Source organism: Balaenoptera musculus, chromosome 1 (genome assembly GCF_009873245.2).
Source record: "Balaenoptera musculus isolate JJ_BM4_2016_0621 chromosome 1, mBalMus1.pri.v3, whole genome shotgun sequence".
NCBI lineage: Eukaryota > Metazoa > Chordata > Mammalia > Artiodactyla > Balaenopteridae > Balaenoptera > Balaenoptera musculus.
The window spans coordinates 153,252,687-153,395,148 of NC_045785.1; the positions used below are offsets into that span (position 1 = coordinate 153,252,687).

The 142,462-nt window shown below is 47.0% G+C and overlaps 3 protein-coding genes and 2 long non-coding RNA genes across 6 annotated transcripts; 2 read left to right on the forward strand and 3 right to left on the reverse strand.

Moving 5' to 3' along the window:
• Positions 1 to 15,046: 15,046 nt before the first annotated feature.
• Positions 15,047 to 24,065, reverse strand: LOC118892512. Its single transcript, XR_005019310.1, has 3 exons — positions 23,966 to 24,065; positions 22,167 to 22,278; positions 15,047 to 15,576 (listed from the first exon to the last, which is right to left on the reverse strand). It is a non-coding gene; the product is annotated as an uncharacterized LOC118892512 (long non-coding RNA).
• Positions 22,694 to 66,509, forward strand: MAPKAPK2 (MAPK activated protein kinase 2). 2 transcript variants are annotated; one of them, XM_036847272.1, is made up of 10 exons: positions 22,694 to 23,231; positions 62,318 to 62,457; positions 62,640 to 62,704; positions 62,987 to 63,066; positions 63,568 to 63,694; positions 64,307 to 64,382; positions 64,771 to 64,895; positions 65,232 to 65,317; positions 65,417 to 65,497; positions 66,079 to 66,509. In XM_036847272.1, exons 1-10 carry the CDS (start codon positions 22,914 to 22,916, stop codon positions 66,220 to 66,222), a joined length of 1,242 nt encoding a protein of 413 aa, XP_036703167.1. In that variant the 5' UTR covers positions 22,694 to 22,913; the 3' UTR covers positions 66,223 to 66,509. The 2 variants fall into 2 exon arrangements, with proteins under 2 accessions (XP_036703167.1, XP_036703171.1); XM_036847276.1 differs by lacking the exon at positions 22,694 to 23,231 and adding an exon at positions 59,359 to 59,532 and having other exon boundaries at positions 64,771 to 64,916.
• LOC118892518 lies at positions 33,925 to 54,226 on the forward strand. Its single transcript, XR_005019311.1, has 3 exons — positions 33,925 to 34,126; positions 37,881 to 37,947; positions 54,196 to 54,226. It is a non-coding gene; the product is annotated as an uncharacterized LOC118892518 (long non-coding RNA).
• Positions 66,510 to 94,773: 28,264 nt separating the features above from the next.
• Positions 94,774 to 98,438, reverse strand: LOC118881231 (GRB2-associated-binding protein 3-like). The gene is given in 3 exon segments (XM_036825955.1): positions 94,774 to 95,871; positions 95,874 to 96,732; positions 98,418 to 98,438. Coding segments are annotated over 3 exon segments (1,797 nt in total). The 3' UTR covers positions 94,774 to 94,954.
• A 4,654-nt stretch (positions 98,439 to 103,092) lies between these two features.
• IL10 (interleukin 10) lies at positions 103,093 to 107,669 on the reverse strand. Its single transcript, XM_036863144.1, has 5 exons — positions 107,443 to 107,669; positions 106,550 to 106,609; positions 106,121 to 106,273; positions 105,008 to 105,073; positions 103,093 to 103,923 (listed from the first exon to the last, which is right to left on the reverse strand). Exons 1-5 carry the CDS (start codon positions 107,605 to 107,607, stop codon positions 103,831 to 103,833), a joined length of 537 nt encoding a protein of 178 aa, XP_036719039.1. The 5' UTR covers positions 107,608 to 107,669; the 3' UTR covers positions 103,093 to 103,830.
• Between the last annotated feature and the right edge of the window lie 34,793 nt (positions 107,670 to 142,462).

A 142,462-nucleotide genomic window follows, 5' to 3' on the forward strand; every position in this document is an offset into this window, starting at 1 on the left:
ATAAATAAATAAATAAATTAAAAAAAAAAAAAAAAAAAGAGTGGGGGAAACACCCAGCTGTCTGGGACCAGATGATCCCTGCAGTGCCTTCCTTATCTAAGAGTGAGGTTTGATAAGTAAATGCAGGCAGCTCTGGGGCAAGGGAGAGCTAAAATGACCCTTAGAGCCTTAGGGGGTCTCATCCTTAGCAAGTAGTACCTTCTCAGCACTGCAGAGACCACCGATGTGGAGCAACTGCCCCCTCTGGTGGTGAGTACAGGGATAAAGTTACACTGCCCCCTCTGGTGGTGAGTGAAGGGATAAAGCCACTTCACCCTCTACCTTGGTACGCAGCCGCTTCTTCTAAGCTTCCTCTCTATCTCCTGATTGCAGTTATGGCTCCTAGCCAGGGTCTTCTTTCAATTTTACAGATTGACATATTTAGTGGAAAAAACACTGGAGCTATGCTGTGACTAGCAGCCTGGTTCCAATGAGAACATGGAGTCACTTTTCCTTTTTGCTCCACGGAGGAAAAGAAACTACTTGTCTGTAACTTTAGTCAAGCCTAGCACTTTCCATATTTGTAACGTGGAGGTGATGGAGACACTGCCTGCCCACCCTCCAGAGGGGCCACTGCCTCTCCTAGTGTCACAGGTGGGGAGTGGGGAGTCACTGTATGTATGGGGAAGGGGGGCACTTCCTAATCCTGGGACCCAGTTAGTCCCATTGCTGGTGTGGTCTTCCGTGTTGGAAGCTGGCCGTCACTCCAGCCTGGACCAAGACACCCCACATGGCTCAGCCCCTCGTGGCTGCCAGGCTCCTTGCATCCTGGTCAGGAAGTCACTTTTTCCAGCTGCCCAGGGCTGCCTGCCATGGAAGGTCAGAGTGACCTGGTGATTGTGGTGCTCAGGCTGGAAAGACAAAGTCCTGGGTCTATTTTGTTGTTACTGTTGTCACTTAGTCTGTATGATTTACAATTATTTTTAGGAACCTTACTGCACGTTTTTAAAATGTGCACTGTGACTCTATCAGGCACTGGATGCTGTTGGTGGGAAACAAGTCAGAAGAATAAATTCTATGCTTCAACTATGGTTGTGACTCTTTCCATGTATAAATTAATGGAGCTTTTGCTACTGTTTCTCCCCTTCCTTCCTCCCTCCCTCCCTTCCTTCCTTTTTGTACTGATAGCTCAAAACTAAAATGAATTGAGTGCATGAATGCTCTGAATGGTTAATTCTTTGGATAGGTGTACATTTAGGAGCAATGTTGCAAAGTGTGTTTCAAGATTATTTTCAAGACTTTATTTTGCCAAGTGTACTTTAAATTTTTTTATTGTGATAAGATGTATATATCATGAAATTTACAATGTTAACCATTTTTAAAATGTATAATTCTGTGGCATTAAAGGACATTTATAATGTTGTGCAACTACCACCACTATCCATCTCCACAACTTTTTCATGATCCCCAAAAGAAACTCTATACCAGGCCTCTTTTTAACACTGGACCCTGGAAGAGACTGCTAGAGTCCAGTTTGACCACTGAACTTCTTGGTGACTCTCCCTTCTACTGTTCTTCCTAGCCTGGGCAGAAAAGTAGTGTCCACCATGTTCTGGCCTCTTCCCCAGTGGCAATTCATCAGATATGGACAACAGCAGAGAAAGAAGCTATGGCTGCCTTGCTTTCCTACAATTGCAGAATTCTGTAACCAGAAGAGACCCCTAGAGGTCTTTTGAACACCCCTCCCCAAAGCAGAACCACAGCTAACCTACAGCCTACCTCTGTGTCTGACATATAATGGCTCAAATAAAATTTGTTTAATGAATGAATGAGCCTGTACAGATAGATCACTATCCTTGGAAAGGAGACTTCATGGGCTTTTCATGGTCATAGGGAGATGACAAGGCATGTGCTTTAGGGTCAGAAAGATCTGGGTTCAAGTGCTGGCTCTGTCCCTTACAAAATATGCAGCTAGGTTTTTCTTTGTTAGGTCACAAATGGGAATAATTCTTAACTTATGGTGTGAGGCCTGAATGAGGCAATGTATATGACGTATTTTACCTTAGAGTAGGTAGAAGTTCAATTACGCTAATTCTCTTTCCCTTCCACCTACGAGAGGATCTCACAGATGCATTTCCAGAAATGACTTTCTCCTTTTTGATTCCATTTCTTTTTTTTTTTTTTTTAAATTAATTAATTAATTTATTTTTGGCTGTGTTGGGTCTTCGTTTCTCTGCGAGGGCTTTCTCCAGTTGTGGCGAGCGGGGGCCACTCTTCATCGCGGTGCGCGGGCCTCTTACCATCGCGGCCTCTCCCGTGGCGGAGCACAGGCTCCAGACACGCAGGCTCAGTAGTTGTGGCTCATGGGCCCAGTTGGTCCGCGGCATGTGGGAACTTCCCAGACCAGGGCTCGAACCCGTGTCCCCTGCATTGGCAGGCAGTTTCTCAACCACTGCGCCACCAGGGAAGCCCTCCATTTCTTATTGGCTCCTTTTTTGTTAGATCCTAAGAAGGAGCATCTTCCCCATCTTCCCCATTGTCTGAGCTCTGACCTCAGCCTTTTAAAGTTGGGATTTTAATAATGAGAAACCATGAAAGGGGAAAGTTACTTTCCCCTTATCTGACATTGACCCTCCCGATTTCTATTTTATTGGATATGGTTGTTGTGATTTATTTGTTCATGTTAGGCGTTTTTTCTCTCCTTCCACCCACCCCCATACAAAATTACCCACACAGGCCACTCCTCTCATCCTTTAAACTAAACTTTCACATCTTTTACTATTTCCAAATCCAAAAACTTGGTTCCATTCCCCTGGGACAGAGGACATAGGGCTTATTATGGGCCCCAGGTTTTAATAGTAACAAGATCCTATCAATCATTCATCGGAGGCAATGCAGTTATATGGCTCCTGCAGTGAGTTTGCTGGGGAAGGGAAGAGGAGAAAGGGGGCAGGTGTCAGGGAGAGGCAGGCCTGAGGGCCAAGGATACTTAAATGTGTTACAGGATCAGGAGAAAGAGTCAGTTGAGTGGGAGTGGGGCAAATACTGTCAGTTACCTACTCAAAACCCATACCCCTTTTTCTTCCCTTGGGGAGGGCTCCTCCCTCCGGGCAGGGGAGGAGTTGGAGGAATTCCACTGCCTCTCTCCAGTGATTGGTTGAGGATGAGCATGTGACCCACTTCTGGCCAATGAGATATAAGGGGGAATCTGTGGAGGTCCTCTGGAAATATGTTTTCCCATGATAAATAAGACGGTCACAGGAGAAGAAAAAAAAAAGCCTTTAAAAATTTAAAATTTATTTGTATTCTCTTTTTCACTCCTGCCTCTTTCCTTGCTCAGTTGAACCATGTCCTCTGAGGATGAGAAGCTTGGAGCTGCTGCAGCCTCCTTGGAACAGTGAAGGGATGAGCTAGCTGGAGGGTGACACCCAGTCTGCTGAAGATGGCAATACAGGGGGATGGTAGGACATGGATCCTTGATGGTACTTGACGACTTTGTTGAGCTGCTGAGAAACCTGAGATCACCTCTGTCAGGTCTTATTAAGAAACTGTTACCTGCTTTATGGGTTAAGCCACTGCTAGTTACCTTTCCAGCTGAGTTCATCCTTACTGATATGGGGAGGTTGTTATATTCTGGACCCAAGGTAATTTAGGTTGGTCTTAAAATGGGATCAGGGTACCAGTAAAACTTTTAAAGATGTCGAAGTGAAGCATCTCTGATTGGGGCTTCTTCCCTAAAGTAGCAGTCAAGACCATCACTCTTTAAAACAATCCTGAGTTGCCGATTACTTTGTGATGGGTAGTGAAGATTATGGAAGTCATATCTCTTCACCTTTCTGCTTGAAGCCAGGCTAAACAAGCCTACATCTACAGTTCTAAGCAAGAAACGTCAGTTAGCCCTCTCCATGGCTTCTAGTGCTTTTTGGTCATTCTTGATCCACTGGGAGGTAGATTTTCCTAACCTTTCCAATTGGCCACATTTTGATCATAATAGGAGACAAGACTTTGGACGTCATGCTTTCCTCTGGAATTTAGACAGAAGAGCAGTGCTCTCTTGATTGAAAGTTCAGGAGGCTGGGTTGCAGTCCAGAACACGGGCCTAAAGGAAAAGGAGAGATGTGCAAAGGAGGCATTGCAGAAGTAGCCAGAAGGCACAGGCTGCTTTTCTCAGGGCTACTGAGGAATGTATAGGTGACTGGGAATAGAGTACCCACCCTGGAGAAATGTACAACTTAGGGGAGAGAAAGTTCTCAAAAGTAACTAATAAAAGCCTAAGCGTTTCTATTTCATTTATTTCTGCTCTGATCTTTATGATTTCTTTTCTTCTACTGACTTTGGGTTTTCTTTGTTCTTCTTTCTCTAGTTGTTTTAAGTGTAGGGTTAGATTGTTTATTTGAGATTTTTCTTGTTTCTTGAGGTGAGATTGTATTGCTATAAACTTCCCTCTTAGAACTGCCTTTGCTGCGTCCCATAGGTTTTGGGTCGTCGTGTTTTCATAGCAAAGATTAATAAAACTAAAAGCCGGTTCTTTGAGAAGATAAACAAAATTGATAAACCCTTAGCCAGACTCATCAAGAAAAAAAGGGAGAGGACGCAAATCAATAAAATTAGAAATGAAAGAGGAGAAATCACAACTGACACTGCAGAAATACAAAGGATTATAAGAGACTACTACAAACAACTATATGCCAATAAACTGGACAACCATGAAGAAATGGACAAATTCTTGGAAAGGTACTACTTTCCAAGACTGAACCAGGAAGAATTAGAAAATATAAACAGACCTATCACAAGTAATGGAATTGAAACCATAATTCAAAATCTTCCAACAAACAAAAGTCCCGGACCAGATGGCTTCACAGGAGAATTCTATCAAACATTTAGAGAACAGCTAACTCCAATCCTTCTCAAACTCTTCCAAAAAATTGCAGAGGGAGAAACACTTCCAAATTCATTCTACGAAGCCACCATCACCCTGATACCAAAACCAGAAAAAGATAACACACACACAAAAATTGTAGACCAATATCACTGATGAACATAGATGGAAAAATCCTGAACACAATACTAGCAAACAGAATCCAAAAGCACATTAAAAGGATCATACACCATGATCAAGTGGGATTTATCCCAGGGATGCAAGGATTCTTCAATATATGCAAATCAATCAATGTGATACACCACATTAACAAATTAAGGAATAAAAACCATATGATCATCTCAATAGATGCAGAAAAAGATTTTGACAAAAATCAACACCCATTTATGGTAAAAACTCTCCAGAAAGTGGGCATAGAGGGAACCTACCTCAACATAATAAAGGCCATATATGACAAACCCACAGCAAGCATCATACTCAGTGGTGAAAAACTGAAAGCATTTCCACTAAGATCAGGAACAAGACAAGGATGTACACTCTCGCCACTTTTATTCAACATAGTTTTAGAAGTCCGAGCCACAGCAATCAGAGAAGAAAAAGAAATAAAAGGAATACAAATTGGAAAAGAAAGGTAAAACTGTCACTGTTTGCCGATGACATGATATTATACATAGAAAATCCTAAAGATGCCACCAGAAAACTACTAGAACTAATCAATGAATTTGGTAAGGTTGCAGGATAAAAAATTAATGCACAGAAATCTCTTGCATTCCTATACACTAATGATGAAAAATCTGAAAGAGAAATTATGGAAACACTCCCATTTACCATTGCAACAAAAAGAATAAAATACCTAGGAATAAACCTGCCTAAGGAGGTGAAAGACTTGTACTCAGAAAACTATAAAACACTGATGAAAGAAATCAAAGATGACATAAACAGATGGAGAAATATACCATGTTCTTGGATTGGAAGAATCAATATTGTGAAAATGACTATACTAACCAAAGCAATATACAGATTCAATGCAATCCCTATCAAACTACCAATGGCATTCTTCACAGAATTAGAACAAAAAATTTTACAATTCATATGGAAACACAAAAGACCCCGAATAGCCAAAGCAATCTTGAGAAAGAAAAATGGACTTGGAGGAATCAGGCTCCCCAACTTCAAACTATACCACAAAGCTACAGTAATCAAGGCAGCATGGTACTGGCACAAAAACAGAAATATAGATCAATGGTACAAGACAGAATGCCCAGAGATAAACCCACATACATATGGGCACCTAATTTACGACAAAGGAGGCAAGAACATACAATGGAGAAAAGACAGCCTCTTCAATAAGTGGTGATGGAAAAACTAGACAGCTACATGTAAAAGAATGAAATTAGAACACTCCCTAACACCATACAGAAAAATAAACTCCAAATGGATTAAAGACTTAAATGTAAGACCAGACACTATAAAACCCTTAGAGGAAAACGTAGGAAAAACACTCTTTGACATAAACCATAGAAAGATCTTTCTCCACCCACCTCCTAGAGTAATGAAAATAAAAACAAAAATAAACAAATGGGACTTAATTAAACTTAAAAGCTTTTGTACAACAAAGTAAACCATAAACAAGACAAAAAGACAACCCTCAGAATGGGAGAAAATATTTGCAAATGAAACAACAGACAAAGGATTAATCTCCAAAATATACAAAGAGCTCATGGAGCTCAATATCAAAAAAACAAACAATCCAGTTAAAAAATGGGCAGAGGACCTAAATAGACATTTCACCAAGGAAGACATACAGGTGGCCAAGAGGCACATGAAAAGATGCTCAACATCACTAATTATTAGAGAAATGCAAATCAAAACTACAGTGAGGTATCACCTCACAACAGTCAGAATGGCCATTATCAAAAAATCTAAAAACAATAAATGCTGGAAAGGGTGTGGTGAAAAGGGAACCCTCCTGCACTGTTGGTGGGAATGTAAATTGATACAGCCACTATGGAGAACAGTATGGAGGTTCCTTAAAAAACTAAAAATAGAACTACCATATGACCCCGCAATCCCACTACTGGGCGTATACCCTGAGAAAACCATAAATCAAAAAGAGACATGTACCATAATGTTCAATGCAGCACTATTTAGAATAGCCAGGACATGGAAGTAACCTAAATGTCCATCAACAGATGAATGGATAAAGAAGATGTGGCACATATATACAATGGAATATTACTCAGCCATAAAAAGAAAAAGTTATTTGTAGTGAGGTGGATGGACCTAGAGTCTGTCATACAGAGTGAAGTAAGTCAGAAGAAGAGAAGCAAATACCATATGCTAACACATATATATGGAATCTAAAAAAAAAGAAAAAAAATGGTACTGATGAACCTAGTTGCAGGGCAGGAATAAAGAGATAGACATAGAGAATGGACTTGAGGACATGGGGTGGGAGGGCGAAGCTGGGGCGAAGTGAGAGTAGCATCAACATATATACACTACCGAATGTAAAACAGTTGGCTGGTGGGAAGCAGCAGCATAGCACAGGGAGATCAGCTCGGTGCTTTGCGCTGACCTAGAGGGGTGGGATAGGGAGGGTGGGAGGGAGGCTCAAGAGGGAGGGGATATGGGGACATGTGTATGCATATGGCTGATTCGCTCTGTTGTGCAACAGAAACTAACACAGTATTGTGAAGCAATTATACTCCAATAAAGGTCTATGAAAAACAAAAAAAAAGCCTAAGCATAACAAGCAGAGTGAAAGATGGATTGGAAACGGTGGGGACTGAAAGCAAGGAATCTAGTTAGCTAGTTACTGGAATATGAGAGTGAGAGAAAACTAGGGCAGTGGCAGGGGAGATGGAAAAGAGGGCAGGATACAGGAGGCCTTGCTGAAACAGAAGCAGCAAGAACTGCCAACCATTTGAATGTGGGATGTGAGGAAAGGGAAGAATAAAAGGACGAATCTCCTAATACGGCGTTGGGAGAGACCTTGAAACTCAGCTAGATCAAGTCTGAAAACCAAACTTGGAATACCTTCTTCAACAAAGCCATACACACATGCCCAGTGTATGTGGGATACAATGTGTTTTTCTCGCTCCCTTTCCTTTTTCAGGAGTAGGGCACACACCAGGGTCGGATAACAGAAGATTCCACAACTGTTCTGTGCAGGGATTTCGGGGGTATCGCTGCAGGGCCAGCTTCATGGGTGTGTGACCCACGTGGTCACACAGGGACCTGTGCCTAGGGGGCCCCATGTTTGGCTTAATGCTCTTCTGTTGCTCCCTTGGAATTCTTCCTAATTTCTGAACAAGGAGCCCTGCATTTTCATTTCGCACTGGGTCCTGCAGACTATGTGGCTGGTCCTGGGCCTGTGGCAGTTGCTGCTGGGAAGAGAGGCAGAGGTGAGGGTCAGATAACCCAGTCTGTCTACAGGCTCTGAAATGCGAGGGCAGCCGGGGTTGCAATGAGCGCGGATGAGAAGGGTGTGGATCCTAAGAGTCGCAGCCTATCTCACAGGCTTGCTGCGAATGTTAAATGAGCAAATGTACGTAAAGGGCTCGGAACAGTGTCTGGCACGTAGTGATTGCTATGTGCATGTTTAGTGTTAGTATTATTCCCTCCCTGCATGGATTCCTCACTTGACAGCCCCAGGTTGATTATTCACAGGGTCACAGTTAACTTCTCATTTTTACATTGTTAGCCTGGCATTCACCATCCAGCCCTAGGCTTATGATTGTCTTTTGGGGAAAAAAATCCAACAATAATAAATATCACAATAAACAAACGTGTGATCTCACATCCTCTCATCCTTAGTGTAACTAAATAGTGCTTCAGGCTGTGTCTGTCCGTGTGGGATGTGTGTCTGTGTATGTCTTTGTGTCTGAGAGGAAGCTTTTTTTTTTTTTTAATCTTAACTCAATTAATTAGGGGTTCTCTCTGGTGGTTTAATTTTTTTCTTTACCTGCCTTTTTTGTTCATATAGAAAAGACTCTTGAACCACCTGCTTCCTCCCTCCCTCCACTTGTCCTCAGATCCCCAAGGGGAGGGCAGGATCTAAAGGAAGGACTACGTTACTATTGTCATCATGATAATGGCTCCCTCCCCCACTTCCCTCCACTCCCATCTGAGTCCCCAGAGCCTGTAAAGTGCTCAACCTTTGTCCTTAAAGTACGGCTCCTTTTACTGGCGGTAAAAAATTAAAATACTGGCCCCACACCTCTATTCTCTGAACAGTTGTCCTGATCAAAGTCTGGAAGCTGTTTCCCCTGCCCTCTCCTAATCTTAGATGGTCCCAACCTATTCCCAGTAAGACAGAGCTCTCTCTTAACTATCCTGGGGTTTCAAGTCTATGGAGGACTGCATATTTTTTCCTTAGCAGAAATAGTTGTGGTTTTTCCTAACAACTTTGCAAGTTCCCCATAGAGTTGGAAATTCCCTTCCTGGTTGCAGCTTTTAATGGATGCACAAGAAGCCTGGTCTGGTCCTATCTTTCCTGTTGTGTGACTCTAGGAAGTCAGCTTAAAGTCTCTGGGCCTCAGATTACAAGGATTTCCTAGATTAGGACGGATTGAAGGCTGAAAAGGGAAGGATTTATTTTTGGAGGACCCTGGGAGAAGGGATTTACAAACATCTCTGTGGTGAGAATAGCCAATTGGGGAACTACCAGCACACTTAGATTCCTCTTCTTGAAAAAAAAATGAGCTTAATAATTTCCATTGCTAATTCCTATCCCTTACCCTCACCTCCATGCCTGCCTCCACCCTCAGCTGTTGACTGATAGAGTAGCTAAGCTGTACTCTCCCCCCTCCCACTTATACACACACTTCTGGGAGGCCTTAGATAAATAGGAGGCAGAGGCAAGCCTGAGGAACTATTATTATCATTATGATGACTATTATGCTTTCAGCATGAGAAACAGGAAGTGAAACTGACTAAAATGCCCAATGATAAATGTTTAGCCCCATCTTCTCAGCCAGACCTAAAAGCAAAGAAGCCAGCCAAAGAAAACTGTGGTCCCACCACAGGCTCTATCAACCTCCAGTGTGTGTGTGTGTGTGTGTGTGTGTGTGTGTGTGTGTGTGTGTGTGTGTTACAAGGAGTGTCTTTAAATAACTAGTTTCCAGGACTTGTGATCTTTCCACCTTATTCTAATGCCCATGCTTCCTCCTTCATGTGATATCCTCAGGGTCCTTCCTTACTATTTCCTTCCCCATTTCCTAGAGAGAGCTTCCAAAGGCTGTCAGATGTTAAAGGACACATCCAGTGATTAATTGGTTCCTCTACACACACCTTATCTGCTGACGCCAGGTCTGAGGCTGATGCTTTCCTCTGGAGCCTGTTTTGTCCCCACAGTAGACATTCCCTGAGCCAGAGGCCTTTCTTCCCTCTCCCTTCAGGGGAGCTATGTTTTCTCTTCTGGCCTGGACGCCTGACACTCCATCTGCTTGGCTCATTATCCACATCCTTTGTCTTTCTCAGGAATCGATTATGGATAAACGGTAGTCGGAAAACAGGGCATGGGGCCATGTAATTACCCCACGTTGACATTTCCATTCGCAGCACCAGGGCCCCTGGAAATGCTGAAAAACAGTAGAAATGACCTGATTTTCAGACTGCCTTGTTAGCTCAACTTCCCAGGGAGAAAAGAGCAGACAGCTGTGAGGGAAGTAAATGGAGCAAGCTGGTGTTTTGGAAATACCCCCGCATTTGGACAATGTTCTGAAAAATGCAGAGGGAACAGAAGAGAAAAGGCTTCAGGACAAGGAGCAGGGAGAGGGAGAGTAGGATGCTCAGCTCTTGTTCTCCTCCCAACACCTTTAATGGCTTTTGGACCAAGATCTTGATCCAGAGAAATAGATTATTGGAATTTTGGTTTGGGAAAAAATAGCCATCTTAGTTTCATTGCCATTTTTTCCAAGCCTAGAACAGGGTCCAGTGGAGCCCATCCAGGGTTGGCATGGGGGTGAGGTCACAACAGGGTAACTGATGGGAGAAGAAACTCTAGGATAGAGCCTTATGCCCCAAGCTGTCTATCTTTGGGTGGCCCCTATTCCCTGCTCAGGAAAGCATGGTGCCTAAGAAGACAGGGTTGGGTCCCAGCTTCCCACCTTCAAATCCCCACTCCAGTCCTTACTTTAAGTCACTTAAACACACTGGGCCTCAATTTCCTCATCTGGGTCCCCGAAAGGATATTAGTAACACCTGCCTTGTAGGGCTGTTCTGGGAATTGCTTAACACATGGCGAGCGCTTAGAACCATGTCAGGAACATAGGAAGTGCTTGATCAATTGGCGTGATTATGACTTTTATTTGTCTTTCCCTGAGTGCCAGCCACCATCTTCCATTCCATCTGCCCAGCAAAAATAAGTGTCATATTCTGTGGCAGGCACTGGACAGTCACCCCCAGGGATGGATAAGAAGTTTGCAGGAGGCTTCACTGCCTGCCAGGTCTCTGTTCTTTTTTTTTTTTTTGTAAAGGGTTTTTGGGTTTTTTTTTTAAAACATTTTTTAAAAAAATGTATTTATTTTTATTTATTTATGGCTGTGTTGGGTCTTCGTTTCTGTGCGAGGGCTTTCTCTAGTTGCGGCGAGTGGGGGCCACTCTTCATCGCGGTGCGCAGGCCTCTCACTATCGTGGCCTCTCTTGTTGTGGAGCACAGGCTCTAGAGCGCAGGCTCAGTAGTTGTGGCTCACGGGCCTAGTTGCTCCGCGGCATGTGGGATCCTCCCAGACCAGGGCTCGAACCCGTGTCCCCTGCATTGGCAGGCAGATTCTCAACCACTGCGCCACCAGGGAAGCCCTCTGTTCTTAACACAGTGCGGAGCACACAACAGGTAGTGTCATCTTGACTTCAGGCTTCCTGGTTCCTTGCCCCCGGACCTTGCCCGTTCACCTTCATTTGCTTCTTCTGCTGCCCTGCTCTTTCTTTTCCCAGCTCTGTAGAAGATGGTCCCAGGTGTCCCAGCCCAGGCCACGCTGGAGTCCCGCCAGGCCCTTCCCTGACTCATCCTGGTGAGGAAGCCCGCTAATCTTCCCACTCAGCACGTCTCCCTTTCCAGGCCCTGGGTTCCCCACACACTCCCTGAGGAAGCTGGAGGAGGGCCGCTTGGCTCTGTAATCACCACACTTCTCGGTGGTAAACAAGAACCAGATTCCTGGGGAGTGACGCAGGCAGGAGCTCAGTGGCCCAGACAGCTGCGATCACACCGAGACTTGAAGAAACACCCCTGCTTGGGCCCTGACCTGTCTGGGGAAGGCCCAGGGGAAGGCTGCCCACACACCCCTCTTTGCTACCTTTCCTATTGACAGGGGTCTTTGCACCAGATGGCTCTGCAGACACAAGGGGGGCAGCCAGTGGGCCCAGATTCGGAGGTCTCCCCCACAGAACTGGGGAGCATAGCCCCATCCGTCCTCTTCCAGGATTGGTCTCAGCCTATTCCCTGATCTATACCCAGCTCCCACCCCAGGCCATCATCGCTCACTTCCTATCCCTTCCCTCACCGATGCTGGGAGAAGCCTCAGACTCCGGAGGATGCCCTGATCCCAGGAAGCACAGAGTAAAGGCTGCACTGCAGGCTGGCATGGCCACGAGCTACCCAAGCCTTTTGACTTTGGCTAACATGGCTCATCCAGGGCTTCCCTCTTGACAGTGGACTTTGGAGTTTAGGATCTGGTGTCCTGGGATTTAGGCCAAACACAGTCCATGCTAGTTCTTAAGCGAAAAGCTGGACTGGCTTAAATACCTCTGGAAGGATGCACGAGAAAATGGGGCAGAGAACTGGGTGGCTGGGAGAGAGCTGTTTACTATATGTCCTTTGGGGCTTTTGCATTGTGTACCATGTTCACGTACTAAAGCAGGGGTCCCCAACCCCCGGGCCACGGGCCGATACTGTTCCGTGGCCTGTTAGGAACCAGGTCGCACAGCAGGAGGTGAGCGGTGGCAAGCAAGCAAAGCTTCATCTGTATTTAGAGCTGCCCCACATCGCTCGCGTTACTGCCTGAGCTCCACCTCCTGTCAGCATTATGGTGAGTTGTATAATTATTTCATTATATATTACAATGTAATAACTATAGAAATAAAGTGCACAATAAATGTAATGAGCTTGAATCATCCCGAAACCATCCCCCCTCCCACCGGTCTGTGGAAAAATTGTCTTCCACGAAACTGGTCACTGGTACCAAAAAATTTGGGGACTGCTGTATTAAAGTTTCAGAGAGAGAGAGAGAGATGGAATATTCTGTAATTTTGTAAATCTTCTACGTGTTGAATATAGGGAAGAGTCCTTTGTCTCGCTCCTCAAGGCAGAAGGGACAGTGAGGCAGCTGCATTGGGGAGGCCTCATCTGGGTCCAACTTCAGGCTTAGAAGGGGCTGTCAGAGGCAGGTGGCTGCTTGGGGAGATTTTCCAAGTGTCTGAACGACTTGGAATCTTGTACTAAAAGGTGACACGTTGCTGAGTGCAGTGAGCCAGGAGGAAGGAGGGGGGACCTGTGACCCCTCTAGTGGACCTGTGACCACTCTCCCATCTCATGGACAGTTAAGCCCCTCTGTACCAGAGAGGTCGACACGGGCGGGTCATTCGGCTGCCTTTGCACTGGGAGCCAACACCAGGGGTCTGGCTACCGGGGGCCCAGTGTCCTTCCTGGTAGATGCCAGAAACTGCCTCCAATTTCCAGGTATTGTGTATTAATCTTAGTACATTTGTTTCTTTATTTTATTTTTTAAAATATTTATTTATTTATTTTAGGCTGTGTTCGCTCTTTGTTGCTGCGCGCGGGCTTTCTCTAGTTGCGGCAAGCGGGGGCTACTCTTCGTTGCGGTGCGTGGGCTTCTCCTTGCGGTGGCTTCTCTTGCTGCGGAGCACGGGCTATAGGCGCTCGGGCTTCTGTAGTTGCAGCACGCGGGCTCAGTAGTTGTGGAGCACGGGCTTAGTTGCTTTGCAGCATGTGAGATCTTCCCGGACCAGGGCTCAAACCCGTGTCCCCTGCATATTGACAGGTGGATTCTTAACCACAGGGGAGTCCCCATTTTTTTCTTTAAAAACACTTCTTTCTTTTTTGTTCTAAGTTCTTGCATTTATATCATGTGTTGAAGTTTGCACAGCACTTTCACATAGTATTACCAATGGCTCCCTGTTGCCCAAAGTCCAGAACCTTAGTGGAATGTCTAGCCCTTAAATCTGCTTTTCGCCTCACATCTTGACACTCTCCCCTGCACACCCTACATTCCAGCCTGTGCTGACCACCTGCTGCTCCTAAACAGGCTGTGCAATTTCTCATCTCCCTTTGCTGCATTGTTTAGTGTTACCCCTTTCTCCTCCTCTGCCTGGAGAATTCTTGCCCATATTTAGATCCCTAGGTCAAACGTCATTTCTTTGGTGAGAACTTTCTAGATGACTCTCTCCTGTTTGTGAGCCCTGAAGACCCATACTTAAACCCTCTCAAGGCCACACCCATTAGGACGGCTATTACCAAAACCAAAACCCAAAAAAACCTAGAAAATAACAAGTGTTAGCTAAGTGGAGAAATTGGAACTCTTATGCATTGCTGATGGGAATGTAAAATGATGCAGCTGCTATGGAAAATAACATAGCAGTTCCTAAAGAATTTTACATAGAATTAGCATAGGATGCAGCAATTCAACTTCTGGGTATATAGCTAAAAGAATTGTAAGCAGGGACTCAAACAGATATTTGTACACCCATGTTCATAGCATCGTTATTCACAATAGCCAAAGGGTGAAAGCAAACCAAGTGTCCATCAAGAGGGATGAGTGAATAAATAAAAGGTGGTATATATATATATAAAATGGTACAGCCTTAAAAAAAAGGAAATTCTGACACATGCTACAACATGAATGAACCTTAAATACATTATGCTGAGTAAAACAAGCCAGTCATAAAAAGACAAATACTGTATGATTTCACTTATATGAGTTTCCTAGAGTAGTCAAATCCATAGAGACAGAAAGTAGAATGGTGGTTGCCAGGGGCTGGGAGGAGGATGGGAGTCGGGAGTTATTATTTAATGACTTCAGAGAACTAATTTAGGAAGATGAAAAGTTCTGGAGATGGATGGTGGTGATGGCTGCACAACAATGTGAGTGTACTTAATGCCTCTGAACTAGTTAATAGTTAAAATGATACATTTTATGTTATGTATATACATAACCGTCACCATTTACATATACGTGTAAATATATATATATGTAACTTCTCAAGGCACTCAAGGTCCATCAGGGTCCTCTGAGCATTCCTATGCCCAGTACAATACTTGACCTTAACTGGTGCTCAGTCAATGTTTGTGGATATGAAAGGGGGTGCAAGATTGATGGTGGGGGTCAGGTGCAGGTACCAGGCTGGCCCACATGCCAACTTCTCTCTTCCAGCACATCCAATTTTCCCCTGCACCTACTGCTCCAATGAAGGGAGGGTTCTAGACATCTATCCAAAGCTGTGGGGAGACGCCTTTCCAGCATCAATGAGCGAGCTTCCAGGAATGAGAGGGACTTGCCCGCAACATGTACTATATAGGTCACACAAAAGGAAGAACTTCCTTTCATGATATAGTGAGACACCGGAAGTTCTGAGAGCCTAAAGTTTTTAAGGTCACACACCTACTTGTCTACATGTAGGTGTGGTCTTTTGAGAAAGTTGACAGATCAGGTGGTCTTCACAGGTCCTTTTCATCTCTACAATATTATAGTTTTCATAACCTAAAGAGAAACATGGGGGAAAAAGTTAGCTCCTACCTCTGTCATTTAATGAGCAAAAACAAAACAAAATGTGGGTTATACCACATGTACCTCATATATTTAGGTCATTTCTCAAAAGCTTATACATCCTAGGATCCTAAATTCACTACTGCTTAAATGACTTTATTCATTGCCTTTAACTCTCTGTCTTGGAGGAAGAGTCTTTGGAATCTGAGTAAGTTGCAGGTTGCAGACTGTTTCCTTCTTCTGAGCCATGCGCACAGGCTGGGATGGCTTCCCCAGAGTGGCCTGGCAGGTGTCAGGTGGCTGGACAACTTACAGGAGCATTTAGGAACATGGACTTTGACATGTGTGGAAACAGCATGAGTTTTGAATTCCAGCTCTTCTGCTCTAGTGTGATGACTTTGGCCGGGTATTTAACCTTTCTGAGCCACAGTGCTTTCAATGATTGGAATAGCAGAAATAATACTAACTAAGTACAGCCTGTCGAGAGGATTGAAAGAGATGATTGGTATGAATGTACCTGCTGCATAATAACCGCCCCACAGAGACCAATCAGTATGTGTCAGTAACAGCTCAAAACTTGGCACAGGAATATTAATCTAGGGAGTATTATCTCCCCCTTCATTATACAAAAATAATGCAGAGGTGCAGTTATTATAGTAGTAAGTGGTAGAGGTGGGATTTGAACCCAGGACTTGATTCCGCCATGTTCTGCTGCCTCAAAATTATGGTCTCATGGGAAGCTGTTTATTCTTATACACTTAGGAAATTGCTACCCAGTCCACACACACACAAACACACACACACACACACACACACACACATCTCTTCCTACCTTTCCTACCTTCCCACTCCCATTTACTCATCTTAAGTGAGGGATGGAAAAAAATTCCAGGGGTCAGCAGGTTACCAGACAGAGACCAATGACCCTTTGGGTTGACACACCCTGGTTGTGTTCCTGGATGGCAAATCCCCTTTACCTTTCTCCCTTCCCCATTTCACTATCCAGGCTGAATGCTCATCTGAATCGCAATTGACATGCCAGATACAGGCTAGACTGGAGGGGCAAAACTTTTAATATGGGACAACAGTCTTGGGTTATCTTGACTATGGTGGAATATTTACCCCTTTCCTGTCCATTTCCCATACTAAGGCACGGAATTTACAGTTAGGCAACCTGTAGTCTTAATTAGTCCCATTTTCCGTCCCTTTGGACCAGGTCATGTCTGTCGATGTGCAGAAGCTAAGTTTCTGTTCCCCCCTAGGTACTTCCTTCTTTCTCTTCCCATTCCCATTCGTCCCCTCTGCTCTGGCGGCTCCCTGCTGTGGCATTAAACAGTCAAAGGATGGGGTGCAGATAAGGGCATTGGGGTGGGGGAGCAGAGCTTTTCTTCCCCTCTGAGATGTCCTCATATAGGCGACTGCCCACAATATTTGCTTTGGGTAAAATTTCTTTCTGTGGATCAGTCCCTAGCACTTTCAGAGATTTCAGAAATTTTGTGATGAATAATTCTTGTATATCTGTCATTTTTGCTTTGGAGAATTTCTCAATCTCTCAAAGAAAAACTAGCCTATAACATGAAGACTGCTTATCTCTCCTAGGCCTCGAGTCATTTTCCTTTCCAAGAGTGAGCTTTCAGTGAAGAGAGCCTTTCCTGTGAATCATGCTCCCTTCTGCAGTATTTTGTGTGCCCCAGCAATAGATACAAAGGCCACTTTATCTGTGTGCATATATCTATCCAACAGCTTGCAGATGATCGTATTTCATCAAGAGTGTGTTATCTGAAAATGTGCAGGAAATTCACCTCCATAGATTTTCACCCCTTGTCATCCATTCATAATGCCATATCACAGCAAAATAGGAAATTTTTACTCTGATGGTGGAAGGCAGGACGGGGGAAGCCTTGAGAAGAGATATTGTCATGGATTCACAAGTAATCGTATCATATAACCCAGCCATGCAAATTAACACAGACCTATACTCTGTAACAGATTAGGTCAAGATTGAAGGAAATTGAGGTGTGGGAGATTTAAAGTTTATCTAAAATGGAAAGTATAGGCCATACCTCTTTAGGTCATTCCTGCCCAGAAATGGCAAGATACCATATTTTGGACACCAAGAAGGATATGTGGGTGTATGTCTGCTTAGGATTTAGAGTGGGGGCCATGAAAATGGACTTTGGGTCAGAAAGACCTGGGTTCTGTGCTTTGTTAACTATGTACCCCTAGGAAAGTTATTCAATTTCTCTAGGACTAAGTTTCCTCATTTTTAAAATAGATAAATGAGGATAACAGTACGTATCTCATAGGGTTGTATAATAGTTAGAATGGGATTTGGATGTGAGTGATAGAAAACTTAGAACATCAGTTGCTGTAATAAGAAGGACATTTATTTCTATTTCATATAAAGGCTGGGTAAGTTGTTTAGGGCTGATACGATGGATCCAGGCTCCATCTTCTATCCATACTCCATGGATAGAAGGACATAGACTATATCTTTTTGCTCTGTCATCCTCAACCTGTGGCCTCCAATTCATGATTCAAGATGGCTGCTCAAGCTCCAGCCATTACATAAAAAAAAAAAAAAAAAATTATTTATTTATTGGCTGCATTGGGCCTTAGTTGCTGCACGTGGGCTCTTCGCTGCAGTGCTTGGGATTCTCTCTAGTTGTAGTGCGCGAAGGCTCCAGAGCTCGGGCTCAGTAGTTGTGGCGCGTGGGCTTAGTAATGCCCTGTGGTATGTGGGATCTTAGTTCCCCAACCAGGGATTGAACTGGCGTCCCCTGCATTGCAAGATGGATTCTTAACCACTGGACCACCAGGGAAGTTCCTCCAGCCATTACATTTTTATTCCAGCCACCAGGAAGGAGAAAAGAGGAAGAGAAAGAGGAGGACTTACCTCTTTTCTCAACAGCTTCCATTTACAAGTCATGAACACAGCCAGCTGTAATGGAGGCTGGGAAATGTAGTTTTGATTCCGGGCAGTCATGTGCTTAGCTAAATACTGAAGATTCTTTACTATCAAAGAGGGGGAAATGGATACTGGCGGAAACAACCAGCAATCTCTACCACAGGCCCTCAGGAGATTTAAATGAGACAATGGCGGGCTGAGCACAGTGTTGGGTATAGAGTAAGCACTCAGTAATCGCCATCATTATCATCATCGTCACCATCATCGTGAGGAGGTGGGGAATACTCTGAAACTATGACAAGACATTGCCTTATTTTAACCTCATCTTTCTGATGAAGTCACCCATATCCACCTCCCTTTTAAGACACTATGAGCTTCACCTTTTATGAAGGTCAGACACCTTTATGTGTCCTTATGAAATAAAACTACATAAAAGGAAAGCAAAGGAATGATGAACCTAGGATTCAAGATAATGGTTATCTTGGCCAGAGAAAACAGAGGTGGGTTGGGGGTGAATGGAGGAACCACCTAGTTAGATGTATGCTACTGTCAAAGTCCTGGTTTTCATTTTGGGTAGTGGATTCACAGGTGCCTACTGCATTATTAAAAATAACTAAGGACTTTCCTGGTGGTCCAGTGGTTAGGACTTGGCACTTTCACTGCCATGGCCTGGGTTCAATCCCTGGTCAGGGAACTAAGATCCCTGCAAGGTGCAGCCAAAAAACCCGCCCCAAAACAAAACAAAACAAAACAACCAAACTAATAACTAATTAAATAAAAGCAGAGATACATGGACCAATGATTCAGTGGTGAGGAGGATTATAATTAACCAAATTCTATGTACCTGAGGTCTTTAAATTGTCTTTGTGTGTACAGTATTGCATGGCATATGTGTTTGCATGTCAATAGTAGACAAAAATAGTACTTTCTATTTGCATAGACTTTTTTTTTTTTTTTTTTTTTTTTTTATAAAGTAGGCTATTTAATTTTATTTATTTATTTTTGGCTGTGCTGGGTCTTCGGTTCGTGCGAGGGCTTTCTCTAGTTGCGGCAAGTGGGGGCCACTCTTCGTCGCGGTGCGGGGACCGCTCTTCATCGCGGTGCGCGGGCCTCTCACTATCGCGGCCCCTCCCGTTGCGGGGCACAGGCTCCAGACGCGCAGGCTCAGTAGTTGTGGCTCACGGGCCCAGCCGCTCCGCGGCATGTGGGATCCTCCCAGACCAGGGCTCGAACCCGTGTCCCCTGCATTAGCAGGCAGATTCTCAACCACTGCGCCACCAGGGAAGCCCCTGCATAGACTTTTAACTTCTGAAGTGCTTCTACATATCCATAAAAATTGTTTAAGTAGTTCATTACAGATGGTTGAGAGCTTGGTATTATACAAATAGGACTTTGGACTTCCATGTACTAAGAAAAAATATTTTATTTTATTCTTACAATAGCTCTACAAGGGAGGCAGGACAGATGTTATCATCACTGTTGGACAGATGAGAAAGAGGGAACTGAGAGGGCACGGGACTTGCATGAGGTTACATAGTTAGTTAGAACTGGAATGGAACTTAAGACTCTGGATCTCTTGCCCATCTTAGGTTCTTTCTTTAGCCCATCTCACTCCCCAGTTATTATCCATCCATTAGACATTTATTTTGTGTCTGTTACATGCCAGGCATATTGCACTTATGTGTTTGTGTTGATATATGTATATGTTTTCTGGGTGCTGTGTGTGCAGCTTCTGTAATCTCTATGTACTGAGTCCTTGTGTGACTCCTGGGCCTAATTGGTCCTTGTAATTCCAGGAGGAAGTCCCAGCTGTGGTTTCAGTTGTCTAGTTATTCCTAGGTCACTGGGCTGCAGCATCTCCCCAGAGTCCCAGCTAGATAGGAAGGCAGCTTTGATATCAGGGGCAGATCCCCAGGCAGTGGGCACAGAGCAGAGGAGCAAGCCAGCAATGCCTCAGTCATGATAAGATTTACTATTTCATGATCATTTCTAGCTTTTGGGTAGTTCTCATGAACACTATCTCATTTAATTCTCACTCAGCCCTGATATTCGATTTTATTATTTGTCTCCTTTTTTCAGATACAAAGAGGAGAGACTTGAACTCAGGTCATTTGTCTCTAAATTCTGTTCTCTTTCCACTGTGCCTTCTGTCTCTGAAAGGGCAAAAAGAGCTTATCCTTTGTCTAGCCTTGTGGAGGGAAGCAGGTGAAAACTCAGTGCCAGGCAGTAGGAAGCCACTGGTGACCCTCTGCAGAGGAAAAAAGACCAACTCCCAGCGCTGCGCAGCCCCAGCCCAGCTGAGATGAGACCGAGGAGCAGGCGCTTCTACCTCCCCATCCCTGCGTCCTTCTCTCAGTCCTTGGGCTTCTCCCTTGTGTGCCTCAGGGAGGTGATAGTAGTGCTGCAGAACGGGTGAGGTGTTTTCCAATCTCTGTGGCCGTAGGCTGTCTTTTTATCTTTGAGGAGTCAGAGGAATGGAGAACTGTCTAATAACTTATCCACCCTCTAGCATGAGAGGAGAGCTTCCGCCGCCTGCTATTGCAGAGGAGAATCCCTCTGCCCTCACCTCCCAGACTTGTGTCAGTGCCACTCTCCTGATGCTGTCTGCTTGTACCTGTCTTCTCCCCCACAGATCAACACCATCCACCACTGCAGGCCTGAGCATGGCACCTTGCACAAAGTCAAGGTGTACGCTAAATTAACTGTGCTAAGAGTGAGTATCTGTGTTAGGGGAATCATATTTCTCCTTGGTCCATGGAATGGACCAAGGAGTGACTCCTGGGAAGGGACTCTGCTGGGAGGGTAACTTCTACCTTTCAGGCTACCCTTCACTCCATCCTTGCCTGGGCTCGGTCCTCAGGGCACCTGTCCTTAGGATGTTCCCTCCTCTGCTTCTCCCTGAGCTAGGTCTCCCTGGACAAGGGGGCTCTAGAGTGTTGGGGGAACGTGTTAGGGGCCACGTGTGGCCATAGGTAAAGTCACACTCTCTAATTTGGCCTTATCAGTAATTAAGCTGAGGTTTTGTCTTCACCTCTCTTGCTCCTTGTCTTATTTCTGAGCTGTTTTACTAGTCAGAGTGGGGAGGAGGTCAGCAGGAATGTATTTCATGATCATCCCCAAACCCCCATCAGAATGTGTATCGAGACCCTCTGGCAGCTTAAATTTAGGGCCTCCCCAGTCTCCTCCCCTGATCTGGGCTATGCTTAGGTCCAGCTAGATCCTTAGTATCTTCCTCAGAGACATGGGGTTAAATTGGACTAGAACTTGGCTTCTTCAAAAATACCCATTTCTTATGGCTGTAGGTTCAGGGCCTAACTTTTCCACATTGGAAATCAGGAACTATTCCCCAGACCTTCCCTTTTTGGTACATTGTCTCAGGGAATTCTCTCCACACCCCATTCTTCCCACTGGGAGAGGTGCACCGACTTGCTCAGGATCACACAGCCAGTCAGAGGAAAAGGCTCCCTGATTTCAGGTAGTCTGAATGTCAATCCATCCTCTTCCTGCCCTGTATCCCTTTTTAGCTAATTTACATGAAAAAATGTTCAAAAGTATAATTACTAAATTGTTCATATTTATACGATAATAAATCTTTACCGAAGAACAAATTTGTGAGAAAAGAAATGCAAAACTCAGAGGAAAGTGTTCAAGTTAAAATATTCCGTATTTGCCTCACCCTATTCCGAGAATGAGTGGCCTCTGTAATTCCAGGTCACCCCAGAGGTCTCATCTGGCTCATACTTGCTAGTCATCCCTCGCCTTCGAAATACACCCCCAGCTGCTGCTGTCTAAAAGAGCCAGACAATTGGAGAAAAGTGGATTATCTATCTGATTATGCAGCTACTTTCATACGCCTCCCCTTTCGCTTTGCGTGGCCCTGATTATTTAAGAACTACGATTTCTCGGTCCCGGCTCCCTGTCCCCAGCCCCAGTCCCCAGCTTTGGCCCTTCACGCTCCGGAAGCCTCGCGTCCTCCCCTTTAAGGCCAGCCCCTCCCCCACGCCCACGCCTCCCCAGCTCCGTCCCGCCTCCCCAAGCCCTGCCCCCTCCGACCCTCCCCTTTAAGGACCGGCCCCGGACGCAGACGAGGCTGTGACGCGGCCGCCGGCCCTCGGGCTGGGTACTTTGTCGCGCGGCCGCTTCCCCCCCGGCCGGGGCCCCACCGTCCCGCGTTCCACCGAGCGCCTGGCCCCCGGGGGGAGGGTGGGAGGGAGGGAGCAGGGTCGGTGGGCGCCAGCGGCGCACAGCGGGACCCACGGAGCCCCGCGACCCGCCGAGCCTGGAGCCGGGCCGGGGCGGGGAAGCCGGCTCCAGCCCGGAGCAAACTTCGCAGCCGGGCTGGGGGTGGCGGGGAACCCGTCCGGAGCCGGAGGAGGGGCCCGCCGCGGGCCCTCCCGCCGCTGCTCCCGCGCCTCCGGGCACCATGCTGTCCAACTCCGGTGCTGTTCCCCAGCCCGCCGCCACCGCCGCCACCGCACCATGCTGTCCAACGCCGGCGATGTTCCCCAACCCGCCACCGCCGCCGCAACCCCCCGCCCCGGCCCAACCTCACCCCCCGGCCCAGCCGCCGCCGCAGCCCCCGCAGCAGTTCCCGCAGTTCCACGTCAAGTCGAGCCTGCAGATCAAGAAGAACGCCATCATCGACGACTACAAGGTCACCACCCAGGTCCTGGGACTGGGCATCAACGGGAAAGTTTTGCAGATCTTCAACAAGAGGACCCAGGAGAAATTCGCTCTAAAAGTAGGTTTGGGGCCCGAGGGAGGGGAGGACGGGCGGACGGGGTCTCCCGGGGACCACCCCCGGCACTCCGCAGCGGCCTAAGCTCTCGGTGGCTCAGCGTGGTCGCGCCGACGCTTTCCTCGGACTGGCGTCGGGGCCGCGGAGGAGTGGCCGCGGCGGGGCTGCCCGTCCCGCGCGCGCGAGGGGTGCCAAGTGCGCGGCAGGGGGCGGGGGGCAGCGGGAAGGTCAGGTCCCGGCGGACCGCACAGCCGAGACCGAGTTTCCGGTCACCTCCGGGTGTGAGTGGCGGGGACTCGAGAGGACTCTTGAGGACCCTGCCATTTTGGGTTTGAGCGGCATCCAGCCGAGTCGCAACGGTTGGCTTCGGGACCACTTCTGCTAATTTTCCCCCTAGTCTCAAGGAAGTGATTTTCGGGGGTTGTGGTTCCCCATCCTCTCCTCCCTCCTTTCTTTCTGTGGGCACAAAAGGCCCATTACTCATTGAGCTGGTTGGTCGGTTGGTTTGGAGAAGTCGTATCTCAGAGGTTTATTTAGCCTCGCTCCTTATTTGGGAGCCGGAATGTGTGATTTCACTTCCCTGGGCCTTGCGAGTGCGGCTGTGCTGCCTTGGGGCGCGCCGGCCGGGGAGGTGCAAGGCTGGAGATTCCGCTGGGACACCGACACCGCCCCCACCCCACGACCGCCCCGGGCGCGAGGGAGGATTTGTTTTGATCCGAGAGGGTGCGCCCTCCTACCTTCAGTGCCTGCGAGGCTCCAGATGGGAGGCCAGCAGGCTCCAGCGCGGTGTCTCCTGTTTCCATAGCTCCATTGATCATTGTAAACCGGGTCCGTAAACCACGGCTTGGCCAGTGCTGATTCCGCAAATTGGAGATGGCCACTTGAGTCCTGGACATGGGCGATTGGTGGACAGCAGGAGGGAGCGTTTTCCTGGAGCTGGGGAAAACCAACCTCTTTTTTTTTTTTTTCTTTTCTTTTTTAAGGGGATCTGGTAGGGGGGAGAATGGGGATTTCAGTGAGAGTATCTACTTCGGAAGTTAAACAGAATGGACTTGGAGGTCTGATGAGTCGCCAGTGCAGTGTGAGCCACTGTTCAGGGTCATGAAAAAGGTTTTCCCCAAAGAGGGGTTTCAGATCAAACCACATCTCTAAAGGTGACCCAAAACGCCTTTTTCCCCTGGGGTGTCTTAATGATTGGAGGAGGAGAAAAATACTTCCTGTGTTATATTTTCTCTTCCCCCTCAATCCCTGTGGCTAGCTGTGTTTCAGCTATTCATACGAAACTCAGATATGTGTTATGGGTGGAACTGTTGGAATATATAATTAGATATAAGACCCTGGTACTTGGGGGTTGAAGAAGACAAGCATGTTCAACTTAACAGATTTTAAGGCCTCTAAAATTAGTTTCTTGCTGCTTTCATCCTCCCTTTTGGGGGAGAACTTCAGCTAGCCTCAACACTGTCAGATTTGTTTGGTTTTTACTATAAGCTGTTGCTGAGGGCTTTTGGTTGTTTGGTGTCGACTTTTGGAGAAGGAATATATCAGTATCCTGAACCCTTTATTATTTGTGCCTTAGACCGTTCTTTCCCTACTCATAACTGGGGGCAGGGAAGGAGAGTGGTTGTTTGACCCCGTGGCTCTAACCTCGGGGAGTGGAGTTGAGTGAATACTGTTTGACCACAGTTAACCTGTACTGTTGAGGAAGTGACAGACATTCTTTCCAGGAGAGTTTTCTATCCCCTCTGAGACGCCATCTGCCTTCACCCATCAGCAGTTTGGGGACACTGGCTGCTCATTTTCTTGGATAGCTGGAATATGGTATAAAGACTTCAGAACAAAAGCTCTCAACTTCTGCTCCTTATTCTATTTAATAGACACAGAAAACCACCCTCTAAAATGCTTTTGGGTGGCAATTCAGATTTCTATTGTAATTAATAGGAGAAAGATTTGGATTTTTTCCCCCTTCGAATGGTTTTGAAAGGAAGGATCCAGCAGTATTTTATTTTATTTTTTAAACATCTTTATTGGAGTATAATTGCTTTACAATGGTGTGTTAGTTTCTGCTTTATAACAAAGTGAATCAGCTATACATATACATATATCCCCATATCTCCTCCATCTTGCGTCTCCCTCCCACCCTCCCTATCCCACCCCTCTATGTGGTCACAAAGCACCGAGCTGATCTCCCTGTGCTAAAGATCCAGGAGTATTTTAAATAACACTGATAGTTTGTCCTTCTCAGGTTAGAAGTGGATGAAGATTGAAGTCAGAGTGTGTTTTGACAGGCAGCCTGCTCCCAGATCTTACAAGTTGACTCAACTGTTAAATTGTAGATTTCCCACATATCTTTGTGTAAAAACTTAATAATAGAGGAAGAAAGAAGGGATGAGGCATTCAGAGACTGTTAGCAGTGTCAACAGCGCTTCCAATATCCAAATACTGGCTGAGACATAATTACAGCTGTGGGGGGAATCTGGTTCAAAGAATTCTGTTCCAGAGACACACACCAAAGAGATTTCTAGATCTTGAATCTTGATTAACTTAACCATAGGTGCTGAGTACTGAAATGATTTTCAAAACCAGGAGTGTTTTGATTATTAAGCAAGGGAGGAAGAGGTGGTGGGGCAGGAGGGATTGCCTCATCGGAAAGGTGCCTGAAGAAAAAGGGAGGAGACCTCTGCTCTACCCAGGGTGTTAGGTCAAAGAGCTGTAGAGCAGCAGCAGGGCCTGTCATGGGGGTTCTGGTATCTGCTATCTCACAGCCCTGAGAGTTGATGAGAGGTGGCGGCTGCCTTGATGCCCTGCTCCCTGTCTGTGATCTGGTGACCTCTTAGTCCTATTAAATGTAATCAGTAATTTAAAAAAGAGTCCCAATCCGCCCTGCTATTTCTCTGCCTCCATCTGAGAGAGGTAACATTTACATGCTTTTTGGTGGGTGCTATGACCTTGCCTCACCATCTCTCCTGGCTGCTTTTGCGAAGATCTGAGTCATACTCATACTTCTGTCAGAGTTGGAAGGGACTTTAGAGGTCATCTCATCCAACCCTCTCATTTTGCAGATGAGAAAACCAAGGCCCAGAGCAGAGGCTTGCTTGAGGTAATACAGCCATGCACTTGGCAGAACCAGGATTAGAACCCAGGACGCCTGACCGCTTCCCACTTGGGAACTGCACTGACATCAGCAGGCTTGGCCCTGGGACTGGCTGCTGCTCCAGAGCCTCTCAAGACCGAGGAGCTACTGTCACCGCAGGCCCTCCTTGACTGTTGGCCAGGGGGTGCTGGGTAGGGACTTATCGGCTTCCCAGCAGAGATCGCCAGAGTTGGAGAGGCAGCTTACAAACCAACTCACCAGCTCCATGAGTTTTGAATCTTCAGTAACAAACATTTTTTTTACCACCCCCTCCCCTTTTTAGGAAGTGTTAGCTAGAAATCTTATTTACTAGTATTATTTTTTGTGCAAGAACATGAGAATTCTATTCACTATTTCTTTGGTAGGGACGCCTAGTCTCAACTCACTTGTGCGGTAATCGGTCCTATTCCCTGTGGGGTTTTTCAGTTGCTTACTGCTTCATTGTGTCATGGTGACTCTTAGGTATTAGCTGAACAAATTTAATTAAAGCCAGCACCGTTGTCCCTCTCTGCCGTGTGACTCTGATTCGGTGAAGCATATTACTGCTTTACAAAATATAGAATGTTGTCATAACTTATCTCTGTTTGTCTTTCCGTTGTGTCGATCAGAGGAAACAAAGTACTGTTCCTTCTCCTTGCCTTTCTCCAGCAATCCTCCCTCTCCAGGTGACTTCGTGTCACCGCCATGTGGCTTCCTTGGTGTTCTGAAGGGGAGCTGATCAGAACCTCTCATGGTTGAGTGGGAGAGTCGGGGCTCCCACATCCCCTCAGTGCAGGCCGCCCCCTCTCCAGCACGCCTCGTGCTGTGTACCGATCGGGGAGCAAGAGAGTTTGTGGCTGGGTGAGGGGCAGTGTCCCGAATTGGGGTTTGCTGGATGGAATCACAAGGTGAGGAAAGTTTCATTAATCAGCCAATCTCTTCTATCTCTACTCTTGTTACAGTAGTTAACAGTTCTCTGAGCATCCTACCATATGCTTTGTTGTATGGAGGATACAGACATTGAAAGTGGCCTTAAAATTTTGGAGGTCAGGACGCTTATTTGGAGAAGGTGAAATTAACAAATGTAGTCTAGGGCTGTACTGCCCAGTATGGTAGCCAATGCCCACGTATAGCTATTTAAAATTAGCTAAAATTGATTAATTAAATTAAACTAAGTTAAATTTAAAAATCAGTTGCTAGCCACATGTCACGTGTTCAGTAGCTACATGTGGCTAATGGCTACTGAATTGAACAGTGGAGAAGAACACTTTCGACCTTGTAGAAAGTTCTATTGTACTTTGCTGGTCTAGGGGTTAAATTGTGTGGTTGGGAATAGAAGAACTTTGAAGAGGCAATCTGTGAGGACCGAAGGAGCTGAGGACAGTCTCTGAGGAATGAGCACATCTGCAGGAGGTGATGGTGGCGTTGCCCTCGGGGCAGCTGAGGGGAGAGTGGATCAGTTGGTAAGGAGCAAGTGGGGCTGGTGATTCAGAATTGAGCGTAACCGCTCTTTGTGTTAAAAGCAAGTTTTAAAGTGTTTGAGGAGCATGAAGTAAACTAACAGGATGTTATAAAGAAAGGTTACAAATCTCTGAGGTTGGGGCTTGTGGTTTTTTGAGGGAAGGTGTAGCTTCTGGGTTCAGAGACCCTGTTCCTTGCTTTGGGCCCTGCCCTGGTTGCTGTCTACTGCAGCAGGACTCTTGACGTCCACTGAGGCAGGATTAAAGCTGGGGCAGCTCATGGTTCTTTTTCACTTATGAATTCTGGGCTTTGATAGAGCTTGAAAATAATCTCCAGCTAAGATGTGGGATCAGTGGCTGACAAAAGGGGGAGAAAAGCAGCCCCAGGCCTCAGGACCAAATATTGATGGGTGTCTGGGAAATGAAGGGGTCCTTTTTAGAGGATGAAGGTATTGGGATTCATAATTAAGATGTTTTGACTGCTTGGAATCTGAGGAGTTGGGCCATCATCAGTTGATGATTTTATTTAAGAAGCAGGTGCAGGGGATTCAGGGAGAGGCCTGGAGGAGCCAAGCTTCAGGACTGCTGGAGGCAAACTTAATCCCTGGCCACATCCTGGGGATGACGGAGGCCCCCTCCCTACCCGCAGAACCCAGGGATGTGTGGAGTCTGTGCCAGGAGGAATGCCAGCCATGGCGGGGAAGACAGGGCTTCAGTATCTGCATCTGAGTCTTTTCACGATTCCCAAGTGGCCCTCCTATGCTCTGATGCAGGATTCTCCCTGGTAATTTGACATCTGTGGCACAGGATTCATACTTTCCTGCTCCCTCTCCTCTGCATGAGGCCTTCCCAAGGATCCTGTGGGGTCTCTTTTTTCCCTTCCTCCCTGTGCTGCACCTTTCCAGTTGCTGCAGTGTCCTGGACAGAAGTGGGTGGGCAGGGCAGAGCTGTTCTTTGTGTTTGAAGGGGCTGCTGCTGCTCTTGGTAATGATATAAGGCTCAGTGGCAAAGGGACCCACAACTCATAGTTCCTTAGGGCTCACAACACTCCCTGCTTATCTTTCTTGACCCTTTCCACCTCACCGAGGAAGAGGCTGGGCCAGTCCAGAAAGGTTCAGTGGTATATCCAAGGTCTTACCTGGTATCAGCATCAGAGCCGTGTCTTGGGACCTGGTTCACTGGGACCTCCTCTTGGTCTGGGTTCCTTTGGTGTTTTGGTTGCTAGAGGTAAGAGTATGGGGTTTGTGGACCTGGCGGTGCAAAACTCATCTCCACTAACTGGTCACTAGGATCTTTCTACATTAGTCATCTTAGAAATGGGGCCATTGGTAATAAGATGGGACCATGCCACTGAGCAGCTTGATGTACACCAGATATGTAACCAAAATCAGATTTTATACCTTTTCTAGTCCTTAGGGGAATAGTGATATTTTGTGTTTTAAGATATGTATGGATATAAATATCTAGGGATGAACCCGATACCATGGGTTATGTGCTAGATTAGAAAGAAAGAAAGAGAGAGAGAGAGAGAGAGAGAGAGAGAAAGGAAGAAAGATGGATAGAGCTAGTCTTGGTGCCCTGCTAACTAGCTGTGTGACTTTGAACAGGTCAGTTAAACTTTCTAGGCCTCAGTGTACACATCAGAGGGTCAGGCTACCAGTGGCTTCTGGGACATGGCAGTGTGGGATGGTGGAGGGCTGTGCTGGAGGCAAGAGGCAGGAGAGCTTGCTGACTTGCTCCACGTCTGACCATCAGCAGTATCTGGCCCAGCGTGGATGCCCTTTTGATAGGCTTGCTGCTGGGTTGCAGGGCAGCTCCTGTCCAGTTAATTAATAACCACCACTGACCAGCTGTGCCTTCTCTTGTGTGAAGACTTGGTGAGTGTTCCAGCAAGTGCCTCAGCAGAGAGGATGGACTGTGTAACTCAGTGGGGTGTGAATCCTCTCCTTCCTTGAAATCAGAAGAATCTTAGTGTTCTGGTGGCTCAGGGTAGAGATGGGAACTCTTCATTTTTTTCCCCATCTGAAACTCCTTCCCGTTTGAAGTTACGGGGCCAAACCTGGCTGCTGTGGTTGGCTGTGCAGGCTGTGCCCTGCACAGGGCACCTGGCTGAGGGAGGAGGAGGGGGGCTCTGATCCAACCCACTGTCCACTTGTCAGGCTTTGCCTTGGTGTGTGACTGGGTCCATACAGATGGGTGCCTTCTTCTAATTCACTTGGAGTTGTAGTATGGGTTTGGGGCTGTTCTGAGGTGAGAGCTGGGGACTGGTTCCCAGAGCTTATGGGGAAGTTAGGATGTACATCCAGGCACCACTTCTCACCCGTAGGACTGGGTACTAAGGGATGTGAGGAGACTGAGGAAGCAAGAGGAGAGGGGGATGCCTAGTGAGGTCTGTTTTCGTTTCTCTTCTTCCTGCCATTCAGGGCTAAAGCTGTGTTTTCAGCCCTGGGGTTTTGGACTGAGGTCCTGAGTGCCAGGCCAGAAGATTTTGTTGGAGGAAGAGGAGACTCAGTGGAAGCGGGGATAGGGTTGTGCTCCCCTCTGGCGGTGCACAGTTCTTGGGGGTCTTTATTCTCTGATCCGGTAAACACCTTAATGTGCCATCTGCCAGGTAGTACAGGCTGGGATGTGGCTCCAAGGTCAACCTTTATCTGTAACTGATGTTCCCTTCTAAGACCAGCCAAGCTGTGTGTTCATTCTGCCAGGAACCTGAGCTGTCCAGAAGGATCGTATGAAAGGGCATCTTACTCTTGAGGGACGTTTCCAGGCATCTCCATGGCCAGTGTCCATCCAGGGCTCTTCCAGGGACGTGAGGAGTGGTGAAGGCTTTTCTGTCTCAGAGAAGATGTGGTGAACATCTCTGTTTGGCTTATCTCCGGGATGGTTCTTTTGAACCTGAAGCAAAGGTGAAATCTCTCTAGTCACAGGTAGAGGGACTTGGGAGGAGAGCCCTTGACGGCCCCGCCAGCTTCTCCACCTTCATGCTCCTGTGGGGCTCCTTACCCTCCTGGGCCCTCCCAGGAGGTGATTGAGTTGATCACTTTGCTGCCATTTTGATTATTCATATTGTTATGAGGCTCCCAGCCCACACTGGACATTTGTAACCAGGCCTCCTGCCCAGGGCCCAGAACTGTCACTCAGCCCCTCTGTCTCAACAGCTAAAAATAAACCTGCCACTGCTGCAGTCTCCCCTCGCAGCCAGGCCCTGACGCCTGTCCCAGGTCTTCCTGCCACACTGCTGGGCTGTTTCTCACACTCACTTGCACCCCCTCCCCATTGGCCCCCTTCTCTTCCAGCCTGAGCTTGGTGGGTGGTTTGGGGCCAACTGGCTTTTCTGAGTGCTGAGAGTGAGCCGTGCCTGCTGCTTCTCCAGGTGTCGACATTTATGTGTGGAGGCTCCGTGGAGCTCGGGGAAGGATGAATTAGCCAGGGAGGAGGGTGAGCGGGTTTGGCGCTGTTGGACTTTGTGTGTGCTTGCATCCAGACCTGGCTTCCTCCGGACTCCACCCGCAAGCTAGCCTCCCTGGCAGAAGGAGTGTGCGGATGAGTAGAGGAGCCCAGCGCGGCTGTCCCAGGCCCTCGCCCAGCCACCCGCCCTGTGGCTGAGCGTGCTACCTGCCCCAGGACTCCTGCCCTGCTGCTAAGCTGTACTCTCCACCTCTGCAGCATGGGGCTTCAGGTTACCAGATTCAAAAGTGTGACCTCATCTCTTTGGCTTCCAAGAATAACTGGGCCCTGGCTCTCAGGGCCTGTTTCATGAGTCAGGCCATGGCCCCTCTGGCCCTCCCAGCTCAGCCACCTGCAGGATGTCACAGAGAGCATGGGTGTCTTCTACCTCCTGACTGTGGGGGGCAGGGGTGTTGGTGATCTGTGTCCCTTGAGGTCCATCGAGGTGGCCTCTTCTACTGCCCGTGGATCCTGGGGCACTGTAGAACAAGGAGAGGAAACGGGCTCGGATAGCTGAGATACCTACTTAACTGATAGATACTGGGCAGAGCATTTCCTTTAGTTGACTTTGACATTCTCTTCTTTCTGAGTTTTCTAATCCTTGGACAGGTGTTGGTACTAATCCTGTTGGATAGGAGGATTCTGTGTTTTCTGGTATTAGGGTTTATCTGGGAGGAGGAGTGCATGGGAGAGAGCCGAGGTAGGACTTGGGGGACCCTCTGCTTTCAGCTAGAGTTACATACCCAGACCATGTCTCCATGACTGCCTACTCCTGTCTTTCCCCCTGGGGCCTCATTTCCTCTGCAGGGAGAGATTTATCTGCCAAGGCGCATTGGCCTCTGGAGGGGAGGAGTTGGGTGTAAATTGCTAAGAGTTTATTTTTAACTCTGACAGAAGGAGTCCCTGTCCTTGGAGTAGCCATGGCCCCCACCCCCTGCCACCCCGACCCCTGCTCTCCCTCTCCTGGGCCTCCTTGCCTGGCTTCTGTAATTCTTAGAGGCAGGGATTTTTAAAGGAAGGATTTTAAAGACAGGCTTCCCAGGAGCCTTAGGTGAGGGAAGCCTTTCTAAGTGAAGAATCTGCAGATTGCTCCTCGTGCCTGATTTCTGCAGAGTTCAAAGAGTTGGGGGGTGGGGCAGGAGGAAGAGGGGGAGCCCTGGGCGCTTGAAGCCACGTGTGTGGAACTCAGAGCATCCTAGGAATGCAGGTGGCCTGGTGAAGAGCCCAGTGTGCCCTGGAGCTTGCTGCAGTCAGGCTGCTGCCTGTGGGAGCAAGGTCTTCGTGTACCTTTCGTTGTGCTTCTCTCCTTACTGGCACCCAGATCTGAGGAAGGCTGGAGGCCACGGGGCAAAATGAGTGCGTAGAGTAACCTGCTTTGCAAAGTCTCACGCTTACGGAAATGTCGTTTTGCTATTCCCTTTGACTGCCAGGCTCCCCAGCACCATATCCCTTCCACTGGAGCCCATGTGGGATTCCCAGGGACTTCCTCGCTTCTGTGTCCCCTCCCCCTGGCGGTACTCCAGTCACCTGCGCTCTTAGGGAGGAGGAAGGGGCTGTGAGTGCCCCTTCCTCTGTGCCTCGTCTCCCCTGCTTTCATGGTCTCTTTTGGTTGCCTTGCTTTAGATTTTTTAAAAGAAAATAAAATTGAGTTGGAGGTGTAATTAGAGAAGGAAGGGCTAGAGAGTAGAGGTGGGGGCGAGCTAGGCCTTCGAACATGTGGCCGACCCTGAGGACCCTGGCCTGGAATGAGGTCTTGCCCCCTCAGTTCCTTGGAGAGCATGGGGATTAGTTTACCTAAAGCCCAGCTCTGATCACGTAGCTTCCCAGCTTAAACCCTTCCATGGGTTCCCTTTGGACGCAGAGTTCAGGAGATTTCCAGATCCTTCTCAGATCTGGCCCCAATCTGGTTTTTTCTGAGTGTGTGCTGTGCCTCAACTTAAGTGGCTTATATATGCCGTTTCCTTATGGGGCTCTGCTTTCCACCCCACACCCTCACCCGTGGCCTGTACCCCATTCGTCCTATGTCGCCTTTACCACCTCCACCCCCTGCTCCCCATCGCCCCCCGCCCCCCATCTGTATCTGCCTCTTCTACCCAGTACACATGCTGCTCCTTCCTTCGTGAAGCCTTTCATTCCAGAAGCAGGTCTCCACCATCCCTCCCTCACACTTGCCAAGACACTCTTACCTTTTCTTTCACATTTTAAATGTATTTCTCCATGTGTGAAGTGGAGATATTGGATTGTAAGTTCCTTGAAGACTCACATCTCCATTATTTTTGTATTCTCTTAGTTCTGTGTAGTGACTATATGCCGCCATTAAAAAAAAATTCAGAGAGTATTTTGGCATTGTGCATTATACCTAGCTGCCTCACAAAGGTGTGAAAACTGAGTAATAGTGCATGCTGCCTACATAAGTATAAAGTACTAGCGGTGATCCTCAGGGTGGAGGGGGGGTGGCCCTGGCTGAGGGGCAGTATTTGCCTGGGCTGAGAATGAGCCAGGGCTATAGTGAGGGTCCCCCTAAGTGTCTCTCCCTGCTCTTCCTCGTGTCTGCTAAAAAGCCATTCTCAGGACAGCCTTCTGGGCGTTCTTCCCTTTACCCACTCGGATCTGCTGACTCAAGCTGGCACTTTATGTTTCTGCTAAGGGAGTTCTTGTTCTTGTAAGGGCCCTGACCACAGTTTCCCATTGATGCCTCTCCTCCTCCTCCTCCCTGTTCCAGAGCCCCGCCTTTTCCTGTTGTGCTGTGGAGATGACCCTTCTGCCCCTTGGAGAACTTTAACTGAGGGAGGGACAGATGTGGAACTTGCCAGCTCTCCTACAGTTCTTGGCATCTTCGAGTCAGCCCCAGACACAGCAGAGACACACAGATGCAGTCCAAGGTGATCTATCTGTCTGCTGGCCTTGCTCCTGTGTGTGTTGCAAGAGGACCAGTATTGAGCAGCATGTTGCTGGGACTGAGGTCAGAGGTTTGAACCTCGTGGGACCAGTTAATTCCATGCAGGGGAAGCAGAACTGGACTGGCATCTGAGAGACCTACCTGGCTGTGTGGTCCTCAGCAAGTCCTTGAACCTTTCTGGGCCTCACTTATTTTCTTCATTCGTAAATCGAAGGGCTCTCCTGTATTGAAGGGCTTTCTTCATTACTGCTGCTGCAACCCCACTGCTGGGAAAACAACCCGATGCTGGGAAAGAACCCGATGCTGGGAAAGAGGTGGTCAGCCCAGGTTCCAGGGATCCCGGGATTGGGAGCCATCCTCTCTGTCCTCACTTTCTGCAGGCCAGTGTTCTTTCACCCTTCTCCGGGCTGTAGTATTTTTATTCATTCAGCCATTCAACCGATGTTTATAGACATGAATTCTTCTCTGTGCCTACCTCCTGTCTTCCCTGCTGACTGGCCATCAGGAGGCCCAGATGGCAGGATTAACCTAGAAGGGCGACTAGTCAGGGTCATCCCCTTGGGTTTAGACCCCTTTTATACCTCTGCTGTATGAGATGAGAGGGATTTAGAACAATGAGGGTTGATTCTTTCTTGCAGCTTAGACTAGACCCCTGCCTTTCTAAGTGGGATTTGCCTTAGGGTGCCTTCTAGCCCTCTGAGATCCAAAGCAACCCACTACTCAAGAAAATTAATTAGAAATGCCAAGAATGACTTTTGCCGCCTCCCTAAGGATAGATCAGAACAGCAGAATGACTTTGATACCTACAACAATCTTCTATCTTCTGTCTCCTTCAGATCACTGTTGAAAGCTTAGCAACACTGTGAAAGTTTCCCAGATTGATAACAAGTCTTTATTGAGCAGATATTATATGTATCAGGCATTGTACTAGGTGTTTCACGTACACTCTTGTTAATCCTTAAAATAATACTGCAAGGTAAAAGTCCCCGTTTTACAGAAGAGGAAACATGTTCAGAATCATTCACTCGTTAGCAATTATTTATTGAGCACTTACTAAGTGCTAAGTGTTATTTCAGGGTCTGGGGATACATCAGTGTACCAAGCAGACCAAAAAAAAAAAAATCCTACCTGCGTGGAGCTTGCATTCTAGCAGGGGGAGACAGACAAAATATAATCAGATAAATGTCCGACGGTGATAGGTACAAAGGAGAAAGTAAAGGAGGGGAGGAGACCCTGGAAGGCTAGGAACGCATGTGTGGTGTTGAAATTTCAAATAGGCGCTCAGGGAAGGCTTCACTGCGAAGGTGACATTTGAGTGAGCCCTGGAAGTGATTGGGGTGGGGGCAGGCGGAAGGAATACAAGTGCAGAGCCCTGAGGCTATTAATGATGGGCGTGTCTAGCTCTAAAACCTGGCTCCCTATAGCTTGCAGAACTGCCTCTCTTAATAGTTCTTCCCTGACTCTGCTATAATTCAGTACTTAGTTGATTCACCTCTTTATCTGATCATCAAATATTTATGGAATGCTTATTTTGTGCAAATTGCTGCAATGATAAGATGGGAGCGCTGCCTTTGGGAACTTACAGTTTAGAGGAGGAGTGAACACCTTTGTGTATAAAAGGAGTAAAAATAGACTGACCCCCAAAATCTGGACTGTGCGCCTCACATGTCTTCCCTCTTGACCCTCTCTGACAGAGGTAGTCCAGGTGGTCTGATTCCAAGTTTTACACGTAAAGAGGTTCAGGGAGCCGGTGGTGGGAAAGTGGTGGAATCAGGGCCACAAAGGATACAGAGACTCAGGGTGGGCTCCTTGAGGCCGGAGGGGTCAGGGGTGCGGTCACTTTTGCCTGGTATGGACTCACACCTGTGACAGGGCCCGGGGCCAGTGCAGACAGAAGTTTGACCAGTGGGAGGAGTAGTTTGAGGGACTCCACTGGGGCTCCCATCTTCTGTTTGCTGAGGGGGGAAGACCCAAGGTCTCCCTAGGGATGTTTCTGGTAATGGGAAATGCTTGGGACTACGTTGACTGGCTATCGCCTGGAGCCGGGGAGGAAGGGGGTGGTGAGAAAGGGCTGGCCAGGCTGCAGCTGTGGCTGAAGCTCTTGTCCTCTTCGGGGCCCTCACAGGGTTTCTCTGTTGCTCTAAGGAGTCGCATCCTTCCAGTGTTGAGCCTCCCAGGCGGACCAGTGGGCAGGTGCACTCAGGGTGCTCTCTGAGCCCCAGCTCTGGCCATCTTTGCCTCCAGCCTCTCAGGAGCTGGGCGAGCGGAAGTCAGGGCTCGGGATGGAGCCGACCGTTAGTGCAGATGGGAAAGTGAAGCAATGGGTCAGGTCTGTTTTTTCCTGAGCATGTGCTGTGACAAAGGAAGTTGCAACATTTTTTTTTCTCTCTTTCTTTTTATAGAGCAAGAAGGGGGGAAAAAAGTCTTCCAGTAAACTTCAGATAAAAGATCTGCTCTTTGAAGGAGGGTTGTTCTCCCTTCCCCCGCAGGGATTCTTTAGTTCGTAGTCTTTCTCCCATCCTTCCTCCCCCGCCATCCCTGCCACCGGCCCTCTTCTCTGAGGGCCTGTGTCTCTGCAGCAGGCTGAGTACTTCTCCCGAGAGGAGGCAGTCAGTAACTTGGTCTGAGGGAGCCTTGAGAAAGCATCTTGTCCATTGTGAGTGTGCGTCCAGGCAGATTCTGGCAAAAGGGTCCCAAAACATGGGAGCAGGAATTAAGGCTGAAGGACCACACATGTGAAGCTGGAGTCCTTGGTCAGGTTTGAATTTGGCCTTTGTGCTGTACCTGGGCAGGAATCCAGTTGTGTTTTTCAGTGTGCAGATGATATATTTTCCTGATGAAAACTTTCGAGGTCTGGAAAAGTAGAGGAACTTTTTTTTTTTTTTTGGCGAGATTTATTTCTTCTCCCTTGGATTTCTATACCCCAGAACAGCCAAAAAGTTCCATTACAAACCAGCTTTGAGACTCCAGCTTTAGTCAGCTAAGGGATGTTCTAGGTCATCCTTGAGAATGAGGTCTGCTTGCTCTGGGGAAGCTGGGTGGTTGCACCAGGCAATGGGCCCCACTGTCCGGGATGGGGTGACGGCTGCTGGCACTGTTGGTGTTAATTGCTTTCTTGGGCAGAGAAGGGCAAAGCCCTGAGGGGTGAAGATTTTTGTTCAGGCTCTTTGTTCTCTGTACCTGCTGTCTCCGGTACAGCTGTCACAGAGCTCCTCCCTTCCTGCTGTTTTCTTTGAACTTAATCTCTTTGTCATCAGGTGGGTCTCTTCAGGCTGGAGATGAGCTCCAAGAGGTGGTGGTGGAAGGAGCAGAGTCACAAGTTTCTTGCTTGTGTAAATCTCAGAGTGAATACATACACCTTCTTTCGTAGCTAGCCGCGCTGGCTGGTCCAGTAGCCACTAGCCACATGTGACTATTTAAATTTAAATAATTAAATAAAGTTAAAAATTAGTTCCTCTGTAGCACTAGCTCCATTGCAAGTGCTCAAGAGTCGCATAGAGCTAGTGGCTACCGTGTTGGGCAGCGCAGATAAGAGAACATTCCATCATTGCAGAATGTTCTCTCAGACAGCACCAGGCTCTGAGGTCATCATTCTACACCCTGGTAAAGATTTAGCGGAGCTGGAAGGGGATTTGTGTAAGAGCACGAGGAGAGGTTTTGGGGCCCAGTCGAGAGGGTAAAAAGAAGGTGATCATTTAGAAAGGGACTTTAAATAGTATTTTGTTTGTCTTGTTTAGGGCTGCATTCCAGCAGACGGTCATCTAGCCCAGTTGCTCCCAGCCAAGTCGACTGTCAGAATCACCTGTGGGTAACATTTGAAAATACAGATTCCTGAACCCCACTCTTTGTATCTTATTGTACAAGACTACAGAGGTGGTGTTCAGGAATGTGTGTTTTTGTCTGTGATAATTATCTGTGTTTGGCAACCTTTTGAATCTATTCTTAAATTCCTCCAGTGATAGGGGAGACTATCCCTTTTCAAGAAAACCTTACTCTTAAAAAAATTGTTTTTTTCTGGTTTTAAAGTTTTATGTTTGGAGGTTCCTTAAAAAACTAAAAATAGAATTATCATATGACCCAGCAATCCCACTACTGGGCATATACCCAGAGAAAACCATCATTCAAAAAGATACATGCACCCCAATCAATGTTCATTGCAGCACTATTTACAATACCATGTCATGGAAGCAACCTAAATGCCCACTGACAGATGAATGGATAAAGAAGATGTGGTACATATATACAATGGAATATTAGCCATAAAAAGGAATGAAATTGGGTCATTTGTAGAGACGTGGATGGACCTAGAGACTGTCATACAGAGTGAAGTAAGTCAGAAAGAGAAAAACAAATGTCGTATATTAATGCATATATGTGGAACCTAGAAAAATGGTACAGATGAACCGGTTTGCAGGGCAGAAATAGAGACACAGATGTAGAGAACAAACGTATGGACACCAAGGGGGGAAAGCGTGGGGGGTGGTGGTGGGATGAATTGGGAGATTGGGATTGACATGTATACACTGATGTGTATAAAATAGATAACTAATAAGAACCTGCTGTATTAAAAAAATATAAAATGCAAAAAAAAAAGTTTTATGATCATCGAGTCAAAATTTAGTTCCCTGAAGTTGTATCATCCCTTGGTGCTAGTGGTGTTTTCCGGAGCCTCACAGAACGCATCAGTCACATCTTCCTCACTCGGCCTTCTGCAGATAATCGCACCGGGCTGTGTGTGCTCCTCTGCTGCCCCAGCGTCATGGCAGGGTTTCAGACTACTCGACCTACCAGGGGCCCTAGAGAGATGCAGGGTTGTGACATCATTCCCAGGATTCTTCTGATCATCAGGCCTTGCTGAGAGATTGAGGAAAGGTCTGCATCTCAGTGGACCCTGACAGTGGAGAGTCCTAAGGGTCATCCAGCTGGTACAGGCCGTGCGTACCTTCCCCCTCTTTATATCCTGCTTCATAGGAAGGAGTCGCTGTTTCTCTGCATGGTTAATGCTTGCTTTTTGAGGCCACTGATCTGGTTTTCTTCAGAGGCATTGAGAGACTCAGCCATCGGTACCCAGGCGGATGTGACCACAAACATTACTTCTATTTAGAGACCTTCAGTGACCTCCCCTTGCCTCCAGTGTGTCCCTCAAACTCCTAAACATGGTGTTCAGGCAAGCTGGCTTTGACCTTTCTTTCTCCCCCCACCCCCACCCCCAACACGCCCACGCGTGCACACACGCACATACATGCACACACGCACGCACGTATGAGCGTGTGTCTCTCTCTCCTTCCAGGAGAGGCGAGGGCTCCATCCCACTCTGCAGTGCATTCTTCTGCTTCCAGATCTTCTTTTGCACCTTTCACTTGTTCATCCTTTTATTCCTGGTAGAATTGTGTTTCTCCTTCGAGGCTTAGATTTTACCTGTTCCTCCACCCCCAATTCCAGGCAGAATACCTTTCTGCCCTATACTAGTGGTAGCTCACATGAGCTCTGTGACTGCTCTGAATTTAAATTATGGTCACTCCCATATCTCGCCCTGCTGGACTCTGAGCCCCTTGAGGACAAGAGTGTGTCTCGTTCGTTTGGTATCCCCCAGTGCAAGCACAGTGCCAGGCACTTAGCTGAGCTGCACCATACCCACAGAAATGGGTTAGCTTCTTGCCTGTTTGTCTTCTTTTGGATTCTGACGAGACTGCCACAGAGGAGCTGAAGCCTCTTTTCCAGCACCAGCATTTTTACCCCCAGTGGCCTTGCATCAGCTTGGATGAAAAAAGTACTGTTTAGCAGCTGATAATTAACAAGCAGAGCAGAGCCTTGGCTGCCTCGGAGGCAAAACTGATATTTAAACAATAAAGTTTTTAAAATCAAGAATTAAAGTGTCAGCTTCAGAAGCCGCTACATCCAAACACAAGCCCGCCCAGTTAGAGAAGATAAGTGGAATAATGGAACCAAAGAATTCTTTGTAGCCTTGAGGAGTCCAGGGGGAAGAGGCCGGGGTGGGGGGGGGGGGGTTGGGGGGGCTGTGGGGGGGTGGCAGGAGCGGGAAAGGGGCTTTTCTGTTTTTGCTCTTGGAGGTGGGGTCTGGGGTTGCTTGGGGAGATGGGGGGATGCTTCACTAGAAAGAGCTGTCAGTGTTCCCTTTCACTCCCAGTTTCTGTAGATGAACTAATTTTGCTAGGTGGGCAGAGAGAGAAATTTGGAAAAGTAGGGTAGGAATAAACTCTGGACTTTTTCCTAAGGTGATGAAACATGCACTTTTGTATTCGGTGATAGACGGAGACTGTTCAGTATTACCTCATGGGATCTCACCTTGTTTCCTTCTGATGCTACTAGGGTTGGGAGGGGAGAGCTGACGTAGGGCTTCCTCCTTTCTTGGGTCAGAACCAGAGCCTGAGGAGTTCCCCAACCTCCTGGTGCTGCCCAGATACTAACCACGATCTACATCTCCACTGAAGGTGTTCTAAGAAATATGCATGCCAGGAGCAGTCCGTGGCTTCAGAACAAGGGCAGAGGTTTTAAGAGGCTTCCTGTGTGAGGGGTGGCGGGCTGGAGAGTGCCTTCAGCTTGTCATCAGGGGGCACCTGCCTCTGTGCTCAGCTGCAGAGGTCAGTGGGTGATGCCCTTTCAGAGTCTGCTTTTTTGTGAACGAAGCAGAAAGCCCACACCAAGAAACCAGAGAGGCTCCTGAAGGGGCTTTTCTACAAGTTCACCCCAGCGTACACAGCCTCTATTTTTCCAACGCAAAGGAAGGATCTGTCAGACAAACCATTATTTTTCGGGGGGGGACTACTTCCAGGTCCAAGAGATGGTCTGAGATATATAGTTTGAAGGTAAAAATACTGTACTTTCTGGGAGATGTTGACAGTTAATGTCATGTCTGAGTGTCTGTCACTCTCATGTTGAGAGGAAGGTTGGGTGAGAACCCTTGCTAGTCAAGCTTGGTTAGCCTGCTATTCCTTTAAAGTTTCTCTTTTGGAATTGGTGGTATTAGTGGCTGAGCTCACCCAGACCATGTGTGATACTTATGGTGGTGGCCTCTCCCTGACCACAGGTGTGTACGTTGAATGCAGTCACCCAGTTACCATTATGGCCAAATGCAAAACAGTTGGGGAAGTCTAGGGGAGACTTGGTAAGGGAATAAAACCAGCTGGCTTATCTGGAGTTGAACCCTTGTCCTTGGTGACATAAGCACATATGATTCACAGCCAATGTTGGCTTGAGTGTGTGCAGAGGTTCAGTCTTTTGGATGAAGTTCTAGTGGTCCTTGCGGAAGGTTCATCACCAGTTGAACTGAATTGTGAAGATAGCACAGCGCGTGTGCGCTCGTGAATCTGTTTATTCATCTGTTCACTGGAAGCTTATTGAGGGGGGAACATGTACGCAAAATATTTCTTATATATTCCAAATGGTAGAAGAGCTACATACTGGGGACTGGGTGAGCATGGAAGAAAGAGCCACCCATTTCTCCAAACACCAGACAGTCTTGGAATGCGTTGGTGGATCACCAACCCTGAGACGCTCTGTGATCAGATGAATCTGGGAAACATTCTGCAGTGCACATTAACATTCTGAAGGCTCTGTGAAGTTCTGTAGTAAAAGAATCTATTTGACTTTGTATAACCTGGTGCTTCTGACACATTTAGGGCCCCCTTTTTACCTATCACTTATTAACATCCTACAGAATACTATTTGAGAAATGGCAATACAGTCTCCCTGCTCTGGGAGAACTGTCCAGTGATTCAGAGAAAAATTCACCTGACTATATGTTAACACAGGTTTGAGAGGCTTAAAAAATTGTGTGTGTGCATGCTGGGGGTGTGGCAGAGAAGGGCCCCTGGCAGGTGGCTTCCATTGAAGTTGGCCTGTCTGCATTCCTGCTGGCTTTGTGCTTCTGGAGAAGGCTTTTGTCCTGGCTTGAACATACTGAATAGCAGTTACATCTGTCATGCCTGGGAAGTGGCAGTGTGCAGTTTGCGGGGGGGAGGGGGGCGACGACAAGCAGTGAGCAGACACCCCTGCTTGAGGCCCAGGCTGCTGAGAGCTCCTCACCATCGGAGAAGGGAGGGCCTGGTGATCCAGAGGCAGCTGCTTGCTAGGACTGGAAGTGTTAAGGGCGCAAGAGTTAGCTCCCTTACCTCTGTGCGTTCTCCTTGTCCGATGGGGGAGGACTTTGAACCTTGAGGTGGCAGTGTGGGAGAAACAGGTGGGCTGGATGTTTCCTTCCCTCCCCACCATCCAAGGGCATCTGGAGGGCGGACCAGGGTGGAAAGGCACTTGGCTTTTCATCACCCCGGGGGAACTGAGGTGAAGGCATTTTGGTTTAAATTTAAGGAAGAATTTAGAATTGGGCAGTGGATTTACTAAATAAAGTTTGTGGAGTTTTAAAATTCAAGAGTCCTGGCTAGAATTGTTTTCAGACCATTGGTGACTTGTCGGTGGTCCCCCTGATGGCCAGCTCCTGAGGAAGGCCTGGCTGGCCTCACTGGCTTCTTCACTTGGAACAAGCCCAGGCCCAGGGAGTTCCCAAGCCCACTGGGGGCCTCTGCGCCCTCCTGGTGCAGCTTTGCATAGAGGTCATGGTTGTTTACAAGGAAATTAACCACTGAGGGAAAAAGGGAATGTTAGTGGGAATCAGTCCCTCTTCCTGGAGATTATGCATTTCCAACGTAGGTAGAGCTCAGTGTCATGAAAGCAGGCCCAGGATTTCCTGTTTGTATGTGTGTATGTATTTATATTTTTATGTTGTGTTTCCTCTTTTGACCTTCCCAAAGGGAAGGGAGGTGGTCTGTCCTCAGGAACTACGGTGCGCTGTCCCTCATCTCCTGGCTTCTCTGGCCATCTCCCTGTCTTCCCTCAGCCATAGCCACAGCGGCGGCCTGGCGTTGCTTAGATGGGGGGAGGAGCAAACCCAGGCCCTCTGCTTGTTGCCTGTGGGAGTAGAGAAAGGGCAGATGCTGCCCTCAGTTCCCCCTGAACAGGAAGTCTGGGTGGGCCATGCTTTGGTTTGGGAAGCAGGAGTATTAGCTGCTGCCGCCAACTGGGGTTGTGTTTGCAGACTCCCAGGCTCTGGCGTCCCCAGAGGGACCAGTAGCTCTGAGCCCTGAGGACTGGCAGCCCCCAGGGAGGGAGCCCTTGCCAGGAACCTCTGGTGGGTCTTGGGTAAGGGTGGAGGGGGGCTGGGCAGTAGGAGAGGAGAAGGGGTGACTCCTCCCTCCCACATCAGCTGGGATGCAGCACCACTGCTGGGAATGCATTCCCGCCACTTCTAGGCAAATTGGTCATTATGGAAATTCTTTCTTACTCCAGGGTGGAGCTTTCCTTGTTTAGAAGAACCTTCAGGTGTGTTCTTTCCAGGTCCTGGCAACGAGGGACTAAGCTGTTGACCTGCTGCCCCCTCAAGGCTAGAAGGCAGGGTAGTGTCTGAGCCCCATTCCTGTCATCTCTCCTTCTTGTTCTCCCTTCACCTGTCCTTCTGTCTTCACCTGATTCTAGCCTGGTGCATAGTAGGCATGGACTGGGGGAGGGGTAGCAGTGCACGCCTGGTGTTCCGGCCCTCCTTGCATCTGGGACACATTTGGACCTAGACAGGGTGTCCTGTTGTCCTGCATAATGAGGATTCCAGATTTCCCCTAGGTGATTGGCCACAGTTATTCCAGGGGAGGAGTGGGATTTCCCCCACCCTCAGGCACTCCATGCTCCTATAAGAGTCTTGACCTCCAAGCAGCCTGTCCCCCACCCCCTCCCCACAAGGAGAATGGTAGGAAGGAAGTCCTGCTGGAAGTTGTTTTTGATTTGTGAGGTAACTGTCTTTGGTTTGAGAAGCACATAACATATCCTCCTTCCCTTTAAGATCTGAGGCCAAAAGTACTAGATTCTCTGGTTTCCAGGGAAACCAGAATGGATAAGGCAGAGAAAGAAGGGACTGGTTGTAGGCACTGAAATCTTAGAGGGGTTCCTGGGGTCTCTTGTGCTTTTCCAGGGAATGTGCGTGGTCTTCTCAGGGCCCTGGATTGTACCCCTCACTCCATCAGCAGCAGTGTGGAACCTTGGCAAACGTCCTAAACTCTCTGCACCCTAGTTTCCACGTGCCTGAGTGAGGATCTTGTCGGCTGCAACCGGATTGTGACTTTAAAGGACTATGGAATATGTGAAAATTAAACACATTTCCAGGTTATATTACCTACCTAGAAAGAGAGAATCACATCAAAGAATTTACTGTCAGAAGAAACCTTTGCCCTCCGGTAGGGTAGGCTTATCCAAGATTCCACAGAGGAGGGGACAGAGTGCAGGTTCTCAGCAAGGTAACTGTAGAGCTGGGACTAGAACTAGGCCAGTCAGCTTTCTGGCGTCTCCTTCTTTCACTTGGCCAACTCCAGGACATGTGTCCTTGGGGTGGAGAGCCAGAGTAGGCAAATCATACCACAGAAAATCTGACAGTCTTGTATGCAGTCAGGTTTACATGGTCTATGCCATTGTGGGCGGGGTAGCAGGGATAGTCAAGTAGATAATCTTCAAATTATTGAAATTGGACTTTTCAAAATATCAGTGACTTTTTTGTTTTTCTCCAGCAAATATATCTCCTTAATTCTCTTGCGTTTCCATAATGTTCTGTGTCCCAGAAACCTGCTGGGTGTTGGGGGACAGGGCGCTTCTGCTCATTGGTTCAGTGTTTGCGGTGGATAATCCACAAAGTGGATTATTCTCGTGCAGACAGAGCTATTTGTACCCAGTCCCTTTTTCTGAGTACATATTGATACGATAGCAATCTTCTTGCTGTAGGAAACTTGCCTGTAGGAAAGTAGCTGGAGCTTGCTGCAGCTGTAACTGCATCTCTGCATCCTTTGGCTCCTGTCTAGAAACATGGTTCGCAAAGATGTGGTGAATAGTTGACTGTCAGAGCTGGTCCCTTCACTGTCCAGGGGAGGATACCAAGGCCAGAGAGAGGGGCAGGGCTGGAGTCAGAGAGTGATGGAGCTGGTCCCATGGGAACAAGAACTTAGGACAGCAAAGGTCTGAGCACTAACCTCACATATCCTCCATCTTGGCTAAGATTGCCTGTCCCCAGGTCAGCTGGGCCTTTTGCAGTTCTGCCCTTGAGAGGCCCCTGTGTTGTCTGAAGGCCCTCTTCTTCCCCTTGCTGCTGTCCTCCCATGACCTCCTGGCCACCTCTTCTTTCCCTTGTGCTCCCTATTGGCTGTTACTTCCTCCACCCCCCCCCCTTATTATGAAATACTTTAATAGGCAGTGAACTTGAAAGAACTGTGCAGTGACCACCCATATACCCAACAACCTAGATTCTACCATTAACATTTTACTCGCTTTCTCATGTCTTTCTCCATGTTTCCATCTCTCTATCCATTTATCAGCCTATCTTAATTTGGGAATGCATTTTATAGTAAGTGGCAGACATCAGTACCCTTCACCCTTAAACATAGCATACGTAGGCATTAATTAGAGTTCAATATTTGTTCATGCGTTTAAGTAATTTTTTTTGGTGGTAAAATTTATATAGCAGTGAAATGCTCAGATTTTAAGTGTATCATTTGACAAGTTTTGATAAATGCTTCCATCTGTGTGACCCGAACCTGTGTCAAGGTAGAGAACAAAACATTTTATTACCCTGGTAAGTTCCCTCATGCACCTTCCCAGGCAATCACAATTCTGGTGTTTTTTCACTAGAGATTAGTTTTGCCTGTTCTGGAATGTCGTATAAATGGAATAATCATGATGAACTCTTTTATGTAAAGTTCATCCACCTGGTTACCTGTATTGGTAGCTCGTTCCTTTCTATATGGAGTAGTTTTCCGTTGTATGGTTATGATACAGTTTGCTTATCCATTCTTCTTCAGGGCATTTCCAATTTTTGGCTATGAAGAATAAAGCTCCTATGAATATTCTTGCACAGGTCTTTTTGTGGACATAATGTTTTCATTCCTCTTGGGTCAGTACCTAGGAGTGGGATTGCTGGGTCAAAGGAGGCTGTTAATTTCTTGTTCCTGAAATTACACCCTGTATTCTGCACCTAAGATCATGAGTATTAGAAAGTGCCTTATTGCTCATCTAGATTATTCTTTCACTCAATGTAGGAATCCCCTGAGAGCCCACCTGAGAGCCTCTGCTTGAGTGTTTCCAGGCATAGGGAGCTCACTACCTTACAGGCCCTGCTATTGGGGGATAGCTCCTTTTAATTTCTGCCTTGGGGAGCCACATAGGACAAGTCTAATAATTTAGCCTTCTCCTCTGTGACAGCCCTATAGAATTTTGGGACTGTTAATCACATTCAGTCCCTCAACTGCTCCTTCGAGGTTTCTCTTCTTCAGGATAATTGTCCCAGTTTATTGACCTGTTTCTCCTGTGACTTGCTTCTCAGACCTTTTATGCACTGGTCATCATTCTTTGGCAGTTTAATACTTTTTTTGCCTAGCGGGTGACACTGGATTCTGGATGTGGTCTGAGGGGTACAGAGTGTGGTTGGGTCTGGACGCCTGTCTTGATCTAGGTACTTGATCTGCTAGTGAACTGAAGGTGATGCTGACTTTTTGGCAGCCACATCATGGTGTTGGATCAGACGAGCTAATGTTCATAAAATACCGCAAATCTAAGGTGATATTAAGGTACTCATGCAGCTCAAAGTCGTTTAGACAGAGCCTCTGATATTAACAGCATCTACTGTGTACCTTCTGCTTGCCACCATCCCATTTAATCTTTGCCACCACTTTATGAGAAAGGTGCTATTAAAAAGAACTTAATAAAAACTATTTGGTTTAAAACGGGGCTTGTCAGCTTTGGCACTATTGACCTTTTGGATCAGATAATTCTTTGTTGTGAGGATTGTCCTATGCTTCTTAGGAATTAGCATCCTTGGCCTCTACCCACCAGATCCCACATGCAACCCTCTCTGTGCCCTGCCAAGTTGCGACAATCAAAAATGTCTCCAGACATTTTCAGATGTCTCCTGTGGGGGAAAATCATCTCAGGTTGAGAACCATTGCCACGGTGTAGAACTTAGTCATTGAAAAAAATTTAAATAATGTAGCCCTTCCCGAAGGGTAACCACTGTTACACCTTAGCATATATACTTCCCTATTAGTTCTTTGTAAGGACAGTCCTTGCTTTTCACAGTTACAATATACATGAATTTCATTTATCACAATTTAGTTAAATAACACCAGTCCCCCAACAGCATGGTTCCAATTCCCGTTGCCATGGTATATGAACTCTGAGTGATTGCATAGAGTACAAAACTTTGCTACTAGCTCTTCAGTCCACAAATCACTAAGTACCTAACAGATGTTTGTTATGATCAGTGACCAGTCACAGCCCTTCTTTCAGAGTTTGTTGGTGGTGGTCACCGCCCATCTGTTGTTGAGTTCACACATACACAGGACAGTGTGCAGTTGTGTTGCCTCCTTGTCTCCTAGCGATAAACTCGTGTGACATTTTACAAAAATGGATAATCAAAAGAGGAAATTGCCCACCGTTGATGAAATTTCAGTAAAGAAATGAAAAGTGAAATTCCGTAACTGAACATAAGTGAAATTATAGAATAAATAGCTGATTGTAGGAATGTTGACATTGCCGCTGTTTGAGACTCTGCGTATGCAGCCAGAGGAACTCAGTGAAGGCAAACTCGTTGACACAGTGGTTGTGACACAAAGGATGAAGAAGTTCCAGAGGAAGTGACACTGGGAAAAACTTCATATTGAAGGCACTCTTGGAGATATTTTTCAACATTGAAAGCACAAAGGATAAAATGTTGGAAACTGATCCAGACTTAGAAAGGAGTGTGGCAATTTGCAAAGGCATGCTTGCTCGGTATTGTGTGTTAAATAACAAGAAGGCAAGCCCTGTTCAGATGGCTCTGGATGAGTTTTTACAAAGCAAGAAAACACTCATTCTCAATGCCTCTGATATTTTTTAGTTACAGTGTGCTAAATAAATATTAGTTTTATACTAAATATTTTTTTCATTTCTCTATTCATTTATAGCTGACAGTAAAAGACTTTTTAATGTTTTGACAAAAATTTCTAAAGGTCATAGAACAATCTTAATTTTCCCCATTGATGATTAAGATTGCTTTGTATGGTCATTTGTATGGTTCCATGTTACTAAGTAAAGCAAAGGCTGTCTATAGTTACAGAAGTTTGGGTAAATACACGTGTGCGCGCATGCACGTGCGCACACACACGTACATCTGCTTTTTCTTTTTCAAAACATTTTACAAAAATGGGACCAGACTACATGTATCAATCTGCAGCTTGCCTTTTTCATGGAAGAATATCTTTTTTGGAGAAGTTTTGATCTCAGTTTGTCTGGATCTACTTCCTTCTGTTCTATAATTGCATATTGTTTAATGCACCGTTATGGGTATACCACAATTTATTTGACCAGTATCTATTAATGGGCATTTAGTTTATCTCATTTTTTTTTTTACCCATTTGAAATACACTTGACCCTTGAACAATGTGAGGGTTAGGGATGCTGACCCCCATGCAGTCAAAAATCCACGTATAACTTTGCAGTCGGCCCTCTACATCTGCAGTTCTCCATCCGTGGAGTCAACCAACTGGGGATGCTGTAGTCCTGTAGTATGTATTTATTGGAAAAAATCTGCATGTAAGTAGACCTGTGTAGTTTAAACCCATGTTGATCAAGGATCAACCATAATGCTAAAGCGAGTATCTCTGACAGATACTATCATTAGCCCCATTTAATGGATGAAACAATGGATATTAGAAAGTGAAGGGAGTTCCCTGGTGGTCCAGTGGTTAGGACTCAGGCAGCTACTAAGCTTAGAACTGGCTTGAATTTAGGATAGTCTAATTGCAGGGCCCTTGCTTTTAACGGCAGTGCTCTATAGCTTCTCTTCTCTTAGAAGTAGCTTTTAACAACAGCAACAACAATATCACCAACAAACAGTAGTAGAGTTTATTGAATTAAGTACAATTCTAAGTGCAAGTACATTATTGTTATTATTACTAAACAACAACCCTATACGGTAGGTACTATTATTATCCCTGTATTACAATGAAGGGAACTGGAGGTATAAGTTAGGAAACTTCCAGGATCTCATGGTTAGTTAATGGAAGAACTGAGACTCACCCAGGCAGCCTGGCTTCAGAGCCTTTGCTCTCACTCATCGTGTGGCATGGATCTGACTTGAGAAAGGTCTCTCTCATCACAGGCCGTTATAGATGATTTTTTGAGCCCCAACATACGACTTTTTTAGGGGGTTACTTTGGCCCGTATTTTCACCTACTGTGATCTGTAAAAAATCTGTTACCTAGCACACTCCCAATTTTTGGGTCACTTGGCAAGTTTGATGAGCTTGCTGTCTACTATGTTTTCAGCCAGCTTATTGGTAAAATTTTAGGCAAAGCCAAAGATTGCATGCCTTGGTTCGTCACTGGAGGTGTTCTCTGGGTTTAGTCAGCAAGCAAATATTTATTGAGTACATCCATAATGCCATGTATTAGACCCAGGATTAGGAATCAAAAGGTGAACAAGACATGGTCCTAGTCTCCAAAAGGCACACGGTCTATACAGCAGAAGGAGGACCAGTCTTGTAAATAACACCAGTGAGTGCTGCAGTAAGAGTTTAACAAGAGTCTTGTGGGAGCAGAGAGGAAAGAGGGCTGACTGTGCCTGGAAGTCATCAGGGAGGCTTCACAGAAGAGGTGACATTGCGCTGGCGCTCAAAGGATGCAAAGACATGGAGTCATGACAAGGCATGGCATGTTTGAGGACAGTGAAGTTCAGTGTAGCTTAAATAGAATGTGTTAGGAGGTGAGGGCAGAGATATTACGGCTAGGAGTTAGGAAAGACCAAGCTAAGGAATTTGGGTTTTATCCTCTTAGCCAATGGACATCTTTAAGGAAGAAAATGTCCTGCTCAGATTTGCCTTTCAGGGGTTGATGTGGGATGTATTGGAGAGCAGATTAAGTCTACTGTCTAGAAACCAGTTAGAAAGCACATAAAAGAAAAGGGAACCAAGCAAGCGGCAGCAAGACTGGAAAAGGGAAGATAGATTTGAGAGATCTTTCCATAGACAAAATTGGATTGGTTCTGTGGGTGAGGGAGGGAGAGAAGCTGCAGATGACTACTTCAAGATTTATGTGCGGGAACCTGGCTACATGGTGATGTCATTGTCATTTACTGAGACTGGGCAACAAGTCAGAGGGAGCAGTGAGTTCAATTTGGTGCATGTTCAGCCTGTCCTAGGTCCATTAAATAACACTTTTATTATTGGTCATTTATAACAATTAAAAATATTATCAAAATGCTTTGTCATCTCACCCCCTCTTCCTTTGTCATCCCAAAGGTCTGGCAGGAGACTTTGTCCATGTACTTTGTAGAAGTCAAGGACCCTTGTGTCTGTTATTCGTTTGGTCTATAATTTAGTAACCCTGCTAGAAAAGGTAACAAGACTAGTGTGTGTGCCATGGCTTCTTAGGGAAGCAGGCTGCGTTGTGAAGGTCCAATTCATGATCTGCTCCAGAGCTTTGCCAGAGACAGAGGTGAAGTTAAGCAGTTCTTCTTCTTAACAGTTCTGTGTACGTATTGTTTCTTTTGCCTTGACTCTGTTTCCTTCACTAGACTGAACTCCTTGAACCCCCTGGTGCCTGGAGCAGAGTGGGTACTGAGGGAATGCTAGCTGCCAAAAAGCAAGGCGTTGCCTGTTTTCCCCATGGCCCCTCAGTGATTACCAACGGTGGTTCAGGAATCATACCTGCAGGTTCCTTCTGTATCCTGGGATGTGATTCTTCTAAGACTGGCATCTTTTAACTCAGTCATCTTTGGGCGATTATAAGTTGGTTGGTTCTTGGGCCATCTTGGATTTGAGGTTTCCCTTAAGTTTGTGTTTCCCTTAAGTATGTTCCAGTTTGAAGTGCTTTCTCCGTGATAGAGAAGATGGAACACATTGGAGATGAACATTCCCCCCTTCTCTGTCATTTTGGTAGATTAGAGCCTCTGTCCCCATGAGGGGCCCGCTTCCTCCCTGCTGCTTCTTACAGCTTTGCATGTAGGCTTTAGCCACGTTTCTAGTAGTTCTTGCATTTTCACAAGCTCTGCTCATGCTGTTTTATGAGCCCACACCACTGTCTTTGGGTCTGTCCTGGATTATGGGCAGGTGCTTGTGTCTTTGGACACATCCTTAGAGCCCCCTGTGCATGGCCTTGCCATTGGCAGCTGCTTTCTCCTGGTTCCTTTTTCCGGGATTATCATGCTTTAGAGGATCAGAATCCACTTGTTGGAGGCCAGGCCTTGTCCTTCAAAATGCCTTCCCTTTTGGGATCTCTGCTCATACTATTCCTTTGTCTCAACTTCTAAATACTGGTTTTCTGAAAGTCTAGGCTAAACAATTGTTTTTGTCCTAAGGCTTTTTCTTCCCTCCTTTGAACTCTGAATTGACAAGGTTACTTCCTCCCAATGTGGTATTCTTGTTGTTATTGTTTTGCTAATTAAGGTTGTGTTTTGTTTTTTTAAACATAATTTACTAGACTTTGCTTTATGGTCAGAATCGAGTTCTGGGTAGCAATTCCCTTCTTCCATCTTCAGCTGTGTGAGAGGCAAACTCTTCAGTAAGGCAAGACAGGAATGTATCAGGTGCCCTGCTCTTGGCAGAAAAAAACTTAGTCTCTCTCGCAGATGTCCTCGTGCTCACGGTGGGTGATTTGAGTCCTGTCTTGCATCTGGGCCATTTTGTAAACTGGGTAGGAAAGAGTGGTTCGTATCTTCTACCACACATTCCTCCATATGTTACCACAATAGCTACTTACTGTTCTTTTTCCTTCTCTCTTCACCCAGCTGTCCTCCAGTATTAGGTGTGTGGAATTGTGGGATTGTTGTCAGGGGTGGTGTGTGTGTGTGTGTGTGTGTGTGTGTGTGTGTGTGTGTGTGTGTCATTTGTAAGACCCTTCTCCTCTACTTTCTCTCTCAACTCCCTCCACCTCCCGTTAGATCTGTTGATTAAGGTATACATGCCTTGAGTCTCATTCCGCTAAACTGGGGTGATGAAGATGAGTGGCATTTATCACTTCCAATTGAAAATTTATATTTGCTTTGTCAGTTGTATAGGGTCAAATGGATGGGGGCTACGTGTGGACCAGAAGCTGTGTTTGTGATCTCCTTCTGTCTTATTTTCTCCTGATAGTTTGTCCATCTCTGTGGGTTTCGTAAAGTCATGCCTACATACTACAAAGAGCAGAGCATTTTTTCTCCCTGCCACTCAGATTTTAGCTTGCAGCCAACTTGGAGAGCCTAGTGTGTTTCCCTCCTCCCATCATCTAGCCTGTGTCCTGGGGAAAGATGCCTTGTATCCTGCTGTAAGCCATGGCCTATAGAATTGCTCTGATACACAGTCTGCCCATTTAATCAGTAAGTGTGTGTTGCAGCTCCTCTGCGCTAAGCTCTGTGCTGGGCCTGACGGTTGCAGAGATAAATGGGGCTGACCAGCAAACAGAGCAGGGAAAGGAGGCCTTTAGGAGGAAGGAGACAGGGTAACAGTACACTAATATCCGCAGCTCAGGGTTTGTTTGTCAAAGCCTCGTTTGTAGTGAAAAAAGGGACCTGGAGGTTAGAGTCTGAATTGGGTTGAATCCTGGCTCTGTCAGTCACTAGCTGTGTGACCTTGGGCAAGTTACCTCGCCAGCCCTGGTTGCCACACCTGTGAATGTAGTCAGCCCAGTATTGGCTCTATTCCAGAGGCCTGTTAGGAGGCTTAAATATAGCATATTTTCTATATATAAAGTGCACCTGACGCATGGTTGGTGCGGTATACACGAAGATTCTTCTTTCTCTTTCGAAGTCGGCTGGAAGAAACAGAAATATCTGTGTCCTGTAGCCTTTCAGTTTCCTTCCCAAGACTCCGCTGTGGTTGACATCCCTGCTGTGCGCAGGGCTCATTTCCAAATAAGTCAGAAGTGGTCAGCAGTAGCGGTTTGGGGCCTCAGCCTGCTCTTTATCATATTTGGGTTATACTCTCCAGGAAGATGCCAGGTCTTTCTGTCACCTGCGTTCCCCTCATACTCTGAGTTCCAGCAGGTCCTTCTTTCCCCCTCTGAGGTCAGCATAGGGTCGCCATCTCCACCCACCTCCTGCTCTAACAAGCAGGTCAGCTTGCTTCTGGGGCACTCAGGCTGGGGGTCAAATATAGGACCAAAGCATACTGCCCCTGAGAATCCCTAGACTTAATTTTTAAGAAGAAATACACGCAGATGGTAGAAATCCAGACAATACAGAAAGATATGAAATGAAAAGGGGAAAAAAATGGAAAATGGTACTAGCTTCCCTCTAGTGCCTACTCCCCTGGGGTCAACTCTGTCGATGTTTTGGGGGGTAAATACCTCCAGAAGAATGTTTAGCATCCACAAGTCTGTATATCTTCTCCCTCTGCCTTAAACAAAACAAAACAAAGCAAAACAACAAAACCACCCAAGTGGTATATTTTACATTCTGTTTAGTACATTTTTATTTTTGGAAATCTAAGAAACACAAAAAAGAAAATGCTTATCTATATTACCACCATTTATGAATAACCACTAATGAACCTTTTGGTGTGTTTGCTTCTTGTCTATGTGAACATACTTTAAAAGTTACTTAAGTAATGTGAATGCAGCTCCATTAAAAAAAAAAAGAACAGAAACAAAAAAGCCAAAGTATCATCATGTTCTTTGTCTGCTTTCCCATTTATTAACACCCGGTTCCCCTCATAGCGGCGGATGCAGCCCTGCCGCGCTCTTTCAGCAGCCTGTGCCACACTCGGTTATATGGAGATGCTGCCATTTATCTGACCGTCTCCTCAGTGGTAGACATTTAGGTTCTGACCAATTTTTTTGCCATTAAGATACTTTAGGAACATATTTGTAGGATGATTTCCTAGCTAAGTAATTATTGGGCCTAAGGTTTGAACATTTACAATTTTGATAGATATAGCCAAAAATATACTAGTTTATATCCCTGTTGAGTGTATGAGAGAGTGCCTTTTCCTCAAGAATCTTTACATAAACTCAGGAGTTTGTTTGTTTGTTTGTTTTTTGGCCTCACGGCTTGCAGGATCTTAGTTCCCCGACCAGGGATCGAACCCGTGCCCCCTGCAGTGGAAGCCCGGAGTCCTAACCACTGGACAGCCAGGGAAGTTCCTCTTTTGTTTCGTTTTTGGTCAAACATTAAAAAAAAATTCGCCATTCTGGTGAAGTTATTGTTTTTATAAACATTTCTCTTTTAATGAGTTGCATCGAGCATCTTTTGTTTGTGTTTCTTTTGCTTTGAACTGCCTGTTCTTATTCTTTGGCCATTTTTATATTGGATTGTTAATCTTTTACAATTGATTTGCCAGAGTTAAGTTAACCTTTTATCTGTCATGTGTTGCAAGTATTTAAAAAACTTTGTCATTTACAGTGTAACTTCTAAGCCTCTTGTCTTTTTGTTGAAGGTTAGTCCTTTGTGGCTCCCCAGGGAAGGTCCTGGAGAGTAAGAGCGAGGGCGAGGGTGGGGACCACAGGGAAGGTCATGCTCATCTTCTGGGCAGTGTGGCTCAGTGCTTTTAAAGGCTTTTTGTACTGGGTTCCTTCCCCATTGTAAGTTTTAGCTTTGTTTTAGGTCGGGATTTCCCCCCATCACATTAATGAAAGTCAGTAAACAAAATAGAAAACCGCTTTTACCTCCCAACCAAATGTTTGGGAATGTGTGTGCCAACATGAAGGACCCGATGATGTACTTCTGTGTGTCTTTTTTTTCAGTGACCTTCTAAGATTCAAAAAAATCTGCTGTTAGATTTGTTTGTTTAGATCAGTTCCTAGGGGAGGCCCATCAGTTGCTCCTGAGCTGTGCAGAGGTTCTAGAAGAGGGACATACTCTTTCTGCCCCTATAGTTGTAGAGGAAAACCATCATTTCAACCAAGACTTATCTGTTTGTCATGTCTTACGCTCCCGAGCTGGGCTAGATGAAAAGAGATGTGTGACACCTCTCTCCAGCCTTTCGTCTCTCTGAAATTTGGGAGATACTGTGGCAGCACACAATTTATGTCCTTTATAGCACAAATCATGATGTGTTATTAAAAATTAAAAAAAAATTGTTTGTTGTGTACTTCCTGCCCTAAAATGTAAGCTCCATGGGGGTGCAGGCCTTATTTGTCATGTTCTCTGTTGTTTCCCAGCACCTTCCAAACCAGCGTGTGGCACGTGCCAGGCACTCCGGGTTTGCCAAGTGATGGCAGTCTGGGTAGGTGAGGTCAAGTGCTGTGAGAGCCACATGTCTCCCCATCCCCTTGATGGCTGCAGAGCCAGGGACGGGGGCTTTGGAGCGACGTGGCTTTTTAGAGAGATAACACATGATGCCAGGACGACATGTCCTGGTCCTGCAGCCTTGTGACTCCTCATACCTCCCTGTTCACTGTTCAGGGCTCTGGGGGCCCAGTGTTGTAGGTTTCAGGTTGAACGGAGAGGTCCAGTGATCTTTGAGCCAGACATGGATGCCCCACTCCTAGCTGGAGAGCCGGGGAGGCTAGGTCAAGGGCCAGGTGGAGCTGGAGCAGGACAAAGAGTGACTGTGTAGGTTGCACTACAGTTCTGCTCTTCTCCTCTCCCTAGAGGAGGGCTGTGCCGCATCCAGCGCCCACTGGGCATGAGCTGCTTTCTTGCTTAACACTCGACAGGGCAGCCCCTGGTCTGTGGCTAAGCCACCTGGCAGAGCTGCCTGGAAGTCCATAGCTGCTGTTCCCTGGCCACAGGGCCTGGGGGTATGGGTGACAGCCTCCAAGTAAAATTTGGAGAGTAAGCTTCTTTGCCTCTTTAAAAAGTATATATGCTAATTGTAAGTCACTTAGAAAATTAAGATATAATAAAGAAAATTAAGGCACCTCTAATCCTATCTTTCAGATATATAATTATCAATATTAACGTACTGTGAATGCGCTTCCATATATATGTATATATATACACATATACACATACTATGTACATCTGTGTACATATACGTACACACACGAATATAAATAGATATACATATAGAACTGTACTGTACATAAAGCTTTGTAGGTTGCTTTTTCACATACTGTCAGATAAATTTAAGGAAATTTCAGATTGGGAATTATGCTGCAAAAGAAAAAAAATAGAGTGCTACTGCTGATAGCGACAAGGTTACTGAGACACTTAGGAATCCATTTCGCATTAAATATTCTTCCGAAACATCATTTTAATGATTGAAGATTGTATAGATAAACTCTTTTTGTAAAAGCAATCTCTATTGCTTGTTGCTGGGCGTTCGGTTTGCTAGCCATTTCTAGTTAAGATAAACAACTCTTAGAATATGCATAGCCTTAAAGCTCCACCTATGATTAGTGCCATAGGGTAAAATTCTAAAATTCTGCAGTTCTTGAATTCTGGAATTTCAAAGTTAAAGGGTTGGTTTGCACTTTAAGGCCTGTGTACATTTTCAGCCCCCATTTTGGCTGTTGGTATCATGGACAGTCTTGGGCAGATGTTGTTCCCTTTGCCTTACCACGGGATGGTGGGAAAGAGGCTTTGGGAGCAGTGAGAATGGGGTTCAGATTCCAGCCCTGCTGGGGACAGCCAGCTCAGAGACCTTGAAGTGATCGCGTAGCTTCTCTGAGCCTGTGTTTTCTCATTTATAAAATAGGATGCGTCCTCCTGGGGCGGGTCTGAGGGTTCCCCGTTGGAAGTGCTTAGCACACGTTTAACTCAGAGCCCTCCCTGGAAGCAGGGGCTCCCTTCTCCCTGCTCCTTTGCGGCTGCTCCTTGCTTGCTGCCAGCTCTGTGCTAAGGAGCTTGCTAGGACTCAGCCCACAGCAACACCTCTGCTTCCCAAGTCCTCCTCTTTTCTTCTGGCCTGCAGAGTGCCCAGGTCGGCCCCCTCCTTATGGTAGGGAGGGGAGTGGGTGAGTCTGGCCCACAGCAGGGGTGGTGCCCTCCTGCTGGGAGTGCAGAGGAGGTCTTATTTACCAAGGTGCCCCACAGGCCGGCACCACGCTCTGCCTGATTCAGACTTTTGCAGTCACTCTTGGCAGCGCATCAGTCTTGGGAAGGGATGGATGGCTTCATTCTCTCAGGACATGTACGCCCCACCCCCAGCTGTCTAGTTTAGGTGGTGTGGGAGGGAGAGGGAGACTCAGGGCTAGGATGCCTAAGCCCGCTTCTCCCCCAGTGTTCTGGGTCCCCCTCCACCCAGCGCCTGGAGCTATTAATAGCACCTTAAATGAGATGAGTGTGAGCGGGATCCCAGCTGCCCACCCCAGTGGGACTCTGGCACACTGTGGGGGGTGGTTTGGGGGGGGCAGAACAATAATAGCAAACACTAATGCAGTGCTTACTATGTGCCAAGCACCGTTCTTAGTAATTTACATAATGCATATGTATGAATTCATTTAATATAGGTAGGTACTATTATTATCCTATTTAAGAGATAAGGAAACTACCGCACAAAGGGATTAAAAACTTCCCCAAGTTCACACACTTGGTAAGCGGTGGAGCTTGTGAAGGGGATGATGCCTTGGGACCTGGGGCTTGTTCCTTCCTGTCTTGTCCTCAGATCTGCCTTGCTGGTGAGCTGCGCTTCAGGCCCCAGCCTCTGTTTCCCTCCTTTTCTCTGGCTCACCTAGGCTTAGGATGCTGATTACTCCCAAGTCTTTTCATGTGGCCCCATGATAGAAGATTTGGTGGGGGATATAAGGGGTACCATCCTCTTCCCTCCACGTTCCGGCAAAGACAGGCATGGAACAGTATTTTTTTTTTTTTTTAATTTTATTGGTGTATTGTTGATTTACAATGTTGTGTTAGTTTCAGGTGTATAGCAAAGGGATTCAATTATACATCTACATGTATTCATTCTTTTTTAGATTCTTTTCTCATTTAGGTAATCACAGAATATTGAATAGAGTTCCCTGTGCTATACAGTAGGTCCTTGTTGTTTATCCATTGGGATACTAGTTTGCATCCCAAATTCCCACTCCATCCCTCCCCCACCCCGCTCCCTCTTGACAACCACAAGTCTGTTCTCTGTGAGTCTGTTTCTGTTTCATAGATAAGTTCATTTGTATCATTTTTAAAAGATTTCATGTATAGGTGATATATGATATTTGTCTTTCTCTTTCTGACTTACTTCACTTAATATGACAATCTCTAGGTCCATCCATGTTGCTGCAAATGGCATTATTTCGTTCTTTTTAATGGTTGAGTAGTATTCCATTGCATATATATACCACATCTTCTTTATCCATTCATCTGTTGGCAGGCATTTAGGTTGCTTACATGTCTTGGCTATTGTAAATAGCGCTGCTGTGAACATTGGGGTGCATGTATCTTTTGAATTAGAATTTTCCTCTTTTCTGGATATATGCCCAGGATTGGGATTGCTGGATTGCATGGTAATGGAACAGTATTTTGGGAGAAATCCCACAGCTTCCTCATTGCCACAATTACCCTAGAGGTTCCTCCCCAGGCAGTGGGCTCTGTGGCCTGGTCCCTGGCCCCCGCCACACTTGGTAGGTAGGTGACCTTGCCTATTGCATTGCAATCTAGCACATGCAACAGTTAACCTTCTCTACAGAGCAAGGGAATTTCAGATGCAAACTACAGGGGGGCCGAGGCAAGTCACAGTATCCATTCCGGGCTTAGCATGGGCTTAAAATATTTTATAATCCCTTTCAGGCATTCCTTGTCTCAGGGCCTGTGGCTTTTTGGTGGGAAGACTCTTCTTTCCTTCAGACGTGAGCCCTCAGGGCTGTGGTTCTGGGCCCTTTCGCCTCCACTGTCCTCGTCCAGGCCAAAGAGGTAGGAGCCTTTCCCACATGACTCTCTTGGCTTCTGGTTGAACCTGCCGTGTTCCTCTGCTGGTGGCTCCTGGCAGCACCCCAGGAATCCTGTTTTCTCTCCCTGTCTCTTCTCTGGCTCAGAGCTCAGCACCTCCCTTGCTGATCTTTACTTAGCCCGGTACTCCAGATTAGCACATTCTTGCTTTCCTCTCTCCAGACTTTTGTACCCCACAGCTGTCTACAAAGCCTCTTTGGCTCTTAATGGCTTTGCCCCTGTGACGTCTGCCAGCCTGTCCTCCTGACTGGGTTGATGGTCTTGCTTTCATTGCATGGGCTGGTTTTTATATCCATTCAAGGATTTCTGATAAATACATACCTGGCTGTCAATTACCAGTCTTCATGGGAAATTCTTACTATGTTTCTCTTAGAATTTAAAAATACTGCTCTTTCCAATTTTCTTATTTTGCCAAATTGAATCCAGTTTTACAGATGAGGAAACCCTTTTCAGAAAGGTAGATTGGCTTGCCTGACACAAGCTGGGAAGTGCAGAACTGGGATGCAAATTGTGTGTGATTCCCAAGACCAGGTTTGTTGTGCTAGGCCAATCCAGCTCCTCTACCAGGTAAGGAATTGTGTGTAAACCTGGAGGTAGAATGTGAACCCAGGCATTCTGGCTGTAGATTCTCTTTTGCCTAATGCCACACACGCTAACGTGTCTATAGCAAAGAGAGCAAGCAGAACCTGCGGTGCGTGCTCTGAGTTTAGGAGGGGCCGAGGGGCATGCAGTTGGGTTTGGGCCTTGGTGTGTCCTCATTTAGCACAGCTGTGGTTGGTTAGAGCACAGAGCTGGTTTCCAGGCGGTGGTCACAGGACTGCAGACAGAAACCCAGCCTATAGTCTTGCTGGTGACTTGTATATATCAGGGTTTCTTGGTTATATCCGGATGTTCCAGCTTCAACTCAGAGGTGATGGAGAGGGCCCCTGTGCTGTGGCAGTTATGCTGATGGTTTACAGTGGTGAGTGCCTTTCTGATAACAAAGCACACTTAGAGGTATTCTTTCATTAGATGCTTGCAATGGCTCTGTGAGGGAGGGGGCCAGGCAGGTATTTTAACCCCCAACTTACAAATGTGGAACAGGCTCAGAAAGGTGATAGCCTCTCCAAGGCTATGCAACCAGAAATTGACAAATTCCAGACCAAGCCCAAGTCTCTCATGATTGTAAATCCAATGACCTCATGTTGCCTCTGAGTGAATTTGACAACTTCAATTCTTCCTCTCTGGGCTTCAGTTCCTATGTGCCTGTAGGGGGCGGTAGAGGTCTTTCTATTTTGGGTGCTCTGAGAACTTTTTCTCTTGAACCCTTTGAACTTATCAGTCTTACAGCACGTTATCTCTCTGGATTAGAAGCATTTTCTATGTGTCTACCTACCCTCATGCCCTCACCCCCCCAGTTTGAGTTCTTTCAGGTTGGGACTCTTCTATTTGGTCTTGACATCTAGCGCAGTGTGTGGCCCATAGTAGGAGCTTGATAAATGCTTGTTGAATTGAAATACATGCAAATGAAATTGGCCAGCATCTCCTCCTCCTTCTCATAGTGCATGGGAAAGGAAAATAACCTTTTTCCTTGGTCCGTCCAAATGAATGAAGTTGAAGGTGGCAAAACTCAGGACCTGAGCAGTGTCCTTAGATGGCCACCAGGTGGCAGTGTGACCCCATGGCGACCTTGTCTTCTGCCTGCTCCCTAGGAGACTGAATTATCTGGGCCCCTTTTGGGGGATTGCCTCTGCAAAGCCAGTTTGCATTTGGTGATCTGAGACTGAGAAGTCTTGGTCTCTGCCCCTCCTGTAAAAGTTGCGTGTTATCGTGGAAAAGGTTTAGGCTTTGGAATCCACCAGGCCTGGTTTCCAACCTCGGCTCTGCCTTTCCCCAGGAACTGAGCCTGAGACACACTACTTCTCTGAGCCTCAGTTTCCACATCCTGTAAAATGGGCAGCCGTTGTACAATTAGGAAAGGACCAGCATATCATAGACCATAGCATAACTGAATGTTAGTTTTATTTTTGGAAATTCCTGTGTTTGCTTTTCCCTGCCCTCTGTAATCTGGCTCCGTCCTGGCCGTCTGATCTTACTCACCAAGCTTCATGCACTTTCCAGCAGGTCTCTTAGTGCTCCTGATGCATCACCCACCAACCCAAGGTACCTCTTGGTACCAAGGTGACTGCCATGGCACCAGGTGTCATATGCAGGAGAGATGGTATGCATTCCTTGTGCTCCTTTTAAGAGGCCTCTCAGCAGACTTCCTATGAAGTTCTTCTTGACCAGTGTCAGGTCTTAGTAAAGGGCCTGGCTTAGACTAGTCAAGATTCAGCCCTTCAGGACGGGAATAAAGACACAGATGTAGAGAATGGACTTGAGGACACGGGGAGGGGGAAGGGTGGGCTGGGACGAAGTGAGAGCGTGACATGGACATATATATACACTACCAAATGCAAAATAGATAGCTAGTGGGAAGCAGCCACATAGCACAGGGAGATCAGCTCGGTGCTTTGTGTCCACCTAGAGGGGTGGGATAGGGAGGGTGGGAGGGAGACGCAAGAGGGAGGAGATATGGGGATATATGTATATGTATGGCTGATTCCCTTTGTTGTAAAGCAGAAACTAATGCACCATTGTAAAGCAATTGTGCACCAATAAAGATGTTTAAAAAAAAAAAAAAGAGTCAGCCCTTGAGGCAGGTGGGGGCGCCAGGCTGCCTTAATACCCTCTGGCCACCTGGTCCATGGAAGAAGAGGGGACAAGGACGAGGCCCGTGAGTTAAGTAACTTGCTCATGGTTGCAGATCTAGTAAGAACCAGGATTCAGACCACAGCGGGCTGACTCCTGAGACTATCTGTTGGTTGAAAGGACATTGCTCGGGATTTGATATGCTGGGGTTTAGGGATCTTGGAGGTACCTTTTCTAACTGATCTGGAGTCTCCCCTGTCTCTAGGCCCCTTTCCATTGTTTGGTTTTTTCCTCAGTCTGTCTTTCTGCCCAGGTGTCCTTTACCCTCTTGTCTCCCAATGCTCAACTCTGCTCGCCTTCTGGAATAGACTTCATGCCCATAGCTGGGCCTTTCCCCTGAATGGTCAAGGGTGGTCTCAGAGTAGCTGTCAAGACCCCATGAGGGGTCATCTTGAGGTTCCTTTTAGAGCAGACGAGGGAGCTGCAGAGCTCTGAGTCGGGGCTTAGGAGAAGGAAGTGCAGGGAAAGTGCTAAGGGCGCTGGTGTTGGACCAGGGTAGGGAGAGTCGGTGGTGTGCCGGTGGGGATGTGGGCGAGTGCGTGGGCCAGGCCTTGCAGTAGGTCCAGGTGGCGCAGCAGCCGGCTGCCCCGCCGAGGTTACTCAGGAGGCGTTTGGCTTGCAGATGCTTCAGGACTGCCCCAAGGCCCGCCGGGAGGTGGAGCTGCACTGGCGGGCCTCCCAGTGCCCACACATCGTGCGGATCGTGGACGTCTATGAGAACCTGTACGCGGGGAGGAAGTGCCTGCTGATCGTCATGGAGTGGTGAGCAGCCCTTCCTCTTTATTCCTGCCCCGCCTGATCCCACTCCCCACCCAGGCCCCTTACCTTCTGAGGACTGCCACATGGGGACTCGGAAGCTTAAAATGTAAAGCTTTTTGGAGGGGCAGTGGGGAGAGTGCTAGTGGGATGCTATGTCCTCAGATCTGACTGTGGCTTTGTTTCAGTTTGGATGGTGGAGAACTCTTCAGCCGAATCCAGGACCGAGGAGACCAGGCATTCACAGAAAGAGGTAGAAAGGGTCTGTTGTGGGGCCTGGGCTCGGGCAGGCAGGGCCCGGGGTGTCTGAAGGGGCTCTCGTGAGAGGTGCGGAGGCCTGCTGCCGTCTCTGACTCGCCGCTGGGGCCTTCTTCCTCAGCTGAGCCAGGGCTGCTCCTCATTCCTTGGTTTCTGGGGGGCGGGGGTGGACGTAGGGAGCCTTAGGCTGTGTGGGGGATCGGTGTATTGGGTTTCCAAACCTAATGACACATCTTGTGACTTTCCTTCCCGCTCCCACATCCCCTCTTCTCTGCAGAGGCATCAGAGATCATGAAGAGCATCGGCGAGGCGATCCAGTACTTACACTCGATCAACATCGCACATCGGGATGTCAAGGTACCAGCTGTTCTTTTTGTCCCCCCCCCCCAGTTCCCCCAACTCAGGTGCCATGGAGGCCGTAGGGGTCAGGGTCGTGGTGACCCTAGGGAGGGTCCCCAGAGTCATCCTGCATCCCCGCTGCCTGGTTCCTGAGTGAGAGTGGGGCGGAGTGCCACTCTCTACCCCGCAGGCCCTGCCCTCGCTGGGCAAACCCCCGCCCCAGTCATGCAGCCTTGTGAGGCCGCCCTCATCCTGCGGTGCTCCTCAGTCACACCTCACCGCCACGCCTTCGGTCTCTATGTCACTGCAGTGTTCACTGCGGTTCTCTGCATCAGTGTCCGACTCCCGTGCACGCTGTAAGCTCTTGGGAGGCAGGGAGCTGAGGGTCCTCACAGTGTGCAGATCACAGGGGCTGGACAAATGGTTGTTGAATGGAGGAAGAAAGGAAGGGAGGAAGGGAGGGAGGGATAGCCCCTCACAGGTTCAGCAGAGGTTCTGTTTATGTCTCTTTGTCTGTAGCCTGAGAATCTCTTATACACCTCCAAAAGGCCCAACGCCATTCTCAAACTCACTGATTTTGGCTTTGCCAAGGAAACCACCAGCCACAACTCTCTGACCACTCCTTGTTACACGCCATACTATGTGGGTAAGTCCAGAGGAGGTCTGGGGAGCTTGTCTTCCCCAGAGCTCTTCTCAAACCCTCCTCTTGCCGGTCTCAGGGCCACAGGTCCTAGGAGAGTTGAGTCCTCAGGCCCTTTCTAGCACTGGTTCTGATGTGACCCGACCCAAAATAGGGCTCATCAGAACTCAGCTGGGACTGAAGCATTATAGGAAATTATCTGCCTGAGATTATGGGTGGGATTTTGCACACATGCATGCTTTTCCTGAGAAGAGCTGTCATTCCTATCAGATTCCCAGTGGAGTCTGGGATGCAGATTTGGTTCAGGAGCCCCAGCTAACTGGCACAGAATAAACTCTCAAAACATGTTTGTCAAATTAAATGGCAGTCTGAAAGGCTCCTGCAGTTCAAGACTTGTTTTATCTTGAGATTCTAGCCCTAGCGCTCTCTTGGAGAAGGGTCTTGTGGTCTCCTTTGTCCAGCCCTGGGTCTGGGCTATGACTGTTCCCCTTCCCAGCCCCGCTAAGTCCCATCAAGATGGGCTGAAGGGTTGGATGGGGAGCACCAGCCACCGAGGAACTGGGGTGGAATCCAGTGTTCTGAGGGCGAGGCCCACCCACCTTGACCTTTGGTTTGCAGCTCCAGAAGTGCTGGGCCCAGAGAAGTATGACAAGTCCTGTGACATGTGGTCCCTGGGTGTCATCATGTACATCCTGTGAGTGTGTGGGGAGGGGCCTGGGGGCAGTGGGGCTGGGCTGGGCTGGGGCAGGGGTGGGATGAGAAGAAGAGGCAAAGATTAGCGTTCCCCTTCTGGATGGGAGATGCCCTGAGAATCCCCTGCATGTTCCTGTCTCTCTGCGTTTAGTGGATTCTGACAGCTAAATGCTATAAATTAGCTAATGGGCAGGAAGATGTGTGGTTTAGCTACTCGGTATGTTGGATTCCTGGGCCCTGTCCTTGACTTTGTATATTGTACCTGAGTCAGTGAGTCCCAATTTCTCTGTGACCTTAGCAAGAAGAAGCCTGTGTCTCACTCTAGTCCTGGTGCAGGACCCTAAATAACATCAGCTCTGTCCCTCTCGTCCCACTTCCTCTCGGCTCAGGCTGTGTGGGTATCCCCCCTTCTATTCCAACCATGGCCTTGCCATCTCTCCGGGCATGAAGAGTCGCATCCGAATGGGCCAGTATGAATTCCCCAACCCAGAATGGTCAGAAGTATCAGAGGAAGGTAGAGAACCCACGTGTACATGTGCGTGTGTGCAGGTGTGTTGTGCGTGTGCAGGGGTGGTCTCACGTGGGTGGCGTGGCTGTGGATCTGCACCTGGCCCACAGCTGCTGGGTACGTCCTGTCTGTGTGAAGGGCCTGTGGCAGAGCTGGGGTATGGGGCGCGTGGGGCTGTCAGGGCTGGAGCCATAATGGTCTTCAAGGCTAGCTCCTTGGGTGGTCTGTGTCCATGCCCCTTTGAATCTGGTTTTTCCCTGAAAACTGTGGGAAGGAGCAGGAGAAGGAGGGTGGCCCCTTAGCCATCTCTGTCCCCTCCCCACACCTCGCTTTCCGCCACAGTGAAGATGCTCATCCGGAACCTGCTGAAGACAGAGCCCACCCAGAGGATGACCATCACCGAGTTCATGAACCACCCCTGGATCATGGTAAGCCTGGTGGGCCGGAGGGGCCTGGGTTCATGCGGACTGTCCCTTGGGGCTCCACCCCACCCAGGCTTTCACCCTGACACTTTTCTCTATCCCCAGCAATCAACGAAGGTCCCTCAAACCCCACTGCACACCAGCCGCGTCCTGAAGGAGGACAAGGAGAGGTGGGAGGACGTCAAGGTGAGGGGACCACTGGCCAAGAGGGGCTCAGAGGGTGCTCGCTGAGGTGCTTGGGTGTGAGAGGCGGTGCTGGCCCAGAGGGGCTAGTTTTGTATGAGCTCACCCCAGGGGATGTCTGTTACAACAGGAACAGCGGCTCTGAGCCACTTCCCTGCCGGGCTGTGGGCAGAGGTTCTGTGTTTGGCCTAAAGTTGGCCGTGGCTGTTTTCTACAAGCCCTCTACTGTCTGGGTCTCTAAAGGGACCTGAAAGGTCATCTGGTACCATCTCCTCACTTTGCAGACGAGGAAACTGACGCCCAGAGGTGGGGGGTGACCTGTTCAAGGTCACTCAGCTAGTGATTGGCTGGGGCAGACACGAACCCAGGTCTCCTGACTCCTAGTCGGTGCTCTTTCTGCCTTCCCGTGGCGTCGCTGGAGGGCTCTAGGAGAGCGGTGGCAGCATGGTGGCCAGGCTCTGTTGACCCAGCCCTGGACCCATCAACCAGCCTGCCCTCTGTCTCTTCTGCTCCCACCCGTCACCCTCATCCTGCCCTTGCTTTGTCTGTCGCCTCTCACGTCTCTCTCGGTCACTGCCCCCCAGGAGGAGATGACCAGTGCCTTGGCCACGATGCGGGTCGACTATGAGCAGATCAAGATAAAAAAGATTGAAGATGCATCCAACCCCCTGCTTCTGAAGAGGCGGAAGAAAGCTCGGGCCCTGGAGGCCGCGGCCCTCGCTCACTGAGCCGCTGAGCCCGTCCTGCTCCACTGGAGGACAAGCAATAACTCTTGACCTGAATATATTTTTTAAGTGAAGAGACACAGAACTGTCCACTCCCGCCTCCCCTCCTCCTCAGCCTCATGGAGCCCGGACCTCGTCATAGGCTGAATTCTGCCTTTGGTTCTGGCCACCCCTGAGAGGGAGAGCCTGGAAGGCTGGGAGGGCGTGGAGAGAAGGAGCAAGATGCTCTTGAACCTGTGCTCATTTTGCAGTTTTATCAATAATTTGACTTAGAATTTTTATGAAACTTCTTTTATCGTTCTTGCCCTCATTCCTGCTCCTTCCCCCCAAACCCTTTCCTGTCTGGATACTACAAGGGTTTGGGGTTTGTTACAGGGTGTTTGTGGAAACTGTTATAGAGGGCGTCCCTGTGTCGTGCCACCAGCCCTCTAATTTCCCCACTACAGCCCCAGGTCCCCGCTGGCTGAGGCCTTCCGGGAGCTGCAGGCCGTGGAGGGCTGGGGCTAGGAGGCCACCCACCTCCTCTGCTGAGCCCTCAGACGTCACCAGTGTGCCAGACGGATAGGAGTGAGTGTGGTTGTGTGTGTGCGTGTGCCCGTGCCCGTGTGCCTGGATCAGTGCCTGGGCCTGTGCATTTGAGGGGCCAGGGGCAGGCAGGGCTGCAGAGGGAGGGCCTCTGTCAGGGCTCAGGAACTGTCTCCCTCCTCAGGCCTGCCCTGCCCGCGCTGGCTCTGCCAAAGTGCCTGGGAAGCGTGTCCAGATTCTGAGCCAGGCCATCCGTGCCTGCCTCTGTGAGCGGGTCCTGGGAGGTGGGGAGGAGTGACTTAGCACTGGCACAGCGACCAGGAAGACTGGAGCCCCGCCCAGGACCCCACTCCCCGCTGAGGGCTGGTCCTGGTCCTCCGAGGCGCTCATCTACCACGTCATCTCTCTGCTTCCCCTTCCTGCCACTATTAACCCGTTCGTGTTTATTTTCTTACATTTTTGCTGTTTCTCAACAGGCCCACTCTCAGCCCGCATGGGTGAGCCTGGGCAGTCGATGAGTGACACAGAGCTGCTGCATTTCGCGTGCCTCCCGGGCTCTGGGGCATCGGCAGCACCCCCTTGTGGGCAAAGACAGCACGACTCTTGCGGCCCTCCTGCAGATCTCCATCGTGCGGCCTAGCGGGTGGGCAGGGGAGGCTTCACACCAAAGATGTCCCGATCCTGCCCCTCCCCATCAGCCCCTTCCCCCCACCCCACACTACTCAGTGTCATGTGTCCAGGCCAGTGGGGGGGAGGGGGGAGGGCCCTCCCTCCCCAGTATTAATTTGCAGCAGTGTGGGGAGAGGTCCTCTGTGCCATGGTCCCTTGGGGCAGGGGTGACAGTAATGCTTCAGCTTTCATCTCCCTCAGGGGCAGGGTTGGGGGGCGCACCCAGGGTCTTCTCTGGGTGTGAGGGAAGGGCTCCGAGTGCCCATGGCGCCTCCCGTCTCTGATGGCGTGTCCAGCACTCAGATTGTTGTAAACTCTTGTTGTTTTGTATGAGCAAAATTGTCTTTACTAAACAGATTTAATAGTTGAAAGGTTTTCTTTCTCTTCCTTCGTGGGGCTCAGCCCCTTGACCCCCCACCTGGCCTCTTTCCACACGTGGAGAGCGGTTCTGTGAGTTGGGAGGGCAGAGTCCGTGTGTCCTGGGAGAGGAGGGGGGGGGCTCCCGGGCGAGAGGGAGCCAGCGCCCGCCCCACTGAGGACCTGGCCAGGACCTGGTGTGGGGACACGGAGAGCAGGGCTGGTGCCATCCACGGTGCGGGGAGCCCGTGCTCTTTTGCCAAGTATCGAATCAGGAGCCAAGCTGCTTCTCAGCCCAGTTCTTCGACTTGTTTAGCCACAATCAGGCGCTGACACCCTCAGCCTGGGGGGCTGGCTGGTATGAGGGCTGAAGAAGTTGCTGGTGGTGAATTGGTTCAAATCCTGGGAAAGAGTCCAGAGGAGCAGGTCAGCGTAGTTCCTGAAAGTTCCAGGAGGAGGTGATAGGGGTCAGGCGGAAGCCAGAATACTCTACATCAGACCTGGAAGAGGCCTCAGGGCTCCTATGACCCATTCCCCTCACTTCACAGACGAGAAGGCTGAGGCTCAGACGTGGGGTATCTGAGACGCACACAGTGAACTGGTTCGCAGTGGGGCCCAAGGTAGAAATCGGTCTGTTGACCCCACTGCGCTCCCTCCCAGTCAGATGGAAAAGCAGTCGTCGGTAAGTTCACCTGCATTTTCTCACTTGATCCTCAGAGCTGTCAGGGAGAGGGGCGAGGCAGGATGGTTATCCCTGTTTTATGAGCGAGGAAACCGACCAAGGGAGTGAAGGGATGTGCTGGGGATCCCAGAGCTAATGGGTCTGGACTAGAACTCAGGATCCCAAGGCCTGGGGTGGGCTCATCCTAAGACCTGGTCTCCTGCCTGGAGGAGAGGCCTGCTCATCCGCCCGGTCATCAGTGGGATCGCATCCCCCCGCTCGGGTTCCTGGCAGAGGCAGGGCATGCCTGTGGCCCCGTGACCTCCCCCGCACAACTCCTGAATGTGGTTGGCTCCTACCTTGAAACTCTACCCATCACTCTAGAAACCACCATTCGAATGAACCAGCATGAGGCTTTGCTGTCAGAGAAATCCAGTCATGTTGTCTGTGCTTATGTGGGTATCAGAGGTGATTGATAAGAACTCGGGGGAAGAGGGAATAAGGGGTGGTAGGGCGGGAATTGGGGTACAGGGGGACGGCGTTGTCAGTGCTCTGCTGTCTTTGGAGGCCATGTTAGTTTTCTGTTGCTGTTGTAATACGTTTCGTGGCTTAAAACAGCACAAATTTAATATGTTAGATTTATGAGGTCAGAAATCTGATACAGTCTCCCTGGTCTAAAATCTAAGGTCTCAGCAGAGCTGTGTTCTGGAGGCTCTAGGAGATTCTCTTGCCTTGAGTTTCCAGCTTCCAGAGTCTTCCCCATTCCTTGGCTCATGGCCCTCTCCATCCATCTTCAAGGGCAGCAACATCGCATCTCTCTGACCTTCTGTTGTCGCATCTCTCTTAACCTAGCCAGGAAGGAGTCTCCGCTTTTAAGGACCTGTGTGATTAGACTGGGCCTACCCCGATAATGCAGGAGGTCCTTCACCTCAATCCCACCTGTAGAGTCCCTTTACCATGTGAGGCCACATGTTCACTGGTCCAGGGATTGGGATGTGAGCGTCTGTAGGGCTGCTGCTCTTCCACAGAGGCCCATCTCACAGCCTTCTCATCCTCTTGCCCCACACGTTAGCACTTGTGTTTTGCTTCCTCCTCCATCTAGGTCAGCCCAGTTCACAAAACTGGATCTGACATTCAGGGAAGGTGGCTGGGATGAAGGGCAGGAGGGGCCTGGCTTGGTGAGTGGGGTCTTGCCATGCCTTTCTACTCTCTCCGTGCCCCTGACCTTCCACACTGGTGTGGCCGTGTGATTCTCTGTCTCTAGGAAGAACTTAAGCTCCTTCTGCTAAACTCCCAGGTGGGATGGCAGTGGAACTTTCGTACCTAAAGGCAGTTGCTGGCTTGCGTGGTTGCAGGGGGCAACAGGAGATGGTTCTTGAACACCCTTAAGCGGTGTGAGATGTAAGGAGGGCTTATGGACACCTGTAGGCACCTAGGAAGCACTGGTGCTGTGCTGGGCTCTTTCCCTTGATCTCTTCACCATCATAAAAGCCCTCTGAGGGAGTCAGTCTAGCCTCCAGTTTACCTGTAAGAAAACTCAGCATCAGAGAAGTAAAGTGACTCTCCCAAGGCCTCATGACTAAGCAGAGGTCAATCTGACTTGGGTCTCCTGCTTCCAAGTTTAGAGTTTCTTAAAAAAAAAAAACACCAAAGTCCTCTTGATAAGGGAGGTGGGGAAGGGAGGCCAAGCAGGGAGACAGCTGGATTCCTCTCCGCTGAGTAGAGGTGAATTTCCTTTTCTAGGGAATGGGGGTGGCACTCCTAGGCCCTGTGGCTGTTGAGGAATGCAGCAAGATGATGGATTTAAATGTTTGGTCATGGGCCAGGTGGCCTTTATCACTATTGGTGTCCTACCCTCTGGTGGGCTGCCCTGCCCAGAGGGCACAGGGAAGCCCAGGTTTGGAGCAGAGTTGGTGGTCTAGGCTGAGTCCATGTTCCTGTCAGCTTGAGGGCATCACCTGTGCCTTGGAGTGAGGAGGCAGTCGGGTTGGTAAACAATAACAGAAAATTTGGGGTTTTCCTTTGACTGGGTTGGAGACAGGAAACGCAGAGGGCTGGGAATGACAGTGGGTAGAGTGGGTAGGCTGGCCTGCTCAGGGTGCGAAGGAAATTCAGTTATTCAAGGGAAGAGGGTGGAGTTGGTGAGGCTAGGGAAAGTGGCTGTCTCACCCACCCCCGGTGAATGTAAACAAACCTGCTGGGCGCTCTCCAGGGGGCCAGAGGGGGCTGGAGGAGGCGTTGGGAGCCAGCCTGTGATCAGCCCCAGGGATACAGCCCCTCCCTGGCTCTGTCTCTTGAAGCCCACGCTTAGGGGCCACCCCAGGGGGAGGCTGGCTGAGTTGGAGAGTAGCCATTCTTTGGAAGGTACACCAAGCTCTGGTGGGGCCTTTTGGTGGACTCATCTTCCTTTCCCTGCACTCAGTCGGACCCAACATACTAAATCACCAAATAAATACCCAGGAACTTACTATATGTGCTATGCTTTGGGAAAAACCAAGTGTAAGACCCAGTTGCTGCCCAGCGAGATACAAAATCTGCGTGCAACCATCAGAGGCCTTGTCTTTTCTTTCTCTGCATCCGGAGGCCTGGACACATACTTTGTGGTCTGAATCGATCCATTCAAAACTGCCCCAGCCCAAGTGGCCTCTTAGGGCCCTAGAGGTTTTGAGACTGGGGGGATGAGTGAGGTCAGAAGATCCTGGATCCTGGATCCTCATCTCCTGTTGGACGAAGCCCTCCATGCATGCCTTGCTCAGGACAACATTGGTCCTCTCCGACCCAGGCACAGGAGGATGACACGTGGCCATGCCAGGACTTGAAGAGAGGGAAGCACTGTCCGGGTGTGCAGGGCTAGGGCCCCTCCCACAAACAGGCCGCCCCTCGCGGGGTCAGTGCCTTGGCCTCCTGGGCCCGAGCCTTTGAGGCTCCCTCCGGGAACAGAAATGCCGCGTTCCGATTCAGCTCATCTCATCTGGAGCACCTGCCGTGTGCCACACCCAGCGCTTGGGACTTCGGGGAGACACAGCTGAGTTAGCAGTGGGTCCAGCCCTCCTGGGACTCAGCTTAGAGGCATAGGTGGGGGTTAATAGGATGGAAGGCAGGGAGGATCAGCGCTTTCATGGGACAGGGACAGAGCAGGGGGCCTAGGTGGGGAGGGTAGAGCTTTTCTGGCGGAGACTCAGGAGGCCTTCAAGCTGGCAAATTCGACAAATTTGATGGTAGAAAATGAGGGAGCAGCATGGTAGAGGTATTGCCATCAGATTTCTGCTCCGGTTTCTGCGGAGTAAGAGTCAGCTCTTCCTTTCTGCTTTCACCCCTCTGTCTTCTGGTCTGAACTGCTGTCTTCTCATCAATTCAGCTGGACCTTCAGCCATCGGTTCTGTCCACGGGAAATCTGACTTCTCCTCAGTGGGGGGCCCTCGGTATTTTCTGTTCGTTTTCTCTTTTCAGCCCCTTCAACCTGGATTCCCCTCTTTCACCATGTTTGTTCCCCCCAAACCAAAACTTAGCCTCTCAGGGATTTCCCCACATATTCTTTTTTTTTAAAAAATTGAGGTATAGTTGATTTACAATATTATATAAGTTTCAGGTGTACAACATAGTGATTCACAATTTTTAAAGCTTATACTCCATTTATAGTTATATAATGTAGGCTATATTCCCTGTGCTGTACAATAGCTGCTCCATAGCTTATTTATTTTATACATGGTAGCTTGTACCTCTTAATCCCTCCATCTGAGGCTCCCTCCCCTCGCCCCTTCCTTCTCTTCACCCCTGCCTATGCTTTTTTTTTTTTTTGGCTGTGCCATGGGGCATGCGGGATCTTAGTTCCTCAACCAGGGATCAAACCCGTTCCCCCTGCAGTGGAAGCTCAGAGTCTTAACAACTGGACCTCCAGGGAAGTGCCCCCCCCAACCCCCCGCTAGTCTTTTAAACTAATTAATTGATTATTTTATTTATTTATTTATTTTGGCCGCACCGCGCAGCACGTGGGATCTTAGTTTCCCGACCAGGGATCGAACCCGCAGCCCCTGCAATGGAAGCGCAGAGTCTTAACCACTGGAACCACCTAGGAAGTCCCCCCCAAACCCCGCCACCACCACCTATTCTTAAGTTCATTAATTTTTAAAGAATCCTTACAAGGTTATACGTTAAACTTAGATCATTTTTAGCTATGCATTTTACAGATCATTATAGAAAAGGATAACGTTACATGAGATTGGGGGGTCCTGGAAAATTGGGGTGAATGGTTGTCAAGGGCTTCCTTGCCCCTCTCCCCTCTGAGTGTCACTGAAAAGCCAGAGTTCTTTGCAGGTCTTTCTCATCCCCGTTCACCATGGTCCCTACACCATGGGCTCCAGGTGTATTAAACCTGAAGCCCTTAGGAGCTTCCCTGTAACAAATACACATTTTAGTGTACCTAAGCTTCCACACTTTTTGTCACACACCACCAGCATCTCAGGCCTGGAGTTACCTTGGAATGTCTATCCACAGTCTGCAAGGAATAATGATTGCTCTGAAGGGAAGTCAGTACCCAGAGCCTCTGGACAGAAAATCTTGGCCTTCAAGCCTGCAGGATCTCAGGTGGGGCTCTGGGGGGAGGGGCTGCTCCTGAGGCCAGGAACCTGCATGTAGTAAGTCATTTTAGGGGCCAGGCTGCCATGCAAATATATTCGTTTGCATAACTTTCTTGCTCTAAGGGACAGTGAAGTTTCCTACCCCATCCGACACCCCTGCCAGTATTTGCAAGTGAAGTATTGGGACTGGCTTTCTTCCTTTGCCATCCCCCTCCCTTCATGAGTCCTCTCGTCCCCTGAGTTTTGTTTCTGTCCCCCAGGCCCTGTGTGACTAAATACTGGTCTTGACCTCTCTGATCCTAGGGTAACAGTGTTCCCGGGCCCCATGATGCAAATTACTGCAGAAGTCATGCAAATGAGTCCCCAGTCTGGGTGGCTCTGGCCCAAGCTCCGGCCAAGTTGCTGGCTCAGGTCACTGCTGCCTGGGACCATGTGAAACGTGATCTTGTTCCTTCCTCAGTTCCTGCAGCTGGTTGTCTCTTGTTCCTCAAATAGCTAGAGCCTCCTGAGGCTGTGAGGCCTTAAGGTTCAGAAAGAGCTGAATTCTCCCAGCCCTTAGCCTCTGATTTGGAGGCCAGTGGTTCTGAATTCACCAGGCAGAGGTTTACTTTTCAAAGAAATCACAATCTCATCTGACTCTGAGAACGAGACCTTGGTTAGTTGTGACTGGAGCCTGTGGTATGGGGAGATCTGGTGTTTGTAGTAAGACCTAGAGGGGCCTCTGGCTCTCTGGCACTCAGCTGTCTCCTTTTCTGATCAGAAACCTGCTTTATGGAAATGGTCCTCATAGTGAGACTCTAATCCTACCTCTCACCCCACCCACCCACAGTGGGATGAGGGCAGGCCATTCTCTGAGCCAGTCTGCAAGGAAGAGGAAGAGGTAGACGAGAAATCCAGTTTCATCCGCCTATTCCAGGTTCTGAGGATGACAGCTCACCCAGCAAAGATGCGTGCGCAGTACCTGCTGGCTGGATGAATGCATCTAAAGAACAATTAACACAAGCAAGTCCAATCATTCAAAGAAATTATATACACACATAATTACATATACATACAGAGTGAAATGTGAAAGTTTTCTCTTTATAACCTCTCCTCACCTAACTATGCCAACTTCCTCTTCAGAAATAACTACTTTTAGTGGCTTGATTTTATTTTGATTTTATCCAGTCTTACCAAAAACTCTAATTATTTGTCTACATACATATATGCTTAGAAACACAGGTGAGAAATTCCTTTGAAGGCTGTAACAAGTAGCAACGAAATCATTAGGCATATTGTTCGGCAACTTGCTTTTTAAAAAAATTGTGGTGAGAGAATTCCCTGGTGGTCCAGTGGTTGGGACTTGGTGCTTTCACTGCCAGGGCATGGGTTCAATCCCTGGTCAGGGAACAAAGACTCACAAGCCGCATGGCGCGGCCAAAAAAAAAAAAAAAATTGTGGTGAAATACACATAACATAAAGTTTACTACCACCATCTTTAAGTGTAGAGCTCAGTAGTGTTAAGTACGTTCACATTGTTGTGCAACCAATTCCCAAAACTTTTTCATACCGTCAATCAACACGCAACTTGCTTTTTTAACTTGGCATTTCTTAGTGGGTGCCCATGACTGAACTCAGAACCATCATATTCATTTTTAACAGCCCATAGTGTGGCTATACAATAATTTATCTGCTACTGATGAATGTCTCATTTCTTTTTTTTTAAACTGTTAGTATTAATGTTGCAAACATCTTGCACAGTATCTTTGTGCACATTGTAAGGATTTCTGTAGGATAGATTCCTAGAAGTGGAATAGTTACATCAAAGGGTATACACATTTTAGGTTTTGGTAAGCACTGCCAAAAAGACAGTATCGATTTATGAATGAATGCACTTTGAGTATTGTTTTCTGAATGAGAGGTCCATGAAAGGATTTGCTGCCAGCTGTGGGGCAATCTGGGGACAGAATAAGTCAGCTGAAAATAAGAGGACATTCAAAGCACTTCCCAAAACCAATAGATGCATACCCTTGGCCACATTGTGAGTGACTGGAAAAATCAGATCTGGAGGGGACAAGGGGATTCCTAAAACCTCTCCTCACACATCAGCAGCTCTGCTCACTCAATTACGGTTATTTGCATAAATTTTGGGTGTGTAGGCAGAATGGCTCAAAGACAATTCTGAGGTTCAGCCTTGTTCAGCCTCCTACTGGTATTTGACTTTGAGCAGGTTACCTGACCCACTCCTCAGACTGGGAAGCGAGTGTCCCAGGTGGAGCACCTAGGAGTCTGCAGTGTGCAAATTACTTTGACATAAGAAAGACTGGCGGGTGCTGTAAGAGGCCCAGAGTGCCATGGGAGGTTACCTGGGAGGGATGGCCCCTCTGATTAGGGAGCGTGGGGAAAGAAAGGCACATGGCAGAGGAGATAGCTCTGACTCAGGATCCTAGGTGTTATGGGGGACACAGGAGACATGCAAGGATTTTTTCTTACTATTCAGGAGCTCAACCACATTTCCCCCCCAAAACCCTTTCTGGGACACTGATTGTGTGCTCAGCCCTCTGCTGATTACCGAGTCTGAGATCAGGCTTGTGACACGGTGGTCAATAACTCAGATGCACACTGCACAGGAGAAAGCTTTGGAGTTATACTCAACTGAGTTCAAACTATGGACAGGTGACTTGACCTTTCTGAGCCTCAGTTTACCAACCAGTACAATGGGGATAATAATTGTGGCACCCCACAACTATTAATTAAATATTAATATTTATAATACTTAATTATTAATTATGAGCAGGTGCCTTACAGATATCCAATTACAGCATAATCATCCAAGGGCCCCAGCTGCTTGCTCTGAAACCCATTGTTGCATCTGCACTGAGGCCATCCTCCCCTGCATCTGCCCCCAGCCAATGGCTGGGCACAGCAGGGATGCTAAGGCACATGGGTTCCTGGGGGAACCAGAACCCTAGTGACTTTGGCTGGAGGACTCCCTGGCAACTCTGTGGAACCTCTAGGACTCCTGTGCCCAGACTCCTCTCCCTCACTCCTCGATGGGGTCAGGTGTGGTATGATGGCTCTCCCTGCCTGGCCTGGCTCCCACCCTATTTTCTCTCATAAAGGCATTTCCCCTCATAAAACGTGTGCATGTTTAATCCCATTTTGTCATCTGCTTCTCGGAGGACCCAGACTAACAAAATAATATCACTGACCTCATTCAGTTGTTGTGAGGAACAAATGAAAAACTGTGTAAAAGACTTGTAAAAGCTTGAGCATAATGCCTGGCACACAGCACTCGTTATTATGTATCATAGGAAGTAGTCTTATTATTGTATCAGTGCTAGCAGGTTGACTTAACTAAAAAGGAGAGTTTGGGTTTGGGAATCTGGAAATGTGTCTTCCTGCCCCTTCCCTGCTCTATTCCTTCTGAGCTCTCTCTTCCTGCTGACCCACGCCCTTTCATAACAGTGGCAGCTGTCGCAGCAGTGTCTTGGGCTGGCGCCCGTTGCTCTCTGCCTGGGCAAAGGTGATTAACGCTGGGTGGCTTTTTTTTTTTTTTTTAAATTTATTAATTAATTTATTTAAACCACGAAGAGCAGTTTTTTTTTTTTTTTTTGGCTGTGTTGGGTCTTTGTTTCTGTGCGAGGGCTTTCTCTAGTTGCTGCGAGCGGGGGCCACTCTTCATCGCGGTGCGCGGGCCTCTCACTATCGCGGCCTCTCTCGTTGCAGAGCACAGGCTCCAGACGTGCAGGCTCAGTAGTTGTGGCTCACGGGCCTAGTTGCTCCGCGGCATGTGGGATCTTCCCAGACCAGGGCTCGAACCCGTGTCCCCTGCATTGGCAGGCAGATTCTCAACCACTGCGCCACCAGGGAAGCCCCACACTGGGTGGCTTTGGTTGGGCAAGTCTGCTATAGGGTCTGGGGCGGGGCTGTTCGGACCCACTGGATGTGTTGCTCTTCAGCCCGCAAAGAGGACCCCCGCCCATGCTGGGACGTGACCTGCTGGGAGGCAGCGCGAGTAGCTGGTGGGGCGGAGGGGGGGGAGTGTCACTGGGGGGCATTAGCAGCTGGGCAGAGTTGCGGGCCAAGGGAGGCTGATGGGAAGACGGTGTGCCTTCGAGTGAAACAAGGGCCGTGAGAGGTGAGGTTGAGTCACAGGGTTTCTCTCAAAACCCCTGTGCCGGTGGTATCTAGCATGAGCTGAAAGTGGAGCCCGCCAGCCCCAGCCTCCGCCCCAGTTCTAAGAATGCATCCCCTTCCCTCCCTCCCACAGTTGACAAAATTAATCAGGTGCCTGACTTCGGGGGTGAAAACCACTGGGTTATATCCCAGCAAAGGAGGCCACGGAGACTGGGGCTGATTGAAAGGAAATGTGAGAGAAGCTGTGTCTAGGTTGGGTTTCAGAACCTGGTCCTTTGTGCTCACACCAGCAAATACAGTGTGGCTTGAGTGATTGAGCAAGAGAGGCGGTGTGGGCCAGCGCCCTGGACTCCCACAGATCCTGGTCACGTTCTGGCTCTTCCACTTGCCGGCTCAAAGCTTTCACCCTCTGTAAGCCTCAATTTCCCATCAGTGAAACAGTGACAGAAAGGGCATCTTTGTCATGCTGTGTTGTGAGAATTAAATAGCTAATCACTGTAAACCCTTAGCCCAGTTCCTGGCACACAGTGAATGAAGGAACCGCCCAGCTCAGTTCAGAGGCCCCATACCCCTTTGCGACCTCTCTGCTCGTGGATTTTGACCTCCAACAACCCTATGAGATAGTGGTATTATCATCCCTATTTTATAGACTTGTAAGTGGAGGCTCAACTTGATTGAGTGCCTAGAAAAAAATCTTCTGTAGTTCAGGGCCCTGACATGGTCAGCAGGAGTTTACAACTTGCTTGGAACACCTCCCAAAGGCAAAGAGGAGGCAGTGAAGTCATCTGAGGCTTGGAGAGGCTCACGGCCGCTTGTCAGTGAACGAGCCACAGCACTCATGGACCTGAGGGCTGCAAGGGCACAGTGCAGCACCTCCTGCCCCCCGCCAGCCCCCAGGGCCCCCGGTGGAACGCTCCTCCTTCAGATATCTGCACAACTTATTTCCTTTACGTTCTGTTCATGTGTCACTTTTTCAATAATGTCTGCACTTATAGCTCTAGTTCAAACTGCCGGCTTCCTTCCCACCCCCGACTCCTTACTCTGGGCACTGGATTCTCCTCCATGGCTTTATTTTTAAAAACCATTTTTTATTGATGTATGATGTATATACAAAACAATTACCCTGCTTAATCCCCCCTCCCCCATAGATCTGATCACCTTCTAAAAAGCCATCTAAGTTATTTATAATGACTGGAATGCAAGCTCCAGAAGGGCAGGAATTAGCGTCTGCTTTATTCACTGATACATCCCGGCGCCTGGCACACAGTAGTCCCTATTTGTTGAACGTTGGCGGGAACCTAGTAACGTCCTAGTAACAAGCACAAGATGGAGACCCCACCTCCCTGACAGTTTGGAAGAGGCAACACCAGGCACTGTATGACTAAGTGCCAAAGGGTGTGGCGGAGACAGCAGCACGTGCTGGGGCTAGGAGCAGTCCCCAGAGGTTGGTGAGACACAGGGAAAGCCACCCTGGATCTAGGTGCCCGAGGGCAGCTGGCACCTTGATCCTTCCAGCTCTCCTGTCACCTGAGACAGCTCTTCCTTCCCAGACCGAGGGGAAACCTTCCCTCTGCCAAACCCCCATCCCTCCTGCTGCTGCTTCAACCCATTTCCTCTCGTTCTGCCCTCAGTGGGTCTTGTGGCAGTAACCGCACCAACCATTCCAACCCATCTCATTCCTCAACCTGACGTTCCAGCAGGCCCAGCAGGGGCTGCCACAAAGTAGCCACAAACCTGTGCAGCGCGGGAGGGCAAGCCGAACACACTTTGCCCCTGGAGTACGGTGAACCCCTGGAGGCACAATCCCCACAGAGGATGCTCAGTAAATATTGGGTGAGTGGATGGTTGTGGCTGACGGTTAAAAGATACCCTGAGAATTCCTTTTAATAACCTAGCGTCTGTCTAGATTTCAGCGGCTACATCATTTAAACAAATTTTTGTTTATTTCACTTTATTATTTATTGTGTTTAGTATTTTATTTTTATATCACTTTTCTCCATAGAAGCTTCTCAAACTGTATTCGATGTGGTATAATAAAGCTGAATAAAAATAAATAAGAAAATCAAGGAAAAAAGAAAAATGAGGTAGTAAGGAGGAGTACATCCCGTAGAAGCTCTTACGCAGTGGGGCTAGGTAGAGCTGAAACCCAGATATTTAAAGCCCTGCTGTTGGGACTTCCCTGGTGGTCCAGTGTTTAAGAATCCACCTTCCAATGCAGGGGACGCAGGTTCGATCCCTGGTCCGGGAACAAAGATCCCACGTGCTGCGGGACAGCTAAGCCCGTGCGCCACACCTACTGAGCCCAAGCGCTCTGGAGCTCATGCGCCACAACTACTGAGCCCGCATGCCACAACTAGAGAGCCCATGCTCTGCAACGAAAGATCCCACGTGCCTCAACTAAGACCCGACATGGCCGAATAAATTAAAAAAAAAAAATCTTTAAAGTCCTGCTGTTGTCTATAGGGAGAGTGGAGGGTCACAATTCTTATGGGATCCTAAGACCCCATAAAACCTCTCTGGTTTGTGTCACATGCTCCTATCCAGGTACATCAGAGAATAGGTTGAGTGATGGACATTCTGAGAACATCCCTGAATCAGAGAATCTCAGGGCTGGAGGCCTACAAAGGGATACTGCTGTTTCCCAAACTTTCTGAAATCATAGAATACCAAATAATGTTGCTCATGCTTCACCCTAATAAACCTGTTACTTAAAAAGTATCCCTGCCCCAAGCCACTGAGTAGCTACATATAGAGCAAAAACCAAAGGGAAGTAATTTCTTTAGGGATTGTGGTCTCAAAAGTGGTAACATTTTATCTGTTTTCACTAACAGAAAATACGTAACAATATTTTTTCCCAATTTTTACAGCGCATTTGCCATGGTTTTCATAGGATCTGGACTGGAGTTCCATGAACTCTATAGCTTGTCACCAATGTCAGAGTTTACTTTGCCCAGCCCCCCATCCCCTGCCAGGAAGGAGTTCTGTAGCCCTGTCAGAACCCACAACCCTTTCCTCTTGGTTTGTCCTCGGTGACCCTGAAGAGTGGCAAGTGGTGGCCACTTTAGAATCGTCCTGCGAGGCCTTTACAGTGAGGCTAACGGAGCTTCAATTCAGAGCCCTGAGTTGCGTGGGCCTTTTCTAATTTTGTACCTGTAACTTTTAATTTATTTTTTCTTAGAGACAGCCTCCAAATTATTCAAGCTCTGCGCCCCACAAAGCCTAGATCCCTCACTGCTTGCAATTCACGGTGGCAGGAAAGGCTAGCTCTGCACTGCAGATTTCTGTCCCTTCTGTTGTTGTTGCTGGGAAGTGGCTGGCCAGCCAGGGACTACACTTTCCTCTGTGACTGAGTTCTAATCAGTGGAATGTGGGCAGAAAGGAAATGCCCGCATTCCCAGGCCTTACCTCTAAAAACCTCCCATACATCTTCCGTTTTCCTTTCCATTCAATACCTTCTCTTCGGGCTGCCATGTCGACATTCAGGACAACCACGAAAGCTATGGGTCGATGATAGCAAAGTGAATTAAGTTTGACTCGGTTTTTGATGTTTGACTGCTGACATCCGTAGAGCCTGCGACTCCCCTTGTCTCTTCTGCCCCCAGGAGACTGATAAGAAAGCTTAAGCGCGCCCTCCCTTGGCACTGGCGGGAGGTTCAAACCATGCAGGTCTCAGCCTGTGCCTGGGAATCCTTAGCAAGCCCCCTCACCTAACTATCACGAAACCCCAAACCCCTGCTCTCTCCCAAGCCATTCCTGGACCTGTTTGAGGAGCCACCTTGTTCCCCACAGAAAGCCTCATTATGTAAACAATAAACATTTCCATATCCTCTTGAGGTGTGTGTGTGCGCGCGTGTGTGATGATCAGTCTTGTCATCCGAACCACATCTTGGGTGTGTTTGGGGTCCATCCTGTCTCTGAGGGTGACTCTGACACAGAACCTCCATCAGCACGGATGACCATGTGGAACAGAGTTCTTGTCTGTATCTCTCCACACCCCCCCTTGCTGCTCCCCGTCCACACACATTCTTTCCGGGAGTGAGAAATAAATTTCTAATGTGTTAAGTTAGTGAGATTTCAGGGTTTATCTGACACAGCAGCCTATTATGGTATTACCTTAACTAACATAGCTGATGATAAAGCTGACTCTCTAGTTCTAATCATGTCTGTCTAATTAATCCTAATATCCTAAGAAGCTTCTGGGAAATCTGGAAAAAAAAAAAAAAAACATTGGATCTCTTCCTTTCTGACTTGAGAGAAGGCGCTGACTGCTTATCTATCAAAGAGATTGTGGATAGCAAAGCCATTTGATTCAGGATATAGGAATAAAGATGCGGTGATTCTGGAACGATGGATTATTTATTTGTATGAATATGACTTTATTCATTCATAGTATTTTCCCATGAAAGTAAGTGGAGAGGGACGAGAAAGTTATCATGTGTTATAAAACAATAGGAGAAGGGAGGGAAAAAAAGAACCCAGTACAGCAAAATCAACCACTCAGTAAACACCCCAGTCATGCACCAAAGCCCAAGGGAGCTGCAGGTCAGGAACTTCCCTAACCTCCCTCCTCTCTATGAATTCAAGATCTCACCCAAAGCTTTGGTTTCTGGCAGTAAACATGGAGTTGTATTTGTCCCATCTCCTACTGAACAAATTTCAGCTTCTGTGACATCTCTTTTTCCTAATATGTGAGCATCTTTCCTTTCTCAGTCTCCCACTCACTCCCAGTTTCTCTGTGGAAACACTGGCCCTACTGCCTCTCTCTACCTTTGGAGTGGACAGGATGCCAGATTATTAAACCAATGGTGTGTGAGCAAGAGGAGGAGAAGGCAGCTGTCACTAGGATTCAGTAAATTTTCACTGTTTAAGGTTTCACCTTTAAGGCTGCGATGCCACTTGTCATTAAGGAGACACCTGAGTCAGGAAGAGTCTGCAGATGCGGGTGCAGAGTCATATGTTAGAGGGGCCTTAAACTCATGCCTGGGAGACAAAGTACCTCAAATCTGAAGGCTGGGGCAAGATTGTCAGTGGGTCAGAGACATTGAGGCTCACTCAACAAAATGAACAGATGCTTTTACACAGTGCCTGTCTTGTGTGGACAGGGCAGATCTGAGGTCTTTCTGCTCTAAATAAGCTATTTGTTTCCTATGGTCATTGGACTGGTAGATTTGAACTTCCATTACGCAGACTTGAGTATCTTGATTTCATCAAGGCATCTGAGAAAGTCAATTTCTGGTTAAGCTATAGTTGTCTATTATTTCTAGCTGACAGAAGGACCTTGATTGTTATCTGATGTGCTGTGGCCTTGACACACCATGTTTAATGTTCTATCAACTTGGGTAAAAGTATAGAAGCCATATTTATCAAAAGCTAGATCAGTTGTCCAAATATCTAAGAGTAAAGCAGACCTGGATGAGCACACGCCATAAATTTACTGTAAAAATCTTCAGTGTACAACACAGAATGAGGATGAGGTAACTTGGTCTTAGTTCAAATTTAAAAGATTGGGATTTTAGCTGACCCCAGGGTATTAGTTTCCTAGGGCTTCTGTGAAAAACCACCACAAACTGTGTGGCTTAAAATAACAGAAATGTATTCGCTCACAGTTCTGGAGGCTAGAAGTCCAAAATTAAGGAGTCACCGGGGCCATGCTCATTCTGAAGGCTCTAGGAAAGACTCCTCCTTGCCTCTTCTGGGTTCTGGTGGTTGCCAGCAATCCTTAGTGTTCCTTGGTTTGTGGCAACATAACTCCAATTCTGCCTCTGTCTCCACATGGCCATCTTTTCTGTGTGTCTGTGTCTCTGTGTCCAAATTTCCCTTTTGTTATAAGGACACCAGTCATTAGATTAGGGCACACGAGACTTCAGTATAACTTCATCTTAATTACATCTGCAAAGACCCTATTTTCAAATAAGATCACATTCCAGGTACTGGGGGTTTAGGACTTGAACAGATCTTTATTTATTTATTTATTTATTTATTTATTTTTGGCTGCGTTGGGTCTTTGTTGCTGCACATGGGCTTTCTTTTGTACAGTGGCTTCTCTTGTTGTGGAGCATGGGCTCTAGGCGCGTGGGCTTCAGTAGTTGTGGCACGTGGGCTCAGGAGTTGTGGCTCGCAGGCTCACTAGTTGTGGCTCGCGAGCTCTAGGGTGCAGGCTCAGTAGTTGCGGCGCATGGGCTTAGCTGCTCCGCGGCATGTGGGATCTTCCCGGACCAGGGATCGAACCCGTGTTCCCTGCATTGGCAGGCAGATTCTTAACCACTGTGCCACCAGGGAACTCCAGATCGTGTTTTTTTTTTAATTGAAAGGACTTGAACAGATATTTTTGGGAGACATGGTTCAACCCACAACACCTAGTACAGCCAACAATGTAGTGTGGCTGCAACTGAAGGATCTGCAAGACGGTGGTGAGGCGACATCACGGTAGATAATCCTGGGGAAAGAGAGTGGTGGTCTTAATCTGCCAGTGGACACATCCTGAGGATTCTCAGCAGGACTTCACTCCTCCTGGTCCCCTTGGCTTCCATGCATCACAATCCATTTCTCTTTTTATCCTTCTGGCTGTTCCTCCTTGGTCTCCATTTCTGATACCTCTTCCTCAGCCCACCCATTAAATGACTATATCCCTCGGTGCTTTAAATCTTCTATTCTCATGCTCTATAGTTTTTCTGAGTGAGTTGACACCCTCTCCCGCAACTTTAGTAAGTGTTTACATACTGATGACTCCAAAATCTGTGCCAATATCTCCTGAAATCAAATTAGATATCCATTTAGATATCTTAAGGTATCTCAACTGAGTATATCCCAAACTGGGATTTGCATCTTCCTCCTTTTTAAAACCTGGGCCTCCTCCAGGATTTCCAGTCTCAGTCTATGGCACCACCATTTGTCTCAGAGATCCTTGATTTCTCCCTTTCCTTCATTCCCCACATCCAGTGAGACATCAAATCTAATTGATGCTACATCTGAACTGTTGCACAGTATGTCTATATAATTTCCTTTTTATTTCACTGCTACTACCTTGGTTCAGGCCACTGTCTGATTTTTTTTTTTTTTTTTTTTTTGCTTGGATAACTGTAACAGGTTTTGAATTGGTCTCCCAGTCTCTGGTCTTACTCTCAGCTAATCCACTTTCCACACAGAAGCCAGAATGCAAATATTATCATGTTATTTCCCTGCTTAAAACCCTTCAAAGGATTCCCACCCTCTTTAGGATGTGAGTCAACCTCCCCAACATGGTCTCATAGAAAATGTATGGCCTGACCCTTGCTTACTTCTCAAGATTCATTTTTCTCTATTGCCTCTGACTCTCACACCTTCCTCCTTCTCCTCCACGTCTTTGTACCTGCCGTTCCCTCAGCACAGCACACTGTTCCTTTCTCTCTTTGCCTAATTAACTTATACTCATATTTCAGGTCTCAGTTTAAATATACTTTCTTGTAGGGAGGCCTTTCCTGATGCACTCTTGCTCCCATCAGTGACTAGTCTACCCCATTGCACAACTCCAAGGGGTGAAATTTGTGTTGTATTATGTGTGAATGGTGCCCCCAACATTGTGCAATGCAGTGACCAGGCACACACACTTGGCTCCTCAGTGTCATTTTTTACTTGTCTTCCCTCCTGAGGCTGCAAGCTCCATGTCTGATTCTCTGCTATATGCCTGGCACACAGGAAGAACTCAATCAATACTTGTTGAATTAATAAATGAGGTGTAAGAGAGAAATGACTGTCTTAGTGAGTGAATACAAGAAAAAAAAGTGGGAATGGAAAAGATCCTGAAAACCACAACTTTTACAGAATAATTTGAGTAACTGAAGATAGTTAGCCTGAAGAAATTAAAACTAGAACAGGTAGAATAGCTGCCTTCAATATTTGAAAGGCTATCCATGTGAAGATGAAATATGTTTATTCTATTTTATCCCAGAAAATAAAAGTGAAACAACTGAAGGCAAGTTATGGGGAAACAAATTTGGGCCTGATAATAAAATTCAAATAACTTTTCAATAATGAGAGCTGTCCAGAAATGAAACAGATGGCACACAAAGTGATGGGTTCTGCCTTATTGCAAATGTTGAAGAGTAAGCTTGAGGTCCATCTGTTAGGATCATTGTGGGTGGCAGTTGGGCAGTTGGACAAGAGAGCCTGTGAAGGTGTAACTCAAAATGTTTGTGATTTTATGACTAAAGAGAAAGTTTTCTTTTTCATTGAACACAAGCATTTATTTAATGCTTTCTCTGTGCTTGACGCTGTTGGGGATATAGGACCGTCAAGACCCTGCACTCAAAAGTTCACAGTCAGGTTGGAGGAACAATGTCAAGTTTATAGGAAATAACTAGAAGACAAAATCTTTCAGACTATCATCAGTTGTCTAAACATGTGATACAGAGGTTTGGTCAATGAGTGGAGTAAGAGTGTGGTCTTCCATTGTGGTAGAAGTCTTCATAGAAGAAGAATCATCTGAAAACGCCCTTAGAGGATGGGAAAGAGCTGTAAAGGAGGTTCCACCTCAGGAGAAAGGAGGTGAGATGGTAGAGCCCTGTGAGAAAGGCAGATGTGGGCAAGATACATAAGCTGGTGCTCCTCACACATTTCATTCCTGGCATCAGAGTGTGGACTTAGCTCTGCAGAGCTCTGGTTTCCTTAGATGAAAGCAGTCAGAAGGTGGGATGAGGGCTGGCTTAAAAATTTGCTAAAACTCAGGATTCATGTCCTGTGGTGAAAGTGAATGAACTCCTTGCCTATCCTGAACTCCGTCAAATATTGGGGGTTCAGTGGATGAGTCAGAGGTGACTTAGCCACCCATAAAGAGGAAGTCTCAAGATTGAAGGGGATAAGGGGAGCCTCAAGATTGAAGTGGCTGAACTGTTTATAGCCCAAGAGTTCATGCATATTTTTCATACAGATTTTGGCTGCAAGTAACCTAAAACCCAAATAACAGTGACTTAGTCAAAAGGAAAATTATTATCTCACATACTGAAAATTCTGAAATAGTTCCCAGAATTTAATTGGTTAATTGATCGATTGGTTAATTCATGGATTTAACAAAGTCATCAAGGACCTAGTTCTTTCCATTATTCTGTTTGCTATTTTCTGCTTGTTGATTTATCCTCTTAGGCTGAGTCCCCTCTTGGTCTCAGGAAGGGCTCAGATATTCCAGGCTGCAAATGTGGACAACAACCAGAGGCAGAAAAAACCCAGTTTTCTTGCTTTTAAGTGTAAGATACAGTCATCCAGACAGTGTGGTACTGGCGCAAAAATAGAAATATAGATTATTGGAACAGGATAGAAAGCCCAGAGATAAACCCACACACATATGGTCACCTTATCCTTGATAAAGAAGGCAAGGATATACAATGGAGAAAAGACAGCCTCTTCAATAAGTGGTGCTGGGAAAACTGGACAGCTACATGTAAAAGAATGAAATTAGAACACTCTCTAACACCATACACAAAAATAAACACAAAATGGATTAAAGACCTTAATGTAAGGCCAGACACTATAAAACTCTTAGAGGAAAACATAGGCAGAACACTCTTTGACATAAATCACAGCAAGATCCTTTTTGACCCACCTCCTAGAGTAATGGAAATAAAAACCAAAATAAACACATGGGACCTAATGAAACTTAAAAGCTTTTGCACAGCAAAGGAAACCATAAACAAGATGAAAAGACAACCCTCAGAATAGGATAAAATATTTGCAAATGAAGCAACGGACAAAGGATTAATCTCCAAAATACACAAGCAGCTCATGCAGCTCAATATCAAAAAAACAACCCAATCCAAAAATGGGCAGAAGACCTAAATAGATATTTCTCCAGAGAAGACACACAGATTGCCAACACACACATGAAAGGATGCTCAACATCATTAATCATTAGAGAAATGCAAATCAAAACTACAATGAGGTATCACCTCACACGGGTCAGAATGGCCATCATCAAAAAATCTACAAACAATAAATGCTGGAGAGGGTGTGGAGAAGAGGGAACCCTCTTGCACTGTTCGTGGGAAGGTAAATTGATACAGCCACTCTGGAGAACAGTATGGAGGTTCCTTAAAAAACTAAAAATAGAACTACCGTATGACCCAGCAATCCCACTACTGGGCATATTTCCTGAGAAAACCATAATTCAAAAAGAGTCATATACCACAATGTTCATTGCAGCTCTATTTACAATAGCCAGGACATGGAAGCAACCTAAGTGTCCATCATTGGATGAATGGATAAAGAAAATGTGGCACATATATACAATGGAATATTACTCAGCCATAAAAAGAAACGAAATGGAGGTATTTGTAGTGAGGTGGATGGAGTTAGAGTCTGTCATACAGAGTGAAGTAAGTCAGAAAGAGAAAAACAAATACAGTATGCTAACACATATATATGGAATCTAAGGAAAAAAAAAAAAGGTCATGAAGAACCTAGTGGCAAGACGGGAATAAAGACACAGATCTACTAGAGAATGGACTTGAGGATATGGGGAGGGGGAGGGGTAAGATGTGACAGGGTGAGAGAGTGGGATGGACATATATACACTACCAAATGTAAAATAGATAGCTAGTGGGAAGCAGCCGCATAGCACAGGAAGATCAGCTCGGTGCTTTGTGACCACCTAGAGGGGTGGGATAGGGATGGTGGTAGGGAGACACAAGAGGGAGGGGATATGGGGATATACGTATGCATATAGCTGATTCACTTTGTTATACAGCAGAAACTAACACAACATTGTAAAGGAATTATACTCCAATAAAGATGTTAAAAATAAAAATTAAAAAATTAAAGGAAAGAAGAAAAAAAAATGAATATGCACAGAATTTATTATCCCATTCCTACAAATAAAGCCTGGGTTATTGTAGAGGCTGAGGGAACACATTCCCTTTGGTAACTTATTCTAGGGATTAATAAAAAATAAAAAATAAAAAAGAGCGAGAAACACATGTCCCTGTAGTCCCTCAGCCAACCTCATATTTCTTTGACCAAGTTATATCACAGACCCTTTTCTTAATCAGTTACTGGACAGGGGAAATAAAATTACCATGGGAGGGGCCCAGCTCCCTTGAAGCACACAGATGCCTGACATCTGAACAAAATAAAGGTTCTTTATCAAGAGAGAAGGGAAGAATGACAGCCAACAGTAGCTGCCACATTTCCTTCCTGGTTAGGATGTTAAGTTCTTTCAGTTTAATGGAGAAAAGGGAGAGATGACCTGGCCAGTACAACTTGGCTTGCCTGAGCTGGGTTCCCTGTCAGGATATGCTGCCTATGCTAGGTATCTGTGGTTGGGACATTGTTGGGGCCTGAGATTCTAATTGGAGCAATGGGTTGTGGGTTCAACCCCATGGTCTTTAAGGCAACTCACAGTCCTTACTGTGGGCCTGGTATTGTGCTAGGCCACTAGCACAGTATTTCACATAATCCTCATCTTAATGTGCAAATCAAGGACTATTTTCCCTACCTTCAGATAAGGAATTGAGATTAGCCAATTTACCCAAGGTCAACAGTAAGTGGTAGAGTGGGGATTTGAAATCGGGTTAGTCTAAGTATAATATATGTATATATATATATATATATATATATTTTAAATAGAAGTATAGTTGATTTACAGTATTGTATTAGTTTCAGGTATATAGCAAAGAGATTCAGTTTTATATAAATATATATATATATTTTTTTTCAGATTCTTTTCCATTATAGGTTATTACAAGATATTGAATATAATTCCCTGTGCTATACAGTAGGCCCTCGTTATATATATATTTTTGGCCATGCCACGCAGCTTGTAGGATCTTAGTTCCCTGACCAGGGATTGAATCTGGCCCCCAGCAGTGAAAGCACTGCGTCCTAACCACTGGACTGACAGAGAATTCCCAGTAGGCTCTTGTTATTTATCTATATTATATACAGTAGTGTGTATCTGTTAATCCCAAATTCCTAATTTATCCCTCCCCCTCCGCTTTCCTCTTTGGTAACCATAAGTTTGTTTTCTATGTTTGTGAGTCTGTTTTGTAAATAAATTCATTTGTATTTACACTTTAGATTCCACATAGAAGTGATATCATATAATATTTGTCTTTCTCTGTCTGACTTACTTCACTTAGTATGCTAATCTCTATGTCCATCCGTGTTGCTATGAATCGTATTATTTTATTCTTTTTTATGGCTGAATAGTAGTCCATTGTGTGTGTGTGTGTGTGTGTGTGTGTGTGTGTGTGTGTGTATATATATACACACACACACACACACACACACACACCACATCTTCTTTATCCATTCGTCTGTTGATGGACACCTAGGTTGTTTCCATGTCTTGGCAATTTTAAATAATGCTGCTGTGAACACTGGGGTGCATGTATCTTATATTTCTACCATTTGTATCTTACTACCTCTTTCTTCTAATTTAGAGTTTCCATGAGTCTGGGAATAAGCTTGTCTGTGTGTGATTTAGAACCTTGCTTCTCAAAGTGTCTTAGGCTAAGAACCAGACTGAAGAATAAATTCCAATCCATTATGGATCAACATTTTTACAAAATACAATAACAAGAATTACTAGGAAAATGAAATAAAAAAATTATAAAAAACATACAAAATACAAACCCTATTTTCAATGATTCAATCTAGCAAACAAAAAAATACCCTGTCAAATTGCTATGAAGTTTTTTAAGCACTTACTCTTCATTTCTTTTCTTCCCTTGCCACAGTCTGGTCACTGTTGGTAGACTGACAACGGTCTTCAGGTCACCCAGAGCAGCACTGATTTAGACAGCTTTCTGCCTCCATTCTCTTTCCTAGACTGCAACTCAGAATGTTTGATGCTTGGAGGCCTCAGCCAAGATGAGGATGGGAGAATTACTGGTTGTACAGTTGAGCCAAACATCAGAGGAAGAGATTAGATTTTGCACTGTTGTTTTCATGGGGCCTTCACTTTTCATCAACAGACAAATTATACTTGGGAAAACACTTTCTTGATGGTGATTTTCTGTCCTCCTGTTGTGTAGGAAAAATTGATACACAATGATAATATGTGAGATAGAAGAGACCCTGAGGGGGTAAAGAACGTGCACACCAGAGGAAAGATCTGTGTTTGGAGGTTCCCAGCTGGATGTGTCATTGAATGATGATTCATCTTGGCAAAAAAATATACGCTTCTTGATTTGAGTGACTCCAGGGTTGTGTGTGGTTAATACTTGAACATCGTTATTTTTCTGACATAAAAATGACTTCAATCTGGTGAGATATATTTACAAATATATGGGTCCTTTTATTTATTAGGAAAGTCCAAGAAATCTATATTAGGGAATCTTCTAAGAAATGTAGATCTCTTGTCCTCTAAGATTTGGAAAATCTAAAATGATCATGTGTCCAGTGTATGAAACTCTGAGAACTGTACGTATGTGGAAATAAGAATCCACCAGGCGCTCCAGGACGCTCAAACATCTTCCACCTCTCCCTTTCATTCTCAGCAGAACCTCCAGTCCATTGCCTGGCTTATCTACATTACCTCTTTTTATCAGTTCTCTCCGTCTTTGAATCCTGGATCCATCTTTCCAATCAGGCTCTTACCTGTATTCTCAACGCCCTCTTCCCCTTGTCCTTTTGTGATATTCATGGGGCAAAACAATTCTACCTTCTCTATGTTCACCCCAGGCTGCCAAGAGAATCCTGAGAAAGATTACATAACCTGGCAGACCACTTCAATTCATGCTCACCTATTTCAACTGAGCTCAGCACTGCCTGGAAATCTGCCACATTTCTCGAGAGTTGTTTGCTGTCCACATTTTTGCCAACATCATTTCAAATCTTTGTTTCTCTCCTCAAACTTCCTTGCATTCTCTCGTCCTTACTGACTTTTGTCAGAGAAAATAGAAACCATCTGATGGAAACAACCTCAACTTCCTGCCAACAAATCTTCAAACCAAACTGCTTTTGTACCCACTGTCCCTACTTCCTTCCTGTTATTCAATGAAGGAGTTCCTCCTCCTTTCAAGAGCCCCCCTTCCTTTTACCTGCATCCTACCTTTCCTGCTTTCTGAAGAATCTGTCTTTATCAGTTCTCTCATCTCTCTCCTCTGTCTTCAACTTCTTTTCCTCCTCTATTGGCCCAACATCTTGAAAGAGCTGTCCACACATGTCATCCCACTTTTCCACCTCCCATTTATACAACCATCTATCTCCCATCTCCCACTATTCCCCTGCACTATTCTTGATAAAGTCACCAGTGCCCCTACTTGCTATATTCAGTAGGGGCTATTTTGTCTTGATCTTATTTCACCTCCCAATAGCATTTTATCCAGCCAACCAATCCTTTTTCTTAGAAATAGCTTCTTTCCTTGTCCTCAGGGATACCACTCTCTCCTGGTATTTCTCTTTACCACTCAGGTCATTCTTTCAGCATCTCCTGCTCTGAATTATAAACATCTGGCTTCTCTGGGGCTTGGTTCCAAGCTCTCTTCTCTTGTCACTCTACACTCTTCCCCTTGGTGATTTTCTCCAGCCCCAGGATTTCATTTTCCACCTCTATAGCAATGACACCCAACCTACTGTGCTTTATCTCCAGACTACATCTCTCTGTCCAGCTGACCACTCTGGACATATTCACTCAAAGTCTCAGAGGCACCTCTAATTCAATGGGGCCAGTGTAGAGTGTACCTTCCCCTCCAAACTGGCTTCTTCTCTACCCAGTTGTTCAGGCTAGAAACCTGAGGTTCATTTTGGTCATCACCTGCCATCACCACTCTCATCTAAGTAGTTGCTGAATATCTGATCACTTGCACTTCTCTCAATTCCTATTTCTTACCACCTTAGTTCAGACTGCTATTTCCTCTTGTCTGGACTGCTAGCAAATGGTCCCTAAATATGTATTCAGAAAATACATATTTTCCTCTCTACTTAATAGCCTTCAATGGTTTCCCTTTGCTCTTTTTTTTTTTTTTCCTCTCCTTATAAGACTTTTATTAATGCCAGACATGAAAGAGTAAAAGCGTAGTGAATTGTTAAACATCTGCACGGTTGTGGATACAAACGTGGTTTGAACGGGGCCCGAGGAGGAGGCCTTGAGAGGGCGGAAGCCAGGCCTAAGGGGAGCCATCAGTCTCGACCCGGACCCAACGGCCACGACTCAGCTGCTGCTTGCTGCGTGGTGAAGTGGCCTGGGCACTGAGTCCCCAGGGTCACACCATGCGCTTGTAGCCAGGCTGTGTGCTGGGCCTCAGGGCTCCTCCCTCCCCAAGGAAAGCTTAACTCCCAACGTTCCTGGGCCTGTGGACTTAGGCTTGAGACCCTTTGGTCCCCCTTTCTGCATGAGAAAACCCCTGATCTGGAAGTATTTCCTAATGAAAGGAGACGGAAGGAAACGGAGCAAAAAGGAGCTACAGAAAATAATGCGAGATTAATTGCTGCACTGTCCTGTTGATTCCCAGATCTTCTAGAAAGGTGTACTCTGCGCAGTGTACAGACATGCCATGTGTACTTGACTTGGAGTGGTATCTGGGATCATTTCTGTTAAAAAAAACAAAAATCCCTCAGACCCCATCAGAATCATAGCCCTCCATTACACGTGGATTACCTCTGCCGGAAAACAAGATTTGGCCGGCATCGTTGTGACTTACGGTGCCTTTCTCAGGAGCATATGCTGCCGTCAGCTCAAAACTACCTGTATTTTGTGTCCCTGAATCATTATGCCTTTGTGTAGCCATCCATTAGCAGTTTTATCAAAGCAAGACATAATCCCATACACCCTGGGAATCCCATACACCCAAGACATAATCCCACACGCCCTGGTGAAGTCATATTTTTTTAAATCCCTAATCACTTCCAAACAAGTCACACTGCTCAAGTGTCTGTTGTTTCGTGCAGTAAGTATGTCCCTGGAAACGTTTTGTAGAAACAGATTTTTGTTTTTTGGTCAACTGGACGACATTTCACTGCCGACAAAATTTCAGCTGCCTTTACTATTCCAATCTATCCTCAATCTGCTGAGGTACTTGACACTTGGACGTACAGTTTTTCTGCACTGGCCTTTGTCAGGCAATCAGTGACCTAAACACAGGTGGCCCACACATAGGGAAGCCACCATCTATGGGAACTGGCAGTCCGTAGCCCTGGATTCCTGCCTGAGGCTCTGTGACTCCTTGCAAGTCACAGAAGGAAGAAGGCAGCTCCTTACAGGCTCTGGCCGTGGAGCAGGCCGTGGGCTCAGGGAGCCCTCTCGTGGCTCCATCCAGGCTCACTAAGGACTCTTAACTTAGTCAAAGCCCTTGGCAATTGCCCCCCGTCTTGCTCTGGGAAGAAAATGATGTCACCAGACCGTGCTGCTTTGAACATCAAAATTACTTCTTTTCTGGTCTGAAAAACCAAGATTTTGGCACTTACCTTCGGAGCAGTTCGAGAACCTGAAACCCTACAGCAAAGCCTACAGTTGCCCTGCCTAACCCTGGCTGCCGCAGACCTGCCCGCCTATGTGATCCATCCCCATATATGAGACACCGTGGCCGAACAGTGGGCCAGAACCTGCCGACTACCCAGTTGTTCAGATTTGTCTTCTGGCTGCAGGTGCTCAGAAGGATCAGGTAGGGGCATTAAGTAAAACTCCGTGCCCAATCGAGCCTGTCGTCTGGGTCCCCTGAACCCCAGTGCCCCACGAAGGAAAGGGTGACAAGATGCCCTCGTTGCATGGTGGGAACGTGTGCACGCTCCAGAGCTAGTCACCACTAAAGCAGAAGGGAAACATTAGCCAGGAAACCCGAGACTTGAAGTCACCGGTTTTTGGTTGGTTTGTTTGTTGTTGTTTTTTGGGTCATAACAATCACTCAGAAGCTTGAGTCCAGCACAGTGTGGCCAGGGATAGCTTTCCCCGGGGTGGCAAAGGTTCTTCTGCCAGCACTAGCCAGCTCATGGGACACACATGGCAAGGGGACCATGTGAACCAAGCATGGATTTCACACTGATTGTCGGGAGGTGTCTCTAATGGTAACTGCTGATTATGCTAGAGTGCCCCGTTTGGACACCACACAAAGAAACCCTGGCTCGACAGGCATACCTTTCAAGTGGAAAAGCACCTGCTCAAAATCCTATGAAAGGGAGAGGAGATGATGAGCCATCCCGTGTCTGCACGTGTTTCCCACGCGTCTCCGAAGTTACCCTAAGTGACTGAGGCAGCATTAGACGGCGGAAGGAGCCGGGCTCGCTGTCTCACTCCATGAGTCATCCTGGGCCAAGCGTTCCCTTCTCTGGTTCTTGGTATTTTTTTCCTCGAAGTGGGAGCAGTGATCGCCGCCAAGCCTAGCTTCCGAGGTCTTTGAGTGGAAGAGATGAGACGGTGCGTGTGAAAGCATGCCGGGAAAAGGCCAACAGCAAAGGGACACCCGGCCACAGGCGGGTGCTTAAGCACAACGATGTCCCTAGAGCCAGCGGGGTCATCTGATATGCTCATGCCTGATCTCGGGACTCAATGCTCCTGTCACTCGCATTGTCTTCCTGCCACCATCCCTAGGCTTGGTGTCTTGCACTGTGTCCTCAGGGGTGGGGACAAGATGGTGTCCAGGCGCGTCTCTCCTCGGATCATTCATGATTCCAGCAGAAGCACAGGACAGAGGTCGAGACTTCAGGCGCTGGAGTCAAAAGATGTCATCCTGTTGGCTCCAATCTGCACGTCAAAGGCTCCACTGGAGAAGATTTCTGACGCCTCTTTTGCTTTGGTGGCTCCCACCCTGCCGGGATGGAGCTGTCTACGTCCCGGCGCACCGGCCTGAGGCTCGGCAGGGGCGAGCGCGGCCGCTGACGAGGGCCGGCCCCCCTCAGAGCCCCTGCCCGCAGCCCAGCGCCGTCACGCTTTGGACTGCCTCTCGTCCGTCCACTCCTGCTTTGTGCTCTGCAGAGCTTGCGTCTTCTGCTCGTCCACTTGCACGTAGTCTACTCTCTGCTCCTCTGAGAAGAGGAGTTTCTGCTGCACAGGGGCTGGTGACACTGAGTTGAAGTCCAGGGCTAAATAATCCAGGCTGAATTTCCTCGTCCACGTCAGGGCTCCACTGCTCAGCAAGTTGGCTTCTCCGTGCTCCTCCATTTGCATGTAGCTTTGTTCCTCTTCTCTGGAAACAGAATTGGCAAAAAATCTTGCAGAATTAATACCATTTCTTTCTGGAGAGAGAAAGCTGGTTCGATTGCAAGGCACAGTGCGGGTTCTGGTGAGAGACGTGTGTTCCCAGATGGTGGAGAGGCTTTTCAGGTCCAGGGGAGGTGACCGTGGTTTCCTCTGATGCTTGAGATCTCTATTCACGGGGGGAGGCTCCAGGTCCGCTGGGAGCTCAGGCAATGGGCTGGAGATGCTTCCTGAGCTCATTGGGATATAGTCGTCAGGGCTGCAGTGGGGTCCGAGAGCAGAGGCGATGGCCTGGGGGCCCATGGGCACGTAGCTGTCCTCAGTGCTGGTGGAAGCCGGAAGGGACATTGGGAAGAACCTGCACGGCAAATTTAAACTTAGCCGCTTATCTCGGTGTCTTAAAGATTGGCCTTCTACATCACCTTTCCAGGTTCTCATGTTATCTAAACCGGAGAGAGAGATTCTTCTCGGTACCACAGCGCCTTCTGGCTTCTTGATGCCACTGGGCCCACCACACGGGAGCTGCTCCTCGTGGCGCCGTTCAGAGAGATGGCTCGGCTTAGGGGGGCGGGGAGGTGGCGTGTTGGACATAACATCTAGTCCTTTTACCCCATAGGGCAAGGAAGCTTGGTTTTGATCTCCCTGGAATTTAAGGAAGTTTCCAGCACTGGTAAAGAAAAGTGGTCCCTGGACGGGCCATTGACATCTCTTGTCCAGATCAGGGCAGCCTGGGGCCTCGTGGAAAGGGCCTCTTGAGAACTGTTCCCAGGGCGTGAGGGGCAGGCCAGGTTCCCGGAGGGCAGTGGCTGCGGGCCGTCCACAAAAACGTCGTCGAAGGACGCCTGTTCCAGTGAGCGCTCCGAGTTTGACCAGCTGTCACATCTGGTGGGGAGACTGGCGTGGTGCAGTCTTCCCGTCTCGCAGTTGGACAGAATCAGATAATCAGGGAGGAAGAGAAACCCTGCCTCACTTCCGGTTTTCTCAGTGGCTGCCATACTAGTGCTCGGGTCATCTCTTGGCAGGGAGCTGACAGCAGGGGCGGTGTGAAGGGAGCTGGCGGCGGAGGGCTGCTCGCAGAAAGGCGCGCGAGAGCCGCTCTCCACAGAATCTGCTCTGTCATCCAGGTGGCCGAGGTTGCACACCTGACTGATGCTGTGCACCCACACCTGCATTTCCTCCTCCGTCTTGGCCACCAGATAGAACGTGCGAGATGCAGTCTTGACAACGAACACGAAATGCTTCTGGAATTCCTTACGAAGGAAGCCCGGGCCCGCGTGCTTCCAGACGGCGCACTCGCTGAGGTCGATGGCGCGGATGGGCTTGCGGGCGCGCTGGCTGCGGTAGTACTCCAGGACGTCGCGGTCGCCGCTCAGGCGGCCCCGCCGCAGCATGAACCAGCGCCTGCGTCAGGCGTAGCGCTGCAGCTTCCTCTCGGGGGGGGGCGACTTGACGAACCAGCCCGTGCACACGCGTCGCCCGCGCTCATCGTGCCGCGCTTCCTCCGGCTGGGCCGGCGCCCACGGCGGGCTCCCTTTGCTCTTAGGTTAAAGTCTAAAAATTTTAACCCTGCCCATTGCTTCAAGCTCATCTTAAATCTCATGCATGTTTTCCCTCTCTTGCTGTGCTTCACTTTTTATTTCCTTAAACAGTTTAAGTTCTGTCCTACTTCCAGGCCTCAGAACATGAGAGGGGATGGAGAGGTCAGAGGGTCCTGAAGAGGGCCCAGGGCCTGGCTATCAATACAAATTAGTATCAGTACAAATCTACCCTTGCTTCAGAGACACGCCCTCCCCCTGTTCTTTGCAGTTCTAAGGGGTCTTTAAATATGTGGCTCTCTGCTAAAGTTCTCATCACCTCCCTCTTTGTTGTCCAACTCCCACTCATCCTCCATATCTAGCTGAGTGTCACCTTCTCATGGAAGTCTCCCCCTAACCTTCAGTCTAGGTGAGTTGCTCTCTTAAAAGCTCCTACTTCTCATTTAGTAGATATCACAATGATAATAAAATTGTGTCATTAACTTTGTAATGTCTCTTTCCACTCCTAGCTATGAAATCTGTGAAGGTAGAATCCATGTCTGCTTATTTACTGCTTTTTCTTCAGCACCCGACATATTTACTGCTTATTTACAACATATTTATTGCTTATTTACTGCTTTTTCTTCAGCACTCAACATAGTACTTAGAGCATAGTAGGTTCTGAATGAATAAATGTACATCTCATAATGACTCTGATTTGAGGCAAAGTCCAGGGAGAAGCCAGTCTGCCTCTGTTTTTTTTTAATTTAATTATTTTATTTATTTATTTTTGGCTGCATTGGGTCTTCGTTGCTGCGCACCGGCTTTCTCTAGTTGCAGCGAGCGGGGTCTACTCTTCATTGTGGCGCGCGGGCTTCTCATTGCTGTGGCTTCTCATTGCGGTGGCTTCTCTTGTTGCGGAGCACAGGCTCTAGGTTGCCTCTGTTTTTATTTGGATCTCATCCTCATTATATATGCAAGTAGAAATTATTCTGTAAGGAGACTGATTAGTTATTTATGTTGCATACTAACCTTATTTACTAACTCAGCCCTGGTGGAGACATATGATAGTATCCGGTTTGGGAAATGATATCCCCCTCCTCTATGTAATCCAGAAAGATGTCTTCAAATAGACATGACATTCCGGGTTGTATATGGGACAAATTCTAGACTTTATTATACAATGGCTTCTTGATCGTGGAAAAAAAAGATATTTTTCTTGAATAATGGTAAGGGAAAAAGAAGGGTAGTAGGCTGTCTCATTTTTCAGGTTGTTAGCACATAAGCAACAATGATGGATAATGAACATGTATGAACAACGCTCAGTGTTGTAATCAAATAAAGCCTTCTACATAGTTAATCTAATCTATATTTAAGGTTATGTGCAACAATTATTGCTCTGAATGGAATTAGGCATTTATGTTAAGCAGTGGGTTGTAATTCATATGTATATTTTAAAAAAATCATCAAGCAAAGTATTTCTGAGACCAACTTCAGGCACTCAAAAAAATATCATTTCCCTTTTTCCCTCTCAAGTGCGGAGATGGTCCATTTTTGCTTTCCACTTAGAAATGGTGAGTAAGGAGGCAGAAGGTGTTATAATGAAAGTCCAGGTCTAGTGATTGGCACACAAGTTGTGTCCAGCTGTTTTTTTATGGTGTTAGCACTGATCTTACCATATGGTTCCACTTGAGCATTTTTCCAAATGTCTAAGGAATAGAGCTGCTTTAATTTTTTACTCTGTGCTTTATGTGTATTTATGCGTTTATTTCTTATGACAACAACACCTTGAAAGAATGATTACTCTCTCTATGTTATAGAGAATAGCAGAAGCAGGTGATATCTCAAGGTCATGTAGATTAGAGCCAAGGTTCGGCAGATTCCAGAGCCTGTACACCTCGTCCCTGTGCTGTGGAATAAGCGGTAATCTGTGTTACTTTCCCTCAGGTCTTTTATCTCCCCCAGATCCTCTCCAGCCAGAGTGTCAAGCTTCTGGAAGCTCAGTGCTCTGTGGCTGCTCAACCCTGCTTGGAGAGGGGAGTTGCTGATGACATGCAGATGACTGGGAAGCTGTTTGGAAAATGCCCAGTGCAGACCTTGTAGACACAGGAATATGTCCTGGAGGAGGGTCCAGTTGGGAATGGGTCTGGCTGACTGAAGGAATCTGATGCTGGAATTAGGAACTGTGGGCTTGAAGGGAACTTAGTGGTTTTAAAGCTTTTGATCACAAGGGACTGCAATTTTCCTCAGAGTCTATTTTAAGCTATTTTGGCTGGTTAAATTTTTTTAAGGAAAAAATTCCATTTTCTGATTTTGTTAATCAAAGATGTGATATATGACTACCAAGTAGAGCTTCCAATCAGCAAGAGGTAACCTGTTTTTCCATACAAAGTGGCTATTACTTCAGCCCAGTATGTAGCAGTTATTTTTTTGAGCGTGTACAGACTTATGGGAGGTAGGGGTGACAAATGTATGGTTCTTACTAGGCTTTTTCATATTTTAGAAATTATTCAAAAACAATCCTCACCCTCCCCATGAATGCCTTCAAGAACCCACGCGTGAATGGCCCCAGTTGGAAACCATTGATCTAGACCTAGACCCTTACTTTATTATTGAGGAAACTGAGGGCATGTAAAATTTCCAAAGTCATCAAGTGAGTTAGTGCTTAAAAAGAGTATTGAATGGGACTTCCCTGGTGGCGCAGTGGTTGAGAATCCGCCTGCCAATGCAGGAGACATGGGTTCGATCCCTGGTCTGGGAAGATCCCACATGCCGCAGAGCAACAAAACCTGTGCGTCACAACTACAGAGCCTGCGCTCTAGAGCCCGCGTGCCATAACTACTGAAGCCTACGTGCCTAGAGCCCGTGCTCTGCAAGAGAAGACACTGCAATGAGAAGCTCGTGCGCCACAAAGAAGAGTAGCCCCTGCTCACCACAACTAGAGAAAGCCTGCGTGCAGCAACGAAGACCCAAGGCAGCCAAAAATAAATAAATGAATAAATAAATATATATTTAAAAACCTAGCTGCTTTAAATAAGTAAATAAGTAAAAAATTTTAAAAACTAGCTTCTTTTTTTTTAAAAAAAGATATGAATAATGGGACACATAACACCTGGGACCCACCAACCACTCAGAGACACAGAGTTGACAGGTTCATTCTGTAGCCGGTTCTGTAGCTTATGCAAGTCCAAAGATCTTCCTGCCATTTTAAATTCTGGGTATATGTTCTTATGCTCCAGCTCCTATTTCCTTGTAGTGCTATGTCTGATTTTCCTAATTCACCCTAGGCCTAGAGCTGGTTCCCATGTTCCACAATTAAATACACTCACACAAGTGTTTTGAGGGGAAACATGCCATGGAATGGGCAGCTTCTGCCATCTGGCCAGTCCTCCTCTTTCCTCTTTCCTTCTGTCTCTGATCTCATTCCCTTCCTTCCAGATTGTGCCTCACTTCCAGGATGGAAGAACTCATTTGCTTTCTCTCTGTCTGATTCTGCCAGTGGTCAGATAGGGTAACCATTCTGTCATCATAGATTAGGGGAGCTCCTCTTACTGGTCCCACCCTCCTCACTTCAGCAACTGGGACCACAGACAGAAATTCTCTTTGTCCACTGACAACCAAACTCTGCTTGAGGGGACCGATGGACAAGGGAGGAAATGAGGTGGTTGCTCTTCTTAGAGAATAAAGATTTGAAAAAAAATCCACATCCAAACCTCATCTGTACACTTCCTATCCAAAACACATGTACACCTTCATACCTGACACTCCATTTGACTCTTATATGACATCTGGCTTATCAGTCAGCTCAGGGTGCCATAACAAAATACCAGAGGCTGAGAGTCTTAAACAAGAGAAATTAATTTTCTCACAGTTCTAGAGGCTGGAAGTTCAAGATTAAGGTGCTGGCAAGGTAGGTTTCCTTCTGAAGCCTGTTCTTTTGGCAGGTGGGTACAGACATCTTACTGTGTTCTCACGCAATCTCCCTTTTTGTGCTTGGGATGATGGGGGGAGGGGCAGGCGGGGGGAAAGAGAGAGAGAGCACACATGTGTGAGCTGTCTACGTCTCTCCTTATAAGGGCACTAATCCCATCATGAGTACCCCACCCTTATGACCTCATCTAATCCTAAGTACCTCCCAAAGGACCCATCTCCAAATACCATCACACTGGGGGTTAGGGCTTTAACATATGAATTTTGAGGAGACACATTCAGTCCATAACACTGGAAAAAGGGAAAGAAGTTTTGCTAGTTTTCCAGATGAGACACTGAGGCTCAGAGAAGTAACTATATTAGACTGAACCTATAAGAGAGAACTGAAGGAGGGCAGTGTCCATGATGCTGACCCGTCCATGCACTCTGATGCCTACCCAAATCTTCCCCTTCTCCTCACCAATCAAGGAGTCTGATGTGCCAACCAGCTCAAAGCTATTTCTTCTGAATACTTAGAAGGGTGTAGTAGTTTTAAAACATGTCCACAGATTCTTTGATACCTTCCCTTCAGAAGGTGGAATCTAATTCCTCTCCCCTGGAATATGGGCTATCCTTATCAATGCCCTTCTAACAAATGGAATGTGGCAGAAGTGATGGTATGAGATTTCTGAGATTAGATCTAAAAGATACCATGACTTCCCCCTTGCCCTGTCTCTTGGATCATTGGCTCAGGAAGACAGCTGCCATGTCGTGAAGACACTCAAGAAGCCGTGCAGAGAAGCTCATGTGGCAAGGAGCCAAGGCTACCTGCCAATGGCCAGTGAGGGACTGAGGTCTCCTGCCAACAGCCCTGTGAATGTGCCATCGTGGATGTGAATTGTCCAGTCCCAGTCGAGACTTCAAATGATTGCCGCCCTGGCTGTCATTTTGACTACAGCCTCATTAGAGACCCTTGTTGCTCCAAGATTCCTGACTTAAAGAAACTGTGAGATAATAAACGTTTATGGTTTTAAGCTGCTAAATTTGCAGGGCAACAATAGATAATTGATACAAAGGGAAAGGCGTTTTATGCTGCTAGTCTCACTTGTCCCTTCTCCACATCACCCACATGGCCGAGCCCTATCAACATTTCTGAGCATCAGTTCCCTCTTACAGAAAATACCAATAAGATACCATATAGTATAACGGATACATTCATGCCTAGTACTGACTCGCTCAAAATAAGTGCTCAAGAAATTGTAGTTTTTGTCAGCATCTTGTCAGCTATGCGGCTTCTCCAGGTGAGTTTCTGTCTATTGGTTTCAGATGCCCACATCCCTCACGTGAGGTGCCAACCTCAAACCAAAGTCAACGTACATTGCCTGCCAGAGACCCCTAACCGCCTAAACCTTCCCAGCTGAGGGGCTCATGGCTTCTTCTCCATTTCAGTATAGAGAACTTTCCTCTCTCTCTCACTGTCTTCAGCTAGCCTCCATTCTTAACCCTAATCTTTCATCTCAGAATTTCAGCTTTGATCCTTCCCACTTCCTTCCTATGGTTGCTTTAACCGAAGTGAGTCAGGTCTTACTGAAAAACTGACCACAGCCACTCGGCTCCCACCCTTCCCCAGACCAGGGTTGCCTGGGCAGAGTGTGAGGGGGATCAGTGTTTACTCAGCCCATTCTTTCCCCTCTCCACCTCAAGTCATAGGGCTTTGAGTAGGGCTTCCCCAGCCACCATGCCCCGCCTAACAGACCGCAGTCAGCAGTCTATCTCACATTTGTCTGGCGGCTCAAGGAGAGAACAGAAATGCAGCAGCTTTAATCCTTGTGTAGCCTATCAAGTGGGCTCATTTGCTTATATTCCACTCTATTAGGTCCAACCTGTTGCCTCTGCTCAGCTCCAGGAGGATTTGGTAGAAGATTTTAGGTGTGAATACTAATAACAGCCAACTGTGTGCACTAGGACCATCTCCTAGAGTCCGGAGACATGCAGCACTTTATCTTAATCCTCACAATAACACAGGCAAATTAATATTCGCCCCTGGAACTTTGGAACTTGAAGGAGCAAACAACGATAACAAAAAAGAAGACAAACAAAATAACCACCAAAACCTAAAACACACTGAAAAACTTCCTCTGCCTTACTTTTTAATTTTGGTATGTACAGAATCTCATCCTTAGCCTTGAAAATCAGCATGATCATGAAGGATGATTCTTTAAAGGACTGAGTTTAGGGGAGGAATATGGTGGTCTTTGCTATTGACTTTTGAAGGGGTAACAGCTTTTCCCTGATCAGATTTGGAGGTTTCCTGTTTTCTGGGAGAGGGTAGCTGGCTTTCTTTCTCTGGAATGTAGAATTCATTCATCTACTCTCTTCTATCTTGGAAACTTTGAGAGAATATTTTTAGCCAGACAGAAGTCAACTGACACCATAACATGATTTTAATAAGACCCATTTATTTATTCAAAATTAAAATCTGCTATGAAGACAGACAAACAATGTAACATTCCCAGAGGAATTGAATTGCTTCTAGTTCAGACTGAGTTCTATTAGAACCAATTTTAGGTTGTTATAAATAACAAGCCGGCCACAGCTTTCAAGAATGAAGTGGCTGGGGAATGAGGTCAGGGGAATCCCTCAGAGCCACTGGAATATTAATTGTCAAAGGGGCTCCCTAGTTTCTCTTCTTACGAGCATAAGAGTCTTTGTAACACTCCGGGAGCCCCAGGCCCAGGGACAAGAGAAATTAGAGGGAGATCAGGGAACATAGCCCAACAGCTGTCAAGTGTGGTTAGGCTTGGAAATGAAGCTGCAGTTGACTCCACAAGGAACAATTTTTTTTCCTTATATAACTTACAATTTCTCTTAAAACACTCGAATACCATAGGGTATCACCCTATGGAAACAGCTTAAACACAGGTGAAAATAATAAATATTGAAAAAAATGTATAATATTGGGCTTCTTTCTAAATATTTCACAGAGAAGCTCAGTAAATAAATAGAAATGGGAGTTGAGGTATCAGAGGTAATAAATATTCTAGGAGAGAGGTACAATAGGGTTTTCCAGGGAGCTGGTTCTGCTCTCCCAGAACCCTGGATCAGATTTCGAAGATCTTCAGTTTATGCCCTAGAGTCTAGTAGAGTCGCCATCCTGGATGTTTTCTTCACTAGAATGCTTCAGTTTTTCATCTTTGTTGTCATGTAGGCTTCTATGTAGTTGATGAAGATGTCAAACTCACTCATGGCTTTGTAGACACCCTTCTCTTGGAGCTGTGTAGGGAGGTAAGAAATGTTTAGTGAAAACCCCATCTGAGCAAGTAAGTGGGTCCTCTGCTTGGATGGTCATGACCCTGGGACCCAGAAGCTGTACCAGCTCCCTTGTGTTGGGAGATGAAGGACAGACCCTGGGGACCTGAAGATATGCCCGGCTGTCAGGAAAGGCTGTGCATTGGCCTGGACCACGGCCAGTAGGCAGCAAGAGGAACATTCACTTTTGCAAAGCACAGTCTTTCAAATGGTGCCTTTTCAACAATTGTAAAGGTCATGTGCTCACATGATGCTTATTCAAAATTTGATGAGAAGACATTAGAGGAACCACTTTGAAAGCAAGACATTGAGAGAAGGAGAGAAGGGAGCCTTTTTTGTGTTTATGTTCCCCCACCCCTGGATTGAGAAGGTCCAGCCCTGCTGCTCTGGCCTGCTGTCGGGGGATTCATGCCCCCTGATGTTGGAACCCTGCCCAGTGACTGTGTCCAGCCCATGAAGAGGACATAGGCCCCATGGCTTCTGGGAAATGTGGTAGAAGAATTCATGGACAGTTGGAAGAGTGAAACCCCACTTGGTTTGAGAGCTGACATTCTCAGGCACCTTGGGAGCTATGACTGGCAGGTGGAAAGAGAGGGGGACCAAGTCCACATAAGGGAGAACTCTGCTTCCTGCTCTGAGTTTGGGGGAGTTCAGGCTGCACCCCTGGGTGTGTTTGTAAGTGCACGTTCATGTGTCGGCTTCCTGCACGTGTGGCTTCAGACTTGATTCCCAACAAGCTACTTTCTGTTTCCTCTGTCACTCTCCCCAGCACCCAGCTCACTGTGTTCACAGCTGGCTGGCCAGCCCAACCCGCAGGCCTGCAAAGGCGGGGAGCAGTCATTTAGAAACCCCCCAAAACACTTCACAGAAAACAAACAGAACTGAGATGGCAGCTCCTCACTGGCTGAGGAGGTCACACCATTTTTCGGGTTCCCACACTCCCTCCGAGGGAAGTTCAGGGCCTGCTGAGCACCTGCCAACCTCAGCCCCTTGGGAGTGGGCAGAGGTCATGGTCCCCAGACCCTCCCTGCCAGCAGCCCAGGCTCACCTTATTGAAGACACTCTTCACCTGCTCCACTGCCTTGCTCTTGTTTTCACAGGGCAGAAATCGATGCTGTGGAAGGAAAGAGAAAGTGTGAACAACACTGGCGCCTGGGTCCTGGGTCCATTGTGCCTGGGGGACAACCTGGGAGCAGGAAGAGCCCAGACTCATCTTGGATGCCTACTCTCCACAGCTGCTGTGAGGACTATGGCCTACCTCCTCCTTCCCCACCAGACAGAGAAGAAACACAGCCCAGGGAGATCACTTGTGTTTCCCCAGGAGCTGCTCCCAGCCGCTTACAAGGCTGCATCAAACACCCAGGTTTTGGAGGTTCCTTCCCTGGCACGTCCCAGCGCCGAGCAGAGCCTGAGCCAGCCCTTCTGTCCTTTCCTGCTTTTGTCCTGTCCCTCTCCTTCAGTCCCAGCCCCGGGGACCATTTCTAAGTGTCCGAGGAGCAGAGACACAGTCTCAGCCCTGCCGGCCAAAGCCGTTGCATGGTCCTCTTCTACAAACACAGCCCAAATGATTTCTCAACACCAGTGAGGGAACAAAGGAAACCAGTGGTGAGGGTATCATTTCAGTTGGAGAAATAAATGATCCTGGGGGATTATTCACAGACACTAGCTTGGGGCCGAGTAGCCCCCTGGCCCCTCTAAAATGCCAGAGAAAATCCTGTCAGTCATTTGGACTCCACTTGAAGCTCTGCTCTCAAAAGGTTAAGAAGAAGAGGGAAGTGGAGTTTCCTCTCCCGGGACCCTTACCTCTGGCCCCTCCTGCGGGGCCCAGGTCCTAGGTCCCCAGGGACGAGGGAGCCCTGACTGAAGCTCTGGGCCCCTTTCATGTAGAGAGAGGGGAATAGCTAATAACCCACAAATGACTCACAAATAACAGGAAAGCTATTGCAAACCTTCACATGTAAATGCCTAGCAGCCACCCCACCCCCTGTTCAGAGAGAAATGAGCAAGTGATGCGACTTCGGCGCCTGGCCGGAGGGAGAGGGCGCCTGTCGGCCTGTGTCTTTGTGTCTCCGGGTGGGAACCGGGTTTGGGGAGGATGTTTCCAGAAGACCCCAGAGAAGAGAGAGCCGCCTGCAAGGGAAAGAGCTGGCCTGCTACTCACACAGCGCCTCAGCCTCAGCCTGAGGGTCTTCAGCTTCTCCCCCAGGGAGTTCACGTGCTCCTTGATGTTGGGGCCGTGGTTCTCAGCCTGTGGCATCACCTCCTCCAGGTAAAACTGGATCATCTCCGACAAGGCTTGGCAACCCAGGTAACCCTAAGGGCGGAAGCCAGGGTGGGTGGTGACCCGGGAGGAAGAGCTACTGCTTGAGAGGATGGCTTTGTCCCCGGGGACCTTCTTAAGTGGCCACCTCCCCCCAGGACCAAGCCCTTGGTAACAAGCCCCCTCCAGCTACTGGCTATGTGCTGAGTTAAGATCTTCCCACTTCTCCTTTTCAAAGTGAGGGAAACGGACCCAGCTCCTTGCAGGCAAGAAGCAGAGCCGCCCTTAGTCATGCTGCACACCGCACCCCCGTCCCCACCCAGCCCTCACCTTAAAGTCCTCCAGCAGAGACTGGCTCAACAACGAGTTGTCCAGCTGGTCATTCATTTGCTGCAAGAAGAACACAAGGAGAATGAACCCAAGGTTTGGGGAAATACTGAAAATGACTGTTTCTCTCATGCCCTTTAATTTATAGAGTTTTTGATTTTTTAATCAATGCAGACCTGGCCCCAAAATGGAAAAGAGAGCTTTCAAAACAGGACATTCAATGGTGCCGGAACTCTTAGTTAAATCAAGTCCTTCCCCCTGGGATCAAGTTCTTTAAAAAATCTGGCTGATTTTGAAGGCAAGGCAGAAGCTTGCCTGGGTCCTGCTCTTTCTGCAAAACTGTGTCACATGTGCAAGGGTCCCCATACCAACCCCTTGGCGCCCTTTGCTTTTCTGTCTACCCGCTGCCGACATCCAGCTGCAGCACTGAAAATTCTCTGGGAGTGGGAACCATCTCCTAATGCAGGTTTCCCCCTATAGGGTGCTACCCCAAACCATCAGTCTTTCAGGTTCTGGAAGCCCTCTAAGCTGAGGCAACTTATGTTTCCTGCCACAGGGTATGGGGAACATCTTCACCTCCAATCAGACCCTTCGTGATCTCTCCCAGCCTATGAAGTATTGAGCTCCAGAGAATTCTTATACAAATTTCCGAGCATAGGAGAGATGGGAGAGATACCTTTTTGAAGGGAGCTTTTCCTGCACAATTTGCTGCAGCACCAGGGCTTAGACTGACTCACTGAACCCATAGCTTGACCAAGGACTCTTAAGAATTTCAGTTTGGGGGGAATGGGTGTTGGGGGTGGAGGTGAATGAAAAGGAGGTTTTATAAGCTCCGGCAGAATGCCTTGTCAGGCAGTCCCAGGGAGGAAGGAAGGACAGGAGGGCATCATACTCACAAAGAAAGTCTTCACGTTGCTGAAGGCAGCTCGGAGCTCCCGGAGCATGTGGGGCAGGCTGTCTGGGAAGTGGATGCAGCTGTCCTTAGACTGGGTGCCCTGGTGTTGGCTGGCCGCCACCCCGGCCAGGAAGATCAGGCAACAGAGCAGTGCTGAGCTGGGCATTGTGGAGTTCTGCCTTCTTCGTTCAGTCGGGCTTGTGGTTTGGTTTTGCAAGAGCAAGCCCCTGTTGTGTAGACCTTCACCTACTGTGTCCCCCTTTTATATTGTGGGGCCTCGCCATTCATAAAAAGCCACAGTGTCACAGATTTCCTGGCAAAAGTTTCTTCTGATTAAAGCCCCTCCCTTCCCTAGACCTCTCCAACTTTGCATTCGTTGAAACTCTTACTCAAAGTTTTAAATTTTGCATCGTAAGCAAAAGAGATGGTTGAAAAATGAACTTCTGCATATGGCTATTTTTAGAAGAAGCTACCTCTCTCTCCCTTTTAAAATAATTTTTCAGCTTCTCTTAATAATAAAAAAAAAAAAGTTGATTTCCTGGGGTGAACAGCTGTTCTGTGCGCAGGGACCCACAGTTGTGGGTTCCATTCACGTGTTCCTAGGTCACGGTGACGTGGACAAATTGGCCATTCCAGAATACACTGAGATTGAGAAATAACTGGGTCCCCCTCCCCAACCTGGGTTGATACTCAAGGCTTCTCCTTACTGGATTGGGAAGTCACCTCAGCTCTCCAGGCCTCAGCTTCCCCAAATGAAAACAGGAGTGTGAGCTAAATATCCTCAAAGCTGCCTTCTGGTTCTTTCATTTTATGTTCCAAGACTACTCCTTAAAGAGGCCAGCTTCCCACTGGACAGGCAAGGGTGTCAGATGTGCTCCAGGTTCCTTCTCTGGCCCTGGATTCATTTAGACTCTCAGATCCATGTCTCCAACCTCCTTGGCTCGCCACGTCCTCAGGGGGAATTAGTAAGAGTAGTCCACGCTTACTGGAAGCTGTACCTGCCAGTCACCACGACCCTCATCTCCATTTTACAGTGAGCAAACCGAGGCACACAGATATTAAGTACCCTGCACATGGGTGCTGAGTGAGGGAGCCAGAATTTGCACCCAGGCCTGCCTGATACTCAGGCTGTGCTCCTTTCCCTATTCTACACTGACCCCAGTGTGCAGAATGGAAAATTTGGATTAAAGAGTCACTAGGTTTCTTCTGGGTTGTGAGTTTCAGTGGCTGGAGACTTACATTTGAAAGATGGGGAGGAAGAAGTAAAAATAACAAAGAAAATAAGTTGGGGTTCCATGAAGGCTGGACAGGAGGCCCTTTTCTCCCCTCTTACCTATCCCTTGTCCTCATTCCAAAGAAGCCTTAGTTGTCTTGCTTTGGATTTGCACATGTAAGCGTGTGTGTGTGTGTGTGTGTGTGTGTGTGCATGTGTATAGGGGCAGAGTAGCCAGATATGGTGAGGAATGTTGCACTACCGCTAGAAGGAACGGATGGTGTGGTGACATTACTTCTACAGATATGAAGAAAGTCTTGGAGTCCTTTGATTGTGCCTTGACCTCCCCCTTCTGCAGGGGCTCCTCCCACTGCCCCACTGAATAGCTCTGATCTGGGGGGACAGGAGGCCGGGGCTCTGCCACTCAAACCCAGGGCAAGTCACCTGACCTCCCTGTGTCTGTTTTCCATCTATCCCAAGGGGACAGCAGTACCTGCCTTCTGTCTGCTGGGGACCTTTGGGCTGCACATGGGATGGGGCCTGCGGAGGTAACAAGTGGATCCAGAAGTAGGATATCTCCAGTGTTTCTGTTATTTTCTTGCCTTCTTGCATCTGCACTGGGATACCTCATGTGGCCCTGGCTCTGAGCGTGCCCCATTAAAGAAGCTCACTGCACCAGACAAGGGAGGCAGACATTCTGGGGCTGGGCTGGAGGGAGTGGGAGGGAGGAGGCAGAGAACCCAGGCTGCGGATGTACTTTGTGGGTCAGGATCAGGGGACTGTAGTCTCTCTTCCCAACCCTTTGGGGAGTGTTGATGCAGAAGCCTAAGAATCACAAAGGGAGAAAGAACCTTTAGAAACAGGCGTGGAAGGGAACTATATTCAGTATCCTGTGATAAACCATAAGAAAAAAGAAAAGAATATGAAAAAGTATACATATATGTATAACTGAATCACTTTGCTGTACAGCAGAAATTAACACATTATAAATCAACTGTACTTAAATCAAATTAAAAAAAAAAAAAAAAGAAATAGTTGTGGAGCTGACTCAGGAATTGCTGCTCCTGCCAGATTTACACTGGCCTTAGGAGTTCTGAGCTTTGCCACGAGAAAGAAGAGGGAAGGGGTCAGGGGCTGGGTTTTGCACCCCTTCCACCCTACTCCTTCCCTCTTGGCTCCTGGGTTTTCTGGGCTGTGTCTGCTTCAGCCCGTAGGACTGACCCCTCTCTGAGCTGGGTGTTCTGGGTACCGACTCAGTCTGGCCGACCAGTCAGGCCAGAGGACCCAAACCCAGGGCAGACTACGAGGCCCTACTTCTGGACCCAGGCAGCACAGATCCCCCTCTTACCTTTGTTTGCCACTGTGCCATGTGCTTTTCTCCACTACTATGTCTACAACAAATGTCGCTGTCATCCATGTGCACAACTGCCTCAGCCAATCAGCTGTGAGCTCCCTGAAACAGGGCACTGTTTCATTATCTTTTGTGTGTCTGGAGCCGAGTACAGGGTCTGGCCTGTGGAAGGTGCCAGGGATACAACTTCCTTTTTTCTCTGTTGGGATGGGCATAGCAGAGTACCCTGTGAGCCTGGACCAGGGCTGGTCTGGGCATGGGCAAACACTCAGAGCAACACAGGAAGGTAGGCAGTATCTCTTCCACTTTCTTCTTACAATTTGAAATATTAAATACACACACACACACACACACACACACACACACAGAGACACGCATGCACGCACACATGCACATAATGGCAGGAGAAGGGAGGTGGGCAAGAGCCATTTCTATCTTTCTTTATTCCATAAGCTATTAGGTAGGGTAAGGGTTAGGCTCTGACTTCCTTATTTGTTTTGGAATGTTTGGTAAATGTTGCCAATTACCTCAAGCCATTTGTTGAATTTTTCATCCTTTCTCTGTTGATTTGAAATTGTTGTCCTCTCTCATCTCAAAATTTTCAGAATCTAAATGGTCAGAGACCATTTAGGCAACTTCCTTGATGCAATTACTTAATTTAGAAATGGAGATAACAATATCTTCCCTATCCACATATCTCATAGGACTGATGTCAAGCTGACACAAGAGAATACGGGTGAACATCTTGGGAAAAGTTAAGACCCTTTGCTTATATATTGACCAAACAACAAGAACAACAAAGATGATTCCTATTTCTCAAGACTGTGAAGGTACCATTCATCTGAAAAGTCGTTAGGATTCACTGGGAAAAGTCCCAAACTCATAGGTCATGTGACATAAATGTCAACAGTCTGCATGTTAGATTTGAGTTGGGGTTTCAGTCCAAGAGAAGAGCCCAAGTAGGGAAGAAAGTGAGCGAGCAGGCACCTGTGGATGGATGATGTGTCAGTCTGGGACCATTTGGCCCTGTGGATTTCAAGACAACACAAATGCCACTCGTTAGACTGTGAGCTCCTTGAGAGCAAATGGTCTGAGCCCAATTTTCCCTCAGATCCAGAATCATAGCAAGTGTCCAACACATGCCTATTAAATTGAATTTAAATGAATTTTTTTCCTTGGGGACTCACTGGGAAATCAGAGGAAAGTGTGGGAGGGGAAATACCTCTTCTCTTCCATCCCTGCTCCAGAATATTCCCTAATGTTCATATTCAGCTGCAAAAGAAAGAAAGTCTGACTCACCATGGCTTAAAAAGGAAAGGGATATTATTTTTTGGTCTTCCATGACAAGAAGTTCAGAGGTAGGCAGTCCAAGGCTAGTACAGCACTCCAATGTCATCCAGAACCCAGCTTTTCTGCCTTCCTGCTTTTCTATGAATTGTTGTAGGATGTCAGGGAGGAGGGACTTGGGTAGAGTCTAAAGGTCCAAAGGCATATCAGCCCGGCAGATCCTAATGATTTTTCTGGAAAGCTCCATTTATGAGTTTCACCACTTTAGCTGCAGACGACTCCGGGCAGACAAGAATTGTGAACAGATTTTGGAGGGTGCGGTCTACAATGCACAAGAGCTTATAAGGAATCACCTTGCAGTTAACCTCATGCTCAGCAAAATGGCAGCCTTCTTGGTATAACTGTCCTGTATCTTGCAACAATTCTGCCGCTCAGACCCAAGAGTGGGGAACAGACTGGGAGCCCTGTGGGGCTGCACTGGAGTCACAAAGAGAAGGCTATGGAATCTGAGCTTGCTGGACTCAGGGTTCAGCCAGCTTGCCTGTCAACAGGGCCACCACAAGCGTAGCAGGCAGGTCAGTGATGCAGGCAGAGCAGGTGGGAAGGTGCCCACCCAGGACAAGGGAGCTGACTGTCTCAATGAAGAATCCCTTGGGGGCTTGGCTCCTGTGTGCTCATTTGTAATCATTATTTTAAGGCTGATAATGGGAGTTTCATTTCTTCTTCTTCAGGACATCTAGAACGTACAATAGTTTCCCCAGCTTGAAATTTCTAGTATTCCCTTGAATAACCTTCCTCAGCTCCCTGGACCGAGGCTTCCTCAGGGGCTTTGCTGCAACAGGCCTGGTCAAGAGCACAGAGTGTGGCATCACACCCCCCAAGTGGGGCCGGGTGGGACCCCAGGGGACAGGGTTCTGTCTTTGACTTTGGCCTTGTGGTTGAGGTGCTTCAGAATAAAGTCCTGGTGGGTCAGAGCCTTAAAAGGAGCCTGAGTTGGGGCTGGCCCCTAGGCCGAATCAAGCAAGGGTTATGCAAACTGGAGTGGGTGCCCTTCCGAGGACTGTGGCCGGCAGACGCTGCAAACCACAGCGGAAGGGCTGATCTTTGGACAGCCAATGTGGAATTCCCCTTTGTACAACGGTGGCGCCATATCAAGCAATTTGGATTTTCCTTAGGGGACGGACACTGTGCTCTGTAACTTCTCATATGAGAGATTTGGCTACAGGGGCCAGGACACCAGGTGTTGGAGTCCTTGCCACCCAGAGGATACAGCTGTCTCTGCTCTGTCTGCATGACTACCTAGAATAACTAGTGGGTTCCTGAGCCTGGGGCACAGATAGATTCCTTCAGCTCCAGGGCTGTCCCTCTGATGGGATTTAGTTTACTCAAATTTCCCTGGATGGCTGACACATTAAACCTAGTGTGTCCGAGCAGGACATGTGATCTGTGTAGTCACTCAGAGGGCCCCATGATTGGAAGGGCCCTGCCTTTGCTCTGTTGTCACTGTCTTGAAATTCTTAACAATTGTTGAACAAGAGGCTCCACATTTTCATTTTGCACTGGGCCCCCAATTTATGTAATTGATTTTTTATTGGAGACTAAACTCATCATCTTCTTTCTCTGGTCTCAGCTTCATCCAGTGACATGGCACCCTAACTCAGCAAGGGGACCACCATCTAACCTAACATACAAGCCAGACACCTAGAAGTAACTTGTTGGTTCCTCCCTCTCCCTTACCAACCTATGTCCAATCTATTAGCAGGTCTTCCAGATTTTTCTTCATAAACATCTTTGTAATCTGCTAACTTCTCTCCATTTGCATCAGCAGCAGCAGCAACTGTCTGGTTCAAGCTTCCATCTTGTCTCTCCTGGGCTCCGAACAAGCGCCTTGTTGATATTCTAATATCCATTCTCCAAACTGTTCTCCACTTTGTATCCCAAGTGATTATTTTCAAACACCAATCTGATCATGACTCTCCCCTTGCTTAAACCCTTCAATGACGTGTCACTTTCCCTTTCAGGGTAAAATAAGGACCCACATTCTTAATACTGTTTACAACTCCCTTTATTATCTGACCTTGACTATTTCTTCTGCCTCAACTTCCAGCGCTCTCCACTTCCCTCTGCATTCCAGCCTTATTGGCTTTCCTCTTTTGTTTTTTCCCAAATGATCCATGCTCTCTCTCCTACCACGGGGGCTTTGCACATGTAGTTTCTCCTTTCTGGATTGTGCTTCCCCCTCTCTTCATCCTTCGGTTCTCAGCTTAGATCTTACTTTCTCATATGAGTTTTTCCTTATTCTGCAGTCAAGGTCAGGTCATTTGGGTATATCTCCTCAGGACACCTTGCTCCTTTTCTTTATAGTACTGATGTCAGTTTGTAATTACACACGTGGCTCTGTGGTCACTTGATTGATCTCCATCTCTCCCATTAGACTGCCCTCCACTAGGGCAGGGCTCATGTCTGTTTTTGATCATCGTTGTTTGCCTAGTACTTAGCACAATTCTGGGGACATCCAAGGTTCACACTAAATATTTGTTGATGGATTGCATGACTGAATGTGTGCTTCCTAAACTTTTTGTAGCTGTAAAACGGCTATGTTTGTCCTCTATCTCATATAAAGCAGAGGGTGAATTCACCTGGGGAAACACCTACCCTCACAAACTCTATGTCTATTCCCATTTAGCTTTTCCATGTTTAAAATATCAATACTATTACTAATCTATACTCTTCCTGGCAGATGTTAACCAAATCCCTCATGGTTATTGGAACATTAAAAAGGTCCTGTGTCAGAAGATGTCAGAGAGGAAGGACCTTAGACTTTATCTAATCCATACCTTTTATTTTACAGGTGGGCAAACTGAGGCCCAGAAAAGAAAGTGACTTTTCCAGGCACTAGAGACAGTTAATGACAAAGGTGAAATCAGAACTCAATTCCTTTTGTATTATTCTTCTCAAATCAGTACCTAATTCCTTGACTCAGATGAGTGTTAAGTCACTGAATTCTCATGCAGCACCAAAAACTGGGGGGAATTGCCTAAGACGTGAACAGCATGTGGGGCAGCAGTGGTGAGGAGAAGTTGAAAGCCTGTGAAAATAAGTTTTTCCTCCATAAAACAATTATGAATCTATTATGTACTTGCAGGATGCATAGCCCTATGATTAGAAGCTGGAGATGGGGGTGAGTGTTGCTTAGATATTTTTGTCTTAGGGAAATATTTCAAGCCTTCGAATATTTGCAGACAGAAAGGAGTTTCTCCTGTATCTTGTCTGTCTCTAAGACACAACTGCAGTGATATTAAAGGCATAGTTTGGTATGCTCTCCCACCATGGTACCCCTAAAGCACCATCTCCTCCATGAAACCTCATTCAAGAGAACAGAGAGCTGAGGATTTCCCTTTATCTTGCCTATTCTGATCTCTATCCCTAAGATGTACCCCTGACTGTAAATCCTCAGCCCCACTCCACGTGTGCTTAGGTGCATAACTGCATGACATGGGAAGAGCCAGCTGCTTCCTCCATCCTGGACTCACATCACTTCTACTGTGAGTGTGTCATTTACATACCAGCCCAAGGTCATATACTCTCCGGGGCAGGGAGTGGGAGTGTGCCACTGTGTTCAGTGTGGTCCTAGATTCCCTTAGTCAGCTCTTCTCAAACTATTTGGATTCAGGACCCTTTTACAGTCTTGAAAATTGTTGAAGACCCCAAAGAGCGTCTACTTTTTTGGGTTATATCTATCAATATTCATCATATTAGAAAGGAAAACTGAGAAATTTTTAAAAAAATTTATGATATTCTAAAAGAGTAATAATTAAAAAACCCACTACATCTTAACATAAATAACATATTTTTAATGAGAAATAACTGTATTTTCCAAGTCGGAACACATTTAGTGAGAAGAGTGCACAGTTTGACATCTGTCGCAAAGTTCTTTAAATATCTGGTTTAATAGAGGAACTTACATTCTTACATCTGCTCCTACAGCCAATCTGTTGTGATAGGTTTTTGGGATTGAAGCGTGTGAGAAAATCCAGCCTCCTAGAGGTATATGGTTAGAAGAGGGAGGTCCTCCTAGGCGTCCTTGGACCACACTTTGAGAACCATTGGCTTAAGCGTTTAACAAAAATGTCTGGGTGAGGATGAATGGGAGAAAGGTGATCAAAGTTTAGCTTCCAAGGAAGGGGTGGAGGATGTACGCTCAGGCACCTGTCCTGCAGGGAGAAGGGAGAAGCCCATTGTTTCACTGCCGTCTCCTTTATTCAGTTTCCCAATAGCCTGTGTGGTCCTATAGCGGCTCACAATGCAGCTGCTTCTGTGAGCATCACGTGTGTCATGGAAGCTGCAGTGCCTCACACGTCGAATTTGTAGTTTCAAGTCAGAACCCAAGGGAGTTTGGGGGCTGATTTGCAGTGCTCTACCTGTTACTGTAAATCCCCTTCTCCAAGGGGCCCCGCCCGGGCCCAGGATCAGGTTTCAGGGCTGGGGCGGTCAGGGGGCACCGGGCTGTGGGAGGGGCTCTACTGCAGACTTATTTTTGGTTCTACTTTCCATTTCCACTTTTAATTCTTCTCTCGTTCTCGCTCTCGCTCTCTTGCTCTCTCCTTCAATTCTGAGGGGCAGTTAATAAACCTGCTTTCTCTTTGGCTAGCCTTGTGCTTTCTCAGTTTTCAGAAAAACCTTGAAAATAAAATATTAGGAGATTGGGATTGACATATATACACTAATATGTATAAAATAGATAAGTCATAGAGTCTGCTGTATATAAAAATAAATAAAATTCAAAAAACAAAAAAAAGAAAAGAAAAGCAGACATTTCCCAGTCTAACAGGTCAGGATTAATCCAGTCAAATCAATACAATTTGCTTTCCATTCTCTTCTGTCCGCCTGCAGAGTTGAGTGGCAGATACAGTCAGTGGGCTTTGATTGATCTGGCTAATTCAGAAATCACTTTGAAAGGTGGGCACCCTTTTAGGAACTGGGTCAGACATGGTAAGTTCAAATTAAAGCTTGATCCCTGGTTGCCCATCTGACTATGGGAGATTCTATGCACTGAGTGGAAACAAGTTCTTTTTTTTAACAGAGCTGGACTAAGAGGCCCTAAGATGCTTCAACCTTCAAATGTAGCTTCAAAATAACATATCAGTAAACTATAAAATAAATTTAAGGAAGCCCAGCAAGGTTCTGATACTCTTGATGATTACATATATCAATGCTTGAGTCTGTCATACAGAGTGAAGTAAGTCAGAAAGAGAAAAACAAATACCGTATGCTAACACATATATATGGAATCTAAAAAAAAAAGAAAAAAAAATGGTTCTGAAGAACCTAGGGGCAGGACAGGAATAAAGACACAGATGTAGAGAATGGACTTGAGGACACGGGGAGAGGGAAGGGTAAGCTGGGACGAAGTGAGAGAGTGACATGGACATATATATACACTACCAAATGTAAAATAGATAGCTAGTGGGAAGCAGCCGCATAGCACAGGGAGATCAGCTCAGTGCTTTGTGACCACCTAGAGGGGTGCGATAAGGGAGGGTGGGAGGGAGACGCAAGAGGGAGGAGTATGGGGATATAGGTATATGTACAGCTGATTCACTTTGTTATACAGCAGAAACTAACACACCATTGTAAAGCATTTATACTCCAATAAAGATGTTAAAAAACCCTCCAAAACCAAAAAAACATTATTCTTTAAAAGAATTGAACAAGATCTCGTTGTGCCTGGCTTTTGGGTGGTTCGGGACTGTTCCTAGTCAGGTGCCTCAAGCACAAAGTTGGATATAAAGTAGTTGACTGATCGGTTTCACGAAAGAGTGGCTAAGAATTGTGCACTCAAGCTTCCCTTGTGTGGCAGCACTCATATGACCTCTGACAGCAAAGGCTGAATCTTTGACAGCAAAGCACTCATCTTCCCCACTTGCCACCCCACAGCCCCCTGGGTCCAAGTATTCAGTTACTGGAAACCACATGATGGTGCCCTGCCTTTGGGCTGGTCTTTGCAGGAGAGTGTGGTGGTTAAATGTGTAGGCCCTCGAGTCAGACTGAATTTGCGACCCAGCTCTGCCCCTTACCATTGGTGTGACCCCGGGCAAGTTACCGAGCTTCCCTGAGCTGCAGTATCTCCAGCTGGAGATGATGACTGGCGCTGTGGGGCTGTTGTAGGGACCGAGTGAAATAGTGCACGTACACAGGTGCCTAGGTGAGTGCCCGGCACTTAACAAGCCGTCAGTATACCTGAGTTGCAGTGGTCCACGCCTTTCCGTGGGAAGGTGCAGCTGCTAGAGCCGGAGGTATCTCTTTGTGGACCTAAAGTCTGGGAACAGGACAGGTTCTCCACCCCAATATTCTGAGGACGTCCCAGGGGGGCAGAGAAGTCAACCCCATAATAGAAAGAGTTCTGGCTCTGGCGTCCAGGAGGACGGCTTCCAGCCCTGGCCTCCCCTGTGAAATCCTGGACACATCCTTTCCATCCCTCGGCCTTGCTTTCTGCATCTATACGTGGGAGGCTTGACAGAGTGGTGTTCTTGGTCCCCTCCCCCGCCCCATCTACCCTCCCTGGCAAGAGTTAGCTGGCATGAGTGACTCCGATGCACACCTTTCCCCCTTGCCAAATCCACTAAGTCAGCTCGACATGGGGCCCCTCTGGCCATTTCTAGTGCAGAGATGCTGCCCAGCCCTGGAAGTGCCATTCTGTAAGAGGAACAAAAACCTTTTCCTCGGGCAGCTTTGCGTGTGTTCACCTGTATTTCCTTCTCGCAATCCTGGCCCCCAGTGTTCTTGAGGTTGCAGTTTCGTTGTGAGTCAGAGCTGCTGAGAGCAGTGGAAATGAGAGGGGCCTCCGCTGGTCGGGGAGGACATGATGCTACCTTTTCCTCAAGAGCGAGGCCTGGGGGGCGGCGGGGGCGTGGGATGGAGGTGAGCACCTTCCGGAAGTGGATTTCTCACAGTGACGGTCTCTGGGAGGAAAGAATATTACTGGAAAGCCCTAGAGATCGCTTCACATCTCTTTCAGAAGGGCCTTCACGTTCTCAAGAAATTATCTGCACCGGGAGGTAAAATGTCTGTCGTTTTGGTGTTGGCCAGGAGCAGGCCATGGCCAAGGAGGAAGCGCTCTGGATGTGGCTGGCTCACGACCTGAGTCTCAGATAACAGGTTTGCTTGGTGACGGTGGCGTGGGTGCTGGATCCCCATGGCAGAGCACGGCATGCCAGGTGGGGGGCTGCCTCAGGCTGTGGTTTGCCAGGGCTGCAGGCTTTGAAGCAATGAGGAGGTCCTTCAGCCCCTTGGTCATATCTCACGGGGAAAAGGAGAGGAGAGAGTGGGGAATGACCAGTGCTGGAAACAGGACATATGACCATCGTGTGGAAACCGCTGTGGAGGAACACTCACCTCGTGCAGGCGCCAGAGCCGCAGATTCATGGAGCCAATGGAGGAAGCTCCGCGGATCAGTGGACTGAAGCCCCGCTGGACACAAACATGTAGATGGTGCAAAGCACATACAGGCCACCCCCAACTTACAAATGCCTATTTCTATAGACTCAAATGGCAGCCATTGGTTCATTCTTACCCTTCTGAGTAAGGAACCCCTTATTTCAGGATTCTGCTTCGGAGAGATTCTTTATGAAGTAACCACTAACTTCTAGAGGGCCGCTGGCGTCAGATTCAGAGGCAGGGAAGAAGCAATGGAAAAGAAGCAGAACACTTAGGTGTGCTGACCCCAGAGGCCGGGCTCTGTGTAGGGCTGGGTTGTGAGTTGGGACAGGTGGACAGGAGAGTAGATCACCTGGGAGCTCTGGGTCAAGCAGGGCAGAAGGCAGGGGTTTCAATAGAGGGGTTTCAAGTGAGGGTCCCCTCAGAGGGGAAAGTGACAGGGGCTTCCCAGAGAGGGGTCTCAGGGAGAGGGAGTAGAGTGTGATAAGAGGTGACCCAAGACAACTTTGTCTATTTTAAATGTTGCCTAAGGCTGGTCATATATCCAGTAGGAGAAAGAAACTCCCTTTTGTTAATCTTGCAGACCCCAGCTCCCAAGAACCTGAGCTGAGGTTGGTGCTATTTATAGTATAACACAGTTGTATCATAGGCCAAGAACAAAGCATTTTTAAAAGGAGTTTCTATGAAGACATTGTTCCAGGTTCCAAAACAGTGACTTACAAACATCTGTGCCTCAGGCAAAAGCTACCTGCACAAACACATACCCGGTCAAAGGGGCTGCCAAGTTTGACTGTGTGTTGGGAAGGGATGGTGATGGGGGCTTGGGGCTGGGCACGTGGAAAGGAAGGGATAACTGGACATCCTCAGCGGGGTGTCATGGGCAAACTGGCCGGGTGTCTCTGCCACTGGAATCCAGAGCCCCATATACATGTCTACCAAGGAAACCCTATCATATCCGTAAGACAGAAGAAATAGTAATACCCATCTCCTGGTCATGAGAATACAATGGGATAAAAGCTTGTCACAGTGTCTGGCACGTAGTGAGTACTCAACGACTATTACCTGGTGGACAATCCATGGCTTCCATATAACTATGTTACACCTACCACACCATGACTACCAGAACAGCTATGACTGTTGATACTACCACAATTTTGCTTTCCCTTCCGGGCCTCTTGAAATGACTTTGAACATCCAAAGAGTGGTGCAAGTGGAGCGGGTGTGGGCTACATGGGACTAAGGAGGCAGAGCCCTTGGTGGAGGGAGATGAGCTGGGTAGAAGCACATGGGAGCTTCTGGTCACTATGATCACAGCTGGGGCTTCTGTTTCATTTCAGGTAAAATCAGAGGGCTTTAGAGTAAACTGGAGGTGAGGAGGAGGAGCTGCATAGCATGTAAGAGACCACAGGGAGCCAGAGCTTGCTCCTGTGTAGGCTGCAGTGCTGGGAAAGTTGGGGTTGAGGCTTCTGGGGCCACTGCAGCTGAGGTTTAGGGCTGCAGAAATGGTGAGGCTGCTGAGTTCTTCACGTTGACCCCACCCCTGGTCCCTGGTGCTTCCTACCCTAGCTGAGCTAAAGGCCACATGGAGGCTCAGCTGTAGCTGGTAGTTACTGCCATTACCATTCTAAGGACAGCCAATTAACTTTATTCCGGTTGTTCCCTTCAACCCCAGGAATGCCAGAAGGCCTTCTTTATGTCATTTTCGATTTCTCCAGACCACAGGCTCATCTTCCTAATGCACCAGTATCATCACCAAAGTCCCATTTGCAGGAACCTTCAGTGGCTGCCCAGTTCCTTCTGAACAGACCCCAGCCACCCAAGCTTGGCATTCACACTTCCAAATGCCTTTGCAGCCTTCTTTCCCATAGATTTTCTGCACAAGGTTGCTATCAAAACAAGAGGGCTCTCACCTGTTGTCAGAAGATGCCCTGTTCTCTCTCAGCATCTTGCTTCCACTCGCGGCTTTACTGGTCTGAAATGACTGCACGCCTCCACACTTTAATCCAACAGAATCCTCCAGAGCCACCTCTTCCATGAGACTTTCTTTACCAATCTGGTCCCACTGAGCTTTTTTCCTTTCTCCTTCCCTCCCTCCCTCCCTTTCTCTCTCTTTCTTTTCTTTCTTTCTTTTTTCTTTCTTTCTTTTCTTTATTTCTTTTTTCTTTCCTTCTTTCTTTCTTTCTTTCTTTCTTTCTTTCTTTCTTTCTTTCTTTCTTTCCTTCCTTCCTTCCTTCCTTCCTTCCTTCTTTCTTTCTTTCTTTCTTTCTTTCTTTCTTTCTTTCTTTCTTTCTTTCTTTCTTTCCTTCCTTCCTTCCTTCTTCCTTCCTTCCTTCCTTCCTTCTTTCTTTCTTTCTTTCTTTCTTTCTTTCTTTCTTTCTTTCTTTCTTTCTTTCTTTCTTTCTTTCTTTCTTTCTTTCTTTCTTCTTTCTTTCCTTCCTTCCTTCCTTCCTTCCTTCCTTCCTTCCTTGCAATCCTCCACTGCTTATGACCATACTTGGCCACACTTGGTGTATACCACCACCTAGAGTTGTGAAGCGTCTTTTCCTATGCATGTATTTGTGTATGTTTGTGTGTGTGTATGTGTGTATTTTGTCCTGGGGGCCTGGACCCATGTTTCACATATGCCACGGATGGGGAGGAGACAATCTAGCTTGGGGTAAATACTTTGCTCATTTTGGCTAGCAGTTGGGTTTTAGATTCTCAAATGGTAGAGATCTGGGCCCAGGAGAAGGAGATCTGTTTACGTTTTAGCCTTTCTTCTGTGTGGTTATGGAGATGTCTTCCAACTTCAGTGAGCCTCAGTTTCTGTCTCTGTGCAATGGGGAGACTCCTCCCTTGCAGAGGATCAAAGAGGCCTGCCAATAGGTTGAAATACTTTAAGGTTATGAAATAGCCAAAGACATGGAAGAGTTAGCTCCTTTGTGGTCTTATCCTTGACTCAAGGAGGGAGGCCCTGCTGGCTTTTAGAACCAGCAGCAGTAGTCAGATCCAGGACTGTCTTCTCCCTAGCCAGGCCCCAAACCACCAAGCCCCACAGCCCTTTCCTGGGCTTTAGCCTTCCCACTGCCCTGTGTGGTGCAGTCTGTCAGGCCTCACTTTCCTTTATACAACCACTTTACAGTCATGGAAATCTGAGTTTTTCAGAGAGCTTCCTTCTAAAATCCCCCTCTGCCCAGGGTTCCCAGGGATACTGAGGACCTTCCTTCTTGTGACATGGCTGGGGAAACACACTGGTCTGCAGACCTCTTATTCATCTTCTCAATCCGGAGATGGTGAGCTTAAGCAATCTTATCTGTTGTGAACGTGAGTGTGTGCTTGTGCGGGTATGTGACTCTGTGAAGCTCTTTTATGTCTAACTGATGCCAGATGCCTGCTACCATCTAGTGTGTGTCTACTGTGTGCCATGGACTTGACATAGCCTGACCTAAGGCCAAGAGCCCTTGGACCCCTGCTGATGCCCACAGTTGACTGCTACCTGGCCTAATTGGTTTTCCTTTATTACTCTTTGATACCTTACTATGTGCCAGGCATTTTATTAATATTATTTCACTTTAAGTTTCACAACAACCTCAAGAGGTTATCCAGTTATCAATCCTATTTTAAAGAAGAGTAAAATGAGGCTCACCCTAGGTTATAGAGTTCATAGTGATTGAGGCAGAATTGTGACCCCATATTTGACCCCAAAACTTAGACCTTAAAAAAAAACAAAACTATACTATGTAGATTCTTAATAAGAGTAAGAATTTTCTCAAAGTAGCCATACCTGCTCACTCAACTTCTTTTGGGAAACCATTAAACTATTCCTCTACATTTCTTCTAAACCTCATTCACTCCCACTCCAACCACCCTCCCAACCCATTGCTTCAGAAAGCATTGCCCATGTACTCACACCCTCTAAAAGCATCTTCTAGGAAGCCTCTCTCCGATTCCAGTAAGCTGTAGAGATCAAAAATGGTCCAGTTTAAATCCAAAGGGCCATTGTCCATGTAGACGATTTTCCCAGCCTAAACCTTATGTAGGAGACTTAAAAATTCTTATACTGGAAGAGAAGTAGGAGTCGTCTAGCCTAAGTCCTTGCTTTCAAGACGTAACCAAGCAACCTGGCACCAATCCTTGTCTATTCTTTTCCTGAGGCCTTTCAGAAAAGATTCCATAGTGTCCAGTGATCCCGGTGCTCAGAAAATTTTCTTCAGTCCAACAAACCCCCTCTCCTGCTTTCTATAAGCCTGTTGCTAGCTTCATGGAGCACCAAGAGGTGCAGATAACTAAAACCTTCTACTACTATTTGCCCTGGTAAGTGGAAATTATACAAACAGTCTGAACATGTCTAGAGTGTAAAGGTTTACAAAATGCCCTTATAGGTATAGTATCATCTGGTCCTCCCAGCCACCCTAGGAGGAAGGCAAAGCCAGGGTTCTTAGTGCAGTTTTACAGATGAAGAAACTATGGCTTAGAGAAGTTAGCTGACTTGCCCAGAGTCAGATAGCCAGGAAGCATACAGTTAAGGCTTGACTCTAAATGCTTAGAACTATTAGAGCTGGGAGGGATTTTGGAGTTTATTTTCTAGTTTATTTCTATATTAATCTTCTCCTTTTACAGATGAGGAAAATGGAGTTCAGAGCGTTTAAAGAATCTGCCTGAGTGGCAGAGTAGGATTTAGAAGTTTGGTCTAATCAGTTCATTTCTTTACCCATATCACCCTACTGAGATAAATAATGTAGCTTCAATAATTTTAAAAAATTAAAAAATGCCATTACACCTGAAACATCATATGAAACTAATATGATGTTATATGTCAGTTTGAAAAAATGTCAGGAAAAGAATCTGAAAAAGAATGAATATATATAAATGTATAACTGAATCACTTTGCTCTACACCTGAAACTAACACAACATTGTTAATCAACTATACTCCAATAAAATGAAAAAAAAAAAACTATACTCCAATAAAATGAAAAAAAAAAAGAGAGAAAAAAGAAAAAATGTCACAAGGCTGTGGTCCTCCCCTCCCACCATCCTCTCAGTATCCCGGAAGAAAACCCAAGCCCCATGAGATTTCATCACTGGTTCTAGGCAGCCTCCTTCTCTGGTTGCGGCCTGCCCAAAGGCATGTAACAGCAGCCCCCTCCACTGCAGTGAAAGGAAAATACGTGCCACCTCCCAAATAGAAAAAGAGTAAGAAAAAAACCCCAAGCTCGGCAACCATAGAAGATAAACAACGTTGAGCCTCAACATGGTTCATCGGCAGAATTTTCCCCAGAGCCAACGGCCTGTGGCAGAGCTGTATTTTCCACTTTGGCTACTGTGATTTGGTTGCGGCACACTTGCTTTCTTTCCTTTCGTTGGAGACAGACTCTGACGCAGGTTTAGGGCTCTGGCAGGTGTCTGGGGGTTTACATGCCCATCTCTGGCCTCTGACACCTCATCCTCTCGCCCCACCTCCCCTCCCCCTCCCTCCCTGACATGGCCAGACCAGCTGGGACAGAAGCAGTTGGAGCTGTGGAAGGGAGGTCGGGTTTTACCGTCTCCAGAATCCCCTTAGCATGTGCCTGCAGCCTGAAGGCAGAGCTGGCAAAACAGAAGGCAGGAGCCTGGATTGCATAGGGGTTTCTCTTAGAATGCATTTCAGAAAGTTTAAGGGGACTTGACAGATGACATTTGCTATCTTTCCTCACTCCTTCTTGCTAAGCTGTTCTCTCTTGTGCGGTGCTTGTGTGTGAGAGACTTCTGTGGACAGGAGGGCTTTTCCAGAGCTGGTTGGATTTACCATCTCATCTGCTGATCACCTGTCACATCCAGCAACAGTCAGATTCCAATTGGAGGGCCAGGTTGACCTCTTCCACTTCCTCCTTGGGAAGGAGAAGACTGTTTCCAGAGACGGTTATAGTATTGGATAGAGAGAATTAATCAGTGAACATTTGTTCATGATTAGGGCAAGGCTGGGCAAATTCCCAGCAGCCCTGCTGCCGGCTGTATCCAGGGGGTCCCCAGGTTTTGACTTCAGTTCTCTGCATGCTGTGCCGAGTGCCAACTCTTCTTGTGCCCCACGCCCAGCCCTCCGGGACCCTCTCCTCAGCTCTCTGGTTTCCAAACCTCAGTGTGGTTTCCTTCGCCAACAGCTTCACCTTTACCGGGTGCTCCCTTTCCTCCTCCTACAAAAGCCCCATTTTCTTAAAGGTAATTAGCCAACTGAACACTAAAAAACAGGTTATAACTGCAATTTCTCACCCTCCCACGAAAGCTCATATAGTTTTCACAGGTAATATCACACATAGGGTATCTAAGTAAACGAGCGTTCCTGGCTGTGTGTGTGTGTGTGTGTGTTTGTGTGTGTGTGCACACATTTGAGGGCAGGCCCAGGGCTTTCCCAGGCTGGTTGGATTTATCGTCTCATTTGCCCTTCCCAATATGAAAGATGAATAGTGCCAGTCATGGGGCAGATGCCTACTTCTCTGGAATTGCCCCATTCTGGTGACATCTGTGGCTTTTAAGGGCCAAGTTTGTTCTAAGCTTCTGAGGAAGCCTGGGAAAGAGCAAAAAGTCCGCCCTGGAAATAATATACAAGGAAACCACCCACCCACCACCCACTTCATGAGTGAAAGGGGCTGAGTATTCCTGAGCCTGGGGGGCAGGTCTGAATTCCTTGGACCCTCTTCTCCTTCCCCAATCCCCACCTGGGCATGGCCTCGGCCCCCTCCCCATAGCATTAAACGCTGTGTTTAGTCAACAGTGGTGGATGTTCTCGGACCGGGCCGGCCTGGGAAAAAACTGGGTAATTATGAAAACATGATTGCCCTGGCTGCCCCTTTGGGGTTCAGCACATTCACGTTAGTTCCCTTGTTCCTTTCGCTGTCCCTCTGTTGGGAACGGTTTGCATTCTAACAACAGAGGGATGAAGGGCTCTCAGGATCAATTACAGAGCAGATCAGAAGGATTTGTGTTGTGAACGTGCTTGTGGAACGCCCAAGCAAGCCACTGATAATCACCTGGGAGGTCCTGGAGTTGGCACCTGACTCGGCCTTCTGCACATGACTTTTCTAGTTTCCGACATTTCAGTCTCCCCATCTCAGGTGGAGTTTGTTGTCTGAGGCAGTTGGGGGGTGACTATTTTAAAAATAATATGAGGCAGCACGTGAGCCGAGTCCCAGGAGGGGAAAGCTATGAATCAGGAGTCATGTAGCAAGACAGGATTTTCCTTCAGGCCGGCTTTGGTCAGCACGGGTCCACGGTTCCCTTGAGGGATTCCCCGACGACACAACCCAGCGGCCACGCTCTGGTAGAATGCCTCCAATTCCCCCATCTGACCTGACTCACCCCAGCCCCCAGATTGCTCAGTGGTGCTCAGACCTCCATCAAGGTGCTGCTTGGAGAGTCAAGCAGGGCCCCAGCAGGCACCCCGTCACCCACCACAAGGCTGGGTGGGAGGCTGAAACAAAATGGCTCATCCTCTCAATTCTGGGAAAGAAAGGTTGGGCCTTCCTTTTACTCTCCAGCTCACACTGGGAACCTCAAAAATAGGAAAAACACAAAGTCTGGAAAAATATTATAATAATTATCAATGCTTTCTGAATCTCTGACACTGCTCGATTAGTCATAGCAGCAGTTTGGGTGGCTGCGATGATAACACCTCGTTGACCTCCTTAACAGTTAGTTAGTGATGATTATTTACCTCATCCAATCTCTGAGCAAGGGAGGAGGGTGCCTGGTGACAAGACGGAGATGCTGAGCAACGGGCAAAGGAGAGTAGTGCCAGCCTGACACCAGGTGTGGGCAAAGGTCCTAGGGCCGAAGGCTAATTCTAGAACACCTGAGTCATGAGGGTGAATCCCAAGGTCACAGATCATCACTCAATGTCCCAGAGACATCTAGAGGGCTTCCGGGTCATATGTGCTCTTGACCTTAGGATGCAGATGGACAATGTTCTCCAGCACCTTGGATACCATAGCCAGGCCGATCTTTTTCCATCACTGTTACCCTCAAGCTCCTCCCCAGTTTGGCCACTGGCAGAGACTTCTCATTGACCACCAGGTCAAGTCTAAATTCATATAAACACCTCATTTTCCCCCTCTGCAAAATGGAAATAAAGATACTACCACTCTTGTTGGGATAAAATGAAATAACAGGTGGAAAGCGCCTGGCACAATGAGTGACATAGAGTGGGCACTCAACAAATGGTGGTTTATTTCATTTCAGTTTCTCTCTGTGTCTGTTCCGTCCCCTGCTCCCTAAACCCCTCTTCCTGCCTTCTTGTCTCCGGACATTCACTGATTGCCATGCTGCTGTGCCCTAGATGCTACTCTTCCATGGATCCTCTTGCCACTGCTTCAGTGTTCAATGACATGCCTTTCTCTGAGCCTCTTATATTTCAGTTTGGCCCTTGATTATTGTATACCCTCTTGGCTCCTCCCTACTTGGGGCATGAATGTAAGTTCATCTTCCCATGCAGGCTGTAGTTTCTCAAGTTTAGGAACTGGGCTCATTGCCTCTTTTGATGCCTATACTTAGCAGATCACTAAGAGAACAGTAGGTTCTTTATAAGAGACGGAGGGGGTAGGGGTGGGTGTGTGGCAATGGAAAGTTACCCAAAATGATGGGGAAACCAGCTGGGGCACTTCTGTTTGGGGATTTCCCTGGACCACGTTTCATGACCTGTCCCTAGCCCCTTGGGCTTTAACAAGCTGTAATCCTGCCACACTCCCTACTTTCTATACCTATAAAGGTGATGTGGGATGGAGAATTTTGGGAATCTCAGGGCAGGATGAGGGGCCCCCAAACCTTGTGTTCTGCTGACCACTCAAGGCCTCCCAAACCCCACCCCCATCTCTCTGTGGCTATTGAAGCAATCCTGGCTGTCCTGCTCTGGACGAGGCCTCTCTCTCGGGCGGTTCTCTTCTCTCTGTGCAAACAGCTCAGACACAAGGGCCAGTCTAGGTCCAGACCTTGGGGCTCACTGAAGAATTTGAGAATTAGAGTAAGCCCTGGCCTCCAGGGCTGGTACTGTTTACCTGGCAGAGGTCTGTGGGGAGTGGTCTGTTGTTAGAAGGGATGGATGAGTCATCTTAAAGCCGTAGTGCCTTGCTAGACCCAGCCCCACCTCCTTGACACATTTCAGTTTCTTTGCGTCCAGCTGGGTTTATTCTGTCACATATGCATGTTGTCTTCTGCTCTGGGGCTCCTTTACAGGGACCAGTCCTAGATGATGCTTGGTCGGGGTAGACTTTGAGTTTGCTCAGCCCTAGCTGATATACCTAGATTATGCTCAGATTAGATGCCTCAAGAACCTGGCCTATTCCCTCCTATTTCCCACCTATTCTCTACTCTACCCAACCCAACTCACCCATGAATTCTTCCCTAAACTTTAGGGAAGCATTGTAAAATGCTGGGAGGGGCTGTAGAGAAAAACCAGTTTACTTTCTTCCTCATTCTATAGGTGGGGAGACAGACCCATGACTTGGGAGTAACTTGCTGTGAGCCCATATGGCCTCCACACACGGATAGCTGTGCACTTGCCTATCCCGGGATCAGAGACCTCCCTCAGGTTATTCCCCACAACCCACTCTCATTCTATCCATTGTGTCTGAATCAATGCCTCTTTCTCCTTATTCCTTCTACTACCAGTCTTAAAACTCACCTTCTCCAAGAAGCCTTCTCTGATTAATTCAGTTCATTCTCCATCCTTTATTAGGTGGGTGGCTCGAGCTATGTTAATTTTCACCTAGTGTTGTTTTTTTTCCTCCGTGAGCTCCTGTAGAATTATTTCAATGTGTTCTTTATCATCCTCATTAGTCTGGCAGCTCCTGGGGGGTAGAGTCCATTGGCTGGCTTCCCCCATCATTCTAGGGGCCCTTGAAAGGCATCATGTTCTTCCTGTGGATCATCACCCTTCGTCCATCTCAGGGCTACAAGCCCAGGGAAGTTCACAGTCCAGGAGGTGGGTAGCATTGCCTGATGACTCAGGTCACAAAGACTCTTTGTGCTGAGGGTGAGGCTGGATAAAACTTCGAGGAAGAAGAACCTTCCCTGACTCCTACACTGAGGTCAACCTCTAAGGGTCAGGGCCCACCCGCTACAGTGCAGAGGCTTTGTTGCCGGACAGGATGTGAACATCCTCGATTTTTACTTAATGGTCAAAGTTAAGTAACTTGTCTGGGGTCACACTGTGACACATTCATTGCCAAACCTGTTCCTTTTGCCAAGTCAATCCTCCTTTGCACTTTCTTGCTCAACCCATGTAGAATTCTAGAATTCTCAGGAAGGAAGGGAATCCATGGTGGGGGCTGGGTGGGGTAGGGATCATATTCTACATGATGTTCCATCCTTCCAGAAGGCATGGAAGTCAGAGGCACCAAAGAGCTCCACTTTTACCTGCGGTCACCCATTTCAGCATTGCACACCTCAGAAAGTTCAGCTATTCTTGCAAACGACTACATTTCTGTTACTGTAATTCGATTCTGAGTCCCTCACTGTGTTTTTCCTGCCGATATAGGAATGGGTAGGTGTCTGTGTGTCTTTAAAAATGTGTCTTAAAAAATATTAATTGAAAAATAAGACTATGTGTCTTAAAAAAATATTAATTGAAAAATTGCCCTCCAACTTGAAGCACCACAGTTCCCTGTTTTATTTTCCTTGCTCAAGTCCTAAGCAATCTTCCTGCTGCCACTTCCAGACCCACTGCTGTCACTCACAAACACTGCCAAAAGATGACGGCAGCTGGCCATTTCAAGCCATATGCCCTCAGGGATCAGAGCTCTCTGGGGCATGATGAGGACCCAGAGATGGTGTAATAGTTTGTAGGAAGTGCAACATTATGGGGTATGGGCTCTCACTCTTTCTCCAAGTGACTTTGAGATGAAGCAATTTCTGGAGAAGTTTAAGAAACTTGGATGTCATCAAGCCCAATCTCTGACTTTAGACACAAAAGCACTGAATCTCAGAGCAAACCAGTGGCAGAGCTAGGGGCTGATCAAGGCTCAGGGAACCCAGAACCTGCTATGTTTGGCTGTGCTGTGTCAGAGCTGAAGGAGGAAACAGAACACACCTGCTGCAGGCTGTGGGGACAGGTGACTGCCCCTGGACCACTTGCTGCCTACCCCTGCCCCTCCAGCTGGGTCCCAGGCAGAGTCAAAGCTTCCATGGGGACAGTCCTCACATGCTTCCCAGTCCAGAGAATCATATTAAGGGGCCATAGGGTTTTGGTTTTACTTGTAGACATGCTTTTGCTTTTTCTGAAGCTTTGGCCCTGCCTTAGCAGCACTGGGCCTTACCTCAGTGAGCTGTAAAATGGGGAGAATTGTCTTAAGTTCCTTGACTATTGCTCCAAGGCAGTACCTCTGAGAAATGATTTAAGGTCTTCAGAGAGAGGGGCGAGGGAAGAGACTTCTCCAACAAGAGGGCACAATCTTCACAAAAGTCGGGGGCCCAGAGCGTTCAGGTGCAACTGTTGTTGGCCTGCAGTGCTGACGAGTTATGGTGCATGGGAGTCAACCTGATAAGCATTTACTGCGTTAGACATTTGTCTTGAATTATTTGCACAATAACTCTAAGAGGTGGAGTCTATTTTTATCTCAATTTTACAGAGAGGAAACTGGAAGTTAGAGAGAAAGTTGAAATAACTTGGTCACTCAGCTAAGAAAAGGCTGTGATTCAAGCCCAGGCAGCCTGACTCCAAGCTCACGTTCTCAGCTGCGTTGCGTCCCTAGGCCACGGCTCGAGGTGGAATTGCAAGATGGATGGTGAGTTCCCCTCGCCCCCCTGGACCCTCCATAGAAAGGGATTTTGTGTCCGGCGGGTAGAGGAAGGGCGATGATCCGTGAGAGGTAGAAGTAAAGGGATCAAGCTAAAAAAGTCTGGCAACTGCTGGGTTAGAGGAGCCGAAAGAATGGGAGAGAAATGGCTCATTTCTCTCCCTCTCAAGCTGCCTCGCTGGTGTTCTTCACCTGGCTAGGTGTTCCCTCCAGGCTCACCCTCCCTAGCCTGCAGGGGGCTTGTCCAAGGCCCGTCACAACCCAGGCATCACCTTCATGAGGGAAGTGCTATATGCTACATTCGTGGAACCACAGTTCTCTGGGGACTTCAGTTGGTATGGAGATGACAAGGACAGAAGAAAAGAAAGAAGTTTAAGTTTGAGCTCCCTCATGCTCCAAACTAAAGCTTCAGTGTCTCTCACTTGCTCCAGCCATTTCCAAAGCCCTGGACCTAGTTTTAATATTAGTAATTACATATATATATATATATATATATATATATATATATATATATATATATATATATATGTATGTATGTAGGTAGGTATGCTTTTCTTTCCTTAAAGAGAGCACTCTCTCCAATTGTATATGCCTCAGGGCCCCCATCAAACCTGGCTTGCCCCTCCACCACCTGATCGGCCAAATGTCAGAGTCCCACAACCCCCCTGAGAAACACCACAGACCCTTCTTTTCCTCGTGGAGCCCTCCCACACAGTACGAACCTTGACTGAAGGCGTGATTCACATCTGAGTAGCTGGGTTAAGTTTTTGTAAAGAGGTTGCTGTGTGAACACTTTTGCAGACCTCAAAGCCACCAGAGGGTGGGAGCTGAGTCTACTTTCTTTGTAATGATGACTCTCTATGATTTTTCTCCATAGATAGATGCTTGTGTGCACTCATAGGATTCCAAGAAGACATACAGAGGGAGCATTTATGTGCGAGTCTATGTGTCCTCACCATGGACACGTGTGGATGTCTGTAAGCATGCGTGTGTGCAAACACTTCTGAACTCTGTTCCATGGAATGAGTCGCTTCTGTTATGGGGATCTTGGATGTAGAGTCACTGTCTGGGACCAGGCATACCCAGTTTATTCTAGGGGTCTGGAAGACTTGGCTTCCAGATACCCGTACATCGCCAAGGCCACATTTGCCTGGGCCATGCCAGTCCCTGGTTGCTGGGCTGCTGGCCAGGTTTAGAGGAGGGGGAAGGCCCCTGGATGGGAGATGCTGAGGGGAGTGAGGGAGTGTGGAGTGAACATGAAGGTCAATAAGCTCTCCACTCACACCCCTTCTCCAGTAGCCCCATCCTGGCCGTGGCCCATTTCTTCACATCTTCACAGACTTCAACAAAGTTTTTGGCCACAGTGATACAGTTTGGCTAGCTGAAGCAAAAAGGAGGTATTTATCGTAAGGAGCCTGGGGTGTCTCAGAATATCCATGGGCAGGAGCTGCTGCAGGTCACCAAGGGCAGGAACCAGGAACAAAAGTCATCAGAAAGTCAGGCTTCCACCTTTTGCTTGCTGAGGACACACGACCACCCCTTTCTGCTTTTCTTGGTGCCCCTGCATTCTGTTCTCTCCCCAGGCCAGTTTTCTCTGAACCTCTGAGCAGTCTGCAAAAGACCAAAACTACACCGCTCTGGAGACTATTTGTCTTTAATTCAAGGGACCAGCAAACACTGGTTAGTGCTCTAAAGTCTCCCATCCCAGTTCCTGGGACACAGGGCAAGTGGCCACCCTCCAATCAGCTACATCCAGGACCAGGGTCATGTGGCTGCCAGGGTCACACTGGGAAAATATCGTAAATGGTATCCCAAGTCAAATAGCTTGTCCTCCATGAAGACCACTGACCAATCTGATGGAAGAAGTCTCTCTCCTGGGTTCCCATAGTACTTTATTTGCCCTCTTCTGCAGCACTTATTGTTTCTTACCTTGTGTGAGTGTTGTTTTTATAAACATTTTATCCCCCATCCCACGTATCTATAAGCTTCTTGTTTATCTTCATATGTCTCACAGCTTGTGCAAAAAAACTGAGCATGTACTCAATACACATTTGAAGTCATGATAATCCCCAAATAAATAAATTTTCGAGAAACTCAAACAACTTGGCCAAGTCTTTTATTTCACCACATTGTCTTGAGTTGATTAAAATTCAATTCATTCAACCAATTTTTATCGAGTGCCTTCTATATACCAGGCACCATCTTGGCTACATCATCTTGGCTACATCATCTTGGCTACAGCACCAAACAAGACAAAGAAAGTCCTTACCCCACTGAGCTTCCAACTGAGTGGTGGAGACCATCAACAAACAGTGGTTCTAGGAACTAGACTTTACGCTGAGTGCTAAGGCTAGAGATGTGTAAGTCTCCAGCACTGCCTCCAAGGAGCCTACGTTCCTTGGGAGTCACAGACGCATCATCAGATATTTTACTGCACAACAAGACAGTGCTATTAAAGGATGGAGGAGAAGTGCTGTAAGACTTCAAAGAGAACGTGATTTACTACGTGGGGGAGAGGAGGGTAGCTGAGGGTGGTTTCACTGAGAACCGTGACACATGACTGAACTTGAAGAGTGAGTAGGAGTTTGCCAGGGAGAGCGTGAGTTGGGGGTGTATGTGTGTGTGTGTGTGTGTTTTGGCGGGGGGGTTGGGGGCAGGGGAAAGGAGGTGAGAGTGACAGTGATCAGATCCATAGGCAGATGCAAAGGAGATTTTAAGCATTATGAAAGCGCTGCTGGTCCGGAGAAAACTATAATTTGAAAAGATACATACACCCCAATGTTCATTGCAGCACTATTTACAATAGCGAAGACATGGAAACAACCTAAGTGTCCATCGACAGATGAATGGATAAAGAATATGTGGTATATATACACAATGGAATATTGTGTATTCAGCCATAAAAAAGAATGAAATAATGCCATTTGCAGCAACATGGATGGACCTAGAGATTATCATACTAAGTGAAGTAAGCCAGACAGAGAAAAACAAATATCATATGACACTGCTTATAGGTGGAATCTAAAATAATGATACAAATGAACTTATTTACAAAACGGAAATAGACCCATAGACATAGAAAGCAAACTTATGGTTACCAAAGGGGGAAAGGGAGGCAGGGATAAATTAGGAGTTTGGGATTAACATATACACACCTCTATAAATAAAATAGATAACCAACAAGGACCTACTGTATAGCACAGGGAACTATACTCAATATTTTGTAATAACTTCTAAGGGAAAAGAATCTGAAAAAGAATATATATATATATACACACACATATATATATTTATATATCTGAATCACTTTGCTGTACACCTGAAACTAGCACAACATTGTAAATCAACTATACTTCAATTAAAAAAAAAGAAAGAAAGGGCTGCTCATTCTGGAATATGGTGAGACATTTAGTGTGTATGGAGCACAAGGGACATGGGGAAAAGAATGGTGAAGTTGGCCAGAGACCTTGCCTGGCCTTGTGTGCCAAGCCAAGGAGGTGAGAGGTAAATATCAACAGGCAGCTGCCCTGGCATCTGGAGGACAATGATGTTGGCTGATTCAAGCATGGGACCAGGCAGAGCCTGGACACCAGCAACAACTCTGGGCCAGGAACATACTCTAGAAGGCCCTAGAATGAAGCATTGCACTGGCCTTGGGGCTGCTGACCTCTGGCTCATAGAAAGAGATGGCTGGATGAGGAGATGAAATTTTCACTCCCGAATTACAATGTTCTGCAGAAAGCACCAAGTCTTCCTACTTTTATCCCCTTGTGATGGAGTGGGATTTTCTAAATTTTGCAATTGAATTTTAAGAAATCAAAAGAAAAGCTGTTCTTTTGTAGTTTTTTTAAAAAGCCAGCAGCAGGGGGCCTCCATACTCACATGTCCTTTGAGTTACAATCCTACAGGCCATGACCCCTTAGCCAATGACAAAATGAAGGCTAGGTTTCTAGAAATTGCTCCTGTCCTGGGATGATGTTCCTCGTGGGACCTCAGGTCTGTTCTCCACTATCCCAAGATGCCCGGGCGAGGGTGGAATGGGGTCAACTTCTTGGGACCTTTCCCTGGTCAAAGGCAACGTGTTCACACCCTGGTCCCCTTTCCACCTTTCTAACTCTGCTTCCATCCCCTACCTACTCCAAGTTAGCCTCCAGCCATGCTGACCCTCATGCTAACTCAGATGTTCAGGTCTCCAGGACAGGCATAGACAACTTTTTTCCACATCTCTGCTCATCAAACATCATTCATCCTCCAGGTCAAGCCCAAAGGTCCTTGTCTTTGTGGAGGCTTCCCCAACCCATCTGACCCAAGAGCTCCCTCTTCTGTATTCTCCCAGCGCTTTAGACTTACTTCTGTTACTGCTCTTACCTCATAGCACTATAGTTATTTGTTCTTAAGTCAACTGAATTTATTGAGCTCGGGGACTAAACCCCAATCATCTCTGTATCTCTAGGCACTAGTAACCGTACTTGACATACGACAGGCTCTCAATAAATACTATATTTGTTAATGAAGGGTGGTTCATCTCGGCATCTTGTCTGTCGGGGTTGGGTAGTATAAAGACAACTTTGGGAAGAATTCCAACAAGCAGAAAATGAGGAAAGGGCATTACAGGTGGAAGAAGCAGTATGAGCAAAGCCACCAAGGAGGAGAGCATAGACAAGGATGGGAGCCTGGAGGGAAGGAGAGGAGAGAAGGATGGTAAGTGCTAAGCATGGTGCTTGGCTCGATATGCATCGTTGTACTAGGTCATTGTTGTACAATATTTTGGTGAGGGGGCTACCATTCCCAGAGGAGGAGACTGAGGCACAGAAAGGTCAATCAGCTCATGGGTTGGTGACGGAGATGGGATTAGACCAATTCTGTTAGACTCTAAAGCCCATGACTTATCGGGGCCTTAGGGAGCCTTAGTAATTCAGGTTGGCTAGAGCCTAGAGTAAGTGAAGAGGAGCAAGAGGAAGGAAGTGTGGAAGGAATACATTACAGAGTTATTTTATTAATGATATCTAGTGTTTTTTGACTGCCTATCAATCACATGCCAAAACCTGTGTTAAGCACTTTAATTGTGTTATCACATTAAAGCTACAGCAGCCCTGTTAGATGATCAACCCCGTTTTACAGGTAAGGGAACTAAATCTCAGAGAAGTTCAGTAATTTCCCCGAGGTCACAGAGCCAATAAGTGATGGACCCATGACTAAATTCAGATCTTTTGATTCCACAACCCAGCTCATAGGGAAAGAACTTAAGGAGTGAGTCATCACTTAATACTTCGATTCTGAATGATGTAATAGGGGTATGGATTATTATTATTTTTTTGACATAAGCAAGTTCCAAGCCTGGGCTTCTCTTCCAACACTGTCCTTTCCTCCTTGTACAGTTCTGCCCACTTGTCCTATCTCCTTGCTCTGTCCCCTCTACCCAGATGGATGGAGCTGGACTTCCAGGCAAGGTTAACCGCTAGCCTTAAAAAAAAAGACCAATCTTCTGGCAGATTAGAACTTTTCCTGAGGAATATAATGGGTAGTAAGGTGAGGGGAATGTCAAAAAATAGGGGACCTGGCCCAGATCTGAAGAAGAGATGGAGCAATGGCTTTGGGAGAGCAGGGGAAATTGTTCTTGTCTTCATATATTTTCCTTTTTAGGGATTTAGTCCTGAAAGGGTGAAGTTCAAAATCAGCCTCACTCAGACTTACTTGCTCCTGCTTGTTCAAAAGGCAGATTTTCAGAACGCTTTTTTTTGTGAAACCCAAGAGTCTATCTTTCTAAACAAGCACTTTCTAAACAAGCAAGAGATTCTACAACACGGTTACACCCATGGGCTTTAGCCATTAGTGTTGAGAGAACTTGAGGTGCCAGGAACTTGGGGCTGGATGCCTTCAAGGTCCCTTCCCCAGTCAGAGGCATTAACCTGGAGACTTGTGTTGGAGTCCCCGCCTTTCGGAATTAGTGATGTGGTTAGAATAGCAACGTGACTCTGTGGGCGGAGGAAGGTAGGTCGGATGTGAGAGTCTCCCTCCGTGAGCTCATGTGCGTCATCTCAGTCACAGCTTTACTCTCAAAAACAAGTCATTTTTTGTTCCTGTCAGCATCTTGGCTGGCCTGCAACAGAGGGCAAGTTGGGATGGAGAGGCCCAGATATGGGCTTCAGGTGATGCTTCAGGGCATGGCCAGGGTTGGGGAGAGCAGGGAAGTATTAGTCGACCAGCTTTAGGTGATTCAAAAATATGATTTCAGAAAACACTGCCAGAGGACATAGGAGATATCTGCTTGCATGAATTTTAGGGACTGTAGTATTTTGGGTTTTGCTTTTTATTACCAGGGATAACAGAGGCCAGATCTCTCTAAGGAAGTAAATTTCAACCTGGATGCACTGCCAAACAATCTGAAGCTTTAAAAATAGTGTGGTCCAGGCCTCACCCCAGCTCTACTAAATTCAGGTTTTCAGGGCTGGGACTTAGGAATCCATATAAAGCTCCCTGGGGATTCTGGAGCATCTGGCCTGGCACTGCTCCAGGGACTGTCATTTGGAAGCCACTCCAGAAAGGTGAGAGGGAAAATCATTCCAGCTTACATATTACAATATCAAGTCACCTTTTTTTTCTTTGCTCCATCTTTGTCTTTTCCTTTCCGCTCCCACCATAACATGGCAGGAAGCTCAGAAAAGCTTTACCTCTCATTTCTCTTACAGGACAGCCCAGGGACTTACCTAGCTGTGTACAATCCAGAAGAGTTTTATACATTTGAATATAATATATATATATATTAATTTTCATTATATTTAAATATGGGTTGCTTGTCATTTACATCGGCCTGCTGAGTTTGCAGATGACAATTGCAGGATATGGGCTCCCAGGTCCTGGAAGTCACAGAGGATGACATCTGTCCAAGTCAAGGATTAGAGGACCTGCACTGGGAGAGTAGAACCAATGAACCCTGAAGTCCTTTCCAGCACGGGCATTCCATGGCTTCAGTGTTAACCATTTCAACTTGTTCTGTTCTTGATTTTAATCTGTTTTCCATACCTCCATTCCCTACCTGTGTATAACCCCCAAGTTGTGTTCATTGGAATCAAATGGGTAGTGAGAAGCTGCAAGTGACTAGAGACAGAAGGAATTAGGGCATATGATGTCTCCCCAAGTGTGCATCATCTGAGTCATAGGTTGCACCTTTAGTCTCAATAACAAGCTTTTATTAATGTCATCATTTTTTCCAGGCACAGCACAAGCTCAATCAGGAGGAGATTTGGTGTTTAAAAAGTGTAGCTGACTAGAGATGCCTGACACAATGACCCAGGAATCAAACAAGAGAGCAACCCACCAAAGAACCAGGCTCCTTGTCTGCTTTCTGCACCTTCACTGAGGGTGTGGAGGAGAAGAAGAATTTTTTCAACCTAAAATTCTCTATATGTTTGGGCCCTGAAATTCCATTACATCATAGGAAAAGTAGCTATGCCCTTGAAGGACTGAACGGGTGTTGACTGCTTTGGATGGGGTGATCTGAATACCAGAGGAATGCTCTGGAAGAAGATTCCACCAGCTTCTTTCCTTTCCAAATCATACCCCTTCCTCAAAGTTGCACTCAATCCTGGGTTTGTCTGTGGACACTGTTCGGATCATTCAAGCACTAACTGATGTCCCCTGCCCACACCTGGCTCTGATTCTAGAGTACACCTGTATTCATACAATTATTCAGCTCTTAATCATGTATATATTTCTGATAGCTCTCAATTATCTGTCTTGGATTGTTATTTATCTTTCTGTGCTAGTTTACTTTCTCAAGGATACTGTGAGCAAATTAATGCATTTACATCATTTATTTCCATGTCCAGCATGTTGAACTGTTGAGTGTCAACTTATGCCAGGCATTATTCAAGGTCCTGGGAGATATATATATTTCAGATGGTGGGTGCTATAAAGACAAAGAGGCTAAGGAAAGTTAAACAATATGATAAGAAAAATCGATGATCAGGAAAATGAATGACAATTCCATTTATTTTTTGTTTATTTATCAAAAATACCATATGCTAGATGCTTAAAAAAGTTTACATCTGTGTGACTAGAATAAGCCATTACAAAAAAGGAAACAATACAAGTGGAAAAAAATATTATTAGCCTGGAAAACATGGTTATTGAATTAAACTCTAAAATGGAAGCCATGACTTACAAATGGACACTGCAGGAAACTAAATTAGTGAGTAAAAGATCAGCTCAAGATAAATTTCCTAGAACACAAAAGCAAAAGATAAAGAAATGAAAATGAAAGAATAGAATAATTGTGAAAGACAGGTATTAAAGAGCCAACCCACAAGTAATAAGAGTTCTTAAAATAATTTACAGAATCATTTGTAGCAGAAGCCATATGTAGAACATTTATTAGCCTTCAGTAAAATTTTGTTTTTGAAATTGAGTGTGCTTATCGTATTAATTAAGAATCTTTGCGCTGTGTTAGGGTCCCAGCTCAAACTGGCTTAAACAGAAAAAGGGATTTTATTGGCTCATATAATGAACTCCACAGGTTCACCAGGAACCCATCTCTCCATCTCTGGTTTTCCTCTGGGTTGGCTTTTTTCTTGGGTATGTTGTTGCCATGGGGTGGCACCCAATCACTCCAGACTTATATTCTTCTAGCTTTCCAAGCCCAATGGGAGGAAAGACTTGTCTACTTCTAATACTTGAGACATTAACCTTGGGTTAATTCTCACTGATTCTGGTCTGGCTTAAGTCATGTACTCACCTTTGAATCAGTCCAGGTGTCTGAGAAGTGCTGTTGCATTAGTTTCATTGGCAGTACACTCTCCCTCCTAGAATGAGGGGTGTTCAGCTCTATCTAGTGCCCACATGGACTGCAGGTGAGGGAGAGGCAGTTTCCCAGAGGATAATGTGGTTGCTGCCTCCAGAGGAAAGGGGAATGGATGCTGGGTAGGCTAAATAACATCATGGTGGGCAGATTAATAAAAGAACTACTCTCAGACCTGTTCATGTAGAATTTGTAAATCTAAAAGATTACCAAAACCCTATAAAGAAATATGCCTCAGATTTCTCCTCCTAACTCTAAATGCTAGAAGGCAGTGGAATTCCTTCCTTGAATTGTGAAGGAAAGAGGTTGTGTGACCCAAGAATTCTATACCTGGGCAAACTGTCACTCATAATATGTGTACTCTGAAAATAAAGTTCCCAGGATACTCCTTGAACAAACTGGTAAAAAATGTGTTCCAGAACAATAAGGATAAATTAAAGTTAGGTACAAATCATCACCACATCCTGTGGTTCCACCTCTGAAATGGGTTCCCTTTCCACCACCGCCTCTAGTCAAGCCACCATCATCTCTCATCGGGATCACTGTCAGTCTCTTAACTTGCCTTTCTTTTCCACTCTCAACCCTTCCAAGCCATTTCTACATATTATTCAATCATCTGCTAGTAAATCAGATCATGCTTCCTTGCTTAAAATTATTTATGGTTTTGTATGGCACGGAGACTAAATTCAAGCTCCTTATCATGGCTTTCAAGACCTGGCCTGCGCAGACTCAGCCTCCACACATTATCCCCGACCCCACTGTCCTTTCTTTGCTCACCTCACTGCAGACACATAACTACTTATCAGTTCTTTCTTTGAATGTGTCAAGCTCCTTCCTCTGTCAGGGCCTTCACACACGCTGCTCCTTCTACTTGGATCTTTCTTCTCTCAGTTCTCCTTGGCTGGCTCCTCCTTCATGGCATCTTAACTTACTTACACCCCTTCCTCAGATGTTTTCTGGTCTCACAACCTAATAATAGGCATCCTTCTATTTTTCTTGGCATCCTTATCTCAAACCACTAATCACAATCTGTAATCATACATTGACTTGTGTTTACTTGTGTTATATCTGTCTTGCCCGGGAGTGTGAACCCCATGAAGGCAGGGACTGTGTCTATTTTGTTCACCACAGAATTCCCAGGTCTCAGCACTTTGTGGGATATAGGAATGGTGCAAAATATATATTTTTAGGGAACAGGAGAGAAGAAACATTGAAATGAGGCAACTAAATAGAAACAAATATATATGGAAAGATGATCAGGTAGTCGATTTAATTGTAATTTCTAAGGTGATGGCAAATTTTTTTTTTTTTATTAAAGAGACGATGCAAAAAAATGGAGTCGGGGCCAGATTTTAAAGTTCTACGTTAAATGAACAAATTCAGTATATACTGCTGATTTAGGGCCAGAAAAAATGGATACAAACTGATGTGACACAGAAGCTCAGAGCAGAATTAGCTGTGCACACAGAGGGATTGTGGCCTTGAAGGAAGGATACAATTCAGTGAATCAGGGAGAGGTGAGAAGGGCCTTTCTTGTGTGTGTGTGTGTGTGTGTGTGTGTGTGTGTGTGTGTGTGTATGTGTGTAGGGGTAAGGTAGCAAAAGACTAAGCAAGGAGAGCTCTGGAACTGAGACAAGTAAGTGTGTGAGGGGAGACGGTGAGGGGCACAGCTAGGCTTCCATGACCAGAGCGCTCACAGTCGGTTAAAGCTCAGAGAAAATCGGAAGTTGCTGCCATGAGGGTGAAGCTTCCTTCCTGGAGGGCTTGGTGGTCCGGATGAGTGTCTGCAGCAGGACATTGGTCCCTGGACACTAAGGACACCTTGTGGCACAATAAGGAAGGGACAGGGCAGACGTAGCAGAGAGGCTACAGGCGCTGGAGGGGCTGCCGCAGAAAGGAAGGCCTGGGAGCAGGGGCATAGCCAATGAAGGGGCACACGAGGTGCCTGGATGACAGAAAAGGAAAGCAGAAGGCTCTGGAAGCAAACTTGCCTGACTCCTTGTGAACCCAGGAGTAGGTCTTGTTAGAGGGAGCGAGAAAACTGCTCTCTCTTCCCAGAAAACAATCTTGCTGTATGTTGAAAATGGGTGCCTCAAGGTGGCCCCCATGGATGTTTCTGCCTGCAGCTTGGGGCACCTTAAGGAACAGTGAAGAGAGGCAGATGTCGCATTCATAGGCAGAAGACCTGGACTGGCTTGCCTGTCTCTGCCGTTTTGTATCTCTGTAACCTCAAACTAGTTCAGTATCTTAAGCTTGCTCTCATTGCAAGGAAGGCACGATAATTAACGTTCCTCACATACTTATGAGTGATCCCTATGTGTAGTAGGCTTTGTAATCTGTAATGTCAATTATACTTGGTCCTGGATAGCGTGGGGGGAAGTGCACGTGAGTCTCTGGAAAAGCCATCTGTGGGCCTGGACTCCACTGGTTTTTCCTGCCAGGTCCTCACTTGAGCTCAGCCTCAAAGAAAGACTCTGTTGGCCAGCTGAGCAGAACATTCTTCTGTCCAGTCTTCAGCTCTGGTAGGAACTTCAAAAGATGATTTTATGTTTCACCGCGTCTCTGAGAAAGTCTGCGATGCACCCATCCCAACCTCTGGGCATCGATCTAGTTTTAGGAGAATTCACAGAAAATGTGAATCTGCGTCCTCTCCACCTGTTACAGAAGCATGAGAAGATAAGGTTTCTAGGGCAATTGCCACTAGATGGCACCATAGCAGTCTCTGTGCATCAGATGAGAACCACTTCAGACAAGAAATACGGTAGCTGTGGGAGTGGGCTGGGGGTGGTGAGAAGGACACATTTCCATTAAATGACTTGTAAGATACTTTTCTTCAATTCTAATGAGATTGACAGGAATTTCCTCAGATTAATCAGTGAATGGCATGTTGTAGCTCAGCAATGCCATGTATGGAATCAACCATCCCATCTGTGCTTTTGAAAACCTGATAGCAATTTTATCTGGGAGCAATTGCCATCAAAGGGATGCCCATTCCTCTCAAGACCCATCCCAACCACTCTTTATTGCCACCGGACTCAGAATTAAGGTCAGATCACAGCTTTGCCTAGAGGAGACAAGTACAAAATCTGACTCAGGAAGAAATCGTTTGTACACTAAAAGAAGTGCAAGATTTGGTAATATGTATTGGAAGAAACCTGGGAAATATATGGAGGAGTATATTCTAAGGGTGCTA

What these genes read in the sequence shown, in the direction of transcription:
- MAPKAPK2 (XM_036847272.1), top strand. Translation starts at nt 22,914, where the DNA reads ATGCTGTCCAACTCCGGTGCTGTTCCCCAGCCCGCCGCCACCGCCGCC. An exon ending in CCAGGCATTCACAGAAAGAG is followed by an intron (nt 62,705 to 62,986) that starts GTAGAAAGGGTC and finishes TCTTCTCTGCAG; the next exon opens with AGGCATCAGAGATCATGAAG. An exon ending in AGAGGTGGGAGGACGTCAAG is followed by an intron (nt 65,498 to 66,078) that starts GTGAGGGGACCA and finishes ACTGCCCCCCAG; the next exon opens with GAGGAGATGACCAGTGCCTT.
- IL10 (XM_036863144.1), bottom strand. Translation starts at nt 107,607, where the DNA reads ATGCCCAGCTCAGCACTGCTCTGTTGCCTGATCTTCCTGGCCGGGGTG. An exon ending in GCAACGTGAAGACTTTCTTT is followed by an intron (nt 106,610 to 107,442) that starts GTGAGTATGATG and finishes TTCTTCTTGCAG; the next exon opens with CAAATGAATGACCAGCTGGA. An exon ending in GGCTGAGGCTGAGGCGCTGT is followed by an intron (nt 105,074 to 106,120) that starts GTGAGTAGCAGG and finishes TTCCTTCCACAG; the next exon opens with CATCGATTTCTGCCCTGTGA.